General features: G+C 38.1%; 8 protein-coding genes and 2 long non-coding RNA genes across 20 annotated transcripts in view; 4 read left to right on the top strand and 6 right to left on the bottom strand.

Moving 5' to 3' along the window:
* The window catches only part of LOC146453033 (uncharacterized), a 15,126-nt gene extending 209 nt beyond the window's left edge, over positions 1-14,917 (bottom strand). Inside the window, exons 1-4 of one of the 3 annotated variants that reach the window (XM_085097130.1) lie at positions 14,774-14,917; positions 6,486-6,881; positions 4,786-5,014; positions 1-1,354 (exon numbers count right to left, since the gene is read on the bottom strand). The exon at positions 1-1,354 is cut by the window's left edge and continues 209 nt beyond it. In XM_085097130.1, the coding sequence (XP_084953256.1) occupies positions 1,194-1,354; positions 4,786-5,014; positions 6,486-6,860 (765 nt within the window). In that variant the 5' untranslated portion in view covers positions 6,861-6,881; positions 14,774-14,917 and the 3' untranslated portion in view covers positions 1-1,193. Of the gene's footprint in view, positions 1,355-3,522; positions 4,117-4,785; positions 5,015-6,485; positions 6,882-11,217; positions 11,339-14,773 lie in introns of those variants that run through there. The other 2 variants (XM_085097127.1, XM_085097128.1) reach the window with 2 other exon arrangements.
* Positions 14,918-19,862: 4,945 nt separating this feature from the next.
* Positions 19,863-48,895, bottom strand: LOC146453032 (uncharacterized). Of its 3 annotated transcripts, XR_014859600.1 has the most exons (5): positions 48,775-48,895; positions 40,427-40,915; positions 39,178-39,409; positions 37,893-38,351; positions 19,863-21,506 (listed from the first exon to the last, which is right to left on the bottom strand). XR_014859600.1 is itself a non-coding variant. In XM_085097114.1 (4 exons), exons 2-4 carry the CDS (start codon positions 40,844-40,846, stop codon positions 21,674-21,676), a joined length of 951 nt encoding a protein of 316 aa, XP_084953240.1. In that variant the 5' UTR covers positions 40,847-40,915; positions 48,775-48,889; the 3' UTR covers positions 19,863-21,673. The 3 variants fall into 3 exon arrangements, 2 of the variants coding, with proteins under 2 accessions (XP_084953240.1, XP_084953241.1); XM_085097114.1 differs by lacking the exon at positions 37,893-38,351 and having other exon boundaries at positions 19,863-21,972; positions 48,775-48,889; XM_085097115.1 differs by lacking the exons at positions 37,893-38,351; positions 48,775-48,895 and adding an exon at positions 45,376-45,499 and having other exon boundaries at positions 19,863-21,972.
* Positions 19,863-61,191, bottom strand: LOC146453031 (uncharacterized). 3 transcript variants are annotated; one of them, XR_014859599.1, is made up of 6 exons: positions 60,960-61,191; positions 58,766-58,831; positions 55,970-56,464; positions 55,011-55,242; positions 53,404-54,279; positions 19,863-20,867 (listed from the first exon to the last, which is right to left on the bottom strand). XR_014859599.1 is itself a non-coding variant. In XM_085097112.1 (5 exons), exons 3-5 carry the CDS (start codon positions 56,393-56,395, stop codon positions 53,939-53,941), a joined length of 999 nt encoding a protein of 332 aa, XP_084953238.1. In that variant the 5' UTR covers positions 56,396-56,464; positions 58,766-58,831; positions 60,960-61,191; the 3' UTR covers positions 52,372-53,938. The 3 variants fall into 3 exon arrangements, 2 of the variants coding, with proteins under 2 accessions (XP_084953238.1, XP_084953239.1); XM_085097112.1 differs by lacking the exon at positions 19,863-20,867 and having other exon boundaries at positions 52,372-54,279; XM_085097113.1 differs by lacking the exons at positions 19,863-20,867; positions 58,766-58,831; positions 60,960-61,191 and adding an exon at positions 57,332-57,542 and having other exon boundaries at positions 52,372-54,279.
* A 150-nt stretch (positions 61,192-61,341) lies between these two features.
* On the top strand, positions 61,342-66,723 carry LOC146453030 (mitochondrial import inner membrane translocase subunit Tim21-like). Its single transcript, XM_085097139.1, has 6 exons — positions 61,342-61,709; positions 62,633-62,695; positions 63,301-63,398; positions 63,947-64,020; positions 64,662-64,761; positions 65,893-66,723. The coding sequence occupies exons 1-6, from the start codon at positions 61,412-61,414 to the stop codon at positions 65,974-65,976; spliced, it is 717 nt and encodes a 238-aa protein (XP_084953265.1). The 5' UTR covers positions 61,342-61,411; the 3' UTR covers positions 65,977-66,723.
* Positions 66,724-68,289: 1,566 nt separating this feature from the next.
* Positions 68,290-69,455, bottom strand: LOC146453029 (acyl-coenzyme A diphosphatase FITM2-like). Its single transcript, XM_085097137.1, has one exon. It carries the CDS (start codon positions 69,447-69,449, stop codon positions 68,664-68,666), a length of 786 nt encoding a protein of 261 aa, XP_084953263.1. The 5' UTR covers positions 69,450-69,455; the 3' UTR covers positions 68,290-68,663.
* Positions 69,456-69,545: 90 nt separating this feature from the next.
* On the top strand, positions 69,546-79,075 carry LOC146453028 (thymidine kinase 2, mitochondrial-like). Of its 3 annotated transcripts, none has more exons than XM_085097131.1 (11): positions 69,546-69,697; positions 70,022-70,232; positions 70,918-71,009; positions 72,149-72,223; positions 72,573-72,626; positions 72,990-73,079; positions 73,767-73,840; positions 74,507-74,595; positions 75,284-75,363; positions 76,016-76,096; positions 76,893-79,075. In XM_085097131.1, the coding sequence occupies exons 2-11, from the start codon at positions 70,148-70,150 to the stop codon at positions 76,986-76,988; spliced, it is 816 nt and encodes a 271-aa protein (XP_084953257.1). In that variant the 5' UTR covers positions 69,546-69,697; positions 70,022-70,147; the 3' UTR covers positions 76,989-79,075. The 3 variants fall into 3 exon arrangements, with proteins under 3 accessions (XP_084953257.1, XP_084953258.1, XP_084953259.1); XM_085097132.1 differs by having other exon boundaries at positions 69,551-69,697; positions 70,019-70,232; XM_085097133.1 differs by lacking the exons at positions 69,546-69,697; positions 70,022-70,232 and adding an exon at positions 70,335-70,485.
* Positions 79,076-80,364: 1,289 nt separating this feature from the next.
* On the top strand, positions 80,365-88,021 carry LOC146453027 (thymidine kinase 2, mitochondrial-like). Of its 3 annotated transcripts, none has more exons than XM_085097126.1 (10): positions 80,369-80,414; positions 80,900-81,029; positions 81,830-81,904; positions 83,148-83,201; positions 83,575-83,664; positions 84,036-84,109; positions 84,880-84,968; positions 86,144-86,223; positions 86,360-86,437; positions 87,648-88,021. In XM_085097126.1, exons 2-10 carry the CDS (start codon positions 80,952-80,954, stop codon positions 87,765-87,767), a joined length of 738 nt encoding a protein of 245 aa, XP_084953252.1. In that variant the 5' UTR covers positions 80,369-80,414; positions 80,900-80,951; the 3' UTR covers positions 87,768-88,021. The 3 variants fall into 3 exon arrangements, with proteins under 3 accessions (XP_084953250.1, XP_084953252.1, XP_084953251.1); XM_085097125.1 differs by having other exon boundaries at positions 80,370-80,448; positions 80,921-81,029; XM_085097124.1 differs by having other exon boundaries at positions 80,365-81,029.
* Positions 88,022-93,330: 5,309 nt separating this feature from the next.
* On the top strand, positions 93,331-104,699 carry LOC146453026 (mitochondrial calcium uniporter regulator 1-like). The gene is made up of 10 exons (XM_085097135.1): positions 93,331-93,640; positions 95,304-95,411; positions 97,433-97,536; positions 97,646-97,689; positions 97,866-97,923; positions 100,522-100,563; positions 100,871-100,942; positions 102,219-102,272; positions 103,235-103,295; positions 103,919-104,699. The coding sequence occupies exons 1-10, from the start codon at positions 93,430-93,432 to the stop codon at positions 103,975-103,977; spliced, it is 813 nt and encodes a 270-aa protein (XP_084953261.1). The 5' UTR covers positions 93,331-93,429; the 3' UTR covers positions 103,978-104,699.
* Positions 104,700-111,867: 7,168 nt separating this feature from the next.
* Positions 111,868-118,698, bottom strand: LOC146453025 (uncharacterized). Its single transcript, XR_014859601.1, has 2 exons — positions 118,156-118,698; positions 111,868-112,448 (listed from the first exon to the last, which is right to left on the bottom strand). It is a non-coding gene; the product is annotated as an uncharacterized LOC146453025 (long non-coding RNA).
* Positions 118,699-130,334: 11,636 nt separating this feature from the next.
* Positions 130,335-131,704, bottom strand: LOC146453024 (uncharacterized). Its single transcript, XR_014859602.1, has 2 exons — positions 131,162-131,704; positions 130,335-130,911 (listed from the first exon to the last, which is right to left on the bottom strand). It is a non-coding gene; the product is annotated as an uncharacterized LOC146453024 (long non-coding RNA).
* Positions 131,705-141,034: the final 9,330 nt, after the last annotated feature.

Below are 141,034 nucleotides of genomic sequence, written 5' to 3'. Positions count from 1 at the left end.
AGTTTCTAATGTAAAAGACACAAATTACAGTGTGTCTGGCACGCTATTTGAATGTCAAAAGTCTGTTGATTTTCTACATTCTCTTTCTCTGTTCTAAAATAATATCCATTGAATATACGAATATAAGTTGTAACAATCGAATTGGTTTCTTAACATGAGGGGGCTTATTGAAAACTAGATTAACCTGTTTTGCCAAAAGGGCTAGCAGCAGGCAACTAATAAGGTTTAAGAAGAAGACGACAATTTTAAGTTTTGAAAACAGTGTAACTGACGATGATATATATAGCTGGTTTTCTCGAAACATGTTTTCAAAACTTAAAAGTGTCGTCCTTAATTCTTAAAACTTATTAAGCTGTTTACAAGTAAATGACTATTTGTAGTCTTAAACTAAGAGTTTACATCCAGTCAGGGGAACAAATGCTGTTTCTGGCAGAGCCTTGTACGGAAGAAGGTTATGAGTAACTGAAATAAAAGCTAAAGAGCTTCTACCTTATATATTGTCCAATAATGTGATCAATAATTCTAATATACCCTTGAAGGATGAATAAATGTGGAAAGTATGAAATTATATCTAATGAACTACGAATTAGTAGAAGAAACATCAGTGAAGTTATGGTATTTGATCTATTCGAGTTTCCAATTCCTAGCTGGTGACCTCCTGAGAAAGAGAGTCGAGTTCTTATTGTTAACTGATTGGATTTCGACATTACGTTATGCCGGCCATTGTTGCTTATCCACCTGCAACTCAGCTAAAAGTAGTGACAGGCTCCGAAAAAGTGTTAACATGAGCTACGAATCAGATTACCATGCATGATGCATTTGTTCCCCTAACCAAACACGGCCAATTCCAACGCAAAAAGGCACACATTTAATGCATACAGGATCTATAATTACACTTATACTGACCAATATGTGACTTTTCAATCACTGTCCAAAAAAGTAAGATCGATGCAACTTTAAGGGGCTAATCTATGCAATAGACCAATCAAAGCCTAAAGAAAAATATCTCATATTTGACAGCTCGTAAACAGATGGCGCAATGAGTCAGTCGCTGTGGAACTACAATGCTACAAATCTAAGTAAAGATATCATTTCTGCTGGATTTTACCAAAGTAGTAGTAAGCTACATCAAGTTTCTTTTCCATTGAAATTCTAAATGAAGGTTCTGCTTGAGGAACAGTTCACCTTAGTCTTTATCTTAATATACACTGGATTTCATTTACCTTATCAAAATAATTACGAATGATCAAGCATAATTTGTTGCAACGTTTTCTCTTGGCAAGCCATTCTTTCAACACCAAGTACAGGGCGAGGCCGGTAACGGCGCCGGCAACTGTAGCCCAAAAGAGAAAGGCTATAAAAAGCGAGAGAGCATCATATTAGAGTGCAGTCCAGTAACTGACACTGTTACAATAATACCTTTCATTTTCAAAGGGCTTAGAATTTCCAAAATTCGTTCGAATTGACTTGCTGATTTTTAGCGATAGTCAATGATTCCAGCACGAAAACTGAGAAGGGTGAAAACTGTCTGGTACAAAAATGTAGCTTTACCCGTGAAAAATCACATATGATGACCCAAAGTAAAATTAATTTTCATTGCCCAGGTTTGGGTTATTGATAACCTAAATTTGTGCCTTGGTTTTCAATCGAGTAACACCGCAACGTTTTGCTTTTTGTAGATCAATTCTCGCAATCCGTCACACGTAACAAATTTTAGTGCGAAAAAAAAAACAACCTAAACAAAACAAAACTTGAATTAACACTCACATGAAAATGAAAGGCATTAGAGCAAATATTGTTTGGTAAGAAAAATCTATCGATAAGCCTGGTAACGTAAGGGCCTGTTCACATGGCGGTGGGGGACCCCGGGAAGGTGAGGTACCCCATCTACCCGAGGTCAGAAAAAACAGGCTTTCATATGCAACCCCGGGGTGCTGGAGTGAGGTTTAAAAAGCAATAGCGTGGTCGCTAAGTACATATATCAACAAAGACTGAGACTATTGCCCGGATGAACATCACCCCACCCCACCTCTAGCATTCACATTGAGAAAACTCACCCCAGCTAAGCGGGTTACCCGCCTCGGCTGAGCGCGCAACCCGCCTCGGTGAGGTACCCCACTTCACATGTGAACGCGATCAAGAAATAAAGAGAGATTGTGTGGAGAGATTGGTAACCCCACCGAGGCGGGGTACCTCACCTACCCGGGGTCCCCCACCTCCATGTCTACATACCCTAAGAAAAAACTAAAAAGTGCACAGTAAACAAACTATTTTTAAAAACATAACAAAGATCTTATCTCAATCGCCAGTTGATGCCTTGGCCAAACTGCCCCAGCCATGGCCAATGACGACATTGACCAAGGCCAATAAAATGAAATAAACTATGCAAAGCTGGATACTTGTATGGAAACCATGTTGCTCTGAATCTACAATGATCGACAGAAATGGTGGTTACAGATCCTAAACCGCCCGGTTCTTCGCACAATTTTTTTATTCTTCTTCTTCAAAAGAAGTTTTCGATCGTAACATCGCCCTGTCCCCGTTTCACTGTTAATCTAGATGGAAGACAATTTTGAGAGAATGGCTTGCAACATTGTACGGGGGGATAGGGGGGAGGCATATTTGGGTAAGCAAGGCGTGATTAACGTTGTCTGTAGATAAGTGTAAAATAGGAGTTTAAAATGACGCCTTTTTTTTTTCTTTTTTAATGGCTATGTCGCTATAGCCTTTTCTAAAAGCAAATATTAGGGCTTTTGAAACATATTCAAATGAAGCGAAAATATTCAAAATGTTTTCCGAGTTTATTACTTGAAACGCAAAATTTGAGTCACTCACTCAGGAGTGTATATGTCATTAATTCAAACTTTAATTTCCTAAAATCACATTCCAGGAACATGGAAACAAAATACACACAGGAATTTTTTTTATTTCATTTTTATCAGTTTCAAAAGTCCTAAACGTCGCCATATGAAAATTAAAACTAACTCAGTGATAAACGACGAGTCTACCACATAAACAGAGAATGTTCAGAAATCTTTGCTATGATTATGTAATGGAACATTCTTCCAAACTCACTTTAGCTAAAGAAAAGGAGAATTTTTACCATGCTTACAATTTCCCTATTATTTACCGGAAGAGTTTGGTCATTGAAGTGTTCTATAAATGTCGGTAAGGATAGAGTAAAGAATTTAACTTTAAATTGAAAATGCTGTTAAACAAGAACAGAATCTCATAACCACGAGGGGACGAACCTCGTGCGCTTGCTTTACGTTATCTGTTCCAAGTCTCGTTTAACTAAGTCAACGAGTATAGTATAGCTGGTATTGAATTAATGAACTACCTAAGATAAACAAGATGATGCACTTATTGATATTTGTAATTCACTTCAGGACAATTGCTGAAAATACTTTCGTTTTCAGTTGTGCAGCGAGTTCCAAAAACGATTCTGTGGCCTCCATAGTTGTCATAACAAATAATCCTTTTTGGCTTTTTTCCGTTTTTCTTTTTTTTATGGGGGGGGGGGGGGGGGGAGGGTCCATATGACCGAGATCACAAAACCCTATTTTGGATTCTTTAAAAGACAAAACAAACAAACAAAAGGACACAGCATAATCAAGGTAAGTTTGAGTACACTAGGCGGTGTCGAATGTACCGTTAGGTTTGCATTAAACAATCATCTGCCAAAGTTCTTCACAGGATCCGTCAGTTGACATGTTAGGCCATTGGTATCACTAAATTGGAGTTTTTGATTTGTGTTTCTAAAAAATCTCTCTAAATCTTTTATTACTGTTTTATTAAAAGCATTTTGCTAAGAAAACCCTGTGCATGAGTTTTTTAAATGACCATGAGCTGATTACATGAGCTTTTTTACGCATAAAAATGCACTCTACATATCTTTGACAAGATCCCCCATTTTTTTCTGGTTGTTAACATCGGTTTTTTTGTTTTCGAACTCTGTCTTTAGAAGCTCTAGATCACTCTCTATGGCATTCCATTTGCCTCTTAAAGCTTGACTCGTTTCTTTTAGGGAAGATACTTCGTTCAGTAACATAAATCCACCGGCCGCTACTGCGGCCGCGGTACCTGCAACTTTAACACCGGCACGGCCGCATAGACCTAACAAAAATAAGATGGAGTTATGCCGAGAGTTAAATCCGTCAAAACTTGAGCTGATGACTGGAACTTCAAAGAGGCTAGGGTGAGTATATTTAAATCAAATTTAACAAAAACAAAACTGATGTTCAGCGTCAAAAATGCATGTTGGAACGTCGCCCTGCGCTTTTACATCGACTGTCGTCGATTCTTGTGGTTTTCGTTTGATTCAAATCAATAAAAATCCTGGCGGTCTCTCAACATTAACTGATCTATCCGCCTAGTGACTAAATACCTACATTATAGGTACGTTCCGTATATTTTGCTCGCTACTTTCTCTACGATCAACAGAAACATTTGACCGTTCATTACCTTATGTATGATAAGTTACTAGTACTGAACAATCAAAGATTAGGGAGTGCGTTCGATGATCTCGATTCCGGTCACTCCCTCCTTGGCCAATGCGAGGGATGCCAGATATAATACGCGTCCCAAGATCCATTCATTTATTCGTTGATTGTCTGATACAATCTCGACTCCGGTCTGTATTAGGAGTATGTTCTTTCTACGTCGAACGCCAAAACTTAGCAAGACCAGCAAACTTGAGTTGTGCTCTGTTGTTAGAGTTCGCAGTCACTCAAATAAGACTATTCCATAACACAACTCCTATTTGATTTGAGATTAATTGCTTACCTGCACCAACATATGCCGCACCCGCTGCCGCTGCAACTTTCGCTACACCTACAGCAGCTTCCTCTGTCAGATAGCATTTTATTTCCGACCAAAGGGACTCCAAAGCCTTTTCTGCCTTTTTGTGGTAGTTTTCAGCAGCCGCCAAGTCACTCTCAAGTTTTAGCAGATCTATTTCTAACCGATTCTTTTCCCGTTGAGATAACGTTTCTCGCTCGTTATATTCCTCGATCTGTAAGAAAGGCAAATCAACAGGTAAGAATTAGTGTAAAAAAGCAAACAAACAAAAAAACAAACAAAACAAAACAAAATCTGGGTATATTACGAATTCCCAAAATGACCAGCTCTTAGTTGGCTTGATAGCTCAATTTGTAGAGCACTGCACCGGTATCCCAGAGGTCATGGGTTCGAACCCCGTTCAAGCCTGATTTATTTCAGGCTTTCCGGGATTTTCGCAACTGCTTTTAAAGTTACGCATATAACTGCGATGATCATTCACTTATTCATTCTTTCTTCTGCAGTTGAAATGTATGTATTTTTATATATTCACTTTCAATAACAGCATTTGTTCATTTCCAGATTGAAGCTTACTTTAGTTATCTCTGAAAAGGGCGTATTTCAAGAGCAGTTGATAAGATTAATTTCTCTCACATTGTCATAAGCCGCGAAAATATTCTTTTTATATTAGGAAGCACACAGAAACTGCAGTGAAATCTGAAGTAAGCGGACACCCTGTATTAAGATGACACCAGCTTGGGTCCAAATATTTGCTTCCGTATCTACTTGAACCAGCGGACCCTACTGTCTACTCATTAAGTGGACACAGACGCTAAAATTAAGCCACCTTGTCACACAAAACCTGTATTAATTGGAATGCCTTTGTTAGATTATGAGTTTATATAATCTACTTCCAAAAGCGTGCGTTACGACTCTTTGTGTACCGTTTTCTGTAGACTAGTGGTAGTTAATCGATAATAATGATGACATTGCAAATTACTTAAATATGAACTAAAATTTAATGAATTGTTGCTATAATAACGGGAACATATAAAGGGGTTAATGATTAACTATTAATACACAATTTACCAGAACCTGTATAAAACAGATACAGTCGAACCTCCCGTAAGCGACCACCCCAAATGCCAAGATTTAGTGTTCGCTTGCGGGAGGTGATCGCTTACGACAGTCGAACCAGAGGGAGTTTCCTTCGGGAACTGGTCTGACATTTCTATTTATATTATTCGAAGAGAAGTTATCGCATACATTTTCCTAGTTCCAAAACGAGCAGTGCTAGATTTTCACTAAATGTTCCTCGTAAACTCTGAGTAGTTAGTACATACAGTGGACATGAAGATCAGTCCAAGAGGTTTAAAAAAAAAACAATGAAAATCATATTGCCGTCAGCTCAAGAATTAGTCGCATTCGCTTACGAGAGGTGGTCGTTTACGAGATGCTACAATTATAGGGCTTTGAATGGGAAAAAATTTAGTGTTTTGGATAGGTGGTCGCTTACGAGAGGTGGTCGCACATGGAGGTTCGACTGTGCCCTGCATTAAGAGCCGGACCCTGGCAAGAGTCCCGAAGGTATCTGCTTAATACAAACTTCACCGTATGTACGCTGACAAAATGAGGCACCGCTCGTAAGTCACCATACTGCCCATTCGGTTTTATTATCCAACATTTACAGGAATTTCACTACTTACCCTTGTCATTACTTTCTCCATGCAAGCGTCTATCTTCTCATGTTGCTTCTGGATTGAATCCATATAGCTACGTATCTCCCTGACTTTTGGCTGCATTGTTTTTGGAAATTCTGATTCTTCCTGCCTCATTTCACGGCATACTTTTGACAGGGCAGCAATTTTACATATCAAGATAATGTAACCACTATATAGGACTCTATTGCACGTATCTTTAAGGAAATTGATACATTCATCTCCCTTTTCTTCAATCCTCCAAACTGCCAGAACGGTTTTTTCGAGCTTGACCAGCAGCTCTTCATCTGCACGAGTGAGTTCGTCAACGTCTTTCAGGAACTGCCTTACAGAGTTCAGAATCCTGTCAAGTGAGGTATCCATGTCTTGTTTGGTTGACGCGCTCTTAAAACAAAAATTAACAGAAAAGTTAGTTTCAGATCCAGCAACAAAAACCAGGCCCACATTCTTTTTAATGAATGTTTCGTCAAGATTCTATCGTCTTGGTTTATATAAGTAGAAACCCGAAATGTAGGATTTGAAAGTCTAACAAATTGTCTGCATCTGCATTGTCTGCATTGTATGCATGCATGCATATTTTGTCATTCGTGGCGGGTAAAAGTGTCCATTGTCCGTGATTAACCAGCTCAATACTGAGTCTTGATGCCTTCATGGCTAAGTAAGGGTTAGAGAATGAACGCGAGTGCTCTATGGGATATAGCGCTTTGAGAGATATTGCAGCCAGCCGAGGGTGTAGCCCTCAGCTGGCTGCAATAGTCTCTCATAGCACTGACTGCCAAAGTAATTATCTATTACAATTATTGACCCTGATCTACATCCTATTGTTCTCTCTCCACATTAAATCAACGATTTCAGTCGCCTCCACATTATTGTTTTTTACGTGAACAATGAAATTAAGATACATTTTCTAGCAGTGGTATTAATCGCTTCAACCTTTATCATTACACCATTCAGTCTTTTGTTAACAAATGGTAATTACAAGGTCTTACAACCGTGGAACATGTGTTTCTGACATGCACCTGGGAAAAGTGTTGTTGGCTGTCATGTATATGACGAAGAATATTAGCATAGTATTAAACACAATGCACTTGCTCAGTTTAAGCTTCTTGTTGCAAGAGATAGCTTGGTCTACATATCTCCGTTTTTGAGCTCGATGGAGAATTCTTTGGAAGACGAATCGGCCATCATGTTCATAACGCAGAGCCAGAAATCGGAGAGTGCTTCTAATGTTGAAGCTAATAACATCTCCTAGCTTTGTTATCTGGTTCCTCTTTTGTTCAACTAACAAAAGGCTTTCTTGTATTTTTCACTCTTCAGAAGAGCTAAGATTGAAAAGACCCATCACGTCTTTTGAGTGCGAGAAATATGAGCAAAGTTGGGTTTCAGACTTGGGCGTGGGTAGTGAAAGTCTTTGAACCGGCAGTGGAGGTTTGTGAGAAATGAGGCTGTACTCAAACAGAGTTATAACGGGGAGCCGAAAATAAACGAGAATATTGAGGAAATATCTAAGGAACAGTTGGATTTCGTCTCATCACTAAGAAACATTGTCATTGTAAGTTGCCGGCAAGAATCAAAATTTACGAATGTTCAAAATTCGGTGCTAATAAAAGTGCTTTTCGCTCGTTTAGAATTACTCCTGATAATTTGCCAGCTTACAAAAAATGCCGCCTCCGTTTTCCTCAGACATTTGCACAAACCTGAATAACACGCCTCAGTCAGGCTGAAATCGTTGATTTAATGCAGAGAGAGACCAAGAGGATATTATGAGGGTCAGTAATTATAAATGTAGCAGGCCTTTTGCACATTATAGGATAACTTACACAATTGTAAGCCGAAAAGAGTACAAAACGAACACGAGAAAGACAGTTTGCCCTGTAATGTCTGTAATGTTAATTGTAAATTGCATTTATTTTTTTAACGTAACGGTACGAAGAAAAAGCACAAGTCCTCATAAAGAGAGTGAAACACTTCGATGCTTTTACAATTTTTGACAGTTGAATGAGCTGGGGAAAAATTCTAAAAAATCACACTGTAGTTTTTTTTAAAATCAAAGGTTCACATCAAAGCCATGCAACGACAATGAGAATTCTTCGTTACTATGGTTGTGACAATACCAGTGATTCAAAGAGTACACATCTGCTAATATTCTGGGGTCAGTTATATGTGATTTCTTTGCTGGCGTAGAACCACCATTCATCTAAAGGAAAGACAGCTTGACCTGGCTTAGCGGTTGAAACTGTCTTGTTTTCAATTCCATTAAAAGAGTATTGTAAAGACATGTTGAAGAAATGGCCCAAGCAATACGGAAAGTGGTGAACTGGAAAAATTCCGAAAACGTCCAAAAACTGTATAAAGAAATAATTTTATTAAAGGACAGGATATCGATAATGTAAAGAATGCATCATTCTCAAACTAAGACGGCTCGTCTGTATATGTTTATTGTTGCCGGCATTGAAGAAATTGGCGGACTGTTGAATTACGGATATCTAATGAGAACATTTGGGTAAAATACTTAAAATATTGTCTCCTGTGTTTGCAGATCGTTTTGCTTTTCGGAAAAAATTATTTTGAGTCTGCAGCTATTCATATACACGCGGTCTTTTATTTAATTTAAAAAGACTTTCGTCAGTTTTCTTTTTAAGGTACCAATTTGTCGCCGTCAAAAACCTCCGATTCTATTCTCATCAAAAATATCTTCCAGGAAATAGTAATAATGATAATAATAATACTAATAATAATAATAATAATAATAATAATAATAATAATAATAATAATAATAATAATAATAATAATATCGTTCGTGCCTTGCTTGCAAAAAATGCAGAATCTCCTAATTTTGACCTTAAATTTCAAATTGGTTTTAACTTCTAGCGATCGCTCAACCTTGTTAATTTTTATTCGTCATTGGTATAGTGGAAATATACACCTTTGTGTATTTTTTTTTTCGAAAACTGAGTATTTTAATAAGGAGTGACATGCTAACTAAAAAAATCTTTTCGCGAGCAAAGATGAAAACAAATGTTGTGAGCAGAGGAAAAATAAAAAACTCAACAAGTTCTTTTTCCAAAAATTTGTGTCAAACAAAACTTGAAGAAATAACTTATTTGCTCTGTTGTTACCCTTGAGCACCCAAGTAACTCTGCCCTCAAGGGTTAGAGAGTAAAAGATTCAAATAACAGAGTGATATGCATAAACGTTTTTAAGTCGAGAACGAACTTGCTTGGCATCCCTACTGTCACAAAAATGGCTTCGGTTTCTTGCAGACAGATCACCAAGCTGAAGTCAAGTTACCCGCACAAATGAATGACTATATATCAGCATCGTAAGGCAACTTTAAATTCGTGAGTATCACACAGACAAAGTACGTGATGTTTTCAACTATATTGAACTATAAATCACTAATGGCATGCTGCTCAAGCGAGACTGCAGACGGACTAGCGAGCTAAACATTGTTTTACCTATGAACAGCTACTGTTTCTCGCTCTTTTAACATAAAGTAGCCAGGGGAAGCTGGCGTTTCGGTTCTCACTGAATTCCTCCAAAAAATCAATGGAAGGAACGGAACGAGTCACCAAACACAAATGGTTTGTTGACCAAGCGCAGAATTCCTAGAGATGGCGCTTTTCGAGGGTGTTATGAATGTAACCGTACAAAGCCTGCGATTTGGCAAAATGTAGCCTTCTTATAATAACGAACACATTGACAGTTAAGAGTGAAAATAATGAGATCTACCAGCAAATAAAAGCATCGACTTCATGACCAAATAATTCACTGCCTAGCGAGAAAAGACAAACATTATTCAGCAACAAAATGTAAGTATAAATTTTATGAAAACTTTCGAAGCCAAGTGCAAATGACTATCAAACAAAACTCTTCAGATCCAGTTGAACCAAGGCATTGGTAAAGAGAGTCAGACAATGCTTGCTCGCTATTGTGTGTTGTAGTGTTCTAGCTAAATGCTTGTTTGTAAAGAAACCTTCACAATTTCACAAGTAAACTTTTAAAAAGATTCAAATACCCAGCTCGTCTGGGCTGTTATCATAGTTGACCCATGATAATGGCGTGAACACTGAGCAACTATTTTCAGTTCCTCGGTTAAAATAAATACTCGGCGCGTGAACTTTTGCAGACCACTTCCACAATGCGATTGGCATTGAGCATTGTTTAATTTCACGAATATCGCACCGAAAATGTGGTTTAATTAACAACTACGACCCGAGCAATATATTTGCCACAACAAGAAACTTTTACTTTCATGTACCGATTCACTTTACAGTAAATTTTGTCTTTAATTTTTACAAACAAAGAACCATCGCTTTGCTCTTTCTATAGCACCAAATCATCGTTTTAACGCTGATTTCTTTCCACGACGATATGTATATACAAGTTAAGCTAAACCTAATCTTTTCAATCATCTCCGTATGCTCCTGAAATTCTCCTTCCAAAGCGACAGTGACATTTCAAACTGAAGCAAAGAAATTCGTAATATTATGATATGTTATCCGAGGAGCTGAGCTAGGAGATCTTTTAAGTCTTTTAAAAGTCTTAAAAGAAGTACTTTATGTTATGATATATTACTGAGGTAGGAGATCTAGACACGTTAGTAGGTACGATGTAAATCATATTCTTATATACACTGCCAAAGTTTTCCTTCCTTCAGCTTCATTTCAAGCCTATTAAAGGCGTTCTCTTCACGATCATTGATCAGATACAAGCTCACCTGCTTAATGTGGATGTACTACTAGCTGTAGAATAAGCACGCCACGGTGGCTCAGACTGAATATGTTGTGTGAGGACGAATGAAGAACAATATTTGGTCGCAAAGTTGAACGTTGTTTAAGCCGCACCCAGCTAACTCGTAAGCTAACCGGTTTTATCCGGTTTCACTATATTTTGCAGAATTTATAATTCTTTTTTCTTAGAAAAGTCAAAAAAAAGTGGTTGTAAAGCTCGAATTTCAAGAGGAAGAAAATTTCGAAACATGCTTGACGAGAGGGAACAAAGTAGTGCTTATAAAACCTTTTTTGATCATGAAGAGATAAGTTTACTGTTTTAGCTATCATTGACTAATTCACATTCATTTTTTACTTATTCAGAAACAAGGTGGAAGTATTTCTGAAAGATGCGGAAGCCAAGTGCAAATGACTATAAAAATAAAAATTTTAAGGTTCAGAATGAATCGTAGCCGACGATTCATGAAAGAATACACCGTATTCAACCGTATTTCACGTGGCAATCTCCCTGAGAACAAGGTCGTTCACGTGCCCCTCGTTCTTGTCATTTCATGTTTACTTCGTATGAAAATTTTTTAGGTACTTAATCAATATTTCTCATGGTAATGATTCAATTCACATGGTTCAATGTTTTATATAAATTTAAGGCTTTCACTTGGCCATACAAAGTTTTTCTTTTCTCAGCTTTGAAACAAATTCAATTTGTTTTCCGTGAACATTATTTTTGCATACACTAAGAGAGAGGTTCACAAACAACACCTTTGGAATAATTAAGTCACACGACGCGATGTTTCAGACTATAAATTCTTCCCTCGATAAACAGATTGTCAAACAAAACTTGAAGAAAATAACTTATTGGTTCTGTGTGTTTGAACGCCCAAGTACCTGTGCCCTTAGGGGTTAGGAAACAAAAGATTCAAATAACAGAAAAGAAAGTTCTTGGAAGGAATTTTTCTTTCCAAGAAAAGTCACCTATAAACAGTTCCGTTTAGAAAGTTTAAGTCGAGAATCTGCTTGGCATCCCTACTGTTCACAAAAATGGTTTCGGTTTCCTGCAGACAGATAACCAACTAAAGCGGAAGTCAAGTTACCTGCACAAATGAATAACTACATGTACACTAGACTGCAAAAACGACACCTAAAAAGCATAAACTGTGAACGATGAGACCCAACTGCTTTATAGGTATAAGTGTACTAAATTTATTTGCAAAATATTCTATTCTCGTGAAACGGTTGATAACCAAAATTAGTTTCCCGTGGTGAATGGTGGAAAATGTCAGAGCTTTCCTTAAAGTGTCAAGTTAGCCAACAGGGCCATTTTTTAAACACTACCCACACATCCGTTGGCTCTCATCGTTCATGGCTTATGCTTCAAATTAGGTGTCAACGTTTTTGCAATCGAGTGTATATATCAGCATCGTGAAGCAACTTTAAATTCGTGAGTATCGCACAGACTGAATACGTGATGTTTTCGGCTATATTGAGCTTTAAATCAATAACGCAATGCTACTCAAGCGAGACTGCAAACAGACTGTCGAGCTGAACATTGTTTTACCTATGAACACTTATTTTTTCTCGCTGTTTTTAACATAAAGTAGGAAGAAGCTGGCGTTTCGGTTTCCACTGAATTCCTCCAAAAAAATAAATGGAAGGAGCAGAACGAGTCGCCAAACACAAATGGGATGTTGACCAAGCGCAGAATTCCAAGAGGTGGCGCGTTTCGAGAGTGTTATGAATGTAACCGTCCAAAGCCTGCGATTTGGCAAAATGTAGCCTTCAAACATTTGCGCTTTTCAAGCTGAAACATTGAACTTATATTAACGAAGACATTGAGAGTTAGGAGTGAAAAAAATGAGATCTACCAGCAAATAAAAGATCCAATTGAACCAAGGCATTCGTAAAGAGAGTCAGACAATGCTTGCTCGCTGTTGTGTTCACTTGCAGTGTTCTAGCTAAATGCTTGTAAAGAAACCTTCAGAATTTCACAAGAAACTTTTTAAAAGGTTTAAATGCCCAGCTAAAATAAAAGTTACACACTCAATTATACTTGGAAAGTGTAAGAATTGAAAACGGCTAAGGAGAATAATTAATATCTTTCAAAACTTGGTAATAAACAGAAGCAGGTTTTGAGTCATATTTTATGTACAGCTGAATTCAACAGACGGTGTGCAAACTAACGTTAGACTTGGTTAAATTTTATTTGTCAGCGATTTCTGTATTTAAGATTTCATGCAATTTATCTCTTTTTCTTTTTTCGGAAACTGAGAATCTTCATAAGAAGTGGCACACTAACTCACAAAATCTTTCCGTAAACAAAGATGAAAACAAATTTGCGAGCTGAAACGGAAGACAAGTAAAAAAAAAATTTAGCCTCCTTTTGTGCCAAATTTCTGTCAAACAAATCTTGCATAATTTATTCGCTTGCGCGCCTGTAAGCTAGAGAGAACAAGGATATTAGTCAGCTGGCCAAACCTGTTTTTCTAGAATCGCTCTTCAGCTTAGAACAAAAAATATTCAAATAACACAAAAGAAAGTTCCTGGAAGAAGTTTCCTTTCCAATAAAAAGTCATCTAGATCTTTATACAGATTCCGTTGAAAGATTGATAATTATGCATAAAAGTCGGTCGAGAACCCGCCTGGCATGGCCCTACCGATCACAACACTAATTCTCCTCCGGATTGTTGAAGAAAGTTTGCCAAGCTGAAGCAAAGTCAGTTCCCTTTACAACTCAACGACTAAATTAGTAACATTGAAGAAACTTTAAATTTGCAAGAATCGCACAGAATGCAACATAAATTTTCCGTTTATAAGGAATTGTAAATCAATAATTCATTGCTTTTCAAGCAAGAAAATATTTTGGACTTTGGCTGATGGTTGGCCCATGATAATGGCGTGAACACTGAGCGACGATTTTCAGTTCCTCAGTTAAAATAAATACTCGCATACTGTGAACTTTTGCAGACCACTTCCACAATACAACTGGCATTGAGCATTGTTTAATTTCACCGAAAATGTGGTTTAATTAACAACTACGACCCGAGCAATATATTTGCCACAACAAGAAACTTTTACTTTTGTACCGATGCACTTTACAGTAAATTCTGTCTTTAATTTTTAGAAACAAAGGACCATCTCTTCGCTCTTTCTATAGCACGAAATCATCGTTTTATCACTGATTTCTTTCCCCGACGACATCTATGCAACTTAAACTAAACCTAATCTTTTCAATCATCTCCGTATGCTCCTGAGATTCTCCTTCCAAAGCGACAGTGACATTCAAAAGGAAGCAAAGAAATTCTTAACATTATGATATTTTATCCAAGGAGCTGAGCTAGGAGATCTTTAAAGTCTTTACAAGTCTTGAAGGAAGTACTTTATGTTATGATATGTTACTGAGGTAAGAAATCTAGACACGTTAGTAGGTACGATGTAACTTATATTCTTATATACACTGCCAGTCTGTCAATGGTTTCCTTCCCTCAGCTTCATTTCAAGCCTATTAAAGGCGTTCTATTCAGGATTATTGATCAAATACAAGCTCACCTGCTTAATGTGGATGTACTACTAGTTGTAGAATAAGCACGCCACAGTGGCTCAGACTGGATTTGTTGTGCGAGGACGAATGAAGAACAATATTTGGTCGCAAAGTTAAACGCAGTTTCAGCCGCACCCAGCTACTCGTGAGCTAACCGGTTTTATACGGTTTCACTAAATTTAGGGGATGATGCATGTCAGATAATTCGTGTAAGGACCAATCATATCTTGCAGAATTTATAATTCTTTTTTCCTAGAAAAGAAAAAAACGGGTGGCTGTAAAGCTCGAATTTCAAGAGGAAGAAATTTCGAAATTCGCTTGATGAGGGTGAACAAAGTACTGCTCTTAAAACCTTTTTTGATCATGAAGAGATAAGTTTACTGTTTACATGCGGAAGCCACGAGCAAATGACTATAAACATGAAAATTAGTAGGATCAGTTTGAATGCTGGCATTTTTAGGGAAGCCGACGATTCATGAAAGAATACATTAAAAATTATGATCGATGTTCATCGATGTCTGTTTTTCACATGCTAATTTTTACATTTGTGCCACAGTCGGTCTCGTCACTTAGCAATCCAAAGTAACCCATTTTATTTTATTTTATTTTTCTAATCGGTAAAGACCTTCTGGAGAGGGTTTGTGAGTTGGCAGAGAATAGAGCCGCGAGTACGATTTTGTATGCAGAAAAATTCTCAGAAACGCTGTCAAAAGTAATGATAGAGAGATGTTAAGAGAGATTTACGTCACAATGGTTTCAACCTCATTTCACGTGGCAATCTCCCTGGGAACCAGGTCGTTCACGTGCCTCTCGTTCTTTAAGCCAGTCATAGCACAAGAGAACTTTGTGACGTATAGCGGGAACACGTGTCATTTCATCTTTACTTCGTATGCAAATTGTCTAAGAGTCGCTTTAGCTCTACTTAATCGATACTTCTTATGGTAATGATTCAATTTAGTTATTTCAGGCAATAGCTTTCATTTTGAATCGGGATAGCTCGGAAAAATTAAAAAAAAAACTTGTTATGAGCGGTGGCAGACAAGTTGACATTTGAGATCGTAACTTGAAACCACAGGCGAAACGGAGTATAATTTTTATCAGCTCAATAACACATGAAAAGAATGTCGAATTGGCCATATTTTCTCGAAGTCTGGCGCATGGCGGACTAAGGTCAATAGTTTTTGGAATGCCTTGGACAGTGCAGACAAAGCCCTTAATGCAAACGTCACGAACAGATGTCTCGATGTTTTATGTAAATTGGAGGCTTTCACTTGTTCATACAAAGTTTTTCTTTTTTCAGCTTTGAAAAAAATTCAATTTCTTGTCAGTGAACATTATATTTGCATGCAAGAAAGGTTCACAAATTCTAATTAAGTCACACGACGCGATGTTTCAGACTGTAAATTCTTCTCTTCGATAACTGATAGATTTCCAGGATTTCTAAGTTCGGACTACTTCGCTTCCAAAGGCTTTTCAGAGAAGAGAAATATTGTTTTAAAGAGTTTCTGTAAAATAGTAACACAGCAACGTCTTCAAGAAAGATCTACGAAGTTGATAAATAACAATTTTTAAGAACTGTTTTCGGCATGAATGTGAAGTGAATTTCCTATGTGCCTTTGACCCACCCCCATGTGATTTCCAATTCCCTGATGGGGGATGAATATTTTCGACAAGAACACATTATAGATCCTGCTAGAAAACTAAGACAGTTTTTATCTTGAGTTTTTTTACAAACAAGGCTCTCGGAAGCGTTCACGCGGGATGTTTTGGTCGATTCAAGCATTAACTTTGAAAGGCTACCCACAGGCACAATCTGTTTATACGTACAAATAAATAATCAAAGGCATTCATTCAGGTGAGATCGTGGGTAGAAACACGTTTCACATTCGGTACTTCGATGGTTTCAATTGGATACTTAGCTGGATGAGAAGGTGTGCCCTGATTTGAAATATTTGGTGAAAACATTGAAGAAAATGCAAGGGAATATAAGCTTAATAAAGACTTAATAAGCGGCCTCAATTATTATTGCCATTGTACGCCTCGCCCTCCCGTCGCGATTGAACTAATGGAATAGTTTTAATAAGAAAGATAGCGTGATGTTGTTTCGTTAACCTTCCGTTACGCTACTTGACGTCATACCGGAAAGTGATTTATGACAACTTAATGACCGAGCCACACAGATACAGACCTGACTCACGTTTACTATTGAATCTTGGTGGGGGCTCGGATGAGTTACTTTAAAGTTATGATCTTTCGGGCTCGCTTCACAATCTGTTCCGGGAATCTGTCCCCCAAAGAGTAATTTCTTCGCCGTCACACTTCTTAGAAGTTATTCTTTCTATTTACCGCTTGACTCAAGGTTTGTTTTCTTTCTGAAAACGGCATATTGACGTAGGGTTGGGGCGAGAAATTAACACGGCCAACAAAAACAAAAAGCCTTCTTTCTCCATCTTAGTAAGACGTACAAATATCTGAGCTGATTTTCAAGAAGGTGGCTACAGAAGTTTAGCACATTTTGAGACTTTCTAGGCTGAACGAATTAATAATTATAATAATAATAATAATAATAATAATAATAATAATAATAGTAATAATAGTAATAATAATAATAATAATAATTTACCAATTTATATAGCGCGTATTTACATGTGCTGATCAATAGCGCTTTACAATCATATGTTTAAAAGAAAACGAAAATACATCACCGTAAGAATAAAATAAACTAAGTTACAAACTATAAAAATACTTCTTAAAAAGATAGGTTTTAAGTTGAGATTTAAAACTGTCAAGTGATGTTGCTTGACGAAGCTCCAAAGGTAGCTCATTCCAGAGTTTCGGAGCTGCTGCTGAGAATGATCTTGCTCCCAATGTTGTAAGCGTCTTTCCCTTGGGATAGTCCGATAAGAGCTTACCAGTAGACCTAAGATTATAAAATGAATTCGATTTTATACTAATAAGATCGCTAAGATAAGTTGGCGCTAGGCCATAAATACATTTGAAAGTCAAAAGTAAAATCTTATAGTCAATACGCAAAGAAACTGGCAGCCAGTGCAGCTCATAAAGCACCGGTGTACAGTCGAACCTGTATATAACGGCCACCCTCGGGAATTGAGGAACTGGCCGCTTAATACAGGTGGCCGCTTAATACAGGATCACTAAAAATACTCACTGGGCGTGGTCTAATGTCAATTTTAATGGTGTAGCATACAAAAACATTTCATGCAAGGAAACAATAGGACAATCTTTCAAGAGATCAATACTTTAATCAAACTTCAGTGCCAACTTGTAACTTAATGGTATAATATACGTAACATTGTGCAAAAGCACTGTGCAATAAATTGTCCTCTACTCTTGAACGGTGTACAGTATTGTTTTTCTAACTCACTTACTTACGTGACTTGCAGTTCACAGCAAAATATCTCATTCCGTCATTTCATAGTTGTCACGATCGAAGTGGAGTTATAACGGTAATGTTGCTAATTAAAAGTAACACAATATACAATTTAATTCTTTAAGTTAAAATAGGAATAGGGTAAGAATTACGGCGACTTAAAAAAGTCGGACACGTGCGTTTGGCGCCTCGGAATTTGAAACTTTTGTTTGTAGAGCAAGTCGTTGACTGTCGGCACTGCCAGCGACAATTCCTGTTATCCATGGTACTACGCATATGGCTTAGTTTCCATTCAAGGGTGGCCGCTTAATACAGGTGAAAATAACAAAGAAAGACAAACATAGGACTGCTACAGGGTGGCCGCGGCCGCTTAATAGAGGTGGCCGCCTAATACAGATATACGCGCAGATAATGCGGGATTCTGATTGGGCCGTGTTTGCTGCAGACAATTGAAGCAGTGATCAGAGGACAAAAAAGATCCCTTTTAAGGGAGAAGAGGGTTTCCTTATTTTCACTAATTTTCGCGCGTACATAATTTCGCGAAAATTCGGGAGCCGAATTTCGTGAGTATTAATTTTTGCGATTGCAAGAGAAATTAGAGCAAAAGTGTACTAAATTTCGCGATTTTGTCATTGTTTTATTTTCTTAAACCCTGAGCTTAGGGCACTTGTCACAAAGAATAAGGAAATACTGGAAGGATACTAAGGTCCGCCTCAATCTAACTACCAGGAGCCTACAAAGTAAAATTGAAGACTGTACTAAAGAGGTTTTGGTCGAATTACAAGCTGAAGAAAATAGCGAACAGAAGGAAGAGTGCTAATCGAAAACAAAACTGGAAAGATTTTTTTCAAGATAGTTACAGTTTTACCTTAGAAAAATTCGCCACAAGGCCCGGTTAACTTAGAACATTGTTTTGTTATATGACATGGTATTAAATTCTGCGCGATCTTTTTTTCGCGAGTATTAAATTTCGCAATTTTTTGAAATCGCGAAAATTAGTAAGAATAAGGTAGTTTCTAAAGAACCTGTGGTGCTGCGCAGAGTGGGAACGATTGTTTTTGTTGTTGTTTTTGTTGTTGTTGTTGTGAGTTGATCAGTTCTGATAGTTTGGCCACCGAAAAGAGATTTAAGCGCTGACGTTTCGAGCGTTACGGCCATCTCCGCTTATCGCTCGAAACGTCAGCATTCGAATCTCTTTACGGGGTCAAAATAATCTCATCCCAACAAAAAATTAACATTGCATACCAATGAGTATATATCATTAGTTGAAAAGACTGACGAGTCTAAAATTGTCAATATTTTTCTGTTTAATCAGACCAGGCAGATAACTACCGATTCTGACATGGAACAACGGCGAAAGCTAGATTGAATTGTTTACCCTTCTGATCTCTCAAAATATGAGTGTGTTCGCCTCATTTACGCGAAATAGGGCAGGCGAATTAAACTTCTGGGGCCAGTTATTCAAACAGAGTCTAACTAAGGCCACGACTTAAGACAATTTATCGGCATCCAAATCTGTTTATAAGTGTGTAGTGTAGCGTGTTGTGGAGGGTTTAATAGCTATTTAAGAAAGCCTTCTAATTGTCGCTTGCCTTCTTTTGTAAGAAGTCTTTTCACCAATGATGAAAATTTTTGTTGCGGTTGTTGAATTTGACCTCTTGTTGCGATTTGTATAAGCCTGCTTCCAGGTTCGGTCGTAATCAGAATTCAGTTTCATCTTTTATTGAAAATACAGTACAACTTAAGTGCGTCCCGTATTTATATTACATATAGGCGTTACTGACGTTAGACGCTATTGTCGCTTACTTACTTACTTACTTACTTACTCTCTTTCCTGTCGCATTGAACTGTCATTGTCAGTGCAGAGTAACAAGCAATTGCCCTCCGCACCAAAAGAAAGCGGGGTTGTTAGCACTCGAACAAGAAAAACGTAGCGCCCTGAATTCAAACTTATCGCTCTGCGTGCGCTAAATTTTAGCATTGATACTACCTAACAACTAAATACATTACCTTTTACAAATATGAGTAAATTGATAGCGAAGCTATACTAATTCTTTTATAGACTGATATGTCCGTTTCTATAATATATGTATATACAAGTCTAGTTTACTTGCTCAGCCTGGAATCAGTTCATCCGGTGAGAAATACGTAAACAACTATAAAACCTATCATTACAGGGCCCTGTGATATTTGAACGATATGTTAATCAAAGATTGCTCTAAGGCAACTTAAACTATACTCGATCTACTTCCTACCAGTTCATACTACTAACTAGCCCTACTGTTTCACATAACAGTAAAAAGTATCGGCAAAAAGCTTTACGGTTGGAATCGCTTGTCAGTAATAGACAGATGCGATAGCGAGCCGCTCAAACAAAGCACAACCGTAAAAGCAATGGCAATATTGCTAAAGAAAACCTCATGAAGTCTGATCGATATACACTAATAACTGAGTTGCTCCACGTAGTCAGGTCTAAATAACAATCTTCTCCTTACCAAAAAGCATGTTAACTGTTGCCTTAAAAGGGCTTTATCCTCAGCTTTATGCATTACAAACTGCAGCCATAAATGAATGACATTGGTTCTTGTACTACAAGCCAAAGTGACACCATAACGGTCGAAATATTAAAAATACCTCTTAAGCCTAGTTTTGACTAACGACGCAAGCACAACGCGCAAGCATAAGAATGCGTGTTTCACCGTGAAAAAGGCCTCGACTCAAGCATAAGCACAAGCACAGGCACAAATCTTTTTCCTTTTCTTGTGCTTTTTTTCTTGTGTCAGTTACTGCGCGTTCGTTTTCACTCGACATAAAGCTCTTATGCTTGTGCTGGTGATTGCGCCTTAGAAGCTTGCCATGCGTCACTAGTGAAAACCAGGCTTTAAGGTCACGGACGAATAACAAAACAAAAAGGCGATAATTAATGACGCTGGTTAACACTGTGAGCTCTCACAACCCAGAACGCAATTCCCCTTCTGTGGTTCCCTTTTCCAAACGCTTTGGAATAGGGAAAAGTAATGAAAATTGATCAGTCGGGTCTCAATTACCTTGCCCTCAGTAATAACAATAATAATAATAATAATAATAATAATAATAATAATAATAATAATAATAATAATAATAATAATAATATATCAACAGGGAGCCCACGTCACAAAATGTGGTTTTTAGTGAGGCCCTGCATAAATCTAAAGAAAGAGTACAAAACAAATTACAAATATAGCTATCTAAAAATAAGGGGTAAAAAGGGTAAGATCGATAAAAGAGTCTACATGTTTCTAATAAGACGTCTTGAGAAAACTTAGTTGAGAAAACTTAGTTACCTTATCCTACTTAACACGTCAGTCTTACTTTATAAGTAGATTAATAAGTAGATTTTATGAAGCTCTTAACAATGCTCGATATGAAAACTACAAACCTGTTTTCTAAAAGAGTTTGTTTTTGGTCTGTTACTCGCGTCTTTTAGTGAGCTAGGCGCCTGGGGTCGAGGCAGGCTGACGCTGACATTTACGAAATGTCACTCCCAGTGATCATGAGGTCGTTGGGACGAGGCGTAACGCGATACATCGAAGTCCAACACACGAAGCTGCTTCTTCAACAAGGGCAGTGTCACCTCGACATCTCGTTTTATATCTTTTGCAAGCAGTTCCGCTTTCTGCAAGTCGTTGTGCTTGAACTCTTTGCATTCGGTTAAGAGCTTCCTGTTGTTGAGAAAACTCTGTGCCTTTTGCTTGCAGAAGGCTACCGCGGCAACTAAGAAGCTTGCCAGTGCCATGTAAGTCTTCATCCCCTTGTCACCATCCCAAAGATACAAAACTTGAGAGAGAGAAAAAGAAAACAGAAAAAGGTCTATACTTTATCAGCCAAAATAACGCTATGAGTTCCCAATTTCATGATTGGGAACGCATTGTGCCCTAACTCCCGATACGAACCTAGGAGCTTTGCAATAGGAAAAAGAAATGAAAATAGATCATCTGAAACTCAGCCAGTCTATGTAAATCCTCTAGTCGGGGCATAAGGAAATGTTCATTTTTTTAGGGTTGGCGAGAAGAGAGGGAGGCAAAACGTTTGCAGGGGGGCCATGAAATTTTTGCCTTTCTTTTTAGGCGCTCAAAACAGTTTATAATAAGCTTGGTCATGTATATTTATCAAATACCAAAATACTGTTCACAGTCCTATTTATCGTTTTCATCTTTATCTGTTTGCAAATGGTTTGATACCATATATAAAGAATAAATATTTCACTATCAAACCAAGAGTAAACTAGAACAATGCGAATATGCTATCAGACAAGTGTTAACATGTGGGAGTACAAATCATATATCAGACAAAGTACTTTAAATTGAAAATACCGTGGAAAACTTAAAACACCAAAAAAGAAATCAAAAGAAAATAATTGTAAACGAAGGCATACAAATAACTATACAACATGGAATTTTCTTCATTGCGTACCCCTTTCAGAATTAACAGTCCTTAGTCTGTTTTGTCTGTTTTCCTTAACTTTTGACCTACGATCCTTTGCCCTCACCAGCCGACTCCGAGGCTAAGTTCCCTAAGACCATTCATTAGCTAAAAAAAACTATTTGTATCTAGACACACATCGAATCTTGTGCACGAAAAAGGACTAAAATAACGTAAACTTACAGCCTGCGGAAAAGACAGCTGCCATGATCCCCATAATTCCAACGATGAGAAGATTACGAGCAGACATAGTCGATTTTTTTGCTCAAAGTTGAAGGCGAGCGTTAGCCTCTCGTACACAAGTGAAGTAATCCTCGCATGAATCTACATCACACTTCGTAGTAACAAACCCCGTTTCCAGTTTCTTGTTTTCAGTATTCGAGATCTTGTAGTCATCTTCAATAGCTCTTTGGATCTGCGTAATTTTCATCGGGACATAATTAATTTCCACGCATGCGCCAAGTGCTTTGGATTAGGACCTCGCCCTGATGCCATGGTCACTGCCCCTTGCCATACCCTTCCCCTTAACATATTTATCGGCGATCCGATAAATAAATAAATAAATAAATAAATAAATAAATAATTAAATAAAAATAAACTAGAGTGGGCTCCTCTTTCGATTTCCAGTAACTGAATGGTTTGCACAAAAGGGAAACAGGTTCCACGTTTTTGACATCATCGCAGTCGTACCTATACCATTTTTTAAATTCATTTTTCCACCTGAAGAGTTATTCTGAAACCGAGCTTTCTAAGGAATAAATTGGATCATTAACTAGTAGGTTTTAGCGTCCTGTGTCAAGGCTGAACTAACTTAAATGCAATCGGAAACTAATGATGAAAATAAAACAAACAGTCACATATTCTTTAAAGGGGGAGTGTTACGCAAATTTGCTGTCACTTCAAAACCTAAAAATGTTTGTCTGGTTTGTCTGTCAGCAGAAACAATGAAATAATTGTCTAGTTTTGTTATAAATTATCCCCCAGTGCAATAAAACTGTCGATTAGTGCCTGTGACCAGAGACAGAGAAGTTCGGTATGGATTGAAACTTGAAAAATTTTGTTTACAAAATGCGCGAGCACAGATCACGAGTTGTTCCTTTCAAGAATTGAGTTGATTTCTTTCCTCTCGTCATTTTAGAATTATTTGGAAGCTGATTAAAGGTTTTATTTCATCATTTTTAACAAAAGATATCATGATACTTTCCCTTTAAGTCAGTATGTGTGTACTATTGATGTCACGAAAACTACAGACTTTGCTCAGAAGTAAACCGATTTTCTTTAGAAAATAAGGTAAGCTGTGAATAAATAATTGCACATGTGACTACTTGAACATTCCGGCTCACTTTGACAACAGCAACAGCGGCAGCAGGAGTGACAGTATATAGCAAAAATAACAACAACAGCAAGTAAACGTACCGTCCATTTCAAGTTTCCAACAACTTGTTCCACCTTTTTGAGCTTCTTTTCAACGCCCTCAAGGTTCCGCTTCATCCAGTCAAAATTGTCTCGCAGTTCTTTCAGAATTTCTTCTTCCATTTTGATGACATCAGTAAAGGTCTGCAAGGTAGTCATCAGGAATACAAACGCGAATCTTGCCACTGCTTGCAAGGTACTGGTGATGGTTTGAAGTTTGCTTCCCTTTGGCGGAGCGGGGGGACACGCTTCATTTATTACCAATTGCAAGAACTGATGACGTAAATTTTCGGACACTTGAGCCTTTAGATCTGGGTTTTGCTTCAAGAGTTTCGCTATCTCTGCCGCAAGATCACCTTCGTTGTTGAGGTCTTGTACAGGAAGGCGGAAATCTTCACGGGCTCTCTGATCTGCCATCATCTTAGAATGGAGGAACTGTGAGTAGGAATAGGCTGCTGTTCGCCGATCAACTACTTCTGCGTATCAGATCTACGCAACAACAAGAGAACGCAGAATTAGAATTGACAATAATGCGAGTGATTGTAGCCAAACTCACTTCACGATCTTAGTTAATAATGACAATTAATTGGAAGGATTTTTCCACGAAGTCGAGACACATTAAACGCGTCGTTACCGGCACAGCTAAGAGTTCAGGGAAAGTGGTTAAAATTTGAATATGACGGCTGTTAAAATTTTTGAAGTATTCGGCCATTGAGCCTCTTACATTTTTATCAGGAAGGTTTTACGACATCGTTCGTCTATCTTTCATCTCAAAGCTATCTCTAAGTCTCCACCTGAAACCACTTCGAACGCCTTAAAGCAAACTCACAAAACCATCAATGACTTTAGCTTCGATAAAGAAGATTCCCGCATTATGACTCCTTTTATTTTTATTGTCTAAATTTTTATTATTAATAATCTATCTCCTTTTAGTCTCCTTAATCATTCATATGTAATACACATGCGCACACAATTTGTTACATACTTTTTTGTTATTATTTTCTTTTTGTAAATTCGTTAGTTTACTTTAACCAGGTCCAAATCAGCCTTTGGCTGCCAGATTGTAAACCTGCGTTATACATACATACATACATACATACATACATACATACATACATACATACATACATACATACATACATACATACATACATACATACATACATACATACATACTTTATTGCCCCTTGGGGGGCTCTTCCGCCATACATAAAAATAATGATAAAAATAATGATAATAATAATAATAATAATAATAATAATAATAATAATAATAATAATAATAATAATAATAATAATAAGCAAGCAAGAACGAACAAGAACAAATTGGAGAACTGAAAGTAGTGAAACAGTTCAGTGATGATGTCGGTATGGAATTTGGACTTTGGCCAAAGCCAGTTTCAAGAAAGGTAAACTTACCTTAACTGGAAACATTAGTAATAGATGTTGATGCAGAAATACAAGTGTTGGACCAGGAAGGAGTATACAAATACCGTACCTGAGTGTAGATGAAAGTGATGGTATCCAACACAGCAAAATTAAATGAAAGAGAAGATACGAAAAGAATATAATAGGAGAGTAAGATCGATCCTAAGAACTGAGCTTAATGGAAGAAACAAAATGGAAGCTATCAATAGTCTTGCAGTCCCAGTTGTGCAATACAGTTTTGGCATCATTGGCTGGAAAATCTCAGATCTGAAGAAGATTAACACATAAACACGCAAACTATTGAACATGCAGAAGATATTACACCATAAAGGAGATGTGGAAAGGCTGTACATCCCAAGAAAAGATGGAGGAAGGGGCCTGACCGATGTAGAAACAGCATTCAAAACAGCAACAATAGGGCTTGATCATTATCTGAAGCACAAAGAAGGGCGATATCCAAAGCAGGTGCTGGAACATGAACGATCTAACGCCAGAAATTCAATAACCAAGAACGCCAGTAACAATGCCAGAGTTTGAGAACAGAGAAGATAAATCAGCCTCAGAAAATGCTAAGGCCCTGAAACACATATTCAAGTCCAAGAAGAAAAGTAGAAAGACAAAGCATTGCATGGCCAGTATCCCAAGACCCTAGAGAAGCCCCACGTAGGCACAATCACCACCAACAAATGGTTGTCAAGCAATTTGAAAGGAGAAACAGAGGGACTACTTATGGCAGCTCAAGACCAGGCAATAAACACCAGAAACTACCAGAAAGTAATATGTGGCCAACAAATTGAGAGCAAATGCAGAATGTGTTCGCAACAGGAAGAGACAGTGGACCATATTGTATCTGGATGTGAGGTATTAGCTAAAACAGAGTACATCTCCAGGCACAATAATGCTGCAGCATATCTCCATTGGACGGAGTATCTGTAAAGATCATGATGTCAAGATTACAGACAAATGGTACCAACACGCACCAGAGACTGTGATGCACAATAAAGAAAACAACATCATCATCGTGTGGGACATGCCAGTCAATACTGATAGAACTATAACAGCGAACAGACCAGACATCATTGTTAAAGATTCAGTATAAACTCCACCTGCAAACTGATTGATATGTCTGTCCCACCAGATAGAAACATCGCACTGAAGGACACCGAAAAGAAAAACAAATACAAAGACCTAGAACTAGAAATACAGAGAATGTGGCAAATGAAAACCATAGTGATCCCTGTAGTTGTTGGTGCGCTTGGTACAGTAAAGATGGGGATGGTAGAAAACATCAAGAAAGTATCAGAGAGAGCTACTGTGACAGAGATTCAAAAGATCTGCATGCTGGGATCTGCGCGAATCCTCCGAAAGGTGCTTAGTATCTGAATAAAATGATTGACTTGAGTGACTGATGCCCCAGGTGCATGGTTTGCGCCCGGCTGATGCACAAAATGAACACCAGCAAACACTGTGATAGCAGAGATAACAACAACAACAATAATAATAATAATAATAATAATAATAATAATAATAATAATAATAATAATAATAATAATAATAATCTGCACTCAAGAAGACAGCTCACCCAATCCCCGGCCGAAGTAAGCTCGGGGACAATTCCCGGCTGTTCAGGTTCGGAAACGCTTTGCGAATAAAAACTTTATTCAAATAGAAATTGAAAGTGTATAGGTCTCCAAAGGGCTTTTCCCCTTTGTCTCCAGTTACATACTGCGAATATTGAGAGAAAACAAAAGGTGAATTTCTCAGAAAAACATGAAGTTTGCCATCACAACTGGTATCTGCACTCTATCATAAAACAAATGATTTAATGTTAGGCTGGGTTAGGTTCTTTTAGGAGGCCTTAATTACTCCTCTCCTGGTGCACGATTATTTTCTTTTTCCTCGCAAGGCGTAGCTACGTCACTCATGACAACAAATTTGTTCTGTTTCAACTCAGCGCCGAATATCCATCTCTTGGGCCGCTTCATGTGGTACATTATCACTCCAGGCTTCACCATGTAGCAAGCTCTGCTGTACCTTGAGATTTTACTTTAACCGCTCAAAATATACCGACTCAAATTGATTCAGACATCGTGCCACAACCAGACAACAGTGTTGCGCCTTGCCTTACTTGGTACATAGTGTATGGGCCGCAAGGTTCTTGAAACCGAGGCGATCTTAGTCATCTTCTCTCTCCTCTCCATCATATTATTACACGGTAAATTCTTGAACTACGATTATTTGTAGAATTCTTTCCTGATCGAGTGCTGAAAGTTAAGCCGATGTATTCTGATACCCCGATTTCCGGGAAACCCTTTCCAACCGTAAGTATGGATTTTAAAATCAACTGACTGTGATGTTATCTCAAGTTCTTTACTTCTCTCTCTTTTTATGGGCGCTAGAGAGTAACTTTCAACAGTGTCAATTTTGGTAGAAACGTACGCTCTAAAACAATACAACTTACCTTTTCAACGTTTCTGTTCAATCACAGGAAACAGTATAAATCAGCTAGTTAAATGTAATTTTTAGCCTCCAATAAAACCCGATAAAACAACTTTCGTAGTCAGGAGTCCAAGACAACGTAAAATGAAATGTGGCGGAAAAGTAAAGGGCGCCAAAATAATCTCCCGTTCAATATATTAACCTCAAACCACGTGAACTTGATCTATAATCTGATTGGCTAAATATCTTTTCGACTCTATGAACCAAGGTAAATTTTCTAGGTATAGAGAATGTAAAGGAAATGACAGATTGTTTATGTTCCCAAATTAAAAAAAAAATAAATGAAATACTTGTACTCAATTAATACTCAAGTAAAAGGCGCACTTGCAAGCTCATATTTCCTCAGCTCTGGCTCTCTAAACCATCTATAAGGTGCTTCAATGTGTGTTTTAAAAATATATAGAAAGTTTTCTGTTTCTCAATGTCAAGAGGCGGATACTCTCGAACATGTTAGGACATCTTAGTATTGAAGAATAAGTTTAGCACTCGAAACACATGGGAACCAGTGACTGATGATCAATCCGGAGTGAAATAATGGCATGCTGGTTAGCTGCCATGTTTAGAAGACGTGTCCAGACATTGATTCTGAGATCTAAACTGTGAATCCAAACAATCGAGCTCCACTTAGCCATAGACGCCCGCGTGATGAGTTCACAGGCGCGCGGAAACATTTACTACCATTTTCGGAACCTCCTTTGACAGCGGGGACAAGACTGTTAAGTGACTGTGATGGCTTCTTAGACATCTTTCCAGTCTTTAATATAAATTTAATTTAGAAAACGAACCCTGCTGCCATTTTGGAATTCTAAGCATACTGTGAGTATCAAAATAGCTTGATCTAGGGTTATTTTTCTGTCCCCTTCCGTTTTCAAGATAAACTCGTAAGTAAACATATCTTTTCCTTTCCTTCATTCGGCAAAATCCTGGAGACGCGTCTGAAAAACAAAAGCGCATTCTCTTGCCTTCTCTTTTTTTAATTTTATATAACAACTGAAACTCGCCCGAATCGTACATCATTGAAAGGGTCTCTGTTAGGTATGGGGTCATATCATCTTTCTTCATACAATAGTACCCTAAATAACGTCTGGATCCAAGCTGATGGACCTTGGAAAGGGAGAATCCGCCGCTAGGAGTTCAACCTTTAATATGCTGCCGCTGGAGTTCCTTAATGTTCAAGCGCGGAGTGCGAGCTTTTCCTAAGCCCCTCTCCCCCCTCCCCCCCCCCCCCCCCACCTAAACTAGTTGTTTTAAGGGGAGTCTTCTCGAAGCTATTCGTTTTCATCCCCTCTTTCTATGCTTGCTGAGCAGTCTATAGACTTTCTCAAACTGTCCATTTTCGTGGGAGTCCAGTCAGGCGAATATAAATAAGACGACTCGAGGCAAGTCTAAGCAGGCTTGTTCTTGCGAGGTCTTTTATTTGAACGGTCACATACATCTTTAGGAATGCGCTCAGGGACTCATGATCAAACGTGAGCTGAAAAGCTTTGCCCTACTAGATTTCACAAGTCAACCGTGCTAGCGAAAACTGTACTTCTCATCAACTTTGACTCAGTGGAGGATCATACTTAGGGATTTCATCCACACACTCAGACTTAAGAATCACCTTGTACAGTAACAACTACAAGTGAACACGTGGAGTTTCAGAATATGTAGCTCATTTTAATTGTCGAATGTTCGCAGCAGTGAGCGTACACCAAACCACTCAAAAGTTTAATAGAACACAAACTTTACCCTGCATGGGAAAGTATATTGAACTGCTTGAGAGCATCAATCGAATCTTTTTTTTAATAATTGGCGTTTGTTGTTGTTTTATTGGAATTTCCACGAAGAGCTTTACCTCAGGGCAGGTGCTGTTGATTCTAGGAATTGAAGAACATGGATGAGCCGAGTTTAGTCAGGGATCTTAGAGTGTTTTTAAATCTTCATAAAGCTGATCAGAAGTCACGTCAACCGTGCCGGATTGGAAAAGGCATTCTAATTTCACTGAAGATTGTTCTGATAAAATGCTCAGAGATGAGTCATGGGGTGAATTTCCCAGAAAAGAGACAGTCAAAAGAAAATCGTTTGCATTACAGTTCCGGAACTGAAAACGAACTGTCACCTTCCTCGGGCTTTCATAGAATTTTACTAAAATATTGATATAATAATTGAGGTTGTAAATGGAATAAAATAATCGAGATTAAAGTAAAAGTAACTCAGACATTTCCGAGAAACGACATGTACAGTTCAAAGTGAAATTGAATTCTGTGCGCAACGAACTAAAACACTTTCACCTTTAATACTTTTGCTTCCGGCTTACTACCGCGCTTTTGGACGGACGAAGCGACTAGATTTTGGGAGAGCCCAGCCAAATTAACTTTAGAGCCATAACGAAAATCAATTTATCGAGGTAACTGTTCCCCCTATTGAATCTTGTCAAGAAATCGTTCACTCAGTAATTCCCAGAAACAAATGTAAATTTTCACTGTTCTATTCTCCTTCAGTACACACAATATATCGTATAGTAAAAACAACTACTCCGCACTAGAAATTCTGACAGAAATAGAACGAGATGTATACAAAACAAACTAATGATCTGAACCGATGCTCTTGCTACCAATTTTTGAGAACGAAAGTTTAAGGTTTGCACTAAGAAAGACTGACGGTCACGAAGATGTCGCTTCTTTCAGTCCACTGTAACACATTTGACTTTCGCTTTAAACTTGCTTAGGTTTCGCAATCGTCTAGGGCATATCAAACGCATCATTTTGCGTAAAGGAAACAAATAGCAAGTTAGTTACTTTCGGTGCTACTGGTTCTGTGGTACTGAACGTTTAAGCTTCACTCGCCGGGTTCGTATCAAATATTCTCGCTTATCCGACGGTACCAAAAAACCTACTTCACAATACACAGGACTTTATAGGAATTGATGGGCTCGCCATGTCCTGGCGCGAATCTTACTGAAACTTAAAAAACAAATTACAACAGTATCAATGACTTACCTACGAAGCTTCTATTCACAGGCTAATCCGTCAATTTGTCCTTTTTTGAGAAGAGTGGACGACTCGAAGGCACAAGTGCTTCGGTGGGCAAGTTTCGATTTATTACAAAGACGTCACGTGCCTAAGTTATTAAAGTCAATTTTTTTGCGAGTTGCGTTACTATTCCAAGAAATTTTCAATTGAAATCCACCCACACGGGTGTGCTTGCACCTTGACTGTATGAACAGTCTTTTAATATGCAGGTCATTTGTCTCACTGAAGCAAGTTCCGAGTAGTTGTCCATATTTCCAAACTCGACTGTTCAACTCTATTAAACATTGCCGACTTCTCTTTTTAAAAGCTGAGCCCGGTGTCTCCTGGTCAAGCTTATTGGCCAGATAAACACAAGTGGACGGTCTCTAGATACGGTATAGATTACTTCGTGGAAAGTACGCGCGTACGGTGTTTCACACAACTTGTTGACGAATCAGAAATCGAACGAGTGAGCGCATAATACAAAACAACGAGTGCGTAAACACCGTCCTTACAAAGCCTGCCTCCTCCTCAGGGGCTTCGTTTCGCATTTTGGTCAAAGGCGACCGCGAAACGCCAGTGACGAAGCGCGGTGACGAAGCGCTAAGGACCACGGGAAGGAGAATGAAGAGAGAGAAGCTTCCGTTACGCTACTTGACGTCATACCGGATAACGTGATGACCGAGTCACACAGATACAGACCTGACTCACGTTTACTATTGAATCGTGGTTGAGGCTCGGATGATTTACGTTAAAGTTATGATCTTTCGGGCTCGCTTCACAATCTATTCCGGGAATCTGTCCCCCAAAGCGTAATTTCTTCGCCGCCATACTTCTTAGAAGTTATTCTTTCTATTTACCGCTTCAAAAAGGATTTTTTTCTTTCTGAAAACGGCATATTACCATTTTGAGGCGGGAAATTAACACGGCCACCAACAACAAAAAGCCTTTTTTCTCTGCCCTAGTAAGACCTACAAATATCTAAGTTGGTTTTCAAGAAGGTGGCTACAGACGTTAAGCACATTTTGAGACTTTCTAGGCTGAAGGGATATGCTTGTCATTAACAAGACTTCAGTTGGGTGCATCACAAGAAAGTAAGGTTAAAGGCTGGTATGGGAGAGTAAAGAGTGGCGTTTCTTTGGAATTATACATGGCATTGACAGTCTGCATGAAATGAAACATGACCTGTGAGCTTCCTACAAAACGTGTTACAAGTGAGCAACAGTTAACCCCGCCAAGTCCGCCAACGCATCTAAATTGTCACCCCAAACCCGGTCTTTTAGCGCTCAAATTCAGTTTTCTTCTTGCTTCTTGCACTTAGCTTGCTTCAGAGCAAGACAGCATAGGGTTTTCACTTATAATGTGGCGCGGGCTATGTTTCCCATTGCAAGCCAGTTTTCTCTTGTTTTCGTTCTACCAATTCTGTCATTAAAAACTGTGCCTTCAAACCCTCGCTGGTAAAAGTAAAAGCTACTCAAACACAGACGTTTGCTAGCGTGTATCAGGCTTTGATGTGTTTTTCTCCATTACCTTCGGTGAAATCTTCTGAAAAATATTTTTGTTTCACAAACGTCTATTAATGATCCTTGCTTTCTATGTACTTATTGACCTGAAATTCAATGGGAAATGATAGAAACGAATATCTCAAGAAAAGTTAAGAAAAACTGTTATTTATGTAGACACCTTCTGGAAAGTCAGCTCAGATATACGCGCAGATAATGCGGGATTCTGATTGCATGGGCCGTGTTTGCTGCAGACAATCGGAACTTCAGAGGACAAAAACCTCCCTTCTAAGGGAGAAAAGGGTTACCTTATTCTTGCTAATTTTCGCGCGTACTTAATTTCGCGAAAATTCGGGAGCTGAATTTCGCGAGGATTAATTTTCGCGATTGCAGGGGAAATTAGAGAAAAAGTGTCCTAAATTTCGCGATGTGTCAGTGTTTTATTTTCTTAAGGCGATTCCCCTGTTTTGCACTGCACACCTCTTCTGCGCATAACAGTCGACCCTTCTTTTTCGTTTAAGTAATTTCTCAGTGGCCATTTGTATGAAGACAGAAAACATGCAAACGCAAATAAATTTAATGTACGAACTATCTACAGTACCTGTGATCGGGGAGCTGCCTTTTTTTTAACTCGACCCAGTCTTCTCTCGTCCGTAAAGATTTTCAAACAGGATTTTCGCGCTTTGAGGATCAATAGCTCGACAACGAGCACGGTGACCCCCACTTTTTAATGCATGAATTTAAATTACACAACGTCATTTGCAATATGTCTCGATTTCAAGAAAAGTTTAAAATTCTGCTTTAAGTTATTTTGATTTTAAGGCTGTAAAAAACAAGTCTTTAGATAGCGCTGGGTGTGTACGTATGCAGAGAATTCTTGATTTTTTTACATGATGAATAACTCTTATAAAACTAAGATGGTTTTTAAAAATGTATTTCAGAGTCTTTATTGTTGAACTTCTCTCATAACTTAATCCAGAAGTGCCTTTTTCAGAAATTCTAGTGCCCCTTTCTTCTTACTAGGGTTACAAGTTCTGAGACCCTCGTCAGTCGCAAAGTTGCTGTAAAGGCCATCCATGTTGTGCAAAAATGAGCCTGGTGACCCTTATTTTTTTTCTTGCATTTATTTAATATACGTAACATGATTACTAACTGGATGAAGTTTGAGAAGTTTTTTGTTACTTGTTCTTTTAAGGGGGAATCACCATAAGCCCTGAGCTTGGGGCACTTGTCACAAAGAATAAGGAAATACTGGAAGGATACAAAGATCTGGTTCAATCTAATAGACAACAAGGAGCCTACAAATGGAAACTTATTTGATGACTGCTCCAAAAACGTTTTGGCTGAATTACGAGCTTAAGAAAATAGCGAACTGTAGGAAGAGTGCTAGTCGAAAACAAGACCGGGAAGATTTGTGCAAGATAGTTCAGTTTTACTTCAGAAAAAGTTACCACCAGGCCCGATTAACTTTTAGAACATTTAAAATTCTTGTTTTGGTATATGAAATGTATTAAATTTCGCGATTTCCTCATTTCAACGATTTCAATCGTGAAAATTAGTGGGAATAAGGTAATTTCTAAAGGAACTATGGTGCTGCCTTGGTAGGAGAGTGTAAAACGAATGTTTTTGTTATTGTTGTTGTTGTTAAGTTGTTGTTGTGAGTTGATCAGTTCTGATACTTTGGCCACCGAGAAGAGATTTTTAGCGCTGACGTTTCGAACGTTACGGCTTGTCGCTTAATTCTCGAAACGTCAGCATTCGACTCTCTTTACGGGGATAAAATGACCTCATTGATAAAAGTCAACAAGGATTTAATTGTTCTTTTTGCTATACTATGCAATTTGAAGTGGCAAAAAAATTAGCATTGCATACCAATGAGTATTTATCATTACTGAGTTGAAAAGACAAACGAGTCTCAAATTGTCATTTTTTTTCTATTTAATCAGTGCAGGTAGATAACTGCCGATTCTGACATGAAACAACGGCGATAGCTAGAACTTGTTTACCCTTCTGACCTCTAAAAATATGAGTGCGTTCGCCTCATATGGGAAATAGGGCAGGCAAACTAAACTTCTGGGGCCAGTTGTTTAAACAGAGTCTAACTTAGGCCAAGACTTAAGACAATTCGTGGGCCTCCGTCCAAATGTTTTTTAAGTGGTTTATTTTAAGTAGATAACTAGTTAACTTTTCTGGTTTGGGCTACAAGCCTTCTTGTTACCGTCAGCAGTAGACAATGTTTAGATATGATTGTTGGCAAAATTAAAAATGGCTTAGAACGTGGTTTTGTTAAACACCACTAAACTGTCTTTTAAAAACTGACCCCTGAAGTTAAGTGCGGAACACAAATAACAAAGATTTTTAAGCCTTCTAGTGTAAAAACAGGACGCACCTGATTATCTAAGTAGCACTTAGGCCTAGGGCAAACGTCGAATCTAAGTCGCGTCGAATTTATTAATAATAGGTTCGACAAAGAGTCGACCTAATTCCAGTGTGGTAGCAAACGTCGAACCTGCGTCGACCCTAATTCTCAAGTTGCACTTCGTGAAACACGGGAATAAGCACGTATCCCCGTGCTATTAGGGACCTTACGAAAACACGCCACAACACAAAAAGATTAATGAGCAAAAACAATCGCTCTGCACGTGCGTTTTAAATTTTGGTACATTTCTTTGTCGTCCTCTGCAAAACAACAACGTGAAATGACCAAATTCAAGGTTTTGTAGAGAACGTGAACCCACGGGAGTGAATTTTTCATTCTCTTCCTTAACTTGAACGGTACTCCTACCAATTTGGTTCCTGGCTAGTTTGTCGTTTGTGTATACAAGTTGAATGAGTTAAAATAATCGCGAAGTAGCACAAAGGAAATAAAGTTATACTTTCAAATGACGTTTGCGTTGGTGTCACCGTCTTGCATTCGTAAGGTCCCTATTCACTCGATGTGCGGCTAGTTATTGCTAGGACTTGCTAGCGAAATGCCTAAATACAGTGCTCGTCGGGCTCTTCTTTGGCAATTAATTGCGAAAAATAGAAAGAAAACACTCAAACATTGAGCATTTATTGCAAATAGGCAATTCGCATTTCAATCATTTATATTTAGTGTTCATGAAACACGAAAAACACATTTCCATCACGCTGTGCGATGTCAGCAATGACTCTCGATAGCTCGCCATTTCTGGTCGCGAAATTGTCTTTGTACAGCGCATGCTCGTCAGGGGGGGAAATAGCGTTTGGCAGATGGGGGAGTCGGTATTTTTGTGACTTTTGCGCAGTCCATCACATTTGAATCAATTATTTTGTAATTTGCATGATTTATGAATTGAGTTCAGCGCGTGTTTAGAACGGCGTTTGCTGTAACGCCGAACCACTGTCGCATTATCCGACTTGGCAAGTCGAACTTATGCTGGAGTCGAACCAATTAATTTGAGTCGAACTTAATTGCGGCAAACGTCGCACCATTCATGCGCCTATTTCAAAATTAATAGGTTCGACGAATTAAGTTCGACTAAGATTCGACGTTTGCCCTAGGCCTTAGTGGTAAAGTCTCTGTTAAATGAGGCTGGAAAGCTTATTTTCTCCAATAATTCATTAAATTTCATTGTTTTCCGTCCCTGGCTTAATTATTTCCAGTTTAGTCTAGGAAACATTTCTGCTTCTTGTCAGATGCAGTTTACTTGTGTGTAGCGTGTTGTGGAGGATTTAAAAACGGTATAAGCCCAATTGTCGCTTGTCTTTTTTTGTAAGAAGTCTTTTCACCAATGATGAAAATTTTTTGTTGCGGTTGTTCTGAATTTGACCTTTTGTTGCGAGTTGTACAAGCCTGCTTCCAGGTTCGGTCGTAATCAGAATTCAGTTTCATCTTTTATTGAAAACACAGTTCAAATTAAGTGCGTCCCGTATTTACATTTCATTAAGTCACACTAAAATGACTTAATAGGCACAGCCAGACGTTACTGACTTTAAACGTTCTTGTAGTTACTGTCACGTCTTACGGCTCTTACCTTCGTAAAATAAAATCGCCGGCTTACTTACTTACTTACTTACATGCTTACTCACTCACTCACTCACTCACTCACTCACTCACTCACTCACTCACTCACTCACTCACTTGCTCGCTCGCTTGCTTGCTTGCTTACTTATTTACTTACTTGGACGTTTAAGACTTCTATAGCGTAAATATGACCATTCTCGCTTCCCGTCTCCTTCCTGGTGCAATGAACTGGGTTGGTCAGTGCAGAGTTACATGCAATTGCCCTCAGTACCAAAAGAAAGCAGGGTTGTCAGCTCTCGAACGAGAAAAACGTAAATTCAAATTTATCTCTCGGTGTGCGCTGAATTTTAGCAATGACACCACCTAAAAACTAATACATTACCTTTTACGAATATGAGTAAATTGTCAACGAAGCTATACTTTTTCTTTTATAGACTGATATGTCTGTTTCTATAATACATTTATATACACGTCTAGTAGTTAGAAGTTACTTAGCCTAGAATCAGTTCATCCAGTGAGAAATACATAAACAACTATAAAACCTGTCATTGCAGGACCCTGTGTTATTTGAACGATATCGTAATCAAAGATTGCCCTGAGGCAACTCAAACTATACTCTACTTCCTACCAATTCATACTTCTAACCTAACCTTACTGTTTCACATTAATGAAAACCATCGGTATAAAGCTTTGCGGTTGGAATTGCTTGTTTAACGGACAGATGCGGAAGCGGGCCGCTCAAACAAACCACAACCGTGAAAGCAATGAAAATATTGCTAAAGAAAACCTCATGAAGTCCGATGTACACTGATGACTGAGTTCCTCCACTGAAGTCAGGTCTAAATAGTAATCTTCTCCTTACCGAAAAGCATGTTAACTGTTGCCTTAAAAAGGCTTTATCCTCAGCTTTATGCATTAAACACGGCAGCCATAAATGAATGAAACTGGTTCTTGTATACTAAAAGCCAATGTGAGACCATAACGGTCGAAAATTTAAAAGAACTCTCAAGCCTGGTTTTCACTCGCGACGCAAGCACAGACGTAAGCACAAGCGCAATCATAAGAATGCTTATTTCACCGTGAAAACGGCCTCGACGCAAGCATAAGCACAAGGATCAAAATGTTTCCTTTTCTTGTGCTTTTTTTTTCTTCTTTTTTTTTTTTCTCACTTGACATAAAGCTCTTTTGCTTGTGCTTGTGGTTGCGCTCATTGCTTGCAATACGTCGCTAGTGAAAACCAGGCTTTAAGGTCACGGCTGAATAACAAAATAAAAAGGCGATACTTAATGAGGCTGGTTAACACTGTGAGCTCTCATAACCCAGAACGCATTTTCCCCTACTGTAGTTCCCTATTCCAAAGGCTTAGGAATAGGGAAAAGTAACGAAAAGCGCCGATCAGTCGGGTCTTACCTTGCTCTCAGTTACCTTACCTTACTTATCACCTCAGTCTTACTTTGAAGATTTATTCTCCTGACTTAATTTTATATTAAGTAGATTTTAGGAAGCTCTTTACAATGCTTCAATATGAAAACTCCAAACCTGTTTTTTTAAAAGAGTTTGTTTTTGGTGTGTTACTCGCGTTTTTTAGTGTAGCCAGGCGCCTGGGGTCAAGGCAGGCTGACATTTACGAAACGTCACTCCCAGTGATCATGAGGTCGCTGGGAATCCAACACACGAAGCTGCTTCTTCAACAAGGGCAGTGTCACCTCGACATCTCGTGTTATATCTTTTGTAAGCAGTCCCGCTTTCTGCAAGTCGTTGTGCTTGAACTCTTCGCATTCGGTTAACAGCTTCCTGTTGTTGAGAAAACTCTGTGCCTTTTGCCGGCAGAAGGCTACCGCAGCAACTAAGAAGCCTGCCAGCGGTGCGAAGTAAGTCTTCATCCCCTTGTCACCATCCCAAAGATACAAAACTTGAGAGAGAGAAAAAGAAAACAGAAGTAAGTCTATACTTTATCAGCCAAAATAACGCTATGAGTTCCCAACTTCATGACTCGGAACGCATTGTGCCCTAACTCCCGATACGAACCTAGGAGCTTTGCAATAGGAAAAAGAAATGAAAATAGATCATCTGAAACTCAGCCAGTCTATGTAAATCCTCTACTCGGGACATAAGGAAATGTTCATTTTTTTAGGGTTGGCGAGAAGAGAGGGAGGCAAAACGTTTGCAGGGGGGCCATGAAAGTTTTGCCTTTCTTTTTAGGCGCTCAAAACAGTTTATAATAAGCTTGGTCATGTATATTTATCAAATACCAAAATACTGTTCACAGTCCTATTTATCGTTTTCATCTTTATCTGTTTGCAAATGGCTTGATACCATATATAAAGAATAAAAATTTCACTATCAAATCAAGAGTAAACTAGAACAATGCAAATATGCTATCAGACAAGTGTTAACATGTGGGAGTACAAACGATATATCAGACAAAGTACTTTAAATTGAAAATACCGTGGAAAACTTAAAACACCAAAAAAGAAATCAAAAGAAAATAATTGTAAACGAAGACATACAAATAACTATATAACATGGAATTTTCTTCATTGCGTACCCCTTTCAGAATCAACAGTCCTTAGTCCGTTTTGTCTGTTTTCCTTAACTTTTGACCCACGATCCTTTGCCCTCACCAGCCGACTCCGAAGCTAAGTTCCCTAAGACCATTCATTAGCTAAAAAACTATTTGTATCTAAACACACACCGAATCTTGTGCACGAAAAAGGACTAAAATAACGTAAACTTACAGCCTGCGGAAAGGACAGCTGCCGTGATCAACATAATTCCAACGATGAGAAGATTACGAGCAGACATAGTCGATTTTTTTGCTCGAAGTTGAAGGCGGGCGTTGGCTTCTCGTACACAAGTGAAGTAATCCTCGCATGAATCTACATCACACTTCGTAGTAACAATCTCCGTTTCAAGTTTCTTGTTTTCAGTATTCGAGATCTTGTAGTCATCTTCGATAGCTCTTTGGATCTGCGTAATTTTCATCGGGACAAAATTAATTTGCACGCATGCGCCAAGTGCTTTGAATTAGGACCTCGCCCTGTTGCCATGGTCACTGCCCCTTGCCATACCCTTTTCCTTTAGCATATTTATCGGCGATCCGATAAATAAATAAGTAAATAAATAAATAAAAATAAACCAGAATGGGCTCCTTTTTCGACTTCCAGTAACTGAATGGTTCACACAGAAGAAAAACAGGTTCCACGTTTTGGACATCATCGCAGTCGTACTATACCATTTTTAAATCCATTTTTCCACCTGAAGAGTTATTCTGAAACCAAGCTTTCTAAGAAATAAATTGGATCATTAACTAGTAGGTTTTAGCGTCCTGTGTCAAGGCTGAACTAACTTAAATACAATCGGAAACTAATGATGAAAATAAAACAACCAATCACATATTCTTTAAAGGGGAAGTGCCACGCAAATTTGCTGTCACTTTAAAAACTAAAAATGTTTGTCTGTCAGCAGAAACAATGAAATAATTGTCTAGTTTTGTTATAAATTATCCTCCCAGTGCAATAAAACTGTCGATTAGTGCCTGTGCCCAGAGACAGAGAAGGTCGGTATGGATTGAAACTTGAAAATTGTTTGGCTAATGTTTTTCAAGTTCTCGCCAGTTTTGTTTACAAAATGCGTTAGAACAGATCACGAGTTGTTCCTTTCAAGAATTGAGTTGATTTATTTCCTCTCGTCATTCTAGAATTATTTGGAAGCTGATTGAAGGTTTTATTTCATCATTTGTAACAAAAGATATCATGATACTTTCCCTTTAAGTCAGTATGTGTGTACTATTGATGTCACGAAAACTACAGACTTTGCTCAGAAGTAAACCGATTTTCGCTAGAAAATAAGGTAAGCTGGAAATAAATAATTGCACATGTGACTACCTGAACATTCCGGCTCATTTCGACAACAGCAATAGCGGCAGCATTAGTGACAGTATATAGCAAAAATAACAACAATAACAACAACAGCAAGTAAACGTACCTTCCATTTCAAGTTTCCAACAACTTGTTCCACCTTCTTGAGCTTCTTTTCAACGCCCTCAAGGTTCCGCTTCATGCAGTCAAAATTGTCTCGCAGTTCTTTCAGAATTTCTTCTTCCATTTTGATGACATCGATAAAAGTCTGCAAGGTGGTCATCAGGAATACAAACACGAATCTTGCCACTGCTTGCAAGGTACTGGTGATGGTTTGAAGTTTGCTTCCCTTTGGCGGAGCGCGGGGACACGCTTCATTTATTACCAATTGCAAGAACTGATGACGTAAATTTTCGGACACTTGAGCCTTTAGATCTGGGTTTTGCTTCAAGAGTTTCGCTATCTCTGCCGCAAGATCAGCTTCGTTGTTGAGGTCTGGTACAGGAGGGCGGAAAGAATCTTCACGGACTCTCTGGTCTGCCATCATCTTAGAATGGAGGAACTGTGAGTAGGAATAAGCTGCTGTTCGCCGATCAACAACTTCTGCGTATCAGATCTACGCAACAACAAGAGAACACAGAATTAGAACTGAGCATATAGTGATTGTAGCCAAACTCACTTCACGATCTTAGTTAATAATGACAATTAATTGGAAGTATTATTCCTCGAAGTCGAGACACATTACACGCGTCGTTACCGGCACAGCTAAGAGGTAAGGGAAAGTGGCCAAACTTTGGAAATGGCGGCTGTTAAAGTTTTTGAAGTATTCGGCCATTGAGCCTCTTACATTTGTATCAGCAGGAAGGTTTTACGACATCGTTCGTCTATCTTTCATCTCAAAGCGATCTTTGAGTCTCCACATGAAACCACTTCGAAAGCCTTAAGCAAATTTACGAAACCATCAATGACGTTAGCTTCGATAAAGAAGATTCCCGCATTATGAACGAGAATGACTCCTTTTATTATTATTGACTAAATTTTTATCCTTAATAATCTATCTCCTTTTAGTCTCCTTAATCATACATATGTAATACACATGCGCACACGATTTGTTACATACTTTTTTGTTATTATTTTCTTTTTGTAAATTCGTTAGTTTACTTTAACCAGGTCCAAATCAGGCTTTGGCTGCCAGATTGTAAACCTGAGTCATACATACATACATACATACATACATACATACATACATACATACATACATACATACATACATTATTGTATAGCTCCCCTTAGGGGGCCCTTCTATGTATAGCTCCCCTTGAGGGGCTCTTCCGCCATGCATGAAAATAAAAAAAAATAATAATAAAAAGGATTTACATTTGGATGATAAAATAGAGCGAAAGCAAAAAAAATACGATTAAAAAAAAGTCTATAAATTAAAAAGATTTTTAAAAAGTCTCAAATAATAATAATATTAATAATAATAATAATAATAATAATAATAATAATAATAATAATAATAATAATAATAATAAGCAAGCAAGAACAAACAAGAACAAATTGGAGAACTGAAACTAGTGAAACAGTTCAGTGATGATGTCGGTATGGAATTTGGACTTTGGCAGAAGACAGTTTCAAGAAAGGTAAACTGACCATAGTTATAGATGTTGATACAGAAATACAAGAGCTGGACCAGGGAGGAGTATACAAATACCTGGGTGTAGATGAAAGTGATGGTATCCAGCACAGCAAAATGAAAGAGAAGATACGAAAAGAATGTAATAGAGTAAGATCGATCCTAAGAACTGAGCTAAATGGAAGAAACAAAATGGAAGCTATCAATAGCCTTGGAGTCCCAGTTGTGCAATACAGTTTTGGCATCATTGACTGGAAAATCTCAGATCTGAAGAAGATTGACACAAAAACACGCAAACTATTGAACATGCAAAAGATGTTACACCATAAAGCAGATGTGGAAGGGCTGTACATCCCAAGAAAAGATGGATGGAGGGGCCTGACTGATGTAGAAACAGCATTCAGAACAGCAACAATAGGGCTTGATCATTATCTGAAGCACAAAGAAGGGCGATATCCAAAGCAGGTGCTTGAACATGAAAGATCTAACGCAAAAATTCAATAACCAAGAACGCCACTAAGTTCAAAAGGGAAGTAACAATGCCAGAGTTTGAGAACAGAGAAGATAAATCAGCCTCAGAAAATGCTAAGGGCCTGAAACACATATTCAAGTCTAAGATGAAATCAATGAAAGAAGAAAAGTGGAAAGACAAGGCATTGCATGGCCAGTATCCCAAGATCCTAGAGAAGCCCCACGTAGACACAATCACCACCAACAAATGGTTGTCAAGCAATTTGAAAGGAGAAACAGAGAGAATACTTATGGCAGCTCAAGACCAGACAATAAACACCAGAAACTACCAGGAAGTAATATGTGGCCAACAAGTGGAGAGCAAACAAGTGGAGAGACAGTGGACCATATTGTATCTGGATGTGAGGTATTAGCCAAAACAGAGTACATCTCCAGGCACAATAATGCTGAAGCATATCTCCATTGGAGTATCTGTAAAGATCATGATGTCAAGATTACAGACAATTGGTACCAACACGCACCAGAGACTGTGATGCACAATAAAGACAACAACATCACCATCATGTGGGACATGCCAGTCAATACTGATAGAACTATAACAGCTAACAGACCAGACATCATTGTTAAAGATTCAGTAAATTCCACCTGCAAACTTATTGATATGTCTGTCCCATCAGATAGTAACATCGCACTTAAGAAAATCGTAAAGAAAAGCAAATACAAAGACCTAGAACTAGAAATACAGAGAATGTGGGATATGATAACCATAGTGATCCCTGTAGTTGTTGGGGCGCTTGGTACAGTAAGAAGGGGATGGTAGAAAACATCAAGAAAGTATCAGAGAGAACTACTGTGACAGAGATTCAAAAGATCTGCATGCTGGGATCTGCGCGAATCTTCAGAAAGGTCCTTAGTATATGAATAGAATGATTGACTTGTGAGTGACTGATGCCCCAGGTGCATGGTTTGCGCCCGGCTGATGCACAAAATGAACACCAGCAAACACTGTGATAACAGAGACAACAACAACAATAATAATAATAACAATAATAATAATAATAATAATAGTAATAATAATAATAATAACAATAATAAATAATAATAATAATAATAATAATAATAATAATCTGTGATTATAGCTAAGGTTCGCGGTGCACTCAAGAGGCCAGCTCACCCAATCCCCAGCCAAGGTAAGCTCGGGGACAATTCCCGGCTGTTCAGGTTCGGAAACGCTTTGCGAATAAAAACTTTATTCAAATAGAAATTGAAAGTGTATAGGTCTCCAAAGGGCTTTTCCCCTTTGTCTCTAGTTACATTCTGCGAATATTGAGAGAAAACAAAAGGTGAATTTCTCAGAAAAACATGAAGTTTGCCATCACAACTGGTATCTGCACTCTATCATAAAACAAATGATTTAATGTTCAGCTGGGTTTAGTTCTTTTAGGAGGCCTTAATTAATCCTCTCCTAGTACACGATAATTTTCTTTTCCTTGCAAGTCGTAGCTACGTCACTCATGACAACAATTTTGCTCCGTTTCAACTCAGCGCCGAACATCGATCTCTTGGGCCGTTTCATGTGGTACATTATCACTCCAGGCTTCACCATGTAGCAAGCTCTGTTGTACCTTTAGATTTTACCTTAACCGTTTAAAATATACCGACTCAAATTGATTCAGACATCGCGGGCGTGCCACAACCGCCTTGCCTTACTTGGTAAACAGTGTATGAGCCGCAAGGTTCTTGAAACCGAGGCGACCTTTGTCATCTTCTCTCTCCTCTCCATCATATTATTACACGGTAAATTCTTGAACTACGATTATTTGTAGATTTCTTTCCCGATCGAGTACTGACAGTTAAGCCAATGTATTCTGATACCGACCTCGATTCCCGACAAACCCATCCAACCGTTAGTAAGGACTTGAATCAACTGACCGTGATATAATCTCAGCTCTTTACTTCTCTGTCTTTTTATGGACGCTAGAGAGTAACTTTCAACAGTGTCTTCTCTTTCGTCTTGAGTCATTGAGTAAATTGAACTCCTTTCACTTTCATCGGAGAGGAAATTGAATCATGACACTTGTGGATAATGAGCTCTTTGAAATAATTTCCCGGAAAAGTGAGCGTTGTTTCAAAATATCCATGTTTTACATAGTAATAACTGTCACCTAATCAGTCCATTCTTTCTCCAGTTTTTGTCAAAGGAGTTGATAGGCAAGGAACTCAAACTGGATATTTTAATAGTACTTCACGAGAGTAGCTAAAAGAGGTCTCAGTATTTATCCGCAAATGTTCCAGGAAAGTTTCATGGGTCATCAAACGAGAACATTGCAAAATACTTACAATGTTATCTCCTGTGTTCCCAGATCGTTTAGTGGCGTTTTAAGACATATTTGTGCAAGCTAATACAGATTGGTGCGTTCGGATGTTTTAGCTGAAAATTTAGGATGGTGAGAGTTTTAGGAAAAGGAATTTTACTTGCCGAATTAAAGAAAATGCCAGCTGAACTTTTTTTTTCTGCATTTGCCCGTTCGAATTTGTTTGAATTAATTTGAGCCATCACGAAAAGAATTAGCTTTCCGAATGAAATTTTGAACTGGCATTTTGTCGAAGAGAACTGCAGATTTGCTTTACGACTTAAACCGAATTTCTGATAAGGCCATCAGGAAAGATATCCACCGAAATAAAACGTCGGAGCGCGAATGAGAGAGATTTCCAGTTTTATATCAGTCTTACTTTCGTTTTCACGTTTCTGACACGTTACGTTGTGCTGCGGGTAAACACGTTTAACAGCACTTTTCCAAGAAAACGAAGAATATCAGAAAGAGGTATAATTCAGAGTTTGTAGAAAGAAAATGTAAAAGTCGCGTTATGAGCAAAAAGTATTAAATCTCAGGCGGAAATGAATGTGGGTTCACGGAAGTCTAGGTTTTTAGTACTAGAAACGTACGCTCTAAAACAATACAACTTACCTTTTTTCAACGTTTCAGTTCAATCACAAGAAACAGCATTAATAAGCTAGTTAAACTGTAATTTTTAGCCTCCAATAAAACCCGATAAAACAACTTTCGTGGTCAGGAGTCCAAGACGACGTAAAATAAAATGTGGCGGATAAGTAAAGGGCTCCAAAACAACCTCCCGTTTAATATATTAAACTCAAACCACGTGAACTTGATCTATAATCTGATTGGTCAAATGCCTTTTCGACTCTATGTAACCATGGTAAATTTTCTAGGTATAGAGAATGTAAAGGAAATTGCATATTGTTTGTTTCCAAATTAAAAAAAAAACTGAAATACTTGTACTTAACTGATACTCAAGTAAAAGGCTCACTTGCAAGCTCATATTTCCACAGCTCTTGCTATCATAACCATCTAAAGGGTGCTTCAATGTGTGTTCTAAAATTATATCGAATGTTTTCTGTTTCTCAATGTCAAGAGGCGAATACTCTTGGACGTGTTAGGACATCTTAGTATCGGGAGAATAAGTTTAGTTCCCGAAACACATGGGAACCAGTGACTGATGATCAATCCGGAGTGTAATAATGGCATGCTGGTTAGCTGCCATGTTTAGAAGACGTGCCCCAGACATATTGATTCTGAGATCTAAACTGTGAATCCAAACAATTGAGCTCCACTTTATAGCTATAGACGCCGGTTTGATGAGTTCACAGGCGCCCGGAAACATTTACTACCAATTTCGGAACTTCCTCTGACAGCGGGGACAAACCGGACTGTAGTGGCTGTAATGGCTTCTTAGAAATCTTTCCGGTCTTTTATATAATTTAGAAAACAAACTCTGCTGCCATTTTGGAATTCTAAGCATAAACGACCGTGAGTATCAAAATAGGGAGAATCAAAATTGGGTTATTTTTCTGTCCCCTTCAGTTTTCAAGATAAACTTGTAACATATCTTTTCTTTTCCTTCATTCAGCAAAATCTGAGAGCCGCGTCTGAAAAAAAAGGAAGCATTCTCTTGCCTTTTCTTTTTTTTTCTTTTTTTTATTTTATATAACAACTGAAACTCGCCCGAATCTTACATCATTGAAGGGGTCTCTGTTTATGGAGTCATATCATCCACCATCATACACTACCCTAAATAACGTCTGGATCCAAGCTGATGGACCTTGGAATGGAAGAATCCGCCGCAAGGAGTTCGACCTTTAATATGCTGCCGCTGGAGTTCCTTAATCTTCAAGCCCGGAGTGCGAGCTTTTCCTAAGCCCCTCTCCCCTTCACAGGCAGTTGTTTTAAGGGGAGACTCCTCGAAAGCGATCGACGGCGCTGGAAGCTACCCGTTTTCATCTCCTCTTTCTATGCTTGCTGAGCAGTCTATATACTTTCTCAAAATTTCCTTTTTTGTGGGAGTCCAGCCAGGACAATATAAATAAAACGACTTGAGGCAAGTCCAAGCAGGCTTGTTCTTGCAAGGTGTTTTATTTGAATGGTCACATACATCTTTAGGAATGTGCTCAGGGACTCATGATCAAACGTTAGTTGAAAAACTTTTCACTACTAGATTTCACAAGTCAACCGGGCTAGAAAAACTGTACTTCTCATCAACTTTGACTCAGTGGTTGATCATATTTAAGGATTTCATTCACACACTCAGACTTAAGAATATAATTACCTTGTACAGTAACTAAGTGAACTAGTGGAGTTCCAGAATACGTAGCTCAGTTTTAATTGAATGTTCGCAGCAGTGAGCTTTCACCAAACCACTCCAAAGTTTAATAGACTGACACAAACTTTACCCTGCATGGGAAAGTATGTTGAACTGCTTGAGAGCATTCAATCGAATCTTTTGTTTCCTAATTGACGTTTGTTGTTGTTTTATTGGGGTTTCCACGAAGAGCTTTACCTCAGTGCAGGTGCTGTTGATTCTGGGAATTAAAGGGGAAGTCTCATGGGGTTTTTTCACCCGTTTGGTTAAAAATGGTGAAATAAGACCTTCACATAGCTACAAAACAATTTTACAACAACGAGAGGAAAGAGATCAACTCAATTCTTGAAAAGAACAACTCGTGATCTGTTCTAGCGCATTTTAAAAACAAAAATGCGAGAACTTGAAAAACGTTAGCCTAACATTTTTCAAATTTTTTAACCCATTCCGACCTACTCTGTCTCTGACCAGAGGCACCAATCGACAGTTTTATTGCACTAAGGTGGTAATTTATAACAAAACTAGACAATTATTTTATGTTTCTGTTGACAGACAAATATTTTGGGGTTTTGAAATGAATCAAATTCGCGTGATACTTCCCCTTTAAAGAACATGAATGAGCCGAGTTTTGTCAGGGATCCTAGAGTGTTTCTAAATCTTCGTAAAGCTGATCAGAAGCCACGTCAACCGTATCGGATTGGAAAAGGCATTCTAATTTTACTGAAGATTGCTCTGAAAAAATGCTCAGTGATGAGTCATGAGATAATTTTCCCGGAAAAGAGACAGTCAAAAGAAAACCGTTTGCATTACAGTTCCGGAACTGAAAACGAACTGTCACCTTCCTTGGGCTTTCATAGAATTTTACTAAAATATTAATATAATTATTATTGGTGGTAAATGGAATAAAATGTTCGAGATTTAAGGAAAAATAACTCAGACATTTCCGAGAAACGACAGTTCAAAGTGAAATTGAATTCTGTGCGCACCGAACTAAAACACTTTCACCTTTAATACTTCTTCTTCCGGCTTACTACCGCGCTGTTGGACGGACGCCGAAGCGACTAGATTTTGGGAAAGCCCAGTCATATTTTACTTTAGAGCCGTAACGAAAATCAATTTATCGAGGCAACTGCTCCGCTTTTGAATCTTGTCAAAAAGTCATTTACTCAGTATTTCCCAGAAACACAAATGTAAATTTTCACTGTTCTATTCTCCTTCAGTACACACAATATATCGCATAGTAAAAACAACTACTCCGCACTATAAAAATTCTAAGAGAAATAAAACGGGATGTATACAAAACAAACAAATGACCTGAACCGACGCTTTTGCCACCAATTTCTGAACGAAAGTTTAAGGTTTCCACTGAGAAAGACTGAAGGTCACAGAGATGTCGGTTCTTTCAGTCCAGTAGCACATTTGACTTTCGCTTTAAACTTGCTAAGGTTTAACAATTGTCTAGGGCATATCAAACGCATCATTTTGTATAAAGGAAACAAATAACAAATTAGTTACTTTCGGTGCTAGTATTTCAGTAATACCGAAAGTAAAGCTTTAGTCACCTGGTTCATATCAAATATTCTCGCTTATCGACGGTACTAAAAAACCTACTCACACTACACAGGACAAGGAATTGATGGCCTCGCTATGTCTTGGCGCGAATCTTACTGAAACTTAAAAAACAAATTGCAACAGTATCAATGACTTACCTACGAAGCTTCTAATCACAGGCTAATCCGTCAATTTGTCCTTTTTTGAAAAGGAGTGGACGACTCGAAGGCACTAGTGCTTCGGTAGGCAAGTTTCGATTTATTACAAAAAAGTCATGTGACTAAGTTATTAAAGTCGATTTTTTTTGCGAGTTGCATTACGTATTCCAAGAAATGTCACTTCTGATTTTGGTTGGCGGTTTAATTAAAATCCACTCATACAGGTGTGCTTGCACCTTGACTGTGTGAACAGTCTTTCAACATGCAGTTCATTTGTCTCACTGGAGTAAGTACCGACGAGTTGTCCGTATTTCCAAACTCGACTGTTCGACGCTATTAAACATTGCCGACTTCTCTTTTGAAAAGCTGAGCCCGGTGCCTCCTGGTCAAGCTTATTGGCCCGATAAACACAAGTGGACGGTCTCTAGATACGGTATAGATAACTTCGTGGAAAGAGTACGCGCATACGGTGTTTCACACGAGTTGTTGACGTATCAGAAATCGAACGAGTGAGCGCATAATACAAAACAACGAGTGCGTAAACACCGTCCGTACAAAGCCTGCCTCCTCCTCAGGCGCTTCGTTTCGCATTTTGGTCAAAGGCGACCGCGAAACGCGAGTGACGAAGCGCGAAGCGCGAAGGGCGGTGACGAAGCCCGAAGGACCACAGGAAGGAGAATGAAGAGAGAGAAGCTTCCGTTACGCTACTTGACGTCATACCGGATCACGTGATGACCGAGCCACACAGATACAGACCTGACTCACGTTTGCTATTGAATCTTGGTGGGGGCTCGGATGATTTACTTTAAAGTTATGATCTTTCGGGCTCGCTTCACAATCTGTCCCGGGAATCTGACCCCAAAGCGTAATTTCTTTTCCGCCATACTTCTTAGAAGTTATTCTTTCTATTTACCGCTTCAAAAAGGATTTTTCTCTTTCTGAAAACGGCATATTACCATCTTGAGGCGGAAAATTAACATGGCCACCAACAACAAAAAGGCTTTTTTTCTCCGCCCTAGTAAGACCTACAAATATCTAAGCTGGTTTTCAAGAAGGTGGCTACAGACGTTAAGCACATTTTCAGATTTTCTAGGCGGAAGGAATATGCCAGTCATTAACAAGACTTCAGTTAGTGTTCATCACAAGAAAGTAAGGTTAAAGACTGTTGTGGGAGAGAAAAGAGTGGCGTTTCTTTGGAATTAGACATGGCATTGACAGTCTGCATGGAATGAAACATGACCTGTGAGCTTCCTACAAAACGTGTCACAAGTGAGCAATAGTTAACCCCGCCAAGTCCGCCAACGCATCTAAATTGTCACCCCAATCCCGGTCTTTTAGCGCTCAAGTTTAGCTTTCTTCTTGCTTCTTGCACTTAGCTTGCTTCAGAGCAAGACAGCATAGGGTTTTCACTTATAATGTGGCGCGCGCTATGTTACCTATTGAAAGCCAGTTTTCTCTTGTTTTCGTTCTACCTATTCTGTCATAATTAAAAACTGTGCCCTCGAACCCTCGCTGGTAAAAGTAATAGCGTGTATCAGGCTTTGATGTAGTTTTTCTCCATTACCTTCGGTGAAATCTTCTGAAAAATATGTTTGTTTCACAAACATCTACTAATCCCCCTTGTAATCTATGTACTTATTGACCTGAAATTCAATGGGAAATGCTAAAAACGAATATCTCAAGAAAAGTTAAGAAAAACTGCACGTAATTTCTGTAGACACCATCTGGAAAGGCAGCTCGGATATACGCGCAGATAATGCGGGATTCTGATTGAGCCGTGTTTGCTGCAGACAATCGGAACTTCAGAGGACAAAAAAACATCCCTTCTAAGGGATGGTTAAAAGTACGCGTGAAAATTGGCAAGAAAAAAATTAAAAAATTAAAATTTTGCGAAAATTTGGGAGCCGAATTTCGCGAGTATTAATTTTCGCGATTGCAAGAGAAATTAAAGCAAAGGTGTACTAAATTTCACGATTTTATCATTGTTTTATTTTCTTAAACCCTGAGCTTAGGGCACTTGTCACAAAGAATAAGGAAATACTGGAAGGATACTAAGGTCTGGTTCAATCTAATCTGAGACAACAAGGAGCCTACAAATGGAAACTTATTTGATGACTGCTCCAAAGACGTTTTGGCTGAATTACGAGCTGAAGAAAATAGCGAACTGAGGAAGAGTGCTAGTCGAAAACAAGACCGGAAAGATTTTTGCAAGACAGTTCAGTTTTACCTCAGAAAACTTTACAACAAGGCTCAGTTTACTTTTAGAACATTTAAAATTCTTGCTTTGGTATATGATATGGTATTAAATTTGGCGATTTTCTCGAAATGCGAAAATCGTGAAAATTAGTAAGAATAAGGTAGTTTCTGAAGAAACTATGGTGCTCCGTTGGTAGGAGAGTGGAAACGAATGTTTTTGCTGTTGTGAGTTAATCAGTACTGATAATTTGGCCTCCGAAAAGAGATTTTAGCGCTGACGTTTCGAGCGTTACGGCCGCTATCTTCGCTTCTCAAACTCATTAATAATTCATGCAGTCAAAAGCCAATAAATGACCTCCATTTCGGTCAGGTGGATGAATCTTGATACCTCAATGAAACACCAGATGAAACACCACCAGGTTTTCATCTGAGATGAAACATGTTTTTCATCTGAGATCAAACATTTGCATTTTAATGAGATTAATTTCTTATTGTTTCATTTGAGAAGACATGTCAAAAACTCGGGCTTCGTGCTTTATCACGGGTTCCAAATACCTCGAAACAGATGAAAGCACTCGGCCTGCGGCCTCGTGCTTTCATCTGTTTCTCAGTATTTGGAACCCGTGATAAAGCACTCGCCCTCGTTTTTGACATATTACTTAACACTCGGAACGTCAGCATTCGAATCTCTTTACGGGGGCAAAATAATCTCATTGATAAAACTCAACAAGAATTTAATTGTTTGTTTTTTTTTTTTTGCTATATTATGCAATTTGAAGTGGCAAAAAAATTAACATTGCATACCAATGAGTATTTATCATTACTGAGTTGAATAGACTAACGAGTCTCAAATTGTCATTTTTTTTTTTTCTGTTTAATCAGAGCAGGTAGATAACTGCTGATTCTGACATAAAACAACGGCAAAGGCTAGAACTTGTTTACCCTTCTGACCTCTAAAAATATGAGTGCGTTCGCCTCATTTATGGGAAATAGGGCAGGCAAATTAAACTTCTGGGGCCGGTTGTTTAAACAGAGTCTAACTTAGGCCAAGACTTAAGACAATTCGTGGACCTCCAAATCTGTTTATAAGTGGTTTACTTTAAGTAGATAACTAGTTAACTTTTCTGGTCTGGGCTGCAAGCCTTCTTGTTACCGTCAGCAGTAGACAATGTTTAGATATGATTGTTGGCAAAATTGAAAATGGCTTAGAACGTGGTTTTGTTAAACACCACTAACTGTCTTATAAAAACTGACCCCACGTGAAGTTAAGTGCGAAACACATATAAGTTTTCCTGCGTGTAGCGTGTTGTGGAGGATTTAATAACGATTTAAGAAAGCCTCCTAATTGTCGCTTGTCTTCTTTTGTAAGAAGTCTTTTCATAGGTTCGGTCGTAATCAGAATTCAGTTTCATCTTTTATTAAAAACACAGTTCAAGTTAAGGCGTCCCGTATTTATATTACATATAGTCGGTCACACTTAATAGGCAGACGTTACTGACGTTACTTACTTAATTACTTAGACGTTTAAGACGTCTTTAGCGTAAATATGACCATTCTCGCTTCCCGTCTCCTTCCTGCTGCAATGTACTGGGTTGGTCAGTGCAGAGTTTCAAGCAATTACCCTCAGTACCAAAAGAAAGCAGGGTTGTTAGCACTCGAACGAGAAAAACGTAGCGCCCTGAATTCAAACTTCTTGCTCTGCGTGCGCTGAATTTTAGCATTGATACCACCTACCAACTAAATACATTACCTTTTAAGAATATGAGTAAATTGATAGCGAAGCTAATACTAATTCTTTTATAGACTGATATGTCTGCCAGTTTCTATAATATATGTATATACACGTCTACTTTATTTACTCAGCCTAGAATCAGTTCATCCAGCGACAAATACGTAACCACTCAACTTAAAACAGGCCCCTGTGATATTTGAACGATATCTTAATCAAAGACCTCAGACCCTAAGGCAACTCAAACTATACTCTACTTCCTACCAATTCATGCTAGTAACCTAACCTTACTCAGTTCCTATTAATAAAAACTATCGATATAAAGCTTTACGGTTCGAATTGCTTGTTTAACAGACAGATGCGATAGCGAGCCGCTCAAACAAAGCACAACCATAAAAGCAATGGCAATATTGCTAAAGAAAACCTCATAAAGTCTGATTTACACTAATAACTGAGTTGCTCCACGCAGTCAGGTCTAAAAAAGAATCTTCTCCTTACCAAAAAGCATGTTAACTGTTGCCTTAAAAAGGCTTTATCCTCAGCTTTATGCATTAAACACAGCAGCCATAAATGAATGAAATTGGTTCTTGTATACTACAAGCCAATGTGAGACCAAAACGGTCGAAAATTTAAAATAACTCTTAACACTAGCGACGCAAGCACAGGCGAAAGCATAAGAATGCTTATTTCAACGTGAAAAAGGCCTCGACGCAAGCATAAGCACAAGCACAAGGATCAAAATTTTTTCTCTTCTTGTGCTTTTTTTGTGTGTCAGTTACTTCGCGTTGGTTTTCACATGACATAAAGCTCTTATGCTTGTTCTTGTGATTGCTCCTGCATGTGCTTGCCATGCGTCGCTAGTGAAAACCGGGCTTTAAGTTCACGGCCAAATAACAAAACAAAAGGCGATACGGGTTAACACTATGAGCTCTCAGAACCCAGAACGCATTTTCCCCTACTGTAGTTCCTTATACCAAAGGCTTTGGAATAAGGAAAAGTAATGAAAATCGATCAGTCGGATCTAAATTACCTTGCCCTGAGTTACTTTACCTTACTTATCACCTCAATCTTACTTTAAGACTTATTCTACTGACTTAATTTTATACTGATAAGTAGATTTTAGGAAGCTCTTTACGATGCTTCAATATGAAAACTACAAACATGTTTTCTAAAAGAGTTTGTTTTGTTACTCGCGTTTTTTGGTGTAGCTAGGCGCCTGGGGTCTAGGCAGGCTGACATTTACGAAACGTCATTCCCAGTGAGGTCGCTGAACGAGGCATAACGCGATACATCGTTATCCAACACATCAAGCTGCTTCTTCAACAAGGGCAGTCTCACCTCGACGTCTCGTTTAATATCTTTTGCAAGCAGTCCCGCTTTCTGCAAGTCGTTGTGCTTGAACTCTTCGCATTCGATGAACAGCTTCCTATTGTTGAGAAAACTCTGTGCCTTTTGTTTGCAGAGGGCTACCGCGGCAACGAAGAGGCTTGCTAGTGCGAAGTAAGGGTTCATCCTCTTGGTCAGTTTAACATCATCGTCAACATCGTCATCGTCATCGCCACCATCCCTATGATACAAAACTTAAGAGAGAGAGAAAAATAGAAAACAAAAAAGAAGTCGATACTGTATAAGTCAAGTTAACGCATGCATTATGCCCTAACTCCCGATACCAAAGGACCAAAGGCTTTCGAATAGTAAAAGGAAATGAAAATCGCTCATCTGAAACTCAGCAAGTCTCTGTAAATTCACTAGTCGGGGCATAAGGAAATGTTCATTTTTCAGGGTTGGCGAGAAGAAAGGGAAGCCAAACGTTTGGAGAAACAGTTTATAACAAGCTTAGTCATGTTTATTTATCAAACATCAAAATACTGTTCACTCTGCTATTTATTGTTTTCATCTTTATTTGTTTTCAAATGGTTTGATACCATATATAAGGGAAAACATTTTCACTATAAAACCAAGAGTATACTAGAACAATGCAAACCATATATCAGACAAAGTATTTAAAATTAAAATACCGTGGGAAACTTAAAACATCAAAACAGAAATTGTATTAAAACGAATCGGCACACAAATATAATTATAAAAAAGATCCTTTAACATGTTATTATCTTCACTGCGTTCCCCTTTCAGTGTATAGCCTGTTTTGTCTGTTTTCCTTTACTTATGACCCACGATCCTTTGCCTTCACCAGCCGACCCTGAGGCTAACGATGAGTTCCCTAAGGCCATTCATTAGCTAGAAAACTATTTGTATCTAGACAAACATCAAATCTTGTGCACGAAAAAGGACTAAAATAACGTAAACTTACAGCCTGCGGTAAAGGAAACTGCCATGATCCATATAATTCCAACGATGAGAAGATTACGAGCAGATATAGTCGACTCTTTTGCTCCAAGTTGAAGGCGGGTGTTGGCTTCTCGTACAGAAGCGAAGTCATCCTCGCATGAATCTACATCACACTTCGTAGTAACAAACCCTATTTCCAGTTTCTTGCTTTCAGTATTCGAGATCTTGCAGCCATCTTCAACAGCTCTTTGGATCTGCGTAATTTTCATCGGGAATTTATTAACTTGCACGCATGCGCCAAGTGGATTTGGATTGGGACTTTGTTACCATGGCTAATACCCCTACCACACCCTTCGCTTTTCTTTCGTTCTCGTCTTGCATCTTTTGTTTTTTGCATATTTTGTTATAATTACCTATTGTGGCGATCCGATAAATAAATAAATAAATAAATAAATAAATAAATAAATAAATAAAGTAGTTTAAAGTAGAGTGTTTTTCTTTCGATTTCTCGGAACTGAATATTCCATACAGCTGGGAAACAGGTTCATCGTTATGCACGTACATCGCAGTCATACCTCAAATTTTTATTCAATTTTCAACCTGTAGTTATTGTGAAACCCAACTTCCTAAGGAATAAAATGGATGATTAACTAGTAGGGTTTAGCGTCCTGTCTCAAGGCTGAACTTAACTATGGTCGGGAGATTAGCATTCAACTAATGATGAAACTAAAACAGGCAAACAGTCATATTCTTTAAGTCGGTCAATGTGAACTATTGATGCTACTCTGCATAATTGGAAATGACATGAATCTCACGAAACGTTACTGACTTTGCTCAAAAGCAGAGCGATTTTTATTAGAAAAAAGATGAACTATGAATAAATTGTATACATAAATGCTTAAACATTCCGGCTCACTCTGACAACAGCAGTAGCGGCAGCCGGCAGTAGCATTATACATCAGCAACAACAAGTAAACGTACCGCATCTTTCAAGTTCCCAACATCTTGCTCCACCTTCCTGAGTTTCATTTCTACACCCTCAAGGTTTCGCTTCACCACGTCAAACTCTTCTCGATGTTCTTCCGGAATGTTTCCCTCCATTTTCATGGCATCGGACAAGGTAGTCAAGAGATAAGTAAACACGAATCTTGCCCAAGTGAAACCTCCAGAAGCCAGTGATTGCAAGGCACTGGTGATGATTTGAAGCCAGTTCTTTCCCCTTGGCGGAGCTGGCGCACCCGCTCCATTTGTTACCCTGAGATGACGTAAATTTTCGGACAGCTGAGCCTTTACATCTGGGTTTTGCTTCAAGAGTTTCGCTAGCTCTGCCGCAAGATCACCTTCGTTGTTGAGGTCTTGTACAGGAGCGCGGAAAGATTCTTCACGGGCTCTCTGATCAGCCATCATCTTAGAATGGAGGAACTGTGAGTGGGTGTTAACTGCTAGTCTCTGATCAAGAAATTCTGCGTATCAGATCTATACAACAAGAGGAGAACACAGAATTGAGCAGAGTGCGAGCAAAATTATGGCCAAACTCTCTTCACGATCTTAGTTAGTAACAACAATAAGATTTTTCCTGGAAGTCGAGACAAATTACAGCTAAGGGTTACAGTTCTGAGTATCTGAGCTAAGAAAAAGTGGCGAAAATTTAGAAATGACAGCTGTAAGTTTGAGACGTATACATTTACATTTTTACATTACATTTTTATCAGAAAGGTTTTACTTCTTTAAGTCTTCTGAAACCACTTCGAAGGCTTTCTATAGATCTGTGATGATAACTAAGGTCAGCGGTGCACTCAAGGAGCAAGGAAACAGCTCACCCAATCCCCGGCCAATATGAGCGTTGGGACAATTCCCGCGGCTCAATTTTCAGTTTCAGAAATGCTCTAGCCAATGAAAACTTTAAAATAGAAATTGAAAGGGTATTCAAGGTCTTCAAAGGGTTTTATCCCGTTGTCTCCAATTACATTCTGCGAATAATGAAAGAAAACAAAAGGTAAATTTCTCAGAAAAAACCCGAAGTTTGCCATCACAACTGATATCTGTAATCAGATCACAAGGCAAATGTTGTAATAGATACAAATTATGTTACCCGATTGCAATGTTGGTTTTAGCACATGAGTCTTTTTAATACACGGGCTGTGGTACTGTTTATATTCAAAATCTGTTCAGCTGGGTCAGGTGCTTTTAGTATGCCTTAATTATCCTCTCCCAGAACACAATTTCTTTCGGCTTTCTTTCTCCTGACCCACGTAGCTGCGTCAATATGACAACAAATTTGGTCACAGAGCTTGGTTCGTTTTGAGCAACTCAGGGCCAAACCTCTGATCGCGTGGGCCTTACCATCATGTGGTACAGTCACTCCAGGTCACTCCAGGCCTCACTATGTAGCAAGCCCTGCTGTACCATGCGATTGTAGCTTAACCGTTTAATACTCGGATGTGGCTCAAATTGATTCACACGTCATAATACTTCCAAACTTAACTAAACTGCGCCCAGCTTGCCTAACTTGGTACGCAAAGCATGTGAGTCGGCCGCAAGGTTCTTGAAACGGCCGTTCTTAGTCAACCTCTCTCTCCTTTCCATCATATCATTACGCGAAAAAAGTTTTAATCGATGATTATTGGTAAAATTCTATTCCGAACTAGTAATGTATCTGACACGATTTCCGAGAAAACCGCTGTGCGGACTCTAACATCAACTGATTATATAACCTCAAAATCTTTCTTTTGCCCTTTTTCTTATGGAGGGTGGAGAGCAGCTTTCAGCATTATCTTCTCTTTCGTCTTAAGTAATTGAGTAAATATATTGAACTTCATGTTCATCGGAGAGGAAATTAACTGATCACAAATGAGCTCTTTCCGACATTTCCCGGAAAAATGCATGATCGTTGTTTCAAAATGTCCATATTTTACATAGTAATAATTGTCGCATCATCAGTCCATTCTTTCTCCAGTTTTTCTTTTTCATAGGAATAGATTGGCAAGGAAATTTAACTGCATATTTCAATAGTCAGTACTGCATGAGAGTCGCTAAAAGGAGGACTTATTTATCCGCGAATGTTCTGGGGCAGTTTCCAAAGTCACCCAACCGGAGAATATTTTTAAAAGCACAAGACTTGCCTGTATTCCCAGATCGTTTTGTGGGGCTTGTAAAAGACTTTTTTGTATAAGCTAATACAGACTGATCCGTTAGGATGCTTTAGCTTAAAATTTAGGACGCTGAAAGTTTTAGGGAAGGGAATTTTATTCGTCGAATTTACGGGCTGTTGCTGGCTTTAGGAAAATGCTAGCTGACCTTTCTTTTGCATTTTTTAAAAGGACGTATTTGGCCCGTTCGAATTACTTTGAATTAATTTGAGCTCAGTATCACGAAAGGAGTTAGTTTAAATATCCAGTGTTATGGAATTCGTAGCTGTCATTTTGTCGAAGGGAACTGTACATTTGCTTTGCGGCTATTAATCCGATTTTCTGAGGCGATCTAACTAAGACCACCCGTAAATGAACAGTCGAAGGGCGAATGAGAGAGATTCCGAACTATTCTCCATGATACTTTCGGTTGATGTTGCCCTGTTGGTAAACTCGTTAAACAGCATTTTCCAAGAAAACGAAGGATATCTGGAGGCGGTATAATTCATATTTTTATTGAAAAGCAAGGCGAAAGTTGTGTTATTAACTATAAATATTACTGAAGTCTGGACTGAATCTAGGTTCGCGGAAGTGCCCAACTATGCTAGGTTTTCGTAGAAACTGTACGCTCCAAAACAAAACAACTTACCTTATACTTTGATTATAGCTAGATATACGGAGTGAATTGAAGGACAGCAGCTTCTCCTCTCAGTCTCTGTTCAAGAAAAAATATTAATCAGTTAGCGAAAGCTTATTTTTTAGTCTCCAATAAACCCAGATTCTTCGAGTCAGAACATGTTAAAACACGTTTCACGGGGACTTGATCGTCTTGACCTGATCTAGAAAATAACCTTTTGAAAAGGGGAGCTTTGATTGGCTAAATGCTTTATTTCTTTAAATGTAACCATGGTAACCAGTTTTCTAGTTTGTGTTTCCAAAGTAAATGAAATATTTGTAAAAGTATCAAAGTAACTGGAACTCGAACACACGAAATAGCATCATAACTATAAGCTAAGACTCACTTGCAAACTCACATTTCCGTTCACCAAACTTGCACAGCGAACAGAACGTGCGCCATTAATTAGCGCGCGCATAGCCGGGAATTTTTATTTTCTGCTCCGAAAACCAAACCAACAAAACTAAGCAATGATTCCCTGTCTATTCTCAAATTATATCGACCGAAACAGAAAATGTTGTCTTTTTCAAGAAGTCAAGAAGCGGTTACTGTAGGGACGAAAAAAAATTTTTCATATTGGGCCGATTTCCGTCCACTTACTTTTTCTTTGTCCAATTGAGCAAAATTGGCCCCATTAATTGCTACGTTTGTAAAATGAACCTTTAAATGCCTTGTTTAGAAGACGTATCCAGAGATTAGATACATTCAGTGATTCTCTTGAGCTTTGACTCACTGAGTGAACATACTTTAAAAGGGTTTTAATCCACACACTGAGACTTTAGAATCACCTTGTATAGTAACTATAAGTGAACTAATGGATTTCCAGGGTAGGTACTGAAGTTCCTTATAGGATAGGATAGGTATTGAATGTTGGCGGCAGCAGTGAGCTTTCATTAACCCACTCAATAGTTTATTAATAAATAGAACACAATCTTGTCATGACCCAGCATGGGAAAGTATGTTAAATTGCTTGAGAGCATTCAATCGAATTAAACCTATAGTTTCCTTAATGAATTTTTTTGCCCGTTTATTCGAATTTTCCACGAGGAGGTTCATCTGTGTTCATCTGTGCTGTTGATTCTGGGAATTGAAGAAATGAGCCGAGTTTAGCCATTGTTTTAGTGTGTCTCTAATTAATTCTGAAGCCTAGCCAACAGGAATTCTAATTTGACTGAAGATTATTCTGATAAAATGCTCAGGGAAGAGTCATGAGGTTAATTTCCCAGAAAAGAGACAGTCAAAAGAAAATTGAGGTTGGCTGGACATTACACTTCCGGAACTGAAAACGAACTGTCAACTTCCTCGGGGTTTCAAAGAATTTTACTAAAATATTAATATAAAAATTGAGCTGATAAATGGAATAAAATGATCGAAATTAAAGGAAAAAATAACTCAGAAATTTCAGAGAAACGACACGTACTTGATTTTGGGTTTATACAATCAAAGTGAAAGTTGAATTCTATGCTCACCGAACTACCGCATCACTTTCACCTTTAATGCTTCACTACCGGCTTACTACCGTCTTCGGACGCCGGACGAAACTTCGAGATTTGAGATTTTGGGAAAGCCAGGCCATATATTACGTTAGAGCCGTAACGAAAATCACTTTTTCGAGGCAACTGCGCCAGTTTTGAATCTTTTCAAGAACTCATTCTCTTAGTTGAATTCTCATAAACACAAATTTAGATTTTCACTGTACGGGTTCTTTTCGCCTTGTTTTCCTTATTACATACAACATACTGTCATAGTGAACACAGCTGCTCCGCACTAGAAATTCTAGGAGAAATAGAACTCGATGCCTGTATACAAAATAAATTAAGATAATCTGATGATATACTTTCGTTATCAATTACCGAACGAAAGTTTAAGGCCGGATTGAAGGCCGCGGAGATGAGTCTTTGTTCCAGCGTCAATAGCACATTTGATTTTCGCTTTATACTTGCCAAGGTTTAGCAACCGCCTAGGGCATGCATATCAAACACATCGTTTTGCAGAAAAGAAACGAATAACAAGTAAGTAATTTCGGTACTAGCGGTTTAGTGATACCGAAAGTACCATAGAAATACGCCATGGCAATCGACAGGACTCCAAATTGATAGGCTACAGCTATATGCCAACGCGAGGCCTATAAACTTAAAAACAAATTACAACAGTATCCGTTACTTACCTACGAAGAAGTCATACGGCTAGTCTGGGTTGTATTCATAGGCTAATCCGTCAACTGATTTGTCATTTTTTGAGTAGAACGACTCGAAGGAATTGCTTCGGTGGGCAAGTTTCGATTTTATATTGCCGAGAAGTCATGTGACCAAAGATAAAGTAAATTAAACTAGCGAGTTCCGTTACTACCTCATAATTCCAAGAAACGTCACTTGCTCATTCACTCACACGAGTGGTCTTGTCCCTCGAGTCCTCGATCCTCTGAGCAGTCTTCCAACTGATACTGGTCATTTGTCTCAGTCACACGTCCCGAGGATGGCGAGGAGTAAATTCTAACCCGCGGGTTCTTGTCCCTAGGGTACTCCCGGAGCGCCATTTTGGAAAAACCTGGGGAAGAGGTTGCATGAGCCGGCTTCCAAAATGGCGTCCATGTTGGCGATTTCATGACAATCACAGAAAATGCTTGCATGGAAAAATATTTGTGCGATTTTGCCAAGAAATCTTCCTTCAAGGCTCTTTATTGTAAGACAAAGCTCAGCTTTACCAGTGCTTTTTAGAAAAGATAAGCTTGGGACGCATGGAATTGCACGAGCAGACCCACCGCCGTTCCAGGCCTGTCTTCTTCAGACCAGCTTTGGACCTGCTTTGAGGCTCCTCTCCGAGAAAGCATCCCGCGACCAAAAGGAAACTGGCGTTCTTCAAGATTTGGTCGAGTCTCGTGAGCAACCGCAAACACAGCTGACTGTGGGAGCCAAAGGTTTGTAATTTATTTTACAGTTTAATTAATGAGCTAGTTTAGAGGGGTAAACAGTAACGCACTGCATACAATGATCTAGATCTACTAGCTAAGGGTGAAAAATGGCACGCCCCAAGGGATGGCCTTTCTCTCTATGTGGATTTTGTGGATTTCTTTTAGCTGGAAATCCAGATTGAAAACTGTTTCCTTCAAGCTAAAAATATTTTTTCTTTACTTGTGGGAACATTTGCAAACTCATCTTTTCTTAATAGGGCTCCAATATAGGTTAAGTGGGTGTTGGATCTGGAATGGGGCTTAAATTCAAGGCAGGGTGTGGGATGCTATGACTCTTTAATAAGAGTAGAGCAAGGGATAAAAATACCATTATAGTGAGAAATGGGTCAAATAGGATCAGGATGGTCTTCCTTTTTGGATGGGATTTGGAAAGATGATAAATAAATTGGAATTTCAGGCGAAATCCACAGAGGGGTTCTTTTATCCACTGTTTCCTGATCAAATTGGAATTTAGAAATGTTGGTTTTTTTGTTGGGGAGGGGAAACTGGATTACCTGAAAAAAAAAAAAAAAAACTCTTGAATAAGGATGAGAACCAATAAGCAAGCCACATATGTCGTCAACTCCAAGAATCATACAGCCATTAAATGGACGTGAGTTCTCTCACCAATGTACCATCCGTGATAGTTTGGACACCTGCAGTCTCATTCAAAAATGGGATTGAATCAAGGGGGCTAAGAATCTTATGTTTCCAATCTATTGATCTCTCCAAGGTCTGTTTGGTGTCCTCACTTTATACAAATTGACCCAATATTGAGCATGTAATGACTTCTTGTGCCATAAGACACTCTTGAGAGTGAGAGGGAACTAAGTTTTTAGTGTATCTCAGTGTTATTTTGACTTTAAAAAATTTTCATGCTTTGGTTCCAGTTGCTCAAGCTGGGAAAGATGTTAGTTATTTTGGCATAATTCTCATTGGTTTTGCTATAACTGGTAAGTTCTAAAAAAATTTTGTTATAGTACATCATACTAATATTATTATTGTTTCCATTTGTTACAAGTCAAGTATGCTTTTCTATACATTTATATCACTTTGCACTGGTTTTTTTTTCAGTAATTAGAAAATGTCATGATTGTTATTTTGGTTTAAAGTGGATTGGCAAATACGACAGAGGTTCCTATAGCTAGGGAAACTGGTTCAATACAAAGTTATAAACAGTGCCTTCTTTTTTTTGTCAAAGTAGCCACAACCCCTGACCCTCATCGACAGCCCAGCGGGTTTCTGTGGATATACAATCTGTGATAGTTATTGACTTTCTACAGCTCATAGTGTTTGTCATATTTCTGGCTGCTAGGAATGCTCCAAGCAGCTCATCATGTATGAGTGATATGTGGCAGATTTTGAATTCACAAGATAAGAGATACAGTCAATGGACTCTCTATTGTAGTTTCAGAAAATGGCCGTACCATAACTCCTCCACGGGGGGGGGGGGGGGGGGGGATATGGATAAAAGTTTCTGGAACTACACAATCAATGTCTGTCCTGGAAAAATCTTATAAAAGTAGCTAGATGATTAATATGTATTTGTGTCTCTTAGGTGCACTGATATGGTTTGTTATCAGTGAATTGTTTTTTGGCTCCAGTGCCAACAGAGTTTATGCCAGTGCTTTAAAAAAGGTGAAAGCAAGTGCAGAGGTAAGCTATAGTATGGTGGTCTACATGTACATGTATGTGCTTCTCTTAATTACTGTAATACTGACCTGTATTAAATGATGACCTCTATTAAGCGGTGGCAGTCACCCTTTCCTAAATCCCAATGAGCTGTTGCTATCGTCTTAACTAGTTGTTTTAAACGGTCACTTTGTAATTTAAGGAAACCACTTTAATAACAAAATTATTAATAGCATGCCAGGCAATTGAGTTTCTAATGAGCTGCAATACTGACTGTACGATGTTGGTGTTAATGTTTTGTTAGTCTGTTTCAATGCCATGCTCTCCTTTGTCCTACCATTTTATCGTCGAACTTTCTTATCCAAGTAAGTAATTTTTTGAGCGCTTTGGTGCATAAAATGTACACTTTATAATTAAGTTATCAAATGTTTTATAAAACATCGTTTTCATTGTGTTTGACATGTATAATTTCTGTGCAACCTGTATTAAGCCCATTCCCGGAGGGTGACCGCTTAATACAGGTTTGACTGTATTCATTAGTATTGATATTCATGATTTGTTCAAATACCAAGGTTGTTGAAGCCATTGGAGAGCCAATCATGGGCCATGGTGAAACAACTTCAAGAGGAAGAAGAAGACATGTCAGGTATAGTTCTTTTTTTGTTTTTGTCAGGTACAGTTCTTTAGTTACATGTAGTGCTTTATGTTTCAAAGGTGATAAATACATGTAAATATTTCTTTAATTGATACTTCTTTTTCTATCCTAGTAAATGCCTGTCTACTTTGCTTCATAACACATTCCTGGAAAAATTGCTTCCTAAAATACTTCATCTTTTATAACCTGTATCTCAGCAGGGATATAAGACTGCAACTAATTCTGCCACATAGATCTGTCCCTTGCAGCAGCCTTTGTCGTAATGCCCCACGAGAGCCCCATATCTCCTTGGCTTGCTCATCACTGTCTTTCACCAGGTTGTTTTTAACCTTCCACGTTTGCTCTTTCCATTTGCATGGTGGCTACCGATCAGAGGGCTATAATTGTTTGGTATCCAGCCTTGAAATCCTCTACAAAGTTTTTCTTGTCGAGCCATCCGATCTTACATATCTTGACCTGCAGGGACTATTGCTTTTACTTAATTAACAACCTGTCTTCTTAAACAAATTTTCATAAGGTGTACTTACACTGTATTCCTCAGAAAAAAAAAATTCCTGGTGTCTGAATTTCTATTAATTAATGTTATTAGTAATGCCACCATTTTAATTTCTGTTGCTCTTTTTTCAATTCAGTTACCAAGAATACTTAGTAGAGGGTGAAAACTATATGAGAGTCAAGTTTTATTTGTCTGGGTCCAAACGTAAAGGAACTGTTCATGTTGATGTAAAACAGGTAAACTCAGTTTGCAATTGTATTGTCATTGCAGTTACAAGATTGTAGATGGCCAGACTCATTCTTTGATGTTGGGGTGTACTTTTTATTGACCAGTTGTGGCAATTGAAGGGCAGGGACCAACCTAAGTGTATGTCAGATCACGTTTTGTTGTTTTAATTCAGATTCATTGGGGTTAATTTTGACACGTGACCTTGAATTCCCTCAGGAGAGGTTGCTCCAGTGTTTTATCCACTGTTTTGAGCTTCTTGTGCAGTATAAACCATAGATCAAAAGTGGTAGATAAAACATCAGAGTAACCTTTTCTAAAGGAATTCAAGGTCAAATGCAAAAACCCTGGTTAATCTGAGCTAAAACAATAAAACAAGATCTGAAATCCACTTAGGCTGGTTATGCTCCGATCCCTTCAAATACAAAGCACTGTGGGAGCAATTGCCTGATTTCATACCGTGGGGGTCTGGGTACGAGTCTGTGTATTATGGGTTATGGGACTCAACACCCACATAGCCGGAAAGAGCACATCGAACTTTACAACATCCTCAAGTTTGGTGTCAATCAAGCTAATATTAGGAAAGATACAGCCATTCAAAAACTCCAAATTTTACTAAGAAATGTATGGAACGCCGGACGTGTGTCCGGCGTTCCATACATTTCTTAGTAAATTTTTAAGTTTTTGAATGGCTGTATCTCGCCTAATATTAGCTTGATTGACACCAAACTTGAGGATGTTGTAAAGTTCGATGTGCTCTTTCCGGCTATGTGGGTGTTGAGTCCCATAACCCATAATACACAGACTGGTACCCAGACCCCCACGGTATGAAATCAGGCAATGCTGCTAACTCTGGATGAGATACTGGGATTCCTTAACCCATTATTTTTCTACATCAGTTGAGATTGGCATTGTAGAATAAACACAGAAAACATAGACCAGGGCTTTAGGGTGAAAAATCCAACACCATAAATATTTGTTAAGATTCCTTGATAAATATGGCTTACATCCAGCTTCATAATGTTATATGCAAGCTGCTCCCAAACAATGTTAGGATGCTAATGTTCTACCCATTTAAAATAAGTATTAAATGAATAATTTTTTTGTTTTTCAATATAATTTTTTGTCTTCTCTTGTTTCAGGGATCACGTGGCAGTTTTGACTATCGCTTCATCTTTGTGGAACTCTCACCTTATGAAACAATAATCGTTTTGGACAATCGGTAAACTGTTCAAGCTGCTTCTTGAGAATTCTGTTCATCTTTCATCATTTGACAATTAAAGCTGCTAACTTTACTTCAGTGGAGTGATAAAAGCAGTCTGGATAAAGCAGCTGCATAGCTTTTTGCAAGACCAATGGAAGCTTTTACACTGTATTTCAGTTATGAAAAAATAATACTTTGCACACTTTTGTTGTAAGACAGTGTTCCTATCACAACCATTTTGAATGAGACATGGCATGTGCTATGAACAAGTAAAATCACCTTTAACCAATGATTTTGCAGATCAGTATTTGTTTGTGTGAGCACTTTACTACTTTGCAATGTAAATTTCATTTACCAGACCTTCTCAAATTTATCAATTTTTAACCAAGAAAGTAAAAAATACAGGCACTAAAGCAGCATAGATTTTGGCAATTTTGTGTATTATTTCTTATGCAGTGTTTGCAAAGGGGATATTTTGTGAAATCTGCTCTCTAGTAGTAGGTTATTGTAGGTAGCATAACAAAGTTGTTAGCAGGAAAGACAGGGTCTGTGTAGGCACTAACAATAATTATTATTTACACAAATTATCCAGATGAAATTTTTAGCCATCAGTATAATGATTTAGCCTGTCTTATAACTTTAGATAACGTACAAAATGCAGTAGCATCACATAGAAAGCCCACTAAAGCACTAGACATGCATCACTTCAACTGGTGGCCTGTAATTATTTTTTGAATCTGTTCAGATGGAATAAAGTGTGCCATTTGATTTTCCAACTGGAATTTCTTGATTTTCTGTGTAAATGGCAAGCACCTCTTGTCTGCTTGAGAGTTCCTTGTGAACTCCAGTTTGAAGGAAAATACACGAACACTGTACAGGCTATAACCCATTTTGAGAGGACTGGACGCTTTTTTTTTTCACCTCTCTCCTTGCTGTTGATCATCTCGTGAAACATACCCTTGTGTTTGATATACCGTAATAATCAAACATGAGGAAGAGTGTTTTATCCACTTTCCAAACAGTGAGATGTGGGTGGATAAAACGAAGCACAGCTTTGTTTTTTAAGTTTGGAAATCTGATGAAGCATTCTTTTGAGTGTTTGATGTAACTTCTGAATAATTCGTGGAGAAGTTCAAAGCAAAAGTTCACCACATTTTAAGATAATTGTAAACTTTAATAAGGTGACATGTCCAAACCTCCTTAAGTAATGATTTCTCTTGTTTTCTCATTAGGAATTATTAAATATGAGTTTGAAAAGTATTGTATGAAAAACATCTGGAAAATTCAGCAATATTCTCAGCAATTAAATATAAGGAAGTCAACTGTTCACAAGCAATCTATTTCCATCAATATTATAAAAATATTATTTTAGTCCATTATTTTACTTTTTGGACTGAAAGTTTCCACATTCCTTGTTTTTCCATGTCATTGGCATAGGAGATAAAAATTGGGTGGCTATATAGCCATATAGCCTTTTGATGTTAGTTAAAAAATTGGTGAAATATTAAATAATAAATAATTTGAATAACATTTCCAAATTCCTCTTCGCTTGATGCAATGTTAAATAAAATGAGGAAGGAGTAAATGTTGACTTCCTCCTGGAGTAGCAAGGTCAAATTGATGCAAGCAAACAAGTTGTCCCATTTTCAAGTGGCAAGAAGCAGCAAAGTTGCATTGAGAGGAATGAGTGGCAAAGCTATTGTGTGACTGCTAGAATACAATCCACCATATTGAAAAAGATGGCGACTGGTGCATTTACGCATAATTCTTAGCATACAAAAACCCTAAAAATGCTCATTAAAACAAACAGAAAAGTTCTAAAACCTTCAAATCTAGCACAAACAATGTTGTTAGTACAGGGATGAATTTTGCAAAAACATTGTCTTTCTATGTGCCTACTGGCTGTGTTAGGTTGGTACAGTATATTTATGGTAAAATGTACAGCTGCCACATTTTTCCATACGGTGAATTAACCTTTAACCTGACCATGTGGACAGGAAAATAAAGAAATAGATGGCTTAATGTAAGCGATGAAGTCATTGTTATTTTTAGCATTACAGTCTCTCCTCCTCTGTTGCTTAGATCTGGTGGTCAAAACACAAGCAGTCAGAGTCGATCTAGACTGTGAGAAGTTGTTTATTCAGAGAGAGTGGAATGCATGGTGCAAGAATTTATAATTTTCTAATCTTGCATTACACACTCCATTACCTTTGAAAAATATAATGACTCCCCACAGTTTTGGGTTGATCTTTATTACTGTAAGGTCCTGCTTCATGCAAGTCTCCAAAGAAGAGTATAAATTACAGGGTTGATGGTTTAGATTAGAGATACTGTGTTTGAAGTCGCCTAGAGTGGACCAGTGAGAGTTGTTAATAGTAATATTAAAGTATAAGCTCAAGCAGTGGAAGGTTGTAGACTGGTAGACTTTTTGAACCATGCTTTAGGGAGACCAGCATAACACTGTCACAGTGTGGAGTTTTTTTTAGCTTGTCCCAGGCTCTTGCTTGATAAAGCAGGGGTAAGCCCGGGCGAGCAAAAGGAAAAATGCAGGAAGACTGGCTCTCTTTCTTCCCCCTCCCCAAGTCCCCCTACATTTTTCTTCCGCTCGCCCTTTTTACACTTCCACTTTACTATACTAACTGAGAGCCTGGAATAGGCTAAGTTTTCTTGGGTCATAATCTATACATTTTATTCTAAAGAGTTTATGAGTCAAACGCGATTAGATGGCACACCGGGGGACAGTTCAGTTTTGTACCAAACTCTGTAGGTCACATACCAGGTGAACAAGGCGATTAAAGCTCCTAGCACCTTCTGTTGAACAGTGTGAAAGTAAACAGCGGTACAGAAAAGCATGAACTCCCAAAGAAGCAACAGTAAACTTGAGCAAGTGAAAAACAGGTCTATGAGCGGGTTGAGTAAGACGTTTGGCCGGCGAGATTCCCCACTTTCCAAGACTGACAGCCACTGTTTGACCTGGATTTCTTCACCAATGATAAGGGCACTGTAGGTTAGAAGGAACGCGTGTCCTGATATATCAAAACCATCCCAGTGAAATCCTTGCAAGTGACAACTTCGTTTTGAGGTAATAGATTCTTCTCCTTCGCACAAGCCGGTTAACTCCTCAATGTAAACAAAAAGGTTTACCCAAAAATACCAACCGAGCGTCCCTATGGCCAACCTGCTCAAGTGCCTCAACATCTTGGACGGGTTACGCGACGTGTACTCGAATGACGTTAAACTCATGAAAGGAATCAAAAGACCAAGCGTCCATCCCCAACCAAGCTTGACGAAGTACACGTTGAACACATTCCTCTTATATGACAAATACGATTGGGGTAGAGGGAGAAAGTCGTGGATGAAAGATCCCACCATGATAAAAAGCCAGTAAATAGCTGCCTTGGAGGACGGAGACATAAGTACCCAGTCAGAAACCCCTTCCTTTATCTGTAGAAACAAAGAACTGTTTGACTTCTTTACGGCACGTTCGGACGCCATCTTGCTTTTTCTCGTCTATATCGTACCCAAGCTCCCTCTCTCCTGTATCTGGTGGTAGACTGGGATACAGTATTTTTAAAATTTAAAAACACGTGAATTACTCTTTATCTTTTCCATCAAAGTAGCGTGGTCGTACGGTGTACATCGTTTCTAAACCAACAACACTCAGCCTAAAAAGCCTTGAAGGTGGTTTGAACTAACAGACAAAGAAAATGGAACGTGAATGGGCAGTTAAGCTTATATAAAAGGTAGGACACCTTTGAGAAGCGATAATTACTACGCCATTACTTTGAGTAGCAGGAATTCGGAGGCAATATGTGCCTAAATGTATTAACAAGCAGATAAGTTCCGTCCATAACTTTTTATCTGTTCAGCGGGTAGATGTCGTTTGATTGAAGGAGATCGAGGCATTTTTTAAGTAGAGCTACTGTATTTGGGGAGTTAAATTGATTTCTTTGTGAAAAGTTCCACTTTTGATCTCTACTAAAAAATTGCAATTTAGTTTTAAAATTTTGCTATTCTCATGTAACTACTATTAAATAAAAGCATATGTATATTTTTGTTCCCAGCAGAAATGATTATTGGGTCATGTAACAAGCCGTGATGTTGATCTGTGCTGGACTGTAATGCGTGACAAGTACAGAAGCGTGACAACATATGACAGCTGTGGCAATGAGGACTCCGCTGGCTGAAAGACAATGACGTATTCGAAATGTGCGATGAATTTCAAATTTAACCCGTTTTTCGAGCTGTTTTATAGAACTCCGAAGTCCACTTTGAAAGGTAATGGTAAAATTATTTTTTTCATTTTGCTTCTTTGTGAATTCAATTAATGATTTAGCCGACATTTTGCTTTTTATTTCGTTCTCGCTGTGCGCTGATGTCATTTGGGCAAGTTTGGGCAAAAATGAGAACTCGTGCTTCGTGTGGTTGAAGTTTGCGCGCGTAGTTCAAACGAATGAATTATCTTCCCTGAATTGGTTCAGAAGAGAGTTTTTACACAGGAAAATGCGGGACGCAAAACCTTCACCTTTCGGTTGGTAGAGTTTTAGTTGAAATTATATCATTTCTATTTCTCGTGTGCTTTAGTTTCTAGCAAGACATAAGATTTTCGCGCGCTGGAAGAAGGCGCCAAACCCTTGTTTTGAATGGGGTCGTTTCGTTCCCTTGTTGTTTACAACCGTAGAAGACTTTGACTAGCTTAGGAGTGGATATAGTTTTACAAGTCTAAATTTATAAGAATGATTTCTATACCTTTAGGCTTTTAAATTACTTGGTTTCCTCGCTTCAAAACTTCAAAACGTCCAAAAGCGAGCTATGGCAAGTTGAATATTTTGTTTGTTGCACTGCGCTCGAATCATGCGATCATTTTGCGATCATTTTTTTATATTTCAGTGCATGTGATACGCTTATTTTAAATCAAACTTCACATACTAAACTGTGTTGTTTTATTTGTTCAAAATTTTAGGTTTTATTTCAAGCAGGATGATTGGAAGCAACAGAAATGGAACTAACGGATTCCATGCAAGCAACGGTCATTCAGTGAACAGAAACATCACAGTAAGCATACCTGCCAACTCTCTCTATAAAAAAGTAAAAAAATATGCACTAAAATATAAGAAACTGAAGTGGAAACATATATAAGTAAAAATATGTAAGATTATATAAAAATGTTCACCAGATATGAAATACCTCAATCAGTTTCTTGAAGGTTGAAATTTTAGGAAAAATGGGCTAAACTACAGTTGAGATAAGCTTACAGGGCAACTCATCTATCTACCAACAAGCTTGCTCAGTGGGTCATTCTATTTTTTTTTAAATTCTGTCACCACCACCCCCCCCCCCCCCTCCAATTAAGGATGGTAGAAATCCAGCCCTTCAAAATTTGGTCGCCAGCTGGCTGAAGAAAAAATCAGAAAGGTTGATTTTTTTGGCTAGGCTTTTGAAAAATTAATCTGAAGCTTCCAAATTTTGGCAGTTCCTTTGAAAAGAAATCGTATACCCCTACAATTTCATTATTCCTGTTTCTTTCATTCACTACCAAGCCAAAGGAGCCACAAAATATAATTAACCCCAAAATTAATGCATATATTTTGTGGTTCAATTTTATCCTTGGTTTAATTTTTATTTCCCATTGTTTTAATCTCATTATCATACATTACCATATCCCAAAACAAAGAGAAATAAAATTTAAACCAAGGATAAAAATTGAACCACAACATATACATTACTTGTCTTTCTTTCCCCCACTCTCAAGCCAAATGAGTGATACAGTATACATATGATAATTATGCATCTTCAAAAGTGGACCTGTATTCTGTATTTTGTTTTAAAAAAGTAAATTTATTTTTTCCATTAGGGCAAAGAAATACTTGCATCTAAATAAGACGAAAATCATTAACAAATAATCGTAATAGTTTGTATTGAAATTAGAGGAGTATCGTCCTTAATATACAGTAATTTACATTATAGCTCAACAAAGGATGTCATTTAACATACCTGTGACTACCTGAGCATAGTAATGTTGTTGGTCTTCTTTAAATAAAACCTAGAACACAGCCATAACATCACAATGTACGTTGACATTAACAATCTTTGCTAAGCATGCTTTACTTAATGTAAACAAATAAGTCACAATTTTAGACAAATTTACATACTGTTGGAAATAGACCTTGACGTAAAAAAACTCTGTTTTCAAGGTGGCAATAGAAGGGAATATAGGAAGTGGAAAGACAAGTCTTCTGAAATATTTCAAGCAAAATTCTCTGGTGGAGGTAATTCTACATCTAAAAATATTGATTTTAACATTGATTCCCAAGAAATTGAATGTTATTTGGTCAGTGGGGTATTCCTAAATGGACATGTACAAGGGCCAGATTCATGACCTTATTGTTAATGTAGTTATTCTTGGTATTCTTGAATACAAAAGCTTAAACAAATACATAATAAGGCTTCATGAATCCAGTTCCAGATTACGTTTTTTGCTAACGACTCAGAACATGATCATTATTGAGGGAGTGTCAGGAGAGAATAGTTCAGAATGGAACAAATAAAAATGAAAGCTGAAATCTTTATGCACTGTTAAATTGCAATCGAAGTAAGATCTCGTTCTTTTTGTTCTAGGTAATTGAAGAACCTGTGAAAAAATGGCAGAATGTTGATGGTGCCAATACCCTGGTAAGTCCCTTGAAGTCCAGAAGCTGACTGCTTCGTGGTGATTTTATAAATTTGCTTAGGTTGCCTTTGTACTTTGTTTAGCTAGATGATTCCTGAAGGTGCATTGTTCAATCCTTCTTGAAATCTAGCTACAGTTACCCCTGGATCATCTGTTGCTACAATACAGTTAACTCTGAAATCACATTGGAAGTGAAGCCCCTTTTTTAATCCTGAAATGGAAAGTGCTCAACTTTCGATGGTTACCATGAATCAGAAGGTTAAACTGTTTTTTTTTTTGTTTTGTTTTGCATTTCTAATAAAAGGGGAACACAGGAACAGGTTATAAGCCAAAATAAGCTATATAAAACAATCTTTTTGTTTTAGGATCTCATGTACAGTGATCCAAAAAGATGGAGTTACTTGTTTGAGTCGTATGTCCTTCTTACAATGATGGAAGTACACCACAGACCGCAGGTATGATGTCCACTTTTTTGCTGCTTAAGCACAAGCATGGCAGCCTCCCTTGCATAGGCTCTTTTGGCTCATCACACAATCTTTCCTCCCCAACTTGGACCGGGATGAGTGTCTTTATTCTCCTGCACTTGACACCACTCTTCTTCGATCTTCTTCTGGTTCATGTACACTGGTGGAACAACAAATAAATTCAGCAAACTCTTTCACTTATCCGTACATACACTGTAGCCATTAAAAAGCAAATGGTGCCAAGCTGCTTTTGAAGTTGTATCCTTTCAGGATTTATACTGTTGATACACAAACCCAATCAAGGTGCAGAGAAAGTCATCTTTACAGCTTGCCCTTCAGGCAAGCTGTGGCTAGCATGTACTAGCCCGAAAGTCATTTTAACTAGCCTGAAAAAAAAATCACAAGATGCTAATAAAAGTAATTACAGTAATTTTTTAATTTTTATTCCCAAAAACTTCACTTGCCCGTCGGGCAAGTGATGGTCAGAATCCACTAGCCCCGGGCTATCGGACACGACTTTCTTTGCACGCTGCCAATGATGCTTGAGTACATCATTGACTCAAAGGGTGAAAGGGGACAAATGTTTAGATAATAGTACATGAATTTTCCACATAATAATGTTGTAGACTTGTAGTCTACTTTGACTTAGTGAAAGCCAATTTTGGTTTCATTCTTTAGACTTCACCTGTGAGGCTATTAGAGAGAAGTGCTTACAGTGCAAGGTTCTGTTTTATGGAGAATCTTCACAAAAGGTAAAGGAGGTTTGAAAAGCAGGACTATAGGTACAACTATATCTGTTTGTACTTTACCACTGTATTTCCTTGACAAGCTGCCCATCCTCTATGAAGCCCCCCCTCCCTCCCCCCTTCAAACAAGCACCCCATTTTGAGATCTAGCCATTGATCCTCGACCAATTGGAAATCACTCATTTACTCATGAGTGAGTAATGATTGTCTACCAAGTATGTGTATGCAAACATTGAGGCTCTGTGGAACCTCGAAAGACTGATAAAATGTAAGTCCAATCCTGGAACCGCAGTGCAACATTCATTGCAGCAGTCCAAATACAGTATCACACTCAAGTCATTTACCACTTGAGGGATACAGTGTAATCTCGCGCTTGGGTAGCACACTACAGGAGGTTTGAGATTGTTGAATTTACTCCATGCTTACTGCCATGGAGAAAGCTTCCAGCATTCAAGCTTTCATTTATTGATAACAAGAAGTCAGTAAATGTATGAAATAGTCAGCAATGACCCAGAACACTTGCATTGTATTTGAGTGGCAACCCTGTAATGCAGTTATCAATTCCTGTCAATTAGCAGAATACCTGTAATATCTGTTTAGTTTTTATGCAGAACTTTCATATGACAGTAGTAAGTCTAATTCCCTTCCTTGTCTTATATTCTTTATTCATAGTGGCACATTGTCTACAGTAGAGTACACTATCTTCCAGGAGTGGTTTGAATACCTCATGTCCCATGAGAAGCCTCACCTAGACTTAATAGGTTTGTAGTGTTCAACAAACATGACTTCATACTCGTTTGTTTTGTCAGTGTCTAAGGAGGAACAGAATCTCACTTACTTCTTTCCAATGATTACTCCAAGAGGACAGTTTTGTAAATTAAAGCTTCTTCAATAGGCATTTCCATCAAGAGCTTACAGTGTACAAATAATATGATATGCACCTTCACCGGGGGCATATGCTAAATTCATTTAATAAAAAAGTTTAGTTTTACTGGTTGATATGCAGATAGTACCCCAGGTATGTGCAGAGCAAAAATGAATATTCTGGAACAAACAGAAAACCTTTGGAGGTACAGTACTCCACGAAAATCACAGTTCCATTTGCACACACAAAAAAAATTCCATTTTTGTTGGTTTCTTGTATCATCATTGCACAATCATGTACATTTTTCAATCAACCAATGAGATTGCAAGTTTGGAACTACTGAAAAAAGGCCTTTCCATTTAACATGGAAAGTATCTTAAATTTCCAGCTGAATTTTTTTTTTTTTTTTTTTTTTTTTGCTTATTGGAAAGCACCTCAGCCTGTAGTTCAATATACTGATTCACTTAGACCTCTGGCAAAACTTCTTGCACTTGATTCCATTCTTTTGCGACAAGGACATTTTAATAAACCCCTCAAAACAAAAATGTTTTTGATACTTAATTCCACTTTTAATTTGGTTTCAGTATACCTAAGAACATCACCAGAAAAATGCATGGAAAGAATAAAGAAAAGAAGCAGAAATGAAGAAACTTCAGTCTCAATGGTAAGTAAAACCTGTCTCAAAGTTACATGCAGCATGAAATCTTTTGAAAGGATTGTCACAATTTTTAGAAATAAAAGCCAAGAACCACTGTTAGTAACTATTTCACATTACCTTGTGTAATGATTACATTGTACACATATTCAGCAAAGCTCACTTTCTTCCTGATTGGAAATGAAATTTTGGAGCATGTTGTGTGAGTTTTCTATGGCTCTTACAACATTGTTGTACAACATTATTAGTTTGTTCTGTGACAATGTTGGACGTGTGGCTAACATTTAACATCACTCTAACATCCGTCATGTAACATGGGATGCTAAACCATTATAACATTATTCAACCAAGTTACAAAATAAAATTGTTGTGCAGCAGTGTTAGAAAGTTTAGCCGGGCCTTTACACTGTCCTATAATTGCATGTATTATGGAACTTACACTTCTAGCAGTCCATGTGGCAATCAGTCACAAACGTAACTGTATTCAGGTAATGAGGCACTTTTGATTCAGCATGCACCTGTACTTAGTGTCCTTATGACAATGACTGTCACAATGAATGTAACCTTACAAATAAAATGTTATTAAAGATTGGTCACATTTAATAGACGAGCAGTTAAATTAAATTAATGTTCTTTCAAAACATGTTCTGATTGTTTTCAGGAGCTTTTAAATTCCTTACATGAGAGATATGAAGACTGGCTCATAAAAAAGAGCAAGTTCACTGTTCCTGCTCCAGTGGTGGTAAGTAAATCAAACCTTTAGTTCACGTATTCACTCATTACAGTACTTAGCATATTTAACATGACTGTCTTCTGGAGACCATCAGTATTTCTATGTGATAGAAGAGATAATGAGTCTGCTTGCTTTGTTTTTTGTTGGAAACGGAACTGCCTACCGCCTGGAAATTACATGTAATTCTGATAGATTTTTAAAAGAATGTTTGTAAATAGGCTTAGTCTTACTATTTTTTACGATTGCAAACGTGACTTAAGATCTGTCTTTTTATTTTAGGAGGAATAAAGATTATTATTATTATTATTATTATTATTATTATTATTATTATTATTATTATTATTATTATTATTATTATTATTATTATCATTATTCAGCCCAGTGTTGCATCTCAGTCCTGTGTCATGCAAATTCCCTTTGTCTACCATCGTAACAAATATCTGGCAATTTTCCATTTTTTTAAAATCAAGGTCCAATGTTTTTCAGCTCTCTTACTTGAATCTGAGATTACTAACTCTTTGTCTGTTGCATCCTTCAGAAAAAAACTTAAAAAAATCCATTATCAACAATAATTACTAATGCTACTATTGATTGCAAATGTTCTTGCCAACACGATTACTACATCTGTTGTCTAAATTTATTCATCCTGTCTTTTCTTGTGATTGAACCTAAGCTTAACAGCCTTATAATGGTTTTTATTAGGTTTCTTCACCATTAATCATTATATAATTAATTAATTATTGTAACTTATATTTACGTATAATGGCAAATAAAGATTGTATTGTATTGTATTTTTCATTTTAAGGTGGTAGATGGAAATCAAAGCCTTCAAGATATGTTCCAGTTCTATGAAACAAACAGTCAAATATTGCTTGGTATAAGTGGCTCAAAAACAGAATAACAGGACATTTATAGAGATTTTTATATTATTATCACTGCGGACTTGAACCTGTAAATGTTAGTTTAAGTGAATAATTATTCTACTTTTTAGCTACATTTAATATTATCCAAGGACCAATTAATTTAATAAAACTTTTCACACTTGTATTTTACAGTCAGGGCACTGCTTTTACAGAAAAAAACTCAATAAAGAGTTCAAAAATGATTTCAATAATCCTTATTAAAGACTAATAATGTTTATTGAGATTATTTTTTACATACATGTGTAATTACAGGGGTGTAGTTTGTCAACTACAAGTGTAAAAGTTTATTAAATTGGCCCAAGTAAATCATTCTCGCTTATGCTGCAATGAAATTTATTATCTCTCAGTCTTCTGTTTAAAAAACAGTAAACATTACTTTCATCACAATTCCAATATTAAATATTAGTTAATTTTTTGGAAGAAATTCCAACTATGTACAAATATTTATTGCTAATGTAATACCATTGGAAGTGGTATTAAGAGTAGGCCTTTCCGAAAAATACCATGATTATTGATATTCTGCAATGTGCAAGGTACAGCTGTATTACTTACAACATTTTCTGCAAAGGATGCAAGAAGATTAAAAGCACGGTTTTAAACATAAAATGAGGAAGTTTTTGGCTGTTTCGTATGCAAATCAAGAGTAGAATGCTAAATGCATTTGGGTAAAAATTTCCATGTGCCAATATTAGAGAGGGGATGCAAATTTTCACCCCTGTTGATTGATTACAGGGTTTGACTGGCTTGTTGAGAATATCATGATGGCCTTTTTGGTAAAGGTCTACTGCCAGTGATCACTGTATGGCTCAGGGTTTTTTTTAAATGACCTGCCAGATAGTAAATGTTTTGTAATAGTAATCCCATGTTTCATTATTTTATCATGAATAGTCACCAGGGGTGAGTTACATAAAACATGACTTCTGTTAAACTTCCAATGTTGAAAAGCCAAAACTTTAAAGGAAAGTACATAGAGCCAAAACAAAATTTCCAAGGGGGGAGGGGTTCAAACCAAACGACTTTTCTTTAGGAAGGTGAATGAATATTTTCTGAAACAACATGTTAGTGATATTGACTGGGCAAAACACCTTACCTCAGTTGTTCAAAGAGCAGATAATTTTATGCATTGGATAGGCCATTATCCAGCACATAAAAAAGTATACAAGAATTTCCCCATAGCCCTACATTTTTGGGAATAGAGTAGAAGCGATGTGTAATTTAAGTATGGCATTGTGTGGAAAACTTAGCAAAAGCATTGGTTGGAGTACATTTGCATTGCTGGATAGCGACTTATCCACTGGATAGTTATTCGCTCTTTGAGCAACCGGGGCCTGGTGTAAAGTAGTGTTTTATGAAACTTTCCCCAGAAAACACTGAGTACATGACTGTACATTTTTGACCCCAGTATTGTTTGAAAGCTGATAAACGATGCTTTAGCAGAATGGTGTGTAAACCTGAGGACTTCAGGTACTCGCTGAAAACATTTTCGAAAGGCAATTTTAAGCTCAAGATGAAGAAGTTTAAAAAATGTGTGTTCAAAGTCAAAACCTGTATGAACCCTTAAAATAAACATCCTTGAAGACCCAGTGGCAAGTAGTGGGGATGAGGAAGAAGTCGAAACCGGTGGGAAAATATTTAACGGAGAAAAGTACGAGGGGAAACAAGCTCTTACTTTTTCTCCTTACTTTTCTTTATCAAATTTTTCCCTGCCTGTTTAAACTTTTTAACTCGTCCCCACTGTTTGCTCCTGTGTCTCCAAGGATGGATAACAGAAATTAAAGCAAGATAGTCTTAGTGTAAAACAAAAACACAAGACAATAGAACAATACAAAGCCTTGGCAAATAATTATGGAGTTTTAATAACACCACATTTTCAGCTGTCTGTTCAGTGCCTTAACTTTGACGAACAAGCAAATCTTACACCTTTTATTCAAAATTTATGCAGATTTGTGTAAGTTTTCACTAAACTTACTTAATTTTGGTTTTAAATTCCCAAACTTCATGCAATGTAGTTAAGTTTTATTGTATATCAATTCAACGTTAAATAATTAAAATTGAATTTGAAAGATTTTATTGAATATATACTTCTTCAAAGTAATTTTCAGACCTCTTCAAGGAGATACAAAGGCCATATTGCTTGTAAACCTAGCACTGGTTTGTCCAGTGGGTGTGGGAGGGGGAATGATTACATTTTTTGGATTTGGCCCCTAAATCAGGGAGCTTAGTATCAGCAGTTACTGGATCTTGACCCATATCAAGAATGACTAATTACCCAGACGTCCTCAGTCCATTGCCATAAATGTTCCAACAGACAACTACTTTGTAATAAGTGCCCGGTATCTGTCATGTGCCCCCCTAAAAAAAGCTATTTGGGGATAAAATAATGTTCCCTCTCAAATAGGCATCACATATCTAATTGTTTTAGCCTGCAGAACAGGTATTTTTTTTTCTTTTTGCGTTTTTCAGGCGAGCACTGACCGCGAGTCACTCGCACTTGCCTCTGCTCCCCTGAAAAATGACAAAAAATAAAAAAATAAAATAAAATAATGCCTGTGCTAGAGCCTAGATTGTGAGTTTGATATGTTTGGATTATTTAGCTGTAATTTTTGCAAAATTTATATTGGCGAAAATTTTAGGGAATGGATTCTGATTCCGAAAATGCTAGGCGACCTTTTTTCGAAGTTCAGACGTATTTGCTCCTCCGAAAAGAAAAGGGATTATGTTTTCAGCGTCAGCAAAGTTTAATTACCTTTCTCTAGAGAAAACGCTAGTTTTTCTTTCAACTTTCAACTTTATGGCTTCCATCACGTAATACATTGTTTATATCTAAACCATATTTTTGCAATATAAGTGAAGATGGAGTCAAAAGTATAGCAAAAGAATGCTTGATTTTCTAGATCCCTATGGAAATTCTTCGCAATTTTATCTGAATTTTCGAGAAGGGTATAAACGCTCAGATATTCCACCGAAATGAACCGTTGGGTATCCCTAAGTAAGCAGGATCAGGGAGGCCTGTACTTTTTACCATTTTAATTAATCAGGGCCTTCTGTCACATTTTCAGTGACCGAGTTAATGACTATGGACCATCCACAAGTACCCTGGAATGTCCAAAATTGGGCATTTGAACAGAAAATCCCAGTCCAGTTCAATAGCAATGCCCCCTCCACCCCTCCCCCCGACTGTCACCTTCTCCCTCTCCGATTATGCCTGGTACTCAGGCTATGGCCCAAAGTAGTAATAACGTTATTCAGCGGATGTAGCGATTTATCTTATCCACTGGCTCCTCGAACAACAGGTGATGACTTGGGGCGAGGTCTCGTTCACGGTTGTTCGCTCCAGGCTTCTCGCGCCCCTAGTTCCATAATTTTGGCGCCAAATTTTGATTTCAGTGCCGCCATTTATATTTGTTGCGTTACGTTGTTTTTGTCCGTTGTGCACGGGTAAGTCTTTAAAATTGCGTTCAACTGTTTTGATGTTGATCTAGTAAGGAATCTTTGAATGATTTTTTCAAGGGGGTGATTTTTAAATGCTATTTGTGTTGTATCTTTGACTAATTAAGCGCGAAACTTTGCTTTGTGAATATCGAAGCTACAATAGTTAGACTAGTTCAGTTCACGATTATCACAGTTTTTCCTTTGAAAATGCCATTGACACACAGTTCAACATTTGGCCATCGTCATCAAATGTTCCTAGTACTGTCAAATTGATATGGCTTATAAAGCGATCGTGGAATATATTCAACGTTTTCAACGGAGTGAACACGTTGAACGACAAAAGAAAACAACTGAGTCAACAACGTCACAGTATGTCTTATAGCGCCAACATGTTGAATGTTCAAATGAACCTTTCAAGTCATCTCCTTCTCAACCAAAGCCTTCTTGTGTTGTGCAGTGAGTTATTGGTCTTGTGCAGGTACCCTGTTGCAATTGGACGCTGTAGAAATATGCTCGGTATAAATCAACCCGAGTCCATGGCAATGGATTGTTCAATGATGGAAGAAGCACCAAAGACCAACATAACGGTACGGCATAATAATCCGTCTTTTAAAATTTGTAATTGTTATAATATAAGAGGTATTATGATCAGAGAAAAATCAGAACAAAACAAATCTCTTTCAAGGTCAGGGAGTTTCTTTTCTTTTTCCAAGGCCCACCTCCTACACGAAGCAGAAGCTTGTGAACTTAGGCCCTGTTCAGACCAGGTGCCCGTGCCAGGGCTCTGTGCCTGGGCACTAAAAAGGATGTTGTTCAGACTGCTTGGTGCCCAAGGAGCAATCGTGTTCTCGTTCATCAATTTTCGCCCGCTATTTTGTTTGCTGTATCGTAGGGAAGCATGAGGAAAAAACATGGGAACTGACAAAATCATGTTCAGGCCCATGCCCAGGAATGGTGCCCGAGTACTACCTTTGGAGGCAGTGCCCATGCCTGGGCACTTTACCCAGATTTTTGCTCGGGCACCGACAAAAAGCTCTGTTCAGACTAATGCCCGTGCCCAAGAACCAGGAACGGGCAACTAGTCTGAACGTGGCTTTAGGTGTCATGAAATGCAGATGCTATAAAAACCAGTCCTTTGCCAAAAAAGGTGAACAAAATTTAGACCACTCAGAGAGCCGGTACAACCAGTGCAGGAAGTGAAAACAAAACCAATCAGGGAGAGTTGATGAATATTGACAAAGACACTGGTGTTCATGTCCGACATACAAAAATAAATTAAATACCATGCCTGTGCTTCCATGTTTCATTGACTTTGAGCAATCTCCACAATTTATCCAGGTGCAAACATTCCCAAATCATATAATCCTTGATCTCTAATTAATTTTAGGTTGCCGTAGAAGGTAACATTGGAAGTGGTAAAACTACTTTGCTGAACTTTTTTAGAAAAAATCCCTTAGTAGAGGTAAGTAATAAAGCCTACATGCAGGGTTTTTGGTAGCAATTTAAAGTACAGGATTCAGAGTAAACAGGTGGACTTTTGACTTGAGTGATAAAGGCCCAAACATTGAGTGCCTGAGGCACGATCTTCTTGGTGGGGGGTCAGGGGGCATGCTCCCCCAGGAAATTTTTTAAATTAGACTTTCTAAATACAATTTCCTGCATTCCCTGGACCGGAATTGGTTAACGGGGAAGGTCGTTTAAGGCATTAAAAAATGTTCACAAAAAATGAAATATTTGATTTGGCAATTACAATTATATTAATAACAGTTTGCGTGCAGTTGTCTGTTTTTTTAGTAGATTCCAAAATGGATTCCAATCAGAAAGAGTGTGGGATAATCCCGGATATGACAGATGGTTTACATATGGCAGGGGAGGGGATTGGATGGGGAATGATGTATAATGATTTTATTAAATATGACAGGAATTATAATCTCTTTTTTACCAATTGTATGTGACATAAGTGAGCAAAATAGTCATCTCTATTTTTGATTAATGAATGCAAAATAAACCAATTTTCACACTTAAAAAAATTTAGTTTTTGGTGTGTGAACTACTGTGTGTGACCTGGGTGTGAAGTACTGGATGTTACATGTCAAACAAGGTTCAGCCTCCCGGCTTCCGGCCTGAAACAAAAACCTTCCTGTACAGTGTATATCAACAATCCTCTCAAATGTACTGGGTAAAGTAAGGCCAACAACATGGGAATAGTCCACATTTACTAAGCATGATCTTTGAGTTACCAGATCAGCCAGCTGGGGCAATCTGCCTATAGTAATTAATTAATTAATAATTATTATATTATTTATTTACCCTGTGATTGATTTAGAAATTCCAATTAATTCATGTCACAAGTTGGGAGTTCTCGGCGGTTCAGTGTTGATTTCCCTTAACAAGTGTAACCAGACAATGAGCAGGCAGACTTTCGTCAACAAAGAATATCAACTTGAAAAACCCATGTGGAGAGATAAAAAAATCCCCTATATATACTTCTTTGAATAGTTGTTTTGTACAAGTAATTACAATCATTTTATGCTTACATATCTAAGCCGTTGGAGAGGTGGACATTGTGATCTAAACGACAAAGCAAAATTAGTAATCTTGGATTTACTTCTCATGATACAGCATCACATGTACAGTACTTTAAAAAAGGGTGCAGTACACAGGGTTGAGCCATCTATAATGTAATGTATTTTTTTTGATAACAGGTGTTAGAGGAACCTGTAGACAAATGGCAAAGCGTTGGTGGAAAAAACCTTTTAGTGAGTCTATTTCTTGGGTTCTAATGTTCATGGCATTATTTTAATTGTGAATTCATGAGAATTGAACAAAATATTCTGTATCTTATTATGAAATAATTGAACTCAAATTTGTGCTGATTGAACATCTTGTTGGTAATTGCTGCATTGGTCTATTGGTTTATGTTACAGCTTCCCTGTTCGTGAGGGCACTATCGCACATGATACATGTAGATGTCACTTTTTAACTTCTGGGCATACAGTGAGCCTTCCCCCAGCCAGTCTCCTGTGACCTGTTACTGACAGTGAATAGATTTTGAATTCTCAAATCTACAAAAAATTATATTTTTCATTTTATTTATTTGAAGCTAACAGTGCTGTTTCTATTGTTCTGAAGGAGTTATTTTACACTGACTGCCAAAGATGGAGCTACTTGTTTGAATCTTATGCTGTTCTTAGCCTCATGAAAATTCACAAGCAACCGCATGTAAGTGATGCACTATTGATTGTGCTGTAGTATAAGTAAAGTGAAGGATACTGAACATGTCTGCATGTAACTCGTAATAATGCTACTATGTTACAAGGAGATTGTATGCATAATTTGAGCTATCGTAGGATGTACTACATTTTGATCTTCATTCAACACCTGTTGATCATTGTTTCTGAAAATGTCTACCAAGGGGAGGCTGAGTGAAAAAAGTATATGCAAGTTTTTAAAAAAAAGTTGCACACACCTCTTGTTTAAAATCACAGCCACCAAATCAGTTTTGAGTTAAACTTTGAATTTCTGCCATTCTTGTAGGTTACTCTGGGTCAAATAATGAACATGTAGTTTCATTGCTTCTTATTTTGCAACAGGTTACTCCAGTCAAAATGATAGAGAGGAGTGTTTATAGTGGCTATTATTGCTTTGAACACAACCTTTGTAAGAGGTATGAAAATATTTAACTTCTTATACCCTATTCCCTTCACTTCAGATATTGCTCTGAAAGAGGCTTTCATCTCCACTAATTCTTGGACTTTCTTTTCCACAATTAGGCCTCCATTTATAAGTTCTACTGTTACAGAAAGTTTTACAGCATAAAATATTAATGTGAAATACACTTAAAATCGGAATGTGGCCCTTCCTGGCCCTTTGCTTACTATAACAACTGGTAGACAACAATTGTACTTTATTCCTTTGTTCGGTTCTATTGTAGCATTTGGCAACTGTCTAGTTACAACAATAGTTCACACTTTCTGAGTAATACGCTGTGGGCAGTCTTTGTCTTATAATTAGTTTCTGTCTTGCATTGTCTAGATCGATATTAAGTACAGCTTTGCCCATTGGCCTTGGTTTGACAACTGTCCAGCTATAAAATGCAATTGTACAAGGTTCACTGTCACATTTACCTTTAATTTAGTTGCTCTACTCATGCCATCACTGAGCGGTGTCCTCATTACTCCAGATGTGTTGTATTTCTTTTTTTTTTATACCCTACACATGTAAGGGTTTTCATTTCCTATTGATTAACTGAAAAGTCAATGCCGTATGTCGTAGTCAATGATTATGTGGAACAGTACATTAATGCCCCTCAAAATCCCCTCTAAAGTAGTATTAAAAGCCCAGGGATTACATGGGCTGCCAGTGAGTTTGGTACTAATGCATGTAGTATTGTAACAACTTTCCTTACAGTTATATACTTTTGTTTCTTGTCTTCAGTGGCATGATGTCAAAAGCAGAACATGCTGTGCATAATCAGTGGTTTGAGTGGATAACTAAGAGGCAGCAACCTAAGCTGGATTTGATAAGTAAGCACTGGGGTTTCATAAGATTTTGAACAGGCAGGCAGGCAACAGATAAGTGCACCCAGGCAAGAGAGTTGCTTAGGTATGAACATATTTTATGGAAAAAGTCAGCTGAGATGTTAAAGGCAACCGGGCAAAGTTGTGTTTACAGACTGTCAATTTGCCCGGTGCCCAGCCTGGCCTTAATGAAACCAGCCTGAGTTTATAATACTTAGTAGACTGTCAAGCTCACAGGTAATTTTTAAGTGACCACATGTACTTTTTAATTTGTTTGGTTTACTTTTATAAAATTGCAAGCTTATTAAGAAGATAAACTTTAGAAGAAGTTTCAAAACATTACCACCTATTGAAAAATATTCCAGAAATTTTTTGAGAATTAATCCAAAGATGGTGTGAGAAAGATCTGATCATTGATTGACATTTAGAAAGAGAGAGAGAGAAACTTGTATTTGAATTATATAATGAAATTGCTGATCCCTTTACATACATGTGCACTGTACATGTGAAAAATAATGATGTGTTCAGATACATGGGAATGTACTTGATGTTAATTTATTTTGTCTGATAAATCCATTTTTTTTTCACACACTAGTATATAGGCAGAAAGAGCTTAGCTCATGGAAGCCCAAAAGTGTCTTGGGGGGTCTTGCATGAAGGGGGCAAAATCACTGGCTGTTAGTACTGTCCCCAGACAGGCCAATATTCATACAAATCCCAACTGCTGTAAAATGCCAATACATGTACTTTTCTAATACAGTTACTCCACACTGTTCCTTGGGTGTCTGGGTAAAAGTGAAGAACAGCTCACCTACACTGACTGTTGGCCAACTGTCGGCCGACAGTCGATTCAGGGCGATTCAAATTTTAGGTGAACGTGCTAAATTCGCTTCTCGTTTTGGTTTAATTTAATAAGTATGTAGAGTATAGGTAAGTTAAAAAACTTTTGCGGACTGCAGGCCAACTGTTGGTAATCTAGTGTTTTGGTCAGTTTTTTTCCGACTGTTGGTAACCTGTCGGTAAGCTGTTGGTAAGCTGTTGGTAGCCTGTCGGTAGTCTGTCGGCCAACAGTCGACCGACAGTCGGTGGAGGTGAGCTGTTCTTCACTTTTACCTGTGTCTGAGTATTAAGGGTTTCAACAATATTTAATAATCTTTAACCTACATTTATTTAATTTGTAGTTTACTTGAGGACGTCACCTGAAACATGCATGAACAGAATAAAGGCAAGGTGTCGAAGTGAAGAAAAAACCCTTCCCATGGTAGGTTATGATTAGTATGTAATTGACATGTTAAGGGGAATATTCAACCTATAGTGCAGTTTGGGACATTTTTTTGTTGGTTTTGTTTGCTTGTGGCCTTCAATAATATTATTTTCTTATCAACATCCATTGTCAGGATCTTCTGGTTGCATTACACGAAAGACATGAGGAGTGGCTGATTCAAGGGAAATTCCCTATTCCTGCCCCCGTCATGGTAAGAACACAGTTTACGTTGCCCAATTGAATTCATTTGACAACCATGAGGTATTTTTATTTGTTGCAATATCAGACCACAAAATATAGTAAAGTTAGACAAGCTATGTATTGTACTGAAGTTTGCTGTTTGCTGGTGGGACAAGTGGCTGACTGTTAGGGGGAGGATGGGGGTCATCAGTTGTTTTCGTCGATGGGATGCTACACTATAGTCCAATGCAAGGTTACCTTGGCATTTTGTTGGGTTTCCGCAGCAGGTATTGGTAAGGACGGTGCCTACTTTTGTCACTGTGCATACATTCTGCGCATCTCAAGATACTTGGGTTTCCTATGTGTGGTGCCTACTAATACAAGGATATTTTTGCATGGTTTAAACCTATGCAGAGAAAGCAGAACTTAGTAAGTGCTCTTGGTATCCAAAAAGTTAATTTGGGGTAACCATGCATTTTTCAGAGATAATAAAGCTTCAATTTGTAAAAATAAATGCCATACAGTTCTTTGCTTAATTATCTCTAAAAGATGCCACGCTACCCCCATTTTCTTTGTGAATTACAGTAGCTGTGCAGAAATACTGCTGTATTAGGAGGCACCGTCCTTAATTCTGCCAGTGTACCATTCTAGGACTGAGTGAGGCAATTAAGGCGAATGTAAAAGCAAGGGATGGAGTGATCAGTCACTACAACCTTATTATATATCCAGTTACAGGTATAATTTTATGGGGTGTGCAGACATCAAATAGCAGGCAGCCTTTGAACCATTTGGTCAGAAAAATTAATGGTACAAATTGTTTTGCTCTGTCAGCTTGAAAAAAGTACTTAGCCTGTTGCAGGTCTACAGCTAGCATTAAGCAGCGCGAAGAAAATTGTGATCAGCTACTCTCCACAATCTTTATGTCTGGAACGGCAAGAAAACAAAGAGACTGATGTAACTAGGGGCTAAGCTACAATAGAGTATGACAGTTCTCTTTAATTTTTTAAGGTTGGAGTGAGATGTCAAAATAGGATTTTTATAAGTTTCAAAACAAAACAGACACTTATGCCAACTCCCATTTACCTTGGCATGAAAATTGTTCAAATTGATGCCCAAGGCTCACCCTTGCATATGCTAAGGATATCAATTTGACAAGTAGAATAATCATCACAATCCCTTGAAAAATATCCTGCACCTCAAAGCTTCTTTATTAATTTCTAAATTTCAATTATATTTTTCAGGTTGTTGATGGTAATAGAAACCTTGAGGAGATGATGAAATTCTACCAAAACAATGACCAGTATCTTCTAGGAATAGAAAAATGGCCTCATCCACACTCCGTACAGGAAGCTGTGTGTTAGATACATTGTACGCTGTATATAGAAAGCAAATAATTAGTAGCCAACATTAACATCTCTGTATAAGAGCCGAAGGTCAAAAGTGTGAAAACAGCACCTGCTTGTTGTTCATGTAGCTTTGAGCCTAATGAAACACTTTTCAGGGTGGTAACGAGGTTTTTGTTTGTCACCAGTGCATTCTGTGTTTTAATGCAAATTATAAGTCCACGATCATGGCACACGCTTGGACCCTTGGCCTGATTCCACAAAAAAAGAACTGCAGCACAGCTCCAATTTATTTTCCAGTGCAGCTATCTCTTTTGACAGAGGTTTTTTAGCTGGGTGAGGTCACTAGCTACGTGTCAGTAGATCACGCAAGGTCAGAAATCAGGCCCCCAACTGCTTGTGGGCTGCCTGTGGATCTTACAAAGCCTATACATTCCAATCATAATAACAGCTCTAAGGGTAGAATGACTGTTTGTGTAATTCAGTTTGGCACTTCATGGTCACAAATGAATATGGCTTAAAGTTCTAGGTTTCCCTTAATGGCTCACCTCGTTACGTCCCTTGCTTTTAAATGCCGTTTTAAACCAGTTTGCTTTTTAATCGTTTGGTTTTCATGAAATGAAGTCATTGCTATGATCTGAAAGGTCACCATCCTCTTGCCCTCTTAATTTTACTTGATTCCACAACTAAGTATTGATGGGAAATTGCGTAAACTTGTGAGGGTCTGCATGTGATACCATTGTAGATTTTTTCAACACTTGTGACCATATTCAGCAGACGTTTAAGTCAATAACTCAGAAACAGAAACAATAAAAAACATATATTTACGAAAATGTCTTCCTGCTTTCATTTCTTAGCTCTTTACGGCTTTTCTTTTCTATCTACACTGTAAATATAAACAGTTGTCCATATTTCATACGTTTTACACAAAGTACTACCAACATAACTACCAAAAAATAAAGGAAAACCTGCTGCCATTTTGCGCATCAATTGCGGTAATACTGCAACTATTTTTCGATCATTATGTAGCGCAAATTAGTTTTCAGCAAATTGTGTCACATGGTTTTAGGCCACACAAAACGGTTCGCACATGCCCAATGAGAAATGCAAACGTGACAAGAGCGTCATTCTTCTGTACTTGGTTGCAAGGTTACCGTGATTTAGGTCAGTACCTTATGTAGGCCTACGTAAAATGTATCCTCGTGAGACCGGACAGCGTCTGTCATATCAGGGCCTCTCCTCAAGGAAGTCCCAAGGAAGGAGAAGAGGAGTGACCTTCTAATTTGACCTTGCATCAGATATGACCAAAAGAACCGAACGGGGTGCAGATTCAGTGAAACCTGTACATTTAAGGGGATTCACCATTCACTTGGTTTTCCACGAAGAAGATTTAGTGGTGAGAAAAGAAAAATGATACAGTGCTTCAGTCTTTTCCCTGGAATAAGCCAACAATTTTTTGCTCTTCGGACTACTTTATTAATGTTTGTTTCATATTTTCTGTTGCCATTATCCCTGGAGATATATAATCGACTGTGTTTGTTAAATGAGAGCACTTATTGGTAAACAGGCTGTGAAGGAAGACTGATCAGAATTCAAGAGCCAGGAAGAGGGCGGGGTGGGGAGCGCTAGTACAGTAAATTGCAGATGTAAGTGTGATAAATGCAATTGCAGTGTAAAGAAGGACGAGGCTTTCTTGGCCCATGGTTTTGAGTCCTAGCTAGATTCAAGGCTGACCAAGTTGGAAGGGAAGGAGGAGTACAGTGATACACTAATTAAATACCACTTAAAACTGCATCTTCAGTGGCCCACTCCTTTAATTTTAGGGTTATGGAAAAACATGTTTCTCAAGGTCGGCCAAGTCAGGAAAATTATATTCTAAGTAGTGAAAAGTCAGGAAATTCGGCTAACTTTGGGTAGCCACTAGGTTTTGGAAAGGATTTCCTTGTTGGTAAAGATAATGTTTCAAAAGACATCTGCGAAGGACTTCATCGCTAGCTTTATTGGTGAAGAATTTGTCTTCTATGGTCAGTGAAAACTGTGTTGTTTTAGGCAATAGACTGCAAAACAGCCGTTTATGGAAGAAAACCCGACGTTTTTACTAGGGTGCAAAGCACTGCAGAAAACGTAGAACCTTTTACACTCAAGAATTTGTTGATTGTCTGTTTTCGCACATGTTTGTTCCTCTAATCGACAGACCAACTCGTATTACTGCACACTCGGCCACTTTAATTGACAACATATTCACAAATCATTTCTCACCTAGCGTTTTAAAAGGCATTGTCATAAGTGACATATCCGATCATTTACCAGTATTTGCCTATGTCTCTGATGACTCTTTTGTTCATGTTCATAAAAGAATTGGCAACCGACCTGTGAGAAACTTCTCTACGGCAAATTTAAATAATTTCAAAACTCGCCTCTCTCAAGTCGATTGGACTGAACTTCTACATGATAAAGACCCCAATGATTCTTACAATAAATTCTTGTCCGAATATTCGCGGCTTTATAATTTATGTTTCCCATTGAAGCCTCATAAAGTTAAGAATTGTAAAAGGCCTTATTCCCCATGGATAACCAAATCTTTATTAGCTTCTGTTCGAAAGAAAAACAAGCTGTATAGACAATTACTGAGATCACCTAATCCAACGAGGGAGTTACAATATAAGTCTTACAGAAACAAATTAACCCATCTCATTAGAATTGCCAAACGCCATTATTATGACCAAAGGTTTGCTTCGGCTAAAAATGACCTAAAGGAGACCTGGAAATTAATCAATGAAGTTATCAACAAGCGTAAATGTAGACCTCCTTTTCCTTCGTCATTTAGATCTGATGGTAGCATTCTTACCGACCCTGTAGAAATAGCAAATGGATTCTGTAATTATTTTGCTAACGTAGGACCTAATTTAGCAGCGAAAATACCTCCGGTTAACTCTTCTTTCCACTCTTTTTTGAATGATCAGTTCAATGAGTCTCTGATTTTGAAGCCGACGACTGTTGACTGAAGAGCTGAATGGAATCTGTATGTCCATGAAGTCTGGGAAAGCCCCAGGATATGACGATATTTCTATGTATGTTATCAAAAACACTTTTGAAGTAGTATCGGAACCTCTTAAGAATATTATTAATTTATCCTTTTCCAAAGGAATATTCCCAGACAAGCTAAAACTTGCCAAAGTGATTCCTGTATTTAAAGGTGATGAACCGGATTTATTCACTAATTACAGACCAATCTCACTACTTCCTAATTGTTCGAAATTCTTCGAAAAGGTCATGCACAATCGACTAGTAGAATTCGCAAATAGCCATGATATCTTTTACCAACTCCAGTTTGGTTTTCGTAAAAACCATTCCACTGCGCTGTCGCTAACTTACCTTGTTAATAAAATTGCAACGTCCATTGACCAAAATGAAATCACGGCAGGTGTTTTTCTTGACCTTTCTAAAGCGTTTGACACGCTAGACCACCAAATCTTATTTGAGAAACTTGAACATTATGGTGTCTGTGGACTAGCATTGCAATGGATTAAAAGTTATTTCTCCAACCGTACCCAATTCGTCCAGATTAACGATACCCGTTCCTCCGAACAGATAATTAGATGCGGTGTTCCACAGGGTTCCATATTAGGCCCTTTACTTTTCATATTATATATCAATGATCTTCCCAAAACAACCAGACTGGCAGAATGCCTGCTCTTTGCAGATGACACTAGTATCTTTTACTCCAATTCAGACCCTGATCATGTTGCCTCTGTAATGAATAGTGAACTGACTAAGATTAGCTTATGGATGAAATCAAACAAACTTTCTGTTAACATAAAGAAAACCAATTATGTTATATTTAAACCCAAACAAAAATCTGTCCGCATGAGCTCCCAAATTTCACTTGACAGTATACCCCTCAAGCAAGTAACAGAAGTTAAGTTCTTAGGTATTTATATTGATGAAGGTCTCACCTGGAAATCGCATATCAGTTATATTTGCAAGAAAATCTCTAAGTCCGTTGGTATAATGTACAGATTTCGTTTCCTTTTGTCATCAAACCCTAAAAAATCTTTGTATTATACCTTAATTTATCCCTATTTAACTTATTGTACTACAGTTTGGTCTTCTACTTATGTAACAAACTTAAATCGCATTTTTCTTCTTCAAAAACGAGCTGTGCGAGCTATGACAAATTCTAATCACCTTGCACCTTCTGCACCTTTATTTGCACAATTGAATATCCTAGATATTTTTAAAGTGAATTCCTTTTATATTGCAAAATTTATGTTTTCCTATCACCAACGTTTGCTGCCTTCGCCCTTTCTAAATTTATTTCCGACTGGTGGTCAAATTCATAATTATGATACTAGAACCTCAGCTCATTTTCGACCTCACACCTGCCGAACTAATATCAAGCAATTTACTATACTCTATAGAGGGCCAAAAATATGGAATGCTTTGCCATTATCAATTACGTCTTCCCCTAGTCTATCCACCTTCAAAAGAAAGCTTCTTGATTTCCTCAGTTAATTGCATGAAACGTCCGACTCTGTTATGTTTTTATAGTCTTACCACCACCGTATGTTAAAAAATCTCAATACAATGTCTTTACTGGTCTCAAAGTCCCAACATATCTCCGAGGAGACCTCTCAGTATAAGCCCGGGGGTTTCTTGAGGTCTCCTCGCCACTTCTTACTTCTTTTACTATTATTATTTACTCTAAACTTATGTACTTGTAATCCTAGTCTATTATTCATTGTAACTTTCTATGTTTTTATGTCGTGGTGAATAAATAAATAAAAAAAAAAATAATACGTAACCTCGTGCCGGCTCTCGCTTTTCCCGCTCTGCTCAGTGCTCTGCTCCAGACCTTTCGTTTGAAGGCCGCGCGTATCACAGCCATGATTACGGGGACCTGCCTAGACAAAGCTCACGTGATTCTTGCAGTAAGTATGAATCGAGTTGAAAGTCGACAGGGCCTGTTTCGAAAGAGTTACAGCGGCCAAGGTAGTTAGTCACTTGGGAAAATGCACAATCATTTGCATGTGAAACGACGAGTGATTCGTGCTTTGCGAAATTCACGCACCTTCCTAAATGCAACAGACAATGCAACATGCAATCACGCAATTGCCTGATTTCATACCGTGGGGGTCTGGGTACGAGTCCGTGTATTATGGGTTATGGGACTCAACACCCACATAGCCGGAAAGGGCACATCGAACTTTACAACATCCTCAAGTTTGGTGTCAATCAAGCTAATATTAGGCGAGATACAGCCATTCAAAAACTTAAAAATTTACTAAGAAATGTATGGAACGCCGGACGGGCGTCCGGCGTTCCATACATTTCTTAGTAAAATTTGGAGTTTTTGAATGGCTGTATCTTTCCTAATATTAGCTTGATTAACACCAAACTTGAGGATGTTGTAAAGTTCGATATGCTCTTTCCGGCTATGTGGGTGTTGAGTCCCATAACCCATAATACACAGACTCGTACCCAGACCCCCACGGTATGAAATCAGGCAATGGGTGTGCTGACAACGTTCAGCTATGCATGCATGATCAGCGGTAAATAAAGGTTTGTTTTGTACGTCATGTAAGGATTCGTTCATTTGAAAAGAAAAGGATCGACGAATATTACTGTAATTCTCGAAGTTTCCTCGGATTTCAGGGTTTCATTGTAGAGACGTTTAAAAATGTTTAGCAAAAATCACGTTGTTTTGAGTAACTGCCTTAATTTTTTTCGTTCCTGTCACTGCGGATCGGTTTATACCGATAACTTTTCTACCGGCTTGCAACAGCTCTTCAAGCGAACATGTTATTTAAAGAGAGGATCGCCTACAGTATTATTGTCAAGACCAACAGTGTCATCTTCTCTTTACTTTTCCGAGCGAAAACAGCAGAATGGTGAGTGTTTAATTCCTGCTAAAGCATTAGTTTGGCAAAGGTCGTGAATAGGTCGTGATCGTAATGTCATACATAGCTGAACAATATTGACCTTTATAAAACATAACAGTGCCAGCTGGCGTCAGCCGGTTCTTAAGAAAGATGCAAACGTTATATACTTGATCCTTTGTTGAGTCGACAAGGCCTTCTCATTTACTGTATAAGATAGCCTGTTGTAGGTTAGTGAAGAACTAGACTACAGCGTGAGTTTAGAGGGCCATGAGTTTCACAAGTCCACTATCGAGTTGGTTCGCCGGGCAGTTAATATTTGTGCCTACTTATAAAGAACTATTTTTGTGTGCCAAAACAAAATTGGGGGTAACCATGCATCTTTTGGAGATATTGTTTTTTTCCCAAATTGAAGTCTTATTATCTCTGAAAAATGCATGGTTACCCCCAATTTCCTTTTTGATACCAAGAGCACTGGCTAAGTACTGATTTCTCTGCATAGTTTTAAACCGCGCAAAAATATCCCTGTATTAGTAGGCACCACCCATAAGGCCCGAGTATCTTGAGATGCGCAGAACGTGTGTGCAGTAACAAAAGTAGGCACCGTCCTTATAGGTTTTATACATTCATCTTTACATAGAGTACTTATTAAGTCAACTTATGCTCGCCATAGAGCCGCCAAGTAACTAAAATAATAATATATACATAGGCTTGATTTTCACTGCTCACTCGGGTCTGGTTAGTACAGTGTGGCCGCTCATCTTCCGAACAGTGGCTGGTAATCTAGCCTATATATACACAGCCATCCTCGGAGACAGGGGCAGATAGTGTGGATGAAGACAAAGTCAAAATGGGCAGGAAAAAAATTGACAACTTTGTCTTCATCCCCACTATCTGCCCCTGGGTCTCTGAGGAATAAAACACTAAGTCAGCTAACAAGCTGTAGAGCTGAGCTTTAAGCCATGTAGTTAATAGATTGAATAATACAATGCAATGCAATAGTGAACTAAGACACTCACATCCAAGTAAATATAGCCAGCTGGTCTGCCTGGATTTTTAACCATGTTAAGTCAAATTTAAATTATTTCTTTGTAAAGTTTATTATGCTCCGCCTCACTTTAATAAGCACTGGTGCTATAAACAGTGCTGACGGTAAATTATAAAGGTTATTATCATTATCGTTATTTTTTATCTATAACGTGGGATTACCTGCGAATAACCTGAAGAATTATAGCACTTGTGCTATAAAACACTGCATAGAGTTAATACCTGTACATGTAAAGGCTTTTATCATTATCATCATTATTATTATTTTTTATCAGCGACTATCACATGGGATTACCAGTGAATTACCTGAAGAATTGTTTTTATATATTTAGTCTAATATGTTTGTAGATCTGAAAACCATAAATTTAATTGACGCAGTCATTAATGCAGCAGTTTCTCAAATCTATTGTCATGAATCTGGTCTAGGCTTAAATTAGTCCTAAGACAAACCTTCATTGAATAATAATATATTGTTACTTGTACATTTTGAAATGGATCCATCAATGTAAGAAAAACATTCTACGCCCATATTGGAAGTCACATGTATATACCAGCTATGAAAGAGTTATCCAATTATAAAATCTACTCTGACTTATTGCTAACAATATATGTTAACTTTTTTTTTCAGCTCCAAGCTGCTGGAAAAGATCTAAATCAGATTCTTCCTACATCACGCCTGGTGGAATAACTTTACATTTTGATACACATAAGCTGGTTAGGAGATTGCAGGAAAATGGTTTGTTTTTTTGCTTTTAACAGAGTAACCTTACCCTGGTGAAAATCTTTCAAGGATCTTTAAGGATCCTTAAAGATCTGCATGAGGATCTTTATGAGGATCTTAATAAAGATCTTCAAGGATCTTTGAAAAGATCCTCAAGGATCCTTCATTTTCTTGCCAAGATCCTCAAGGATCTTTAAGGATCCTCTAAGGATCTTCAAAGATCCATAAAGATCTTTCAAAGATCCTCAAGAATCTTTAAGGATCCTCCCAAGATCTTTCAAAGATCCTCAAGAATCTTTAAGGATCCTCCCAAGATCTTTCAAAGATCCTCAAGAACCTTTAAGGATCCTCCCAAGATCTTGCAAAGATCCTCAAGGATCTTTAAGGATCCTCCCAAGATCTTGCAAAGATCCTCAAGGATCTTCGAGGATCCTCCCAAGATCTTTCAAAGATCTGCAAGAATCTTTGAAGATCCTTAGAGGATCCTTAAAGATCCTTGAGGATCTTTGAAGATCCTTAAAGATCCTTGAGGATCTTGGCAAGAAAATGAAGGATCCTTGAGGATCTTTTCAAAGATCCTTGAAGATCTTTATTAAGATCCTCATGCAGATCCTCCCAAGATCTTGCAAAGATCCTCCTAAGATCTTACAAAGATCCTCATTAAGTATCCTTCAATAATCTTATCAAGATTCTTAATAAGAGAAATAAGAATTTTACAAGAACCTTACAAGATCTTGTCAAAAGATTCGTATATCTTGTACGATTAAAAGATTCTTATTCTTATCCAGCTCTTACAAGATCTCACAAGATTCTTACATAGATCTTACAAGATCTTATAAGATTCCTACCAAAATCTTAAAAGATTTTAATATAAGATTCTTACCAAGATCTTGCAAGGTCTTATAAGTTTCTTACCAAGATCTTGAAATTGTCACGATCTTACCAAAAAGGGCCGATATTTGATTTTGTTTTCCAAGCAAGCTGCAAAATAGGGAAAAACCTGGAGTGTATACTTCTTTTTTTTTTTTGGATTGCCCTGACATTTCTGGCAATGACCTACAATGGTTCATTCAAATAACCTAGAATCATGTGTTCCTGAGAGTTTGATCACAGCTTGCTTGAAATACACTGTACCAAGAAGCTGACTTGAGGTGGATATGTTCCTAGCACTTCAATTCAAAGGCTGAGGCATTGTCAAACCATAACCAACAAGAAAAATTAGAAGTGTGATAACCTTTTATTGCTAAATCTTGGCTATTCATGTGAAATAAATTGATCACAACAATCTTCAAAAGTTAGCATGGAAACTTTCATCTACAATGCCATACATGGCTTTTTTACAAGGCATAAAATTGTATTCAAGTTCTTGTGATGCATTCTCACAAGATCAACGGCACTATAATTATAATATTGTAATCCGTAAAAGAGTGACAGAAACAAACCTTTACCAACAAATGTTCTCTAGACTAGGATAAAGATCTACACGTAACTTTTTCTTCCATAAATTTGCATCAATTAATGAAGCACTAATAATAATCTATTTGACTTAATTAACCTGGCAGCTTTAAAGCCTTTCTAAACAATCCTGACACTTATTATTTGCCAGTATTATTTTTCCAAGAAAGAAGCAACCTAACAGAGTGTACATATGAATAAGAGCTTGGTTTCCAGTGGTACAATAATGTTCTTTAGTGTTAGTGTAAAATAAACAAATAAATAAAAATAAAAAAAATAAACATAAAAAAACATAACAACCAAAAAAACCCCCAACAATTTCTGTTGCATGTTAAAGGCAAGAAAACATGAAAGCTTGAAATTATCCTGTATGGCCCCTGTGGAGAAAAAAAGAAAAATAATTAAAACCAAGACAATGGTAATTTTATAAGCTGCAATCCAATCTTAACTTCAAACAAAAAATGTGAATTCCTATCCCGGATGGGAGAGGAGTCCATTTCCTTTGTAATCTCATGCTTGTGACAAAATTAATTTTCTTTAGTTAGACATTGAACCTCCTTAATATGGTGATCTCCTTGCAGGTTTTAGTGAAATGCAAGCTGAAAGTTTAACATCATCACTTGTTGAAATAATCACTTGTAGTGTTCACAATGTGGCCAATAGCACTGTGTCAAAAATTGACCAGGTGTGTAAATTTTAATGCTGTTTAGTATCAAACTGAAAAATTTATCGATGATTTGCCATTAATTTTGGCTCAAATATTAAGCTTTCCTGTTTTGTTCTGTTTTCTTTAGGAACGACTTGAGGTCAAGTTCAATGCAATGATTGATTCAGTGAGGTGCTGTCATTTACATGACTTGTATTTAATATGCAATTTCACCTTATGTTTCTGTTGCTGTGTTAAATTATTTCCTCTTTTATTAAAATTTAATTTGTTTTCAGTGAAGAAAAACAGAAAAGTAGTAATGACAATTATAATAACATTAATACTTACTGTCCTCTTTCCCTCTTCAGAAATGAAATGTTTCTTCTTGAACAAGGAAAATTTACTCGAATTCAGGAGGAAAATCAGGTGCAATGTTCAGACTAATATACCCGTAGCACTCTTACAATGTTAATGTTATACTTAAAAAGTAGTTCCGGCATTTAGACTCATAGCCTTAAAAAAATTATATGCAAGTTATCCTATCTTCAAACTATACATTTTTTATTCAAAATAACTTTTAAAGTAGTGCTAATATATTCCCGGTTCGTATGACATTTTTAGATTAGGTTGATTTTGAATGACAAGTTCTGAATTTATTGTGCCAGACTGAATATTTTAATGTGGCTAAATGTAATTTAGGTAAAGTTAGGCTCATTAGCCAATGCGGTCAGCAGTCTGGTTTGTGGCAGTTCATGATATTTGGGATTGCCAGGTCTTGGCAGGGCATGTTCATGTTGTGCAATATATTTAGCTTGCAATTTAGCTGATCGCCGCAGATCATTTGTGGTGCAGTGAATCGTTGGGGATTCTTGCCCCACCACACCCACCCTCATTTTGGCTAGGGGATTCCAGGTAAGTATTGGGTTAGGAAAGTATTGTTTGTCTACTGAATTTTTCAGTTTGACGGTGCCCAGTGGGGCTGCTTGCCAGGATGTTTCCCAATCGCAGGGTTGCCATGGATACCTCTCAGCATGCCTCATTCATGTGAGGCCCTCCTCTGACTTTCCAGGCACCAGTTTCCCAAGCTCATCTATTGGCTATGAGTTTAAAGAATACAGTGAAGTTCTTTAGAGATCTGACAAATGTAAACTTTTAATGAGGAAGTTTTAAAAATTGCAATTTTTGCATACTTAGAAATGTTGTGCTAGCCTTGACTGGCCATACATTTCTTTGTAAAAATAATAATTAAAAATCCAACTCCTATATAATGAATATTTACTCCCAGCCCCTCCATGTTGGGGATTTGGTGTTTGGACAATAACCCCACCCCTTAAAAACCACTCCAATTTAAAAGAAACGCCACTAGATCCCTTTCTGTGGGGGAGAGTTGAGTTAGAACAAGACTGTTTTTATAACCGCCGTGCTTTGGCTTTTACTGTGGCACAGTCGTACAGTGTGTTGTGCTCACATGTATGTGTTGAAAACTGTTGGCTGCATTAACTTTGGTTAAGGGGTTAGTTTCTAAAGAAACTGCGGTGCTGCGTCGGTGGGGAGTGGAAATGAATGTTTGATTTATCAACAGAGTTGATAAATGATAACTAAGAGTAAATTGGCCACCGTAAAGAGATTTGAGTGCTGAGTCATTTGGAGTATTAGCCCTTGGTCAGAGCAAATCCATGGATTTCGAATCTGTCGCTCTGCTGAAGGGGTAACGCTTGAAACGTCAGCACTCGAATCTCTTTTTGGTGGCCAATTTACCTTTAGTTTTAATCAACTCTGTTGGTTTGTTTATGCTGAGCAAATGCAGTGATTTCATTCTGAAATGAGTTGGTTAAAAACATCCATGTATAATTCCCATAAATAATGACTCACTCTTGTACTCTTGAAAGGATGCTATAAAACACACAAACATTATCAATACGACTTTATGATTTATGATCTAATGCCAAAAAAAGAATATGACAACCTACTCCCTGAGACAAAGAGCACCAAGTGAAAAACTCATTCGTAAATTGACTTATTTTTAATTGTAATATAGGTATTTAGAGACTTAAATGTGCAGATTTTCTAAATTTGTAACCACGAACCCGGAAACCGCATGATACACCATTAAAAAGAAGGTATTTTCTGGAGGAAGTAACAGATTTGATTGAGAAGTGTCCAAACCAATACAGACTGGATATAACCATAATTAATAATTGCAGCTCTCGGTGAATTGGTTGCTGTAATATATCAACTGGATCCTAAAAGTACAAGGAGAAAAAGTTTGAAGAGTTGGAGGGGATGATGTGACGCCTTCAATGTGCAGATCTTTTTAAGAATCTTTTGTTCGCGCGAATTTCACACAAATTGACCCTTCTCCAAAATGGTGGCAACAGATTTGAATGAGTTAAAATTGAACTGAATGAAAAACTGATACCAGTACTGGAAAGAGCACCTTTAGTTTAGTAACCTTACAAAGTTTCAGCATATTAGGTGTTATATCAGCGTAGGAAATGTAAGATGAAATTTCACAGACGTTTGTATGACTGGGGGTATACGCCATACCCCCAGTCATACAAACGTCTGTAAATTTTTCATTTTTCAACTTACATTTTCTCAGCTGATATTACACCTGATAAGCTGAAACTTTGCAGGGTTACTAAAGTAAAAGTGTTCTTTCTAGTGCTGGTATACGTTTTTAATTTTAACTTATTTGAATTTTCGGCCGCCATTTTGGAGACCTAATATATTGACCAAATATTGAGCTCTCTATTTCATTTTGAGCCATGTGATGTGGTTAAGATTATGTATTTTATCTTTTGATTGAATAAAGACATTTCATTTATTTAATTTATTTATTTTGTACAAAAATGTGGACGGATATTTGCCTGCACTATCTCCTCCAAGAATTAAGCAGCTATTTTCCTGAGGACATTTTAAAGCTTAACAGCGTACGCTATTTTTATCGAGAGCTGAAGATGCTTGTAAAATAATAATAAATTACAATTATTAAAGAACAGTTTTATTTTTTTTGTTCATCAGAAACTAAGAGATGAAGTGGCTTCTCTAAAAGGAATTTTACAGGTAAGAAACCGATGAGAACAACCAACGAAAACCTATAAGAAAAATACTTAAATAATGCTTTCTCCTTTTTCCCAGATCGTTTTGTGCCCTAATTTAAAGACATATTTGTGTAAGTTAATAAAGACTGATCAGTTCGGAGGCTTAAGATAAAAGTTTAAGCTGTAGAAAGTTTTAGGAAACGGAATTTTATTCCCCGAATTTACGAGCTATTGTTGGTTTTACGAAAATCCTATGCCAGTATTACTTAATTTCCAGGAATTTTTTTAAAACGTTTGCTATTGTTATTGTTTTTGTTATTGTTGTTTAGGACGAGGTGGCTAAGCTTAAAGGAGGAATGGCTTTAGACTTCAGCTTGGAAAAGAGTCGAATAAAAGAAGAGGTTGGATAATTTTTAATATGTTTTTAGCTTTTTTTTTCACTCACTGGTTTGCAGCGGTTATGCGAACTACCGCCTTTAAAAGAGCCGGCTAAAGTTGGGTTTTGGTGAACGTCAATCAAACAATAGCCGTTGAAATTATTTTCAATTCTGATAAGATTATTAGTCATCCACTTTTAAAAATAAAACTGATCAAAATAAATCACTGTGTCACTGTATTTAGGGCACAGCACTAACTGGGGACACTCTCCAGATCGAATTGGAATTTGGAATTGTTGTTTTTTTTGAGGAGAGGGGAAAACCGGAGTACCCGGAAAAAAACCTCTCGGAGGAAGGACGCTAACCAACAGCCAACTTAACCCACATATGACGCCGAGTCCGGGAATCGAACGCGGGCCACAATGGTGGGAGGCGAGTGCTCTCACCACTGCGCCATACTTAGTCCCCTGTTCCCCTTAAAAAACAAATACATGTAGTTTTGTTGCTTTTTCACCGTCTGCACTAAAAAGGATGCTTACATTTAAAACGATGCCCGTCCGTAATCTGTCCACTTTCGGAAGCGCTGTGAATCGAAATCTTCCGTCCTATTCCACTTCTCATTTATCCAGTTGTTTGATTCATCACGTTGGCCAGTAATATCAGTGATATATCAAAAAAGTTGATGGGGGTATTTTTTTTTTCAGTCAGTGACCCAGGCATAGTTGGAAAAAGGAAATCCGAGTGCTCCTGTCAGGAGTCGAACCTAAGACCTTCCGATTACTAGTTCGGATGCTCTACCACTGAGCTACAGGAGACTTGTGGGAGCTAAGGCCATTAAATAACCTGTTTTTGTGACAAACTACCCTGCATACTGCTAGGATTTTGAATGTTGACGAGTGGTATTAGTGAAGGAAATATGATGTTATGTCTTAAGCCTGGGCCCAGATGTTCAAAGCCCGATTAAGCTACATGTAATCCTGGGTTAACGTGAACTTTGATTGAAGTTTAATTACTAGTCAATAGAGATTTTTCGAAATGATTTTTGCCCCTCAGTTTTGACTGACACTTTTCTTTACCTTTAGATTGCAATTAGGCTTTAAAACCACTTTTAAAAAGCGAGAAACACTTTTAAAAAGCCTTTTAATCGTAGATTAGCGTTAAACAGCTTTCGAACAACCCGGCCCAGGTGAATAAATGAATGATAATGATAGATTTTTTTTTTGTCAATCAGTGACAGTCATACTCGGAAAAAGTTGTCAAAGGCAAACAGCACTCAGTTCTCGTATCTTTCTTATTTCAGCTTGCAGTGCGAGATCAAAGAATAAAGGATACTGAGAATAGAATAGAAACTGAAGTAAGTAACAAGCTAAGTACCATTGACTACTGTGGCAGCCTTTGATATCTCATTTGTTGGAGTTACAGTGCAACGAACTCAACCGGGGCCACCGAAAAAACCGACACTTTGAAATTTAAAGAAATGTTCTTGTTTTTGATTGGTTTACAAACTACCAAAGCCAGACTCCTTTGTTGTGAACGTGACCTGTGATTGGCCGACCAATGTTGGGTGGCCCCGGTTGAGTTCGTTGCGCTGTAACTACTTTCAGGTGATCACTACTTTCGCGCAGGTCAGGGTTCTATCCAATTCATTGTAATAAAATTGCTTCAAAGCATGAAATAATTTCCGCAATTGTTAGGAATGATGTATCGATGAAGATTTTTTAAGGGCCGATATTCACAGATCGTGACCAAAGCTGAAAACATCGTGTAGTGTTTTGGCTATTTCAACGTACAGGAATACGCTTGTTTTGTTGTTGTTTATGTCCCTGGCCAAAGAAGGACAACTCTTTACCCTGCATGCACTTACATTTCCGCTTGGCCAGTAATTGGCTCATAGCGATGGCTTGTAATTTCAGCTTTATCTTTTTTCTTTAAGGTTGGCTCTCATTTGTCTTAAGTTAGTTCTTAGCATCCTCTGGGATCGTTGCATCAAAGAGGATGCATCGAAATAGCGTAAATTAGGGTAATCTATCGAATCCGAGAATCATGATTCAGCAGCATACAACAGAAGCATTTGAGAAGCATACAAGCCATAGAAAAACCGTAAAATTTATACACTGATAGAGCTAAATACCGCATGGAAAGTTCCCACTCCTGGACAAGTTTTTCACGGGTTAAGCTGGATTCCTCACTGTCCAAAAAAAAAACACAAACAAACAAACGAACGAGGGAGCACAATCAATTTGTTTCTGACGAAATATTTTACATTGAAGTGCTTGTTGAGGCGTGATGTCATTTATGTTTTGGAATCCGTTTCAGGTCGCTAAGCTGGGAACGCAACTTGAAGCACAGAAACTAGATTTAATAAAGTACTTAGTCGGTAAGATACTTCATTTCCTTTGTTATGTCAACGACTTTTAACGAGCCACTGATTGAGATTCGTTCTATTACAGATCTATGTACTTTTAAATGCCATCTGAAAACGCACCTCTTTAAGGAAGCTTTTATTGATTGAACTTTTAATTTTTATTACGATGATTACTAGTACCTTAACATGCATTGTATATTTCGATTTTTATTATGGTGTATTTTTAATAATTATTATTTAGATACTCTGTATTTGATTACATAGATAGAAATCATGTAATGCGCACTTGATCATTTCATGAAAAGTGCGCAATATAAGAATTAAAATTATTATTATTATTTTTATTATTATTATTATTATTATTATTATTATTATTGTTGTTGTTGTTGTTATTATTATTACTATTATTATTATTATTATTATTATTATTATTATTATTATTATTATTATTATTATATTAGCATGTATTAGGATATTTACTTAGCAAAAAACGTCTTTGAAGGGCTTGGTGAAATACTTCATAAGGAAACTAGACAGTTTCACTGTATTTACCTACGTTCAAGTACTTCTGTCAACTTCCAGCTTTTTTCTAAAGGAGTTTCTAAAGTACTTTTGTTTTTGTTTTTTTCTTGTAGGTAGCTTACTGTCTTGCCTAACGCTGTTCCTAGCAGTATGGAGATTTGTCAAGAATTGATAATATTTAGCACTGAAATGCAGAATTTTAAATTAACCTTTAAATTATGTTATATTTTATACCATTTTCACAAAATGTCGATTAGATATCGAGTGGATCCCAAAATGTACCTTCAGAGGAACTCTTCTTTTTTCCGTTCTAAACTGAACGTCGGGAAATTGCGTTGATTTGTCAATTCTCTCGTTTCCAGTCCTTTAACAAGGAGAATCGAGCGGCAGTTATAATAGAAAGAGCCATTTCTTTGAGTTGGTGAGCTGTTTTGAGAAAAACTTACAATAGGCCATTTTACAGTGTGCTTAGTGACCTGGCCTTGGATTGGAAGCGAGGCTGGGGTGACTTTGTTTTGATACAAACCTCACTGCTTTTCATATGTAGATCATGCTGTTCTTATGCTAACTAGTTCGCATTTACATATGAAGAGAAGTAAGGTTTGTATCAAAACAAGGTCACCCCCAGCCTCGCTTGCTATCCAAGGCCAGGTCACTAAGCACACAACTGTAAAATGGCCTATTACTCAAAGGTGATGCCAACCGGTTTTTTTTTTTTCTTGGAAATGGTTAACACCCCAAGGGACCGAAAAATCCTTGTAAGACATAAAATGCAGATTGTATGCCACTGAATCTGAATCTTTTTCTGTTTTCTTAGGGAGGCACTTATTAGAACTCGTTCAAAGAACTAAATTAAACATGACTACTCACCTATTTTTTGTTTTGTTTTGTTTTGTTTTTTTTTTTTGAATAACTAAAACAAAACATTTTTACGTTAGTCGTACTAGCTTTGTTCAATCACTTTCATCGCTATTGCCCGTTCCGGAGTTCAAATGGAGACTACTGGGTGCGACTTTTTAAATTTTTACTAAATCTGAAATTGTAGTCATGGGATCCTGTTGGAGTCCATCACAAGAAAGATCAGTTAATCAGTCAATGAGTAAAATATTGTTTTTAACACCAGAAAATAAAATTAAATCTTCAAGCCACCGTACAATTTCCTTTTTACTGTACCAACAAATCTATCGAGTTTTCACCGACGTTCGCACAAACAACCGTGGTAAACTGGGGAGAAATCACGTCACCAATATCCTCACTAGCGAGGATATGGAAAATACGCCACTCGCGTCCCGGATGTAGTTTCGTATGAATTATTAAGAGTGGTGTTTTTTTCCAGTAAAACACTCCTGTCTATATACTGAATAATTTCCAATACTGGCTCAAACGATACACAATGTTAGGAGTCAAATGTAACCAGTCATAACGACGTCGTTGGAGGAGGAGGAGCTCGAGAGACACTCAAAGTTTCAAACGAGTGGCTAAATAAATCTGTGGCTAGGAGGTATTAAACGACACTCGGTTAATTGAGATTTAGAATTGCGTTTACGGCAAACGTCAGATTCGCGTTTATGTGATATATGAAACACGAGAAGGTGTGTTTCATCAGATATCCAAACACTGAGGAGTAGGTTGAAAAAAACGAGGCGCGGCCGAGTTTTTTTAAACGACTTCGATGTTTTTGGATATCTGATGAAACACACTTTCGAGTGTTTGATATGCTTCTCAAATGGTCAATAATTCTTGGAGAAATTCAAGGCTAAAGTTGGCAAAAATGTTTGGTAATTAGGAAGACATATCCAAACCACGGTCACAATAGATGAATTATTAACGAGTTTGAGGAGTTTTCTTGAAAAAATTAGTACATATATGAGAATGGTGCAAACCTAATTTTGGCCTTTGATACTTACGAAAAACTAATCAACTTTACTGGAAACTGAAAACAGGCAGAAAATGTAGGATCTGTAAAATGGTCACGTGGTCATTTCTACCATTTGCCGTTAACGTAACTCCAAATCTTTCTCTTTATTCTTTGTTTTCGAATTCTAGTTTTTGTTACCTCGCACACTTGTTTTACTGTGGTTTTGCAGCTTTTTTTTCTTTGTTTTACGTCACTTAGTATCGAGTTTTACAGGTTTTTACACCGAGGATGAGCCGAGGTATGGGAGAGTCTTTGTTGCCGTCCCCGTTTTCAAACAACAAGCAGCGAAAAATGGACACGTTTAAGATAAAGGACAAGTCAATGTTGGTAGTCAGGGTAAATATCTCAGAAAAATAAGCTTTCCAAAATTGGCATTTACCAAGAGCGAATGGCTGCGTGGCAGGAATTGCTGCACATTCATTGTAATATCTTGATACTTAACGTCCGTCATACTTTGCTCCATTTTTTTGAAAATATCCTCTTATTTTTTGAGACCATTTATTTGTAGCTTGTTTTGCCGTTGATGCTAATGAAGACTAATGATGAAAGCATGTAAACAAAGATCCGCTCAACCTCGTTCCCAGGGTTCTCTCTATTCCTCCCTCAAGAACGGATGGCTGGCCAGGTGGCATCCAAAATCTGGGTGCTTGACAAAATTTTGCCGTTAGGGAGGGGTAGTAAAGTATGAAGTTGTTGCCTTTAAAAAAAGACCAGAGAAGCCGGCGGCGAAGTTTGTGACATTAAGCGGTTTTATAGACCCAACTGATTGCAGGGCTGACACTACGGCAAAGGGCTTATTTATTTGGGCCAATATTTCAACTAGTACAACTAGTCTATAGCCAAGCATTTCCACACAAGAAACGCACTTTCGACCTGGAACAAGTTCACGTTTATTCCACTCAGTTAAAGTGTTGATAATTCACAAGAATTGTGTTGAAAATTGTCATTTCGGGACGCCAAAGGGAAGCCGACAAATTGAGAAGATGGCAAAGCGGACGCTTGAGTCAAAAACAGTCAAACTATATCTGTTGTTATACAGAAACAGCTGAGAATGTGTTTGTTTTCTCAGGAGAAGACAGCGACAGGTTTTATATTTGAAAATATAAAGAAGTCATTGCATGCAGAGCCATGATCTACGTGTGGAATAGCGATGATCCCTGATTTTGACTCAAGTAATTGCTGTCAAGGTTGTTAGGCCTTTTAACCTTTTGGTTGTCAAGGCAACCACGAGATTTTGTGAGGACTTGACGTTACGTCAGGACATCCTGTGGATCTTTCCGTAAGCTTTCCCATAGTTATGTTGATGCTCGACGTATCTTCGTGAAGAGGAATGTCGCTGTAGCATTGGGTTACGTCATAGGCAAGCAACTAGGTATAGGTCATATTTTCTACAGTTTTACAGGTATTTTATTTCTTTGAACATTTTACAAGACTTCAAAAAAGTACGCACCGCACGTAACGTATGGTGGTAAAGCAAGCTTCTGTACCGGTGTGAGTTATCCCGAGACAGGAGTTAACACGTCACACTTTCCTTTTCCAGACTCATTTTCATACCCACGTTTCCTGGAGACGTCTTCATATTTGCCTTCAGTTCCTGCTTTTGTTCTCTCGCTGGGCCCCTCCAGTATCATCATATTCTTCGTAACGCGAGCCGTGTGATTCTCTGTTCTTGATTCATCTTCAGATTCACTTTCCCCGGACATATCGTCTTTTCCGAGCTCTTGATGTCGAGTTTCTTCTGGAATGCTTATTCCCTGAAGATGGACATTCCCTCTTAAAGTGAAATGCATCCCTCCTACAGAATCGTTTTCCAATGCACTTTTCCTGGACCCGCCTTTATTGCCATTCTCTTTCGCCACCCCACTTCCTTTCCGTTGCTTCTTCTCCACCATCGTCTGCTTCGTTTTCTTTACCCAAGTTTCTCTAAACTCGGTTGCCGGGATGACTGGACCAGCGACGGCGGCAGAAATAGAACCCAAACCGTCTACTTCGACGAAGGTACTTTCACGGGCTCCATCGACGGTGAGATGAGCAGGTAAAGCCTTCACAGACAAAGTTATTATCCCGTTTCTTCCTTGACCATGATACTTTTCCAGGCTTCCCCTTGTTTTATCAAACTTTCGTTTTTCTTTTTCTTTACCCAGAGAACTCACAGTTGGCTTCTCTTTGAAATTGCTTGATCCGAGGGGATCTTTCAGGAACTGGTTAAAGGCGGAACGAAATCGTCTGGCTCGCACAAAGAAGATGACTGGGTTCACCACACTTGAGAAGAAAATAGCATTCCACGCGATAAAGGCCAACCAAGAGTTGACCGTGCTTATTTCCCTTGTTTTCCCCACCATTGCATACACGATTGCAGGAACATACGACATGAAATAAGCCGCTACTGTCATGGCGATGGTCTTAGTTGTTTTGATATATGTTTGGAGTCTGGCTTGCCCTTGAACCCCCTGGGAAAAGAATTTTTAATAATTCAACTAGAAATACGTGACTCGCAAAACCTCGCGAAGCTAGGGCTGGGTGGAAAGCCCTCTTTACTAGTATTAAGCATGAAATGAGGAGATCAAAAGGTTTCTAAACAAAGCAACTATTTTGATGAGCATGGTCTTTTTGTAGTCCACAGGCTCGTTTGCGGTTGAAATCTATTTCTGACACGACGTGCTGACAGCGTGCAGCGCTGTCGTGTTCGATGAATTTATTTCCCACGGAAAATTATTTTACTGCGGACACAAAACGTGTAATTTCGTCAATGCAATCTTTCACAGAAAAGGTTTCTGGACTCTGTAAAATAAAGATATGGACGGGCGGATGCAGACAGCGGATGGCGGACGGTGGATGGGGCTTTTTTTTTTTTTAAAAAAAAATAGGATGTTGATACTGTAAAATTCATTGGTTAATTGTCACCTTCTAAGAAATGGCTATTTTTTTTTAATTTGAATTAATTTATATCTTATTGTCAGTCAAATAGCGAAAACGCTATACTAAGAATGTTTCTTCTCGGTTTTCAACCAAATCAGTCTGAGTTTGCAGTGGAACTCCGTACATTAGTACGACACACCATCCGACAAATAACACGTTCACATTCATGAACATTTACGGGATAATCTAATTAACTGGAAAAGTATTGGAAACGGGAAAACTTCCGTTGGAACGAACCGTTCCATTTATTTTCCCACTGGAAAAACCGATTTTCCCATACAAACGATAAGCGCTCCAAATTACCTGATAAAACCAATCATACATATACATATACCACGCAATTCTACACCTGCATGGTAGGTGATTGCATGCCTATGGTTACATAACCAGACAAGCATCTGCGTACCCATGCATTACCACGCTTGCTGGTAGATGGTTCCATTACTACGGTTACTTACAGTGCGATTACTATTACCGGGGTTACTTAAAACGGGCCAATCAGATCACATTATGATACGAACAGTGAACAACTGTTCCAAAATTTTGGATTTTAACTGTTGTTTTCTCTCTACTCGTGATTGGTTCAATCGGCTTTGGTTGAAATTTATTGTTCTTGTCCTGCAATCTAATTGGCCAGTTTAAGTGACCCCAGTAACGGTAGTCGCACTGCAACTACTGTAACCACATAGCAATTGTACATGTGCATGGGAGATGGCTGCATGCCTAACTACACAAGCATTACAACGCACGCATGCATCCATGCATGCATTAGTACACTTGCATGGTAAACAACGCTTACATAGCTAATCATTCATGCGTGCGTAAATACACGTGGTAAATATTTGCAAAAGCAAAAAACAAAATTTAAATTTATCTCTAGTATAGAGCGGTTTTCAATTGAGTGTCGAAAGTAATTGCGTTTTTGCTTTGGTTTTGCATTACAACGCTCTATCGTAGGTTGACAAAACTCGCTCCATTTTTTCAGCCAATAAGATGTAAAACCAAAACAAATCGTGCCTCATTCGTACGTGTTTTCCCCCGCTTGGCGCCGGTTACATGCATTTGCCTTGAATTCTGATTTGTTCATTACGCTGTTTGCGCCTGCTGTGATTGGCCAGAGTAATTACTTTGCTTTTCGTTTTACGACATTCAATAGAAAACCGCTCTAAACGATGATTTAATCAGCCGGAAAATGGAAAATTGTGATTAGTACACGTGCGTGGCAGGTGTTTACTCGAAATTTTTCCAGTAGATTTAGTCTGTGTTCGCCTAAAATATATATCTAAAAAAACTTTCTTGTAGTGCTGGGTTTTTTTGAAGTTGTGTACAAACTGAACTGATTTTGGGCTTTCCTCTAATTTTGTTTTTGGGCGCTCATTAAAACCCATTGGAAGGGAAAACACTCACACCAAAAGAAAAACTGATTTTAAAGTATTATATTGACATACCTTGTTTTTCTGCTTCTTGATCGAGTGAATTGTCAGGAAACTAATCACTCCAGTGCAAACAATGAAGAATGCCATGAAGCCCGCCGCAACCGACTTTCCTTGTTCGTAGATCTCAGTTCTGTATTCTCGGACATCAGCGTCGCCAAGATCGATGCTCAAAAGTGGAAATGTCCATGAGACCACCATCAAGATGCTGACGAACCAGATAACACAGGAAAAGACTACAGGTTTCTTGTTACTCTTCCAGACATGGTATTTCAGCTTGAAAGCGATGGCAAAGTACATGTTTACCATCAAAGTCAGCATCGATGCAAGATTGAGAATGATGAAGAGGCGATTGAAGAAGGTAGTCATGATTGCCAGACTCTTTCCCCTGAACCAACTCGTCTCCCAGACAATGGAGACCAAGTGAATAGGCATGTTGATGACTACGTTGAGAATGTCAACGGCTGAAAGATTGGCAAGGAGGATATTCGGGAATGTTCGTAACGACTTAAATCTTTTGACGAGAGCGAGAACCGAACCATTACCAAGTACTCCAAAGAGGCCTTGAACACCAACCAGTACACTCATGGCAAGTTTGCTGGAAAATGGCTTCGCATGATACATTATGCACCTGAAGCGTTTTTAACCACCAAGGAGAAGGTGTCTCGCGGTGTTGTCGGAGTATTGTGTTTAAGGATGTGCACTTTTTATTCGAATTCGAAATCTACTATATAAAAAGATTTTTATAGGAGCTAGCCGCTTCCTTTAAGGAGATACGGAAACTGAATTTTGAAGGGATTTTACTGAAATTACCATAATTTGGCTCACGAAAGAAAGGGCGATATCTAATCTCGAAACTGTTTAGTTTTACTATCCTTGCCAGGAAATTCTAAAGATCGATTTTCAATTGGTCGGCCTGATCTTAATCGCCATCAACTCCAAATGAGATGTTTTGTGTGGTGCTTATATCATCCCTAAGAAAACCATAGTAACTTAATGAACCTGTGAAAAAAAAGGAAAAAAACGTGGCTACATAATTCTACCAGAAGTTTTCAAAAGGTGGCCGGCGATGAAAACTTAATACGGTTTTCATGAAACGACACCGAATCACGGGTTTTATGGCCCCGGCCGAGAAGTTTTAAATGATGCAAATTGGACAAGAAGAGAGAGGAGAGAGCGAATGAGAGAGAAAGAATATACAACCTTTTGTTTTTATATTGGAAGGACAAAAAGCATTCGTGCGGCACTCTTAAAGAAGCATGACGCGAGTGGGCCAGTTTCAAAACTCAAGGTGGAATTATAAACAGCATTTTATTAATAAATAAATGTTTGCTCTTAACGGCACCCTCAGGATCAAATCAGAAACTGAGAGAAAGCAAGCTTTTGAGCAGAGTCGCACAAAATTTAGCTACCAATAAGCATAATAACAGAGCATAATAGCAGTGCGTACCACAGTAAGGTACTGAATTTGAATTTGAATCACCACACTTCTATTCATTCTTCGGCGGCTCCTAACGGCTGTTGTTAAAGATAAAAATAAGGTCAACTAGCATTTTCGAAAAGCCAACAACAGCTGGTAAATTCAGGAGATAAGATTCCGTTTACTAAAACTTTCTGTAACTTAGCTCAAGCATCCAAACAGAGCATATTGTTTTTTTTAAATTAGTTTACACAATTACGGCCACAAGACAACCTGAGAACAGGCGAGACGACATGTTAAGGTTACCTTATACCTTCAGAGGTGTCTTCAGAGGTGCCTTGCGTCCAAGCGATGTAGCGCGTCCAGTTTAAACACGGAGCGATCCTATAAAAGGGAAGGACACGCCCCCTTTGAAGCGCTTTGTTGGCTTCCAAACGGATCAGTATAATGGTGGATGACGTCGGTAACGGTCGAGGGAAAAAGAGAGAAGAACTATCGTTTGTAAAATCGAAAAAGGAATCGGTTTATCAATAAAAATAAGCTTAACGCTAACTATAAATCTTGTAAAAAACCAGAAATTAGCGAGATTAACGATAATAACGGAAATAATCAAGTTTCGTTGCCGCAATCGAAAGATTATGCGAAACTTTCCTCGAAATTCGAAACCCTTCAACCAAATACACAGTACAAAGATCGAAACCATTATAAACTGAAGCCTGCAACGAACTGGACATGTGTATCCCTCCATCTGAACATGCCGATAACCAAAACGAGTCTGTGTTGTTCGCCAAAACTGGCAGGATTTTCAAAATTTGGCAGATGTTTTCCGCTAAACGGCCGCTCGAGTCGTCATGTTGGGTTCAAGTTCATTACCGCTTGTGTATCTATTGATCACGTACGTGAAAACTAACTCTACTAATCCGCTGGAAGTGGCAGTAATAAATTTTAAACTTCTATGCAGGTCAAAAATAAAAACATCTAAACACATTTCGTACGTGATCATGTATATTTGCATAATTTGCAAAATCAATTCGAAAAACGTAGTTACTAAAACAAGGAATGACCTAAAATGACCTAAAATGATCTAAAATGACCTAAAATGACCTAAAATGATCTAAAATGACCTAAAATGATCTAAAATAAATCTGAAATATTCTTAAATGATCTAAATGAAGTGAAACCAAGATAAAATTACCGAATTACAGAACTGAGTGCTTACCAAAGTAAAGGCTGATACCAGGAAGCTGCTGTGAACTGCCGGAAAGACAGAAGAAGACTCGAAAAGTGCCGATGGTTGCACGTAAGCCAATTCGATGACAAAGTTGCGTAAACAAACCGCACTAGAGCGAATCTTTTTTTTTTTTTGGTCGGTCTGAAAGACCCCAAAAATATCGGCACTGACCAATTTTTTTCGGGTTTGTTTTCCGGTCTTGTAAACACGGTGAGGGTAAAAGGCGGAATGAGTTTGCGGAATGGAATGTGGAATGACGTGCGGAATGGCATAATTATGCAAAATACGAGTTGCGGAATGACATAATTATGCGAGATACGATTTATGCATAATGGCTCACGGAAATACATTAAACTGAAAAAGCGCGCCTTTTTTTGGGCGCCAATTTGCAAATACAGCCTTTTTGTAACCATTTCAACCGAAGAATGCATCACAAAAACCCAAACGATGGTATCTTCGAATTCAAACTTTTTTCCTTCGATTCTCATCGCATAGCCGTTGATGCAACATAGGAGCTCGTGGACTTTTATCGTTCGCGAGTGAACACAAGATTTGTAATACATTTGCATTAAAGAGGCTTGTTTATTTACGTTACCTGGTTTCCATTCCACACGAGTCGTCCGCCATTAAGGGAGATGTATACAACTCAATCGAAGGCTGGTTAAACTTGACATGTTTCAAGCTTTCACAGCGCCTTGCAGGAAAAAGACGTGAGCAAAGAACCGCCTCTGTTTATTTTTGAAACGATTTATGTCACTTCTCGAGGATTTATCTGGTTATGACGAATGTGTTGTGGTTCGGTCATGCTCATTTCCGTTGTTTTACGTTTTATATTAATCAATTTATCATACACAGCCAAACACACACACACACGCAAAAAATAAATAAATAAATAAATAAATACGAAAATAAAAATTTAACCGCAATCTATACCGCAGAACTCTTTCCCCGTATTTTGACGTGTAGATTTCGGTTTTTTATTTTCGAAGGAAGGATCTTGATGTAACAAATTTTCAACTCCAACATTTTATAAGAAACTATATCTAAGCAATTCGGGAAAGATTTCCGCACAGCCCCATACATTATTTATCCATGCACAACTGTCACACTAACCCACCTCCAAAAACGACGAGCGTGAAAACAGAGTGTGAGTCGCAAAATGTATAGATAATTATGCATGGATCTTGACGCAACTTGTACTAAAAATACTGTAAGAGACTAATGTCACTTGAAGCCTCTGTAATTAATACCATACCGTAATTCTTATCTACTTTCTTTTCTTTTTCTTTTTTTATTTTTATTTTAAAGAATCGATATAAGCTTGTATTGTACTGGTTATCCCATACCATGAAATCCCGGTTTTAAGTCCCCCTCCCCTGCTAATAAATCGCCTCGATTTTTGGGCCATCTATTTGCAAACGAAAATTTTATTCCGTGATAAACCCCTACCACTCTTCCACTTATAGGCCCATCTTTGATCTTTATATAAACACGTAACACCCCTTCCCCCCTTGCCCCTAAAAAAGCCGGTGACATTTCCTTTCTACGTATCCCCACCCGTAACCGGAATTTTACGGTATTATGGTCTCTGCCTCATTACAAGAGCCTGTGAAGTTTTCCTAGACTCAACCTATTGTTGACTTTTTTTAGTTTTCCTTGTTTTATCTGATTGGTGAGTATCACAGGTCTCGCAGAGGTAAACCCATAAATGGTTGGATTGCTCAGTAGCTCAACAACAGTAACTCAAGTAACTCTACAAACATGTAATGTAACCACACTTACACCCCACTGCCCAGGGGAAGGGGGGACTCTTACATAAAACTGAAGGGACAAGCTGTCAAAAATGTTGAATAGAATGTTCTAAATTGTACCAGACTCTCTTGGCATAGGTGTGGCCCCAATGAAGTTTCCTTAAGGGTTACCAAAACAAAATATTGAAATAATCAAGCAGTTTCCTCATTGCACAGAACAAAAAAGCTTTCCTTTGAGGTTTTGAAAGCAGAGATTCAGATTTCCACTGCAATGGTACAAAACTGCACATTTTCAACCCCTGTCAGGGACAAGCATTTTTACATCACCCTAAAATTGACCTCCCATTTCCCCTTGGGGTGTAGAGCAATAATAACTAACTGTTCACATGGAGTTAACGTTTGGCAACAACAACAACAAGCAAGAGAGGATCAAAAGTATGAATTCTCCATACATGTTCCGATACATACCCAGCTGTTCACTATTTATGACTTTTTTTTAGGTCAACCATACAACCAGAGTTTTTTTGTTTTTGTTTACGCTCACATAATTTTTTAAAAATTAATTTTTATGATTCTTGATGACTGACCTAAAAATAAACCAAGAGGAAACGTCATCATTCCAATAAGTCATGTAAGACCATTAGAGGATTAAGCCCACACATATACTTGATCCTGTCTTATGACAACCAAAACTATATCCACCATAACTTTAGCTGGTAATTCTAGTTGTCATAGCAGTTTCCATGTCCACATATATAACACTTGTAATATGAAAACTCTACAAACAGTATCTTCATTTAACATAAAGTTTGAAGATACTTAAGCATAATATAAACAAGGCTGTTTTCACGTCAAAAAATGAGTTGTTCATTACACAATTAGTTATGTAATGTAATTTGAAAACAACTCAACAAACTTATCGTTTTCAAAGTGATGTTGTCATGTTCTTGCTTACAGTTTGTAAAATGTCAAAAATAAAAATGATTTAATGTGGAACCTTGCCAGTATACAAAAAAGATGCATTATCATTTAATTAGGCCAAAATTTAAAAGCAAATTCTAAAAACTGATCAATTTTAGTTTTTATTTGTCTGAGACAGTTCAAGTATCAGACAAAATGGTCAGTAAAAGAAGAAGAAAAAAAAAGCCGAAAAACCAGTATATAATACTAACATATTCTTTAAGGCTTTGCCCCACTATAAGCTAGCATAATGTTGAAACACCTACTTAGATACCCACTTCAAAGATCAGAATAAACAATGTTTGGGATAACATGTTTTACATGTATACTTTGAAAATAAAATACAATGTGACTGGATTGTTCAGCCATTGTGATGGATGATAGTTGTTACAGTGGTGAAGAAGCTTTCTCCATCCTAGGAATAATTTGGGATGTTATCAGTATGATTTATTTTCAAGTTCTTCTAACTGTAAAGTATACACGGTGAAGGTGATTCCATCACTGATAAGTCAGAGGGACATGCACTATTCATGGTTAAAAATGGGCATGGGTGTTATTTCAACACGTTGCAACAGTTATTGCAGTTACCCTCCCCCTACCCCTCTCTTCTCCAGAGTGGACTGAATTTCATGTTTCCTCTCTAAAACCGAGATTTTATGGTTTTGGATAACCAGTACAATACAATAAAGTAGGCTTCAAGTGACATTAGTCTCTTACAGTATTTTTAGTACAAGTTGCGTCAAGATATCTGCACAACCCCATGCATAATTATCTATACATTTGGCACACACTCTGTTTTCACGCTCGTCGTTTTTGGAGGTGGGTTAGTGTGACAGTTGTGCATGGATAAATAATGTATGGGGCTGTGCGGAAATCTTTCCCGAATTGCTTAGATATAGTTTCTTATAAAATGTTGGAGTTGAAAATTTGTTACATCAAGATCCTTCCTTCGAAAATAAAAAACCGAAATCTACACGTCAAAATACGGGGAAAGAGTTCTGCGGTATAGATTGCGGTTAAATTTTTATTTTCGTATTTATTTATTTATTTATTTTTTGCGTGTGTGTGTGTTTGGCTGTGTATGATAAATTGATTAATAAAAAACGTAAAACAACGGAAATGAGCATGACCGAACCACAACACATTCGTCATAACCAGATGAATCCTCGAGAAGTGACATAAATCGTTTCAAAAATAAACAGAGGCGGCTCTTTACTCACGTCTTTTTCCTGCGAGGTGCTGTGAAAGCTTGAAACATGTCAAGTTTAACCAGCCTTCGATTGAGTTGTATACATCTCCCTTAATGGCGGACGACTCGTGTGGAATGGAAACCAGGTTACGTAAATAAACAAGCCTCTGTAATGCAAATGTATTACAAATCTTGTGTTCATTCGCGAACGATAAAAGTCCACGAGCTGCTATGTTGCATCAACGGCTATGCGATGAGAATCGAAGGAAAAAAGTTTGAATTCGAAGATACCATCGTTTGGGTTTTTGTGATGCATTCTTCGGTTGAATGGTTACAAAAAGGCTGTATTTGCAAATTGGCGCCCAAAAAAGGGCGCGCTTTTTCAGTTTAATATATTTCCGTGAGTCATTATGCATAAATCGTATCTCGCATAATTATGTCATTCCGCAATTCTTATTTTGCATAATTATGCCATTCCGCACGTCATTCCACATTCCATTCCGCAAACTCATTCTGCCATTTACCCTCACCGTTGTAAACACTGATAAAACGCTTTTGTAAACAATGTAAAGGCATATCTGTGCATCAATAGGTCTTATCACGGTTTTCGGTATTTTTTCCCGCGAACTATTTTTAGTAGCAGTTCACGGCTGGTTCGCTATGCAGACAAATGTCTGGAAAATTCAAAACACGACTGGACGCTTTCAGTGGCACAGCTACGTCCCTCCAATTTTTTTTTTCTTAATCCTTTTTCTAGTGCCAAAAGTTTCCAATTCATGAATTTTTCAGAGGCGATGTTTTATCAAAATTATTTGACATCGGATTTCCATACAAACACTGTGTTTTCAAGCCTGTTTGCCTACTCGTCAAAATGGCATCGAAAACCGTGATAAGGCCTATTTCCTTAAATAAACACGCATCAATCAAAACCGCGTTGCTGGCAAAACATTAAACTTCGCTTCGTACCAATCAAAACCGCGTTGCTGGGGAAAAACTAGGCAATAAAACCACGTTGCTGAGCGAAACTTGGAACTTCGCACCAAACAAAACCACGTTGCTGGGAAAAAACTAGACACTTCGCATCAATCAAAACCGCGTTTGTGATACAGTAATTATCGGGAATTTCCCTGAAGAAGTCTCCGGTAGAGACGAAACGCGTCGGAAATAAACTACAAGAAGTCTTCTGTTGTACTGCTCACTAGTCTTTGTTATAAAATTAAAAAAATAAAATCATTTTAGATCATTTTAGGTCATTTTAGATCATTTTAGATTCATTTTAGGTCATTTTAGATCATTTTAGGTCATTTTAGGTCATTTTAGATCATTTTAGGTCATTCCTTGTTTTAGTAACTACGATTCGAAAAATCACCAAAGATATAAACAAAACACGACCTGATGTTGCTCTCATGTATCTTATGGATGAAATGATAATGGCAATGGCTCTCACATCAGTATTAAAATTAGCCAGTACTAAATATATTCTAAGTTTATACAGTAAGAAATAGAGAGGCCGACTTCAAAAAGATTACCAGCTCCGTCGTCTTGCGTGCGATCGCTCGCCGCTTGAGACACTTCACACTTCTCCTCCGTTGCCCACTCCGTTGTTTCTTCTAGGCTTCGCTTCCGCGACTTTGTGTCTTTACTTAGCTCTCCCCCACTAAACGACACAAAGGATCGAAGCGATTCCATCTCGGAAGCCGGTTTCAGAAGAACAACCTATTTCGAGACAGAGTTTATTTACGAACTTTATCCTAATCATTTCGGAAATAACTCGAAAGGATAAGATTTTAACAGCCGATAAATGAATTTCCAATCTCAAAATAGACGGATAACTTAACTTTCTAATTTCTTCTCCTGTAGCCATATTCGTTGGATTGATTTTGAACAAAATAATTCGAACTAACACAGCTTTTCCGCCGACTCGTCACGTCCTCTCGAATCGAAGTTGCGGGAACTTGAACGTGCTAAAATAAGACCTTTGGTAATCAACCAATCCGATACGCGCGTTTAGGATTTTTGATTGACAGTCTGAACTGTTCAGCCTGGTCTTATAGGATCGCTCCGTGTTTAAAATTGTAGCTACTTCAACCCTTTATATCATGGCTATTAAACTAAGCCAAGAATTTTGAAATAAAATGAATTGTCGAATTTTTAGCGCTGTTTTCTCGAATCAATTTTTTCACTTGAAGGAGCCACTTCAAAGAGCTAAAACTCAAATGGAATTTGTTCGTTTGCCTTCAAATTTGGACTACCACATTTTTTTTCATCCTATTTTGAAAATGCTCTATAACTTTTCATTGCAATTGAATATGGCAAAACGCAGACACGTTTTTTTAGCGCTTTGGGTCCGGAAACTGAGGAGCAAATTAAATTAGCGAAAAAAAAAAAATTCGCTTTGACTTGTAGCTTTAAAAAGGTGATTCAGGCGCTCTTATTTAGAGGTCGTGAAAATTCGACAATTCTTTTTATTTCAAACTTATTGGTATAGTTTGATAGCCAGCTCTGTAAGCTTTAACTTGATATGGAGTTTAGGTATCTACAGTTTAAACTGGACGCGCTACTTTGCTTAAACGCGAGATACCTCTGAAGGTATAGGGTAACCTTAAGTATTTTTAGTTTTGAAAAAGTAATAGCTTGCGTCGGGCACTGAGAATGCATGTTGTAAAAAGTTCAGACGTTTCGGGATTACTGTCCGTTTATCAGTGAACTGTTAAATATTTTGGTTTGTTTTGGTTGCATGGTTGCTACTGATCCGTGCATTACGCGAATCTGATTTCATTCAACAGGATTCGAACTACAGTCGAGCCTCCCGTAAACGGACACCCTTGGGACCAAAAAAAGTGTCCGCTTAAGAGAGGTGTCCGCTTATAAGAGGTTAAAAATGTAGTGTTTGTCCGGTAGCTGAGAACATGACCAAGTGTCCGCTTACGAGAGATGTCCGCCTACGGCAGGTGTTCGTTAGCGGAGGTTCGACTGTATACGGAACCGAGCAGAGATGTTAGTCACCCAAAGCGCTTTGCATACATCAAGCGATTTATGGGCCATTATCTTTGCGACGGAAATTCAAGATATTTTTACAGTGGATCGAAATCCTGGCACAACTTTGATGAGTACATCTACTTCTCATCTAATTTACCACAAGAACCTTCTAAGGTTAATTGAGGAAAATTTGCATCTGTTTCTCAACTGTTCTTCCCTCGAGAACTTTGTACATTATAAGATACCAATTATTATTTGTTGCCTAAGGAGGTTCAGGGTGTCATGTACTCAGCAAGAATATCGAGTGCTTTTTTAAGGCAAAGATCGAAATCACAGTCTCTGTCCGCCATATTGAAAATTACTTGAGAATTCATTTCCTCTGTACAGATGAAAGGAGATTGACAAACTTCACTACGCACTGATGCACCAATCAGATTGTCACGTTTGTGCACATTTGGATAATTATATTACATCCTGAAAAAAATACAAACAAGACTGACAGAAATATAAATAATATTGAATAGTAACATTTAAAGCAATTGCCGTCATTTAATAGAGCAGTTTTCAATTAAGTAATCTAAAACTAAAAACAAAGGAAAATAATCTGGCCAATCACAACAGAGCAGAAACACCGAAAAGAACCAATCATACAAGTAGGCGGCGTCAGGCGCGGGAAAACGTGTGTGAGCAAGACACGATTGGTTCAGTTACTTCTTGTTGGTTGAGAAAAGTGGCGCCACTTTTCTAAACCAACCAATTGTACCAGTTTACAAAAATGTTCAGTAGATAAATACGATTTAATATTTCTGAAGAATAAATGCTTACTTCGGCGTTGTCGATGCAAAATTGAAGGATTCTATTTAAAAAAAATAAGAAAACATCTACAGATGATAGCTGTTTCCCAGAGGAGGGATGAATGTCGCCCCACAATCTTTTGCGACCTCGTAATTTGCAAAGTGGCGGCTGTCGTTCGGACACGTGGCAAATTTCGGTAGTTTTCAGCTGCTGTTTCTCCACAGTTGAGGCACTAAACTAAGATAAGGAGGCATTTTTTTTCTGAAGTTTACCATTTCTTCTTTTATTTGGGAAGCTTTCTTGGTGAATGCTTGGTTTTAGAAGGAAATATTTTGATGTTTCAGTCAAGATGTTTTGATCCATCCGTGACCTCGGCTCAAATGCTGTACATAAATTTATGCGTATTTCTCTTTCTCTTTGAGTAACTTCCCGATAGACTTAACAATTTCCAACTAGAGAGCCTCTTCCACAAATTTGTAATACGATGACCTTTAGTGACCCATAATTTTGATCCATTTGGAGGCTTCGAAAATGGTGGAAATCGGTTATAACTGCTATATAAGCGTTGACACATGTTGTCAAACATGGCGATCAGGTGTGACATACAAATGAAAAGAAATTTAGGCTTTCTCTCTTCATGTCGCATTTTAAACGAATAGGGCTACGGTTATTGATCTTATAAGCATTAGGGGATTCAGAATAAGAAATTATTTGGTTTGTTTTGCAGGGTGTTATTCACTATTAAACTGTATTATGGATGGGCGGGAAAGCTCGGTTGCACACACCTTCCAACTGGCTGGCTGTTTCCCATGGTCTGGGGTTCTTCCAAATTGGTGGCCCCGTAAATCCGAAACTGTAAGTTAGGGTAGCAGCCATCTTACATAAAACTCCAAATTAAGTTTCCTAAATTGAAGTTCATAGATTTTTGAATCCAATTGTTCACTAAACATATTTCTCATCTGCGGTTGTTCAAGGCCATACACAATTCTATATCAGTGCCACCAACACTAGACCTTCCAGCTGCCTTCTCAAGACTATACTTACCCGGGTGATCATAATTTTCCGACTCATGTAAAATATTAGGTTGCAGCCAGTTGATGGTTAATGAACGTGCGATGGCGTTAACGTTATACGAAGTCTTCTCGGGAAGAGTTCAAATATCGTTTAGGCAAGAAGTACACCATCTAAAAGCAATGGCCACACTACCAAGCGCCTAATTAGGCCGATACAGAAGCCTATGGCTAGCCACTCCCCAGGGTGTACGTTTGCGCGCACGTGTGAGGTACTAGACATGCCGCGGAGCTGTGTAATTTATTGGTTTATTTTGTAAATAGTTAGTTCTTCTCTGAAAATCAAGAGAGGGACGCTGAAAGTTAAATTTGAAGTCAGTGAGGGACTTAAAAGTGGGTGTGACACGCTAAAATTATCACTTGTATTAAGATCGCTAATGACGACTAAAGTTCGTGAACATGCAATTTGGTTCCCAGGCCTTATCGTGCTTATTACAGCAGCCGACCTTCATGGAGGCTTGAAACCGATGTCGAGGACGACTAGAAACGAGGCTGAAAAACATGCATTGATTTGTAATGAATATTTATGAAGCGACGCGACTGTAACCGATCGAAGATACACGAATTAATCACAAGTCTTTGACTATTATGATGAAACTGTGTCTGAACGTCCATCTCATTCAGTTATTGCTCGCGTCGCTCAATTTTTCAAGAGTAAAATTAAAACCTCAAAATTGCAAATTGGGATTACCATAATTCCATTTTTATTGTGCTATTCCATCAAGGGGATTCACTTCCTCGTTAAATGTAATTTGATTTAGTGTACGGATGGGTTGGCGTTTAAAAATGAAAAGAATTATAGTTTGAGTTTACAAGCTTTCTAGGCGGGATTTCCAGCCGTTTTGTGAGTCTGGTTTTCATCCTCCTCCGAAGGTGTGCTGCGCGAGGGGGAACGCGGGCACACAAAACGGCTGGAAATCGAGCCAAAAAACATGCTACGTGATTGGACTTTTACAGACAAGGAAAGCGCGTTTTGTCAGTCTGGGCGTAATGCTTGGCAGTTATCATTTGCCCAAGAAGCTCCGCACTAAATCCGAACGGAGATCCAGATCGTTTACTCAATTATCGCCGAGTAGGATTGATCATTCGGCGATAGTTATCTCTTTCAATAGTTTAGACGAGCAGATGCGTGGCCCTTCTTACTGGAAAACCAATTCCAGTTTAATGGAGGATGAAGACTACGTTTCCGCAATAAATGAAAAAATTCCGGAATGGCTAGCAGAATTTAATGAAGTTACTGACAAAAGGGTCCTGTGGGATCTAATTAAGTATCGTGTGAGGCAGTTCACTATAAAATATAGTATAGACAAGGCAAAAAAAAAAAAAGAAAGCAAAAGCTGGTAGAAATCGAGACTTCGATTGAAGAAGCCGAGGAAGCTCTGAGAATGAACTCTTCTACATCAAACTTTGAAATTCTAGAAAACTTAAAAATGGAATATGATTCACATTTTGATTATATGGCCAAAGGTGCAAATATTCGTTCAAGAGCAAATTAGTACGAACAAGGAAAAAAAAGCAACAAGTTTTTTTTAGGGCTTGAATCAAACAGAGGAACCAAAAGTTGTATTCGAAAGGTGTTTACCAGTGATGGCACACTTACCACAAATCCGAAGAAAATTTCGATGGAAATGGTAAAATTTTTCTCGGATCTATGCCCCGGAAATAACGAAGAAGTAGACGAGAGTCATCCGTTTCTGCTGAGACCAGAAATCCCTAAACGTACTTCCGAAATGAAGAATATCTGCGAAGGGAAATTATCAGTTAAGGAATGTTTTGATTGCCTTCAGTCGTTCGAATAGAAAAGTCCCCTGGTAATGATGGTCTTACTGTTGAATTTTATAAAACGTTTTGGAACTCCATAGAAAACCTACTGATTGATTGTCTTAATTGCTCATATGACTCTGGTGAACTCTCAAATACTCAAAAGCAGGCAATCATTAAGTTAATATAGAAGAAAGGGAAAGACAAGCGACACATTAGTAACTGGAGACCAATCTCGTTGATTAACGTTGATACCAAGATTGCCTCCAAGGCAATTGCCACAAGACTGCAGAAGGTTTTGCCTAAAATAATAAATTTCAATCAAAATGCTTATGTTAAAGGAAGAACGATCCTCGATGCCGTTAGAACTATAGATGATATCCTAGATTATACAGAAAGGTACAACATCAAAGGAATGTTAGTAGCTATAGACTTCCAGGAGGCCTTTGACTCGGTTAATCGTGGCTTCATGTTTAAGGTGCTTTCCATCTTTAACTTTGGTCCGCCTTTGATTCGCTGGATACAAACCTTTTACAAAAACGTTTCCAGTACGGTGATGAGCGATGGTTTCACAACAGCTCCCTTTGAAGTTGGTAAGTGTGTTAGACAAGGTGATCCATTATCCCCATATTTATTTATTATTTGTTTGGAAATTTGGCTATTAACATACGTGTCAACAAAGAAATTAAAGGTATACAAGTTGCTAATAAAGAGATAAAGTTAGAGATATTCGCTGACGACTTGACAGTTTTTTTGAGAAATCATACCTCGCTCAACGTATTTTTAGACACTGATAACAGCTTCACTTTGTGCTCTGGTCTAAAAATCAACTATAAAAAGATGGAGATAATGTTTTTGGGAAACACGAATCCAATAACAGCGACTTTAACAACCCCTGCAAATAGAGGCATTAGTGTTAAAAAGGCCGTAAAAATCTTAGGTGTTTATTTTACGTACGATCAGGTTCTTTGGAAAAAAGCTTAATTTTGAAGAAATTTTAAAATCTATTAAAGAAAAGTTGCACTTTTGGAATTGGGAGTAACCTAACGGTTCTTGGACGCATACAAATCATAATAACATTTGCGGTCCCGGTCATCATGTATAGGACTGGCTTAGTGTGTATGCACAAGGACATAATCAAAGAAGTAAAATGAGGAAAATGGCGGCTTGAGAGCACCGCATCCTGAATCGATTAAAAGGACGCAACGTATCATGTGCTGCAAAAAATTTGCTGAGGCGCAACAAAGTAATTGGAAAATAATTCTTTCGCATTATTTAAAGCAAGTTGGCGGAAAATTAGTTATGCTTGTAGATTTGAACTTAAAAACCTTCTTGTTAAACTACCTCGTTTTTTACGAAGAATGTTTACAAATCTTCGCTGAGTGTTCTGCAGCAACGGGAGAGTGCAGTCAAATTTTGAACAATAACACAAGAGAGAATACAATAATATGGAATAATAAGGATATTTTAATTAATGGAACATCGATTTTTCATTATAGCCTATTTAATAAAGGAATAATCACACTGGAAGATCTTTTAAGTGACAAGAATGGTGTAATTATTAAACAGAATCTAAATGAATCAATTTTCACACCAATGGAAGTGTTTTACTGGATGCAGATTCTTAATGCCCTTCCGATGGTGTAGCGAAACTCGTTGTTGTCTTGTGGGCTAAAAAGTGGGAAATCTTTTGTTTTAAGTGATCATATCCAACTACGTTTGAAGAACATATGCGTTGGAATCGATAAAACTGTTTCGAAAAATGTTAATAAGGAAATACGAGCAAAGTATGAAAGCACTCCAACTGCGCAAAAGAAATTTACGGATCTGTACTCAGGTATATGTTAAGATTGGCACGAAATAAACAAATTTCCGTTTAAAGTCTTCGAGGATACAAAATCACGGGAATTCCAATATAAAATTTTAAATAGATACTTAGTAACGAATTCATTCCTCAGTAAAATAGGCTAATAACTTCTTTGTCTGCAAAGCATGAAAAGTGATTGATTGAAGTCGAAAATTTGTCCTTGAGGAGAGGACTTGGAACAGTTAAGGGAAGGGCATTTGAACGAGTTTAGGCCCCGTATGGCGGGAATTTGCACAACCTAATCTTCAAAAGTTGAAATACCCGAGGGTACATCCCACCCTCCACCCCCCGGGGGGAGGATGTTGAGTTTTGAATTGATCGGCGCATTACTCTGGTTGCGCTTCCCCTCTACGCTTTACAAAGGAGAGTTACGGAATAGAGATAGAACAAAATGAAAAATAGAAAACTGGCTTCTGTTTTAACGAAAAGGGCCCAGCGCCAGATGAAAAGTCAAAGGGAAAAAAAAAAGGCTTTTCAGCGCGGCCCTATTTTAGATTTTAGGCAAGCAATTAGGTATAGGTCATATTTTTTACAGTTTTACACGTTTTTTTATTTCTTTGAACATTTTACAAGACTTCATAAAAGTACGCACCGCACGTAACGTATGGTGGCAAAGCAAGCTTCTGTACCGGAGTGAGTTAACCCGAGACAGGAGTTAACACGTTACACTTTCCTTTTCCAGACTCATTTTCATACCCACGTTTCCTGGAGACGTCTTCATATTTGCCTTCAGTTTCTGCTTTTGTTCTCTCGCTGGGCCCCTCCAATATCATCATATTCTTCGTAACGCGAGCCGGGTGTTTCTCTGTTCTTGATTCATCTTGAGATTCACTTTCACCGGACATATCACCTTTTCCGAGCTCTTGATGTCGAGTTTCTTCTGGAATGCTTATTCCCTGAAGATGGACATTCCCTCTTAAAGTGAAATGCATCCCTCTTCCAGAATCGTTTTCCAATGCACTTTTCCTGGACCCGCCTTTATTGCCATTCTCTTTCGCCACCCGACTTCCTTTCCGTTGCTTCTTCTCCACCATCGTCCCCTTCGTTTTCTTTGCCCCAGTTTCTCTCGACTCGGTTGCCGGGATGACTGGACGAGAGAGGGCGGCAGAAATAGAACCCAAACCTTCTACTTCGACGAAGGTCATTTCACGGGCTCCAGCGACGGTGAGATGAGCAGGTAAAGCTTCCACAGACAAAGCTATTATCCCGTTTCTTTGATGACCATGATACTTTTCCAGGCGTCCCCTTGTTTTATCAAGCTTTCGATTTTCTGTTTCTTTACCCAGAGAACTCACGGTTGGCTTCTCTTTGAAATCGCTTGATCCGAGGGGATCTTTCAGGAACTGCTTGAAGGCGGAGCGAAATCGTCTGGCTCGCACAAAGAAGATGATTGGGTTCACCACACTTGACAAGAAAATGGCATTCCATGCGATAAAGGCCAACCAAGAGTCGACCGGGCTTATTTCCCTTGTTTTCCCCACCATTGCATACGTGATCGCAGGAACATACGACATGAAATAAGCCGCTACTGTCATGGCGATGGTCTTAGTTGTTTTGATATATGTTTGGAGTCTGGCTTGCGCTTGAACCCCCTGGGAAAAGAATTTTTAATAATTTAATAATTTCTTACTTCTAGAGCGCTATTTAGAAAACAGATCAATAGCGCTTTACAATCAATGTCTCTAGGATTTGTAAAAGTACTAAAATAGAAAATGCTAATACTGATAATATCAGTTAAACTCTCAATATGTACAACCCTCGACGACTACTAATGCTAAAATCTCTAAGAACACTTTAAAGGTTTCCTCAAGCAAATAATAAACAATCGAAGCACATAAAGGCATGATATAAGGATTATTTTCTAAAGAAACTGTGGTGCTAAGTTGATAGCGAATGGAAACGAATGTTTTTTTTTAACAATAAACTGGTCACCGAAAAGAGATTCGCGTGTTGACGTTTCGAGCGTTAGGCCTTCATCAGAGCGGATTCGCGGACTACGGTGGCCAAGAGCGCTTACCATTTGAATGGAGTTTTCGGTAAGAATTTTTCGACGAATGACACTTGACGTTTCGCACCTCAGGAAATGGAAAAGGAATGAGATGTACCATTTGTGAAACCTTTTACGATTGCCGAAAAAGTCTGGGTACAAACAAACATGGTAGCCAATGGTTTCCTTGGACTACTTTCGCGCTCCGCCCTGGATCCTGGTCAGTAGCAACGCGAACCGAATGGTACAAAAATTCCGGTCGGTGAAACCGAGAAACAAGTAATACCTTGGAAGGTATTACTCTTTTCTCGGAAAACTTCCGTTGGAACAAACCGTTCCATTTCTTTTCCCACTGGAACAACCGATTTTCCCATACAAACGGTAAGCGCTCCAAGTTATATGATAAAACCAATCGTACGTATACATATACCACGCAATTCTACACATGCATGGTAAGTGATTGCATGCCTACGGTTACATAAGCAGACAAGCATCTGCGTACCCATGCATTACCACGCTTACTGGTAGATGGTTCCATTACTACGGTTATTTACAGTGCGATTACTATTACCGTGGTTACTTAAAACGGGCCAATCAGATCACATTATGATACGAACAGTGAACAACTGTTCCAAAATTTTGGATTTTAACTGTTGTTTTCCCTCTACTCGTGATTGGCTCAATCGGCTTTGGTTGAAATTTATTGTTCTTGTCCTGCAATCTGATTGGCCAGTTTAAGTGACCCCAGTAACAGTAGTCGCACTGCAACTACTGTAACCACATAGCAATTGTACATGTGCATGGGAGATGGCTGCATGCCTAACTAAACAAGCATTACAACGCACACATGCATCCATGCATGCATTAGTGCACTTGCATGGTAAACAACGCTTACATAGCTAATCATTCATGTGTGCATAAATACACGTGGTAAATATTCGCAAAAGTTAAAAGCAAAATTTATCTCTAGTATAGAGCGGTTTTCAATTGAGTGTCGAAAGTAATTGCGTTTTTGCTTTGGTTTTGCATTACAACGCTCTATCGTAGGTTGACAAAACTCGCTCCATTTTTTCAACATTTTTTCAACCTTGAATTCTGATTTGTTCATTACGCTGTTTGCGCCTGCTATGATTGGCCAGAGTAATTACTTTGCTTTTGGTTTTACGACATTCAATAGAAAACCGCTCTAAACGATGATTTAGTCAGCCGGAAAATGGAAGATTGTGATTAGTACACGTGCGTGGCAGGTGTTTACTCGAAAATTTTCCAGTAGATTTAGTCTGTGTTCGCCCAAAATATATATCTAAAAAAACTTTCTTGTAGTGCTGGGGTTTTTTGAAGTTGTGTACAAACTGAACTTTCCTCTAATTTTGTTTTTGGGCGCTCATTAAAACCCATTAGAAGGGAAAACACTCACACCAAAAGAAAAACTGATTTTAAAGTATTATATTGACATACCTTGTTTTTCTGCTTCTTGATAGCCTGAATTGTCAGGAAACTAATCACTCCAGTGCAAACAATGAAGAATGCCATGAAGCCCGCCGCAACTGACTTTCCTTGTTCGTAGATCTCAGTTCTGTATTCTCGGACATCAGCGTCGCCAAGATCGATGCTCAAAAGTGGAAATGTCCATGAGACCACCATCAAGATGCTGACGAGCCAGATAACACAGGAAAAGACTACAGCTTTCTTGTTACTCTTCCAGACATGGTATTTCAGCTTGAAAGCGATGGCAAAGTACATGTTTACCATCAAAGTCAGCATCGATGCAAGATTGAGAATGATGAAGAGGCGATTGAAGAAGGTAGTCATGATTGCCAGACTCTTTCCCCTGAACCAACTCGTCTCCCAGACAATGGAGACCAAGTGAATAGGCATGTTGATGACTACGTTGAGAATGTCAACGGCTGAAAGATTGGCAAGGAGGATATTCGGGAATGTTCGTAACGACTTAAATCTTTTGACGAGAGCGAGAACCGAACCATTACCAAGTACTCCAAAGAGGCCTTGAACACCAACCAGTACACTCATGGCAAGTTTGCTGGAAAATGGCTTCGCATGATACATTATGCACCTGAAGCGTTTTTAACCACCAAGGAGAAGGTGTCTCGCGGTACGGTGTTGTCGGAGTATTGTGTTTAAGGATGTGCACTTTTTATTCGAATTCGAAATCTACTATATAAAAAGATTTTTATAGGAGCTAGCCGCTTCCTTTAAGGAGATACGGAAACTGAATGGAGACTTCATTTTGAAGGGATTTTACTGAAATTACCATAATTTGGCTCACGAAAGAAAGGGCGATATCTAATCTCGAAACTGTTTAGTTTTACTATCCTTGCCAGGAAATTCTAAAGATCGATTTTCAATTGGTCGGCCTGATCTTAATCGCCATCAACTCCAAATGAGATGTTTTGTGTGGTGCTTATATCATCCCTAAGAAAACCATAGTAACTTAATGAACCTGTGAAAAAAAAGGAAAAAAACGTGGCTACATAATTCTACCAGAAGTTTTCAAAAGGTGGCCGGCGATGAAAACTTATACGGTTTTCATGAAACGACACCGAATCACGGGTTTTATGGCCCCGGCCGAGAAGTTTTAAATGATGCAAATTGGACAAGAAGAGAGAGGAGAGAGCGAATGAGAGAGAAAGAATATACAACCTTTTGTTTTTATATTGGAAGGACAAAAAGCATTCGTGCGGCACTCTTAAAGAAGCATGACGCGAGTGGGCCAGTTTCAAAACTCAAGGTGGAATTATAAACAGCATTTTATTAATAAATAAATGTTTGCTCTTAACGGCACGCTCAGGATCAAATCAGAAACTGAGAGAAAGCAAGCTTTTGAGCAGAGTCGCACAAAATTTAGCTACCAATAAGCATAATAACAGAGCATAATAGCAGTGCGTACCACAGTAAGGTACTGAATTTGAATTTGAATCACCACACTTCTATTCATTCTTCGGCGGCTCCTAACGGCTGTTGTTAAAGATAAAAATAAGGTCAACTAGCATTTTCGAAAAGCCAACAACAGCTGGTAAATTCAGGAGATAAGATTCCGTTTACTAAAACTTTCTGTAACTTAGCTCAAGCATCCAAACAGAGCATATATTTTTTAAAATTAGTTTACACAATTACGGCCACAAGACAACCTGAGAACAGGCGAGACGACATGTTAAGGTTACCCTATACCTTCAGAGGTGTCTTCAGAGGTGCCTTGCGTCCAAGCGATGTAGCGCGTCCAGTTTAAACACGGAGCGATCCTATAAAAGGGAAGGACACGCCCCCTTTGAAGCGCTTTGTTGGCTTCCAAACGGATCAGTATAATGGTGGATGACGTCGGTAACGGTCGAGGAAAAAAGAGAGAACTATCGTTTGTAAAATCGAAAAAGGAATCGATTTATCAATAAAAATAAGCTAAACGCTAACTATAAATCTTGTAAAACACCAGAAATTTGCGAGATTAACGATAATAACGGAAATAATCAAGTTTCGTTGCCGCAATCGAAAGATTATGCGAAACTTTCCTCGAAATTCGAAATCCTTCAACCAAATACACAGTACAAAGATCGAAACCATTATAAACTGAAGCCTGCAACGAACTGGACATGTGTATCCCTCCATCTGAACATGCCGATAACCAAAACGAGTCTGTGTTGTTCGCCAAAACTGGCAGGATTTTCAAAATTTGGCAGATGTTTTCCGCTAAACGGCCGTTCGAGTCGTCATGTTGGGTTCAAGTTCATTACCGCTTGTGTATCTATTGATCACGTACGTGAAAACTAACTCTACTAATCCGCTGGAAGTGGCAGTAATAAATTTTAAACTGCTATGCAGGTCAAAAATAAAAACATCTAAACACATTTCGTACGTGATCATGTATATTTGCATAATTTGCAAAATCAATTCGAAAAATCACCAAAGATATAAACAAAACACGACCTGATGTTGCTCTCATGTATCTTATGGATGAAATGATAATGGCAATGGCTCTCACATCAGTATTAAAATTAGCCAGTACTAAATATATTCTAAGTTTATACAGTAAGAAATAGAGAGGCCGACTTCAAAAAGATTACCAGCTCCGTCGTCTTGCGTGCGATCGCTCGCCGCTTGAGACACTTCACACTTCTCCTCCGTTGCCCACTCCGTTGTTTCTTCTAGGCTTCGCTTCCGCGACTTTGTGTCTTTACTTAGCTCTCCCCCACTAAACGACACAAAGGATCGAAGCGATTCCATCTCGGAAGCCGGTTTGAGAAGAACAACCTATTTCGAGACAGAGTTTATTTACGAACTGTATCCTAATCATTTCGGAAATAACTCGAAAGGATAAGATTTTAACAGCCGATAAATGAATTTCCGATCTCAAAATAGACGGATAACTTAACTTTCTAATTTCTTCTCCTGTAGCCATATTCGTTGGATTGATTTTGAACAAAATAATTCGAACTAACACAGCTTTTCCGCCGACTCGTCACGTCCTCTCGAATCGAAGTTGCGGGAACTTGAACGTGTTAAAATAAGACCTTTGGTAATCAACCAATCCGATACGCGCGTTTAGGATTTTTGATTGACAGTCTGAACTGTTCAGCCTGGTCTTATAGGATCGCTCCGTGTTTAAAATTGTAGCTACTTCAACCCTTTATATCATGGCTATTAAACTAAGCCAAGAATTTTGAAATAAAATGAATTGTCGAATTTTTAGCGCTGTTTTCTCGAATCAATTTTTTCACTTGAAGGAGCCACTTCAAAGAGCTAAAACTCAAATGGAATTTGTTCGTTTGCCTTCAAATTTGGACTACCACATTTTTTTCATCCTATTTTGAAAATGCTCTATAACTTTTCATTGCAATTGAATATGGCAAAACGCAGACACGTTTTTTTAGCGCTTTGGGTCCGGAAACTGAGGAGCAAATTAAATTAGCGAAAAAAAAATTCGCTTTGACTTGTAGCTTTAAAAAGGTGATTCAGACGCTCTTATTTAGAGGTCGTGAAAAATTCGACAATTCTTTTTATTTCAAACTTATTGGTATGGTTTGATAGCCAGCTCTGTAAGCTTTAACTTGATATGGAGTTTAGGTATCTACAGTTTAAACTGGACGCGCTACTTTGCTTAAACGCGAGATACCTCTGAAGGTATAGGGTAACCTTAAGTATTTTTAGTTTTGAAAAAGTAATAGCTTGCGTCGGGCACTGAGAATGCATGTTGTAAAAAGTTCAGACGTTTCGGGATTACTGTCCGTTTATCAGTGAACTGTTAAATATTTTGGTTTGTTTTGGTTGCATGGTTGCTACTGATCCGTGCATTACGCGAATCTGATTTCATTCAACAGGATTCGAACTACAGTCGAGCCTCCCGTAAACGGACACCCTTGGGACCAAAAAAAGTGTCCGCTTAAGAGAGGTGTCCGCTTATAAGAGGTTAAAAATGTAGTGTTTGTCCGGTAGCTGAGAACATGACCAAGTGTCCGCTTACGAGAGATGTCCGCCTACGGCAGGTGTTCGTTAGCGGAGGTTCGACTGTATACGGAACCGAGCAGAGATGTTAGTCACCCAAAGTGCTTTGCATACATCAAGCGATTTATGGGCCATTATCTTTGCGACGGAAATTCAAGATATTTTTACAGTGGATCGAAATCCTGGCACAACTTTGATGAGTACATCTACTTCTCATCTAATTTACCACAAGAACCTTCTAAGGTTAATTGAGGAAAATTTGCATCTGTTTCTCAACTGTTCTTCCCTCGAGAACTTTGTACATTATAAGATACCAATTATTATTTGTTGCCTAAGGAGGTTCAGGGTGTCATGTACTCAGCAAGAATATTGAGTGGTATTTGAAGGCAATGATCAAAATCATAATCACTGTCCGCCATATTGAAAACTACTTGGGAATTCATTTCCTCTGTATAGATGAAAGGAGATTGACAAACTTCACTATGCACCAATCAGATTGCCGCGTTCGTGAACGGACGCCTTTCTGCAGAATCATGGAGTTTGCGGCCATGCGTTTCATTCGCACCACCTACCCTTCCCCCTCACATCTTTGTTTTGCTCTCGCCCCATTTCCCACGCAACCAAAGCTCGGAGAAAGCTGAAAACCCCACGGAAACGCTTTCTACGCAGGCTAGTGTTTTACTTTCCCTTACTCACCCCCCCCCCCCCCCTGAGCTCAGCTTAATTTTCAAGATGCCAACAACACGATAACAACATTTCAATAACCAAAATATGTCTGGTTTATTTTATGTTACTCTTAGCAGTATTGAAAAAGTTTCATCTGGCATAAACTGCATTCTTTTCGGGAGTACAAAAATGCACGTTTGTATGATTATATTACATACTGAAAAAAATTTACAAACAAGACTGACAGAAATATAAATAATATTGAATAGTAACATTTAAGGCAATTGTCGTCATTTAATAGAGCAGTTTTCAATTGAGTATTCTAAAACAAAAACCAAAGTAAATACCTGGCCAATCACAACATAGCAGAAACAGCGAAAAGAACCAATCATACAAGTAGCCGGCACCAAGCGCGGGAAAACGCGTGTGAGCAAGGCACGATTGGTTCAGTTGCTTCTTATTGGTTGAAAAAAGTGGCGCCACTTTTCTAAACCAACCAATTGTACCAGTTTACGAAAATGTTCAGTAGATAAATACTATTTAATATTTCTGAAGAATAAATGCGTACTTCGGCGTTGTCGATGCAAAATTAAAGGACTATATAAAAAAAAAACCCTCTACAGATGATAGGTGTTTCACAGAGGAGGGATGAATGTCGCCCCACAATCCTTTGCGGCCTCGCAATTTGCAAAGTGGCGGCTATCGTTCGGACACGTGGAAAATTTTGGTAGTTTTCAGCTGCTGTTTCTCCACAGTTGAGGCAGTGAACTAAGGTAAGCAGGCATTTTTTCTGAACTTTACCATTTCGTTTTTTATTTGGGAAGCTTTCATGGTGAATGCTTGGTTTTAGAAGGAAATATTTTGATGTTTCAGTAAAGAGGTTTTGATCCATCCGTGACCTCGGCTCAAATGCTGTACATAAATTTATGCGTATTTCTCTTTCTCTTTGAGTAACTTCCCGATAGACTTAATAATTTACAACTAGAGAGCCTCTTCCACAAATTTGTAATATAATGACCTTTAGTGACCCATAATTTTGATCCATTTGGAGGCTTCGGGAATGGTGGAAATCGGCTATAACTGCTATATAAGCGTTAACACACGTTGTCAAACATGGCGATCAGGTGTGACATGCAAATGAAAAGAAATTTAGGCTTTCTCTCTTCATGTCGCATTTTAAACGAATAGGACTACGGTTATTGATCTTATAGCCATTAGGGAATTCAGAATAAGAAAATATTTGGTTTGTTTCGCAGGGTGTTGTTCATTATTATACTATACTATGGATGGGCGGGAACGCTCGGTTGCCAAACACGCACACCTTCCAACCGGCTGGCTGTTTCCCATGATCTGGGGTTCTTCCAAATTGATGGCCCCGTAAATCCAAAACTGTAAGTTAGGGTAGCAGACATCTTACATAAAACTCCAAATGAAGTTCCTATATTAAAGTTCATAGATTTCCAATTAACCCAATTGTTCACTGAACATATTTCTCATCTGCGGTTGTTCAAGGCCATACACAATTCTATATCAGTGTCACCAACAATAGACCTTCCAGCTGCCTTCTCAAGACTATGCTTACCCGGGTGATCATAATCATAATTTTACGACTCATGTAAAATATTAGGTGGCAACCAGTTGATGGTTGATGAACGTGCGATGGCGTTAACGTTATACGAAGTCTTCTCGGAAAGAGTTCAAATATCGTCTAGGCAATTGGGGAGTAAACCATCTAAAAGCAATGGCCACACTACCAAGCGCCTAATTAGACCGATACAGAAGCCTATGGCTAGCCACTGCCGAGGGTGTACGTTTGCGCGCATGTGTGAGGTACTAGTAATGCCGCGGAGCTGTGTAATTTATTGGTTTATTTTGTAAATAGTTAGTTCTTCTCTGAAAATCAAGAGAGGGACGCTAAAAGTTGAATATAAAGTCAGTGAGGGAATTAAAAGTGGGTGTGACACGCTAAAATTATCACATGTATTAAGATCGCTAATGAAACCTAAAAATTGTGAACATGCAATCTTGTTCCCAGGCCTTGTCGTGCTTATTACAGCAGCCGACCTTCATGGAGGCTTGGAACCTATGTCGAGGACGACTAAAAACGAGGCTGAAAAACATGCATTGATTTGTAATGAATATTTACGAAGCGACGCGACTGTAACCGAAGATACACGAATTAATCACAAGTCTTTGACTCTTATGATAAAACTGTGTCTGAACGTCCATCTCATTCAGTTATTGCTCGCGTCGCTCAATTTTTCAAGAGTAAAATTAAAACCTCAAAATTGCAAATTGGGATTACCATAATGGCATTTCTATTCTGATATTCCATCAAAGAGATTCATTTCCTCGCTAAATTTAATTTGATTTAGTATACGGATGGGTTGGCGTTTAAAAATGAAAAGAATTATAGTTTGAGTTTACATGCTTACTAGGCTGGATTTCCAGCCGTTTTGTGAGTCTGGTTTTCATCCTCCTCCCAAGGTGTGCTGTGCGAGGAGGAACGCGGGCGCACAAAACGGCTGGAAATTGAGCCAAAAAACATGCTACGTGATTGGACTTTAACAGACAAGGAAAGTGCGTTTTGTCAGTCTGGGCGTAATGTTTGACAGTTATCATTTGCCCAAGAAGCTCCGCACTAAATCCGAACGGAGATCCAGATCGTTTACTCAATGATCGCCGAGTAGGACTGATCATTCGGCGATAGTTATCTCTTTCAATAGTTTAGACGAGCAGATGCGTGGCCCTTCTTACTGGAAAATCAATTCCAGTTTAATGGAGGATGAAGACTACGTTTCCGCAATAAATGAAAAAATTCTGGAATGGCTAGCAGAATTTAATGAAGTTACTGACAAAAGGGTCCCGTGGGATTTAATTAAATATCGTGTGAAACAGTTCACCATAAAATATAGTATGGACAAGGCAAAAAAAAACAAAAAAAGCAAAAGCTGGTAGAAATCGAGACTTCGATTGAAGAAGCCGAGGAAGCTCTGAGAATGAACTCTTCTACATCAAACCTTGAAAATCTAGAAAACTTAAAAATGGAATATGATTCACATTTTGATTATATGGCAAAAGGTGCAATAATTCGTTCAAGAGCAAATTGGTACGAACAAGTTTTTTTAGGGATTGAATCAAACAGAGAAACAAAAAGTTGTATTCGAAAGGTGTTTACCAGTGATGGCACGCTTAGCACAAATCCAAAGCAAATTTCGATGGAAATGGTAAAATTTTACTCGGATCTATACGCCGGAAATAACGAAGAAGTACACGAGAGTCATCCGTTTTTGCTGAGATCAGAAATCCCTAAACTTACTTCCGAAATGAAGAATATCTGCGAAGGAAAATTATCAGTTAAGGAATGTTTTGATTGCCTTCAGTCGTTCGAAAATAATAAGTCCCCTGGTAACGATGGTCTTACTGTTGAATTTTATACAACGTTTTGGAACTCCTTAGGAAACCTACTGGTTGATTGTCTTAATTGCTCATATGACTCAGGTGAACTCTCAAATACTGGAAAGGAAGCAGGCAATAATTAAGTTAATAGAGAAGAGAGAGAATGACAAGCGACACATTAGTAACTGGAGATCAATCTCGTTGATTAACGTTGATACCAAGGTTGGCCCTAAGGCAATTGCCAGAAAGGTACAACATCAACGGAATGTTAGTAGCTATAGACTTCCAGAAAGCCTTTGACTCGGTTAATCGTGGCTTCATGTTTAAGGTGCTTTCCGTCTTTAACTTTAGTCCGTCTTTGATTCGCTGGATACAAACCTTTTACAAAATCATTTCCAGTACGGTGATGAACAATGCTTTCACAACAGCCCCCTTTGAAGTTGGTAAGGGTGTTAGACCAGGTGATCCATTATCCCCATATTTATTTATTATTTGTTTGGAAATTTTGGCTATTAACATACGTGTCAACAAAGAAATTAAAGGTATACAAGTTGTTAATAAAGAGATAAAGTTAGAGATATTCGCTGACGACTTGACAGTTTTTTTGAGAAATCATACCTCGCTCAACGTATTATTAGCCACTGTTAACAGCTTCACTTTGTGCTCTGGTCTAAAATCAACTATGAAAAGACGGAGATAATGTTTTCGGGAAACAAGAATCCAATATTGGCGACTTTAACAACCCCTGCAAGTATTAGTGTTAAAAAGGCCATAAAAAATCTTAGGTGTTTATTTTACGTACGATCAGGTTCTTTGGAAAAAATCTTAATTTTAAAGAAATTTTAAAATCTATTAGAGAAAAGTTGCACTTTTGGAATTGGAGAAACCTAACGGTTCTTGGACACATACAAATCATAAAAGACATTTGCGGTCCCGGTCATCATGTATAGGGCTGGCTTAGTGTGTATACACAAGGACATAATCAAAGAAGTAAAAAAAATCTTATTTAACTTTATTTGGAAAGGAAAGGATAAAGTGAAACGCTCTGTCCTGATTAGTGATGAGGAAAATGGCGGTTTGAGAGCACCGCATCCTGAATCGATTATAAAAACGCAACGAATCATGTGCTGCAAAAAATTTGCTGAGGCGTAACAAAGTAATTGGAAAATAATTCTTTCGCATTATTTAAAGCAAGTTGGCGGAAAATTAGTTATGCTTGTAGATTTGAACTTAAAAACCTTCTTGTTAAACTACCTCGTTTTTACGAAGAATGTTTACAAATCTTCGCTGAGTATTCTGCAGCAACGGGAGAGTGCAGTCAAATTTTGAACAATAACACAAGAGAGAATACAATAATATGGAATAATAAGGATATTTTAATTAATGGAACATCGATTTTTCATTATAGCCTATTTAATAAAGAAATAATCACACTGGAAGATCTTTTAAGTGACAAAAATGGTGTAATTAAAAACAGAATCTAAATGAATCAATTTTCACACCCATGGAAGTGTTTTACTGGATGCAGATTCTTAATGCCCTTCCGATGGTGTAGCAAAACTCGTTGTTGTCTTGTGGACTAAAAAGTGGGAAATCTTTTGTTTTAAGTGATCATATCCAACTACATTTAAAGAACATGTGCGTTGGAATCGATAAAACTGTTTCGAAAAATGTTTATAAGGAAATACGAGCAAAGTATGAAAGCACTCCAACTGCGCAAAAGAAATTTACGGATCTGTACTCAGGTATATGTTAAGATTGGTACGATATAAACAAATTTCCATTTAAAGTCCTCGTGGATACAAAATCACGGGAATTCCAATATAAAGTTTTAAATAGATACTTAGTAACGAATTCATTCCTCAGTAAAATAGGTTAATAACTTCTTTGTCTGCAAAGCATGAAAAGTGATTGATTGAAGTCGAAAATTTGTCCTTGAGGAAAGGGACTTGGAACAGTTAAGAACGGTGCCTACTAATATCGAAGTATTTTTGTGCGGTTTATGACTATGCGGGAAAAGCAGATCTTAGGAAGGCCTATTGGAATCCAAAACGAAAAATGGGGTAGCCACGCATTTTTCAGAGATAATTAAACAATAATATCTCTAAAAAGCGCCAAAATATGAAGCAATCTATGGGAATTTTTCCTAAATTGAAGCTTAATTATCTCTAAAAAATGCGTGGTTACCCCCGATTTTCTTTCGAGATACCAAAAGCGTTTGCTAAGTTCTGCTTTCTCCGCATAGTTTAAAACCGCGCAAAAATATTCCTGTATTAGCAGGCACCACCCATAGGAAACCCGAGTATCTCGAGATGCGCAGAACGTATGCGCAGTAACAACAGTAGGCACCGTCCTTAAGGGAAGGGCATTTGAACGATTTTAGGCCCCGTATGGCAGGAATTTGCACAACCTAATCTTCAAAAGTTGAAATACTCGAGGAAAGATCCCACCCCCCCCCCACCCCCCGGGGGGAGGATGTTGAGTTTTGAATTGATCGGCGCATTACTCTGGTTGCGCTTCCCCCGGACGCTTTACAAAGGAGAGTTATGCAATAGAGATAAAACAAAATGACAAATAGAAAACTGGGTTCTGTTTTAACGAAAAGGGCCCAGCGTCAGATCAAAGTCACAGGCAAAAAAAAGCTTTTCAGCGCGGCCCTATTTTAGATTTTAGGCAAGCAATTAGGTATAGGTCATATTTTTTACAGTTTTACACGTTTTTTTTTTTATTTCTTTGAACATTTTACAAGACTTCATAAAAGTACGCACCGCACGTAACATATGGTGGCAAAGCAAGCTTCTGTACCAGAGTGAGTTAACCCGAGACAGGAGTTAACACGTCACACTTTCGTTTTCCAGACTCATTTTCATACCCACGTTTCCTGGAGACGTCTTCATATTTGCCTTCAGTTTCTGCTTTTGTTCTCTCGCTTGACCCCTCCAATATCATCATATTCTTCGAAACGCGAGCCGAGTGTTTCTCTGTTCTTGATTCATCTTCAGATTCACTTTCAGAGGGAATATCACCTTTTCCGAGCTCTTGATATCGAGTTTCTTCTAGGATGCTCATTCCCTGAAGATGGACATTTCCTCTGGAAGTGAAATGCATCCCTCCTCCAGAATCGTTTTCCAATGCACTTTTCCTGGACCCGTCTTTATCGCCACTCTCTTTTGCCACCCCACTTTCTTTCCGTAGCTTCTTCTCCACCATCGTCCCCTTCGTTTTCTTTGCCCAAGTTACTCTAGACTCGGTTGCCGGGATGACTGGACTAGCGACGGCGGCAGAAATAGAATCCAAACCTTCTACTTCGACGAAGGTACTTTCACGGGCTCCAACGACGGTGAGATGAGCAGATAAAGCCTTCACAGACAAAGCTATTATCCCGTTTCTTCGATCACCATGATACGTTTCCAGGCTTCCCCTTGTTTTTTTGTCACCATTCGTCTTAATAGCAACCCTTCCAAACTTTCGTTTTTCTTTTTCTTTACCCAGACAACTCACGGTTGGCTTCTCTTTGAAATCGCTTGATCCGAGGGGATCTTTCAGGAACTGCTTGAAGGCGGAACGAAATCGGCTGGCCCGCTTAAAGAAGATGATTAGGTTCACCATACTAGATAGGAAAATAGCATTCCACGCGACAAAGGCGAACCAAGAGTCGGCCGGGGTTATTTCCCTTGTTTTTCCCACCATTGCATACACGATTGCAGGAACATACGACATGAAATAAGCCGCTACTGTCATGGCGATGGTCTTAGTTGTTTTGATATATGTTTGGAGTCCGGCTTGCGCTTGAAGAGCAAATACATTCATGACTGCTACCTGGGAAAAGAGTTTTTATTAACTTAATAATTTATTATTTCTAGAGCGCTATTTAAAAAGACAGATCAATGTCTCTAGGATTTGTAAAAGTACTAAAATAGAAAATGGTAATACTGATAATATCAATTAAACACTTAATATGTACAACTTTTGATAAATACTAATATTAAAATCTCTAAGAACACTTACAAGGTTTCCTCAAGAAAATAATCAACAATCGATGCACGTAAAGGCATAAGGATTATTTTCTAAATAAAATGTGGTGCTAAGTCGATAGGGAATGTTTGTTTTTAGCAATAAATTGGTCACCGAAATGAGATTCACGTGTTAACTTTTCGAGCGTTAGGCCTTCATCAGAGCGGATTCGCGGACTACGGTGGCCAAGAGCGCTTACCATTTGAATGGAGTTTTCGGTAAAAGTTTTTCCACGAATGGTAATGGACGTTTCGCAACTCAGAAAATGGAAAAGGAATGAGCTGTACCATTTGTGAATCCTTTTACGATTGCCGAAAAAGTCTGGGTACAAACAGATATGGCAGCTAATGATTTGCTTGGACTACTTTCGCGCTCTTGCGCTGGATCCTGGTCAGTAGCAACGCGAACTGAATGGT

This window comes from Pavona decussata, unplaced genomic scaffold, assembly GCF_977016875.1.
Source record: "Pavona decussata unplaced genomic scaffold, jaPavDecu1.1 SCAFFOLD_353, whole genome shotgun sequence".
Lineage (NCBI taxonomy): Eukaryota > Metazoa > Cnidaria > Anthozoa > Scleractinia > Agariciidae > Pavona > Pavona decussata.
Note: the sequence above shows the minus strand (reverse complement) of the source record. Positions and strands in the feature narration are given on the sequence as shown.

Coding starts and splice junctions, on each gene's coding strand:
- LOC146453030 (XM_085097139.1), top strand. CDS start 61,412: ATGCTTGCATGGAAAAATATTTGTGCGATTTTGCCAAGAAATCTTCCT. Junction 62,696..63,300: donor CATTGGTTTTGCTATAACTG/GTAAGTTCTAAA, acceptor TGTGTCTCTTAG/GTGCACTGATATGGTTTGTT. Junction 64,762..65,892: donor TTCATGTTGATGTAAAACAG/GTAAACTCAGTT, acceptor CTCTTGTTTCAG/GGATCACGTGGCAGTTTTGA.
- LOC146453029 (XM_085097137.1), bottom strand. CDS start 69,449: ATGGCGTCCGAACGTGCCGTAAAGAAGTCAAACAGTTCTTTGTTTCTA.
- LOC146453028 (XM_085097131.1), top strand. CDS start 70,148: ATGACGTATTCGAAATGTGCGATGAATTTCAAATTTAACCCGTTTTTC. Junction 72,627..72,989: donor TTGATGGTGCCAATACCCTG/GTAAGTCCCTTG, acceptor TTTTTGTTTTAG/GATCTCATGTACAGTGATCC. Junction 75,364..76,015: donor AAGAAACTTCAGTCTCAATG/GTAAGTAAAACC, acceptor GATTGTTTTCAG/GAGCTTTTAAATTCCTTACA.
- LOC146453032 (XM_085097114.1), bottom strand. CDS start 40,846: ATGATGGCAGACCAGAGAGTCCGTGAAGATTCTTTCCGCCCTCCTGTA. Junction 39,410..40,426: donor TTGGAAACTTGAAATGGAAG/GTACGTTTACTT, acceptor AAAATTACGCAG/ATCCAAAGAGCTATCGAAGA. Junction 21,973..39,177: donor AGCTGTCCTTTCCGCAGGCT/GTAAGTTTACGT, acceptor CTCTCTCTCAAG/TTTTGTATCTTTGGGATGGT.
- LOC146453031 (XM_085097112.1), bottom strand. CDS start 56,395: ATGATGGCTGATCAGAGAGCCCGTGAAGAATCTTTCCGCGCTCCTGTA. Junction 55,243..55,969: donor TTGGGAACTTGAAAGATGCG/GTACGTTTACTT, acceptor AAAATTACGCAG/ATCCAAAGAGCTGTTGAAGA. Junction 54,280..55,010: donor AGTTTCCTTTACCGCAGGCT/GTAAGTTTACGT, acceptor CTCTCTCTTAAG/TTTTGTATCATAGGGATGGT.
- LOC146453026 (XM_085097135.1), top strand. CDS start 93,430: ATGTTTAGCAAAAATCACGTTGTTTTGAGTAACTGCCTTAATTTTTTT. Junction 95,412..97,432: donor TAGGAGATTGCAGGAAAATG/GTTTGTTTTTTT, acceptor ATCTCCTTGCAG/GTTTTAGTGAAATGCAAGCT. Junction 97,924..100,521: donor GAATTCAGGAGGAAAATCAG/GTGCAATGTTCA, acceptor TTTGTTCATCAG/AAACTAAGAGATGAAGTGGC.
- LOC146453027 (XM_085097124.1), top strand. CDS start 80,814: ATGTCTTATAGCGCCAACATGTTGAATGTTCAAATGAACCTTTCAAGT. Junction 81,905..83,147: donor GAAAAAATCCCTTAGTAGAG/GTAAGTAATAAA, acceptor TTTTGATAACAG/GTGTTAGAGGAACCTGTAGA. Junction 86,224..86,359: donor AAGAAAAAACCCTTCCCATG/GTAGGTTATGAT, acceptor ATCCATTGTCAG/GATCTTCTGGTTGCATTACA.